Source organism: Trachypithecus francoisi, unplaced genomic scaffold, assembly GCF_009764315.1.
Source record: "Trachypithecus francoisi isolate TF-2019V2 unplaced genomic scaffold, Tfra_2.0 Lachesis_group5, whole genome shotgun sequence".
Taxonomy (NCBI): domain Eukaryota; kingdom Metazoa; phylum Chordata; class Mammalia; order Primates; family Cercopithecidae; genus Trachypithecus; species Trachypithecus francoisi.
This window is the reverse complement of record NW_022681470.1, coordinates 13,806,555-13,950,733: the sequence shown is the minus strand read 5'-3', so window position 1 is coordinate 13,950,733 and position 144,179 is coordinate 13,806,555. Positions and strand designations below refer to the sequence as shown.

General features: G+C 44.6%; 1 protein-coding gene and 3 long non-coding RNA genes across 5 annotated transcripts in view; 2 read left to right on the top strand and 2 right to left on the bottom strand.

Annotated features, from left to right (window-relative positions):
* Nucleotides 1-5,248, bottom strand: part of IRF2BP2 (interferon regulatory factor 2 binding protein 2) — a 5,916-nt gene extending 668 nt beyond the window's left edge. The window contains exons 1-2 of one of the 2 annotated variants that reach the window (XM_033200123.1): nt 3,502-5,248; nt 1-2,918 (exon numbers count right to left, since the gene is read on the bottom strand). The exon at nt 1-2,918 is cut by the window's left edge and continues 668 nt beyond it. In XM_033200123.1, coding sequence (XP_033056014.1) covers nt 2,203-2,918; nt 3,502-4,558 — 1,773 coding nt within the window. In that variant the 5' untranslated portion in view covers nt 4,559-5,248 and the 3' untranslated portion in view covers nt 1-2,202. The remainder of the gene's footprint in view (nt 2,919-3,501) is intronic. The other variant, XM_033200124.1, reaches the window with a different exon arrangement.
* A 35,789-nt stretch (nt 5,249-41,037) lies between these two features.
* LOC117074941 lies at nt 41,038-57,172 on the top strand. The gene is made up of 4 exons (XR_004433784.1): nt 41,038-41,254; nt 50,942-51,178; nt 51,821-51,946; nt 56,376-57,172. It is a non-coding gene; the product is annotated as an uncharacterized LOC117074941 (long non-coding RNA).
* Nucleotides 57,173-84,809: 27,637 nt separating this feature from the next.
* On the bottom strand, nt 84,810-113,304 carry LOC117075769. Its single transcript, XR_004434111.1, has 4 exons — nt 113,202-113,304; nt 98,664-98,755; nt 97,443-97,576; nt 84,810-85,127 (listed from the first exon to the last, which is right to left on the bottom strand). It is a non-coding gene; the product is annotated as an uncharacterized LOC117075769 (long non-coding RNA).
* Nucleotides 113,305-126,277: 12,973 nt separating this feature from the next.
* On the top strand, nt 126,278-132,325 carry LOC117075339. Its single transcript, XR_004433972.1, has 2 exons — nt 126,278-127,687; nt 129,664-132,325. It is a non-coding gene; the product is annotated as an uncharacterized LOC117075339 (long non-coding RNA).
* Nucleotides 132,326-144,179: the final 11,854 nt, after the last annotated feature.

Below are 144,179 nucleotides of genomic sequence, written 5' to 3'. Positions count from 1 at the left end.
CCACAATACACAGCTCTTTAAAGCTGTTCATATTCTTCCCCCATTAAACACCAGTACAGAGAAACCACAGGTTGCCCTTTCCACAGCTGGACAGACTTATCCAAAACAGCAGGATGGTTCTCTATTAATCTTTTTGGAACGCGTATCTGTATTAAGATTGCAAAACATACAGATAGCTACCACAAATTAGGTCAAATGACTGATCAAGTTGTAACATCTATGAGGTCAAATTCCAGTTATAATAAAGTGCCTAGATACACATTTATACAACAGATCATAATAGCTGATTTCTTTACAAATGTCTTTATGGGCATGTAAAATTGACTCTGCATTTCTGCATGTGTGCATTCACATAAGAGAGACCAGTCTGAACTGAGTCATATATACTCCAATTTGGAAAAAAAAGTGTAACAACTGGTTAATCATGCAAGTCTGTTTGTAATATAACAATGACTGGTAACATGAATTCTCGCACAGTAGTAATAATAGGTGCACTCATTAAAAACACTAGGAAAAAATACTGTATTTGGTGCAGTATCTGATTTTCAAGTGTTAGTAACTTGACCATTAAAAAATATTTTGAACAATTTAAAAAGGAAAGACAAACATATAGCTAAAAAAGAATCCAAAGTTGGTAAAAATCTACATTTTCAAATGAAAATAGAAGCTAGGCTGTGAATCATACACATAAATTCTAGACCTTGAAGCCATAATTCAGCCTAATTATAAGGCCAAGTTACAAACACCTGAACATAAGGATTTAAAAGTGTTCCTGTCAATGTTAAATCATAACAGCACAAAAGAAAAACCAGTATCACTGTGAGACAACTATTTCTAATAATTGATGATTTATTGGTTTTAAAAAAATCATTTTACTGATGCAAAATCGTGATCAAAAGAAATTAGTTTACAAAAAGACTTCTAAAAATATTTTGAGAGGTGGGGCCTATCATATAAAACCCTTAATTTCTTTAATTTCCACTAGTTTATCATTTTTTTCCAGAACAGTATTATTCACTTGGTATTTCAAACATATGTAAGAAGGAAATTACAGGTTTCCTCCACCCACATTTGGGCTGTCACTGATATGCCCAAGGGCAGTCCTGGCAGCACCACGCGGCTGTTACTGTCATTGTACCATACTGTATTCAGCACTCACTAGAAACAGGGTATAGGTGATAGTATCAACAGCAATAGCACTACAGGTAAATGATAAACAAAACAGAAACAAAACCAATCCCACAATCTCCAAGTTCACCTGGACTGTAACTTCTCTTGCAACTCTTTCAAAATAAAGGACAACAGCAACAACAAACAGACCTCTAGGGTGTTTAAAAAGATGAAGTGGCGCTGCAGAGCTGGGCGCTGCTCAAAGATGGCAGTGCCATCTTGTACACACCACCATCCATTATAACCGCCTTCCATCACTGGAATTGTGTCTTATGTAACCAACTAGCATGCAGCATTGTAATCTTACAACTGATCACGTGGACAGTGAACAGCGGTCAACTTTGTCTTTTAAAAAAAAACAAAAAAACAAAAAAACCCCAAAGACCACACAATCCTGAAAATTTCCCAGCAGCACTCTCAGTCATCAGTTATCTCAGGAACTGAACTTTTGAACAAAACAGAGATTCAAAATCTACTTTCCTACTCCTCTGAGGACAATGCTTCAGGGTAAACTGGTATTTCCCAGTGGCACGGCCACTTGACAACATGCCCGTTCACTCATTTCCTTTCCTTCTCCACCACTTGGCCTCCGGCCTGAGAAAGGGGCCAGCAATAAGGAATGACAGACAGTAAGGCAATCTTACAATGTCAGAAAATGTATTTGGCTTTTTTTTTCTTTTTAAAATAAGTGCATACAAATACAGCTAGAAGCATTTCTGATTTGCCAAGTGCTCTAAAAAAGCAGCGCAAGTCACAGCCTACATAGAACGGTAACTGTCACCAGGATAATAAAGCACAAAGATATGCTAATAACGTTAACAAAAGAAAAAAATGCCTTTATAAGTACATACCTTTTGTCGTCAAAAAAAAATAGAAACACAATGTATTCAAAAAAAATCAAAATTATACAGCCATGTTTATGAAGTCTACATTTCCCTTGTCTTGGATATATATATATATATATGGAGATATATATACAATTCAAGCAGTTTTAATTAAGGGTAATCATTGGGTTTTTCTGAAACCGGAAAGTCACGAGTCTCTCTCTTTTTTCACTTTCACATCTCCAGCAAGGATGGTTGCAATTTCCCCTTGCATAAAGGCCCAGGGGACATTGGAGCCCACAAGAGGGCATTTTTCCCCACTGGGACAATAGACCTCTCCACTAGCTCCCTGCTGTTTGATGCTTTGTCTGGAGCAAGGGAAGCAGAACTTGTGCGAAGGGACGGACGGGCACTGCACAAAATGGGTGTCCTCCAGCCGCTCGTGGCAGAGGGTGCAGCACAGCGGGGCACTGGCTGCCAGAGAGGAGTCCGGGAGGCTGGCAGGGTGCACTGGCTCCAGTCCTCCTGTGTTGCCTGCTCCCTGGCCCCCCACCTCTCTGGGGCCCAGCCTTCTTTGGTTCATAGAGGACGGAGAGGGCGGACTGCTGCTATTCCTCCTGGTAGTGGAGTGAACCTGGTTGGCATCTTTTGAGGCATGACTGCCCCCTGCATTGTCTGCTACTAAGATCAGGGCTGCCATGGGGGACTGGCCATTCTGGGCCGCTTCAGGCGGTGTGGTCCGGTTGGAATGAGGTGAGGCAGTGGGTGGTGGCGGAGACACAAAAGAGGATGTAGGAGTCATGGGGATCTTGAGCCCTTCTGTGGATGTGGACAGCCACGGCTGGGCCTCTCCATTGATCTTAGGGGGCCCGACTTCACCTTCTGGTTCTGGAGAGGGCTTCCTTTTCCTTGCTGTTCTTGCAACTGGAAACACAAAGAAATAAAAGGAAAAAGGAAACATAAATGGCGGTGCACTGAAAGGGATCCTTCTCTTTCTAACCCGAAACAATTCCTCCTCTCTAAAAGCACAGACGGAAAATACTCAGACGAGTTTCAGGTGCACATACATGCAACTTGAAACATTTAGGCGTGTGGGGTTCCGAGGCAGTAGACTGAAAATAAAACGGAGCCACTGAAAATGGCACGCTTGTAACTGCCTGTTTTCAAACATGCACAAAAGTACCCTAGTTTGCACTGGGCATGTGACTGCTAATGTCCCCCAATAGGTTAAAAGGTGACTGGTGCCCTCATGCTCCCATCCAAGAATGTGCTGGGAAAGGAAAACCCCGTGTCGGAGCGTATCAGCCCAGTCTGACTCATCTCTGTTATGCTGCTTCAGCACATCAACACGTTGCCACTAGGCACTGGTTCCGCCTCAGGCAGATCAGGAAGTGGGGTGTTTGTTGTTTCTGAGCTGGGGTAAAATGGTGAATCGAAAGAACCACCCCTCCTCTGCTCTCCGTCCCTTTCTCTCCCCTAAACCCCCTCACTTCACAGCCGCCCCTACCTGCTTTAGACCCGTTGGCCCCGTTGGCCTCGAAACCCAACAACCTGCCTGCAGTCAGGGCCGGCTCCTTCTTAAACTTGCTCTCGAAGGGCCCCGAGTGGCCGTGCTGGTGCAGCGCCAGCAGCGTGTCGCGCACGGTCTTGGGCCTGTTGACCCAGTCCTGCTCTCCAGACCCGCGGCTCTTGCCCGCACCTTCCGCGCTCAGCTCGGCGGCCCCGGCCGCGGTGGACAGGCTGTCCGCCGGGCCCCGGTGCGCAGGCGGCGGCGGTGGCTTCTCCTTGGCTGCCGCCTCGCGCTGCTCGTGCTCCACGGCCGCGCTGCTCGACACGGATGCCGGCCGCTTGTGGGCGCCCAGGTCGGTGGGCTGCGCGGAGCCCAGGCTGGCGGCCGCGGTTCCGGACACCGCCGCTAAGGAGGCGGCAGCGCGGCCGCCGAGGCCGAGCGCGGTGGGCAGCGGCGTGGCCGAGCCGTTCATAAGCGGCACCAGGGTGGGCGGCACGGCGTGGCCGCGCCGCGGGTTCGGGCTCTGGCGATTCAGCTCGGGAGGCTCCTCTAGCTTGGAGAAGCCGTTGGGCACCAAGATGCCGTTCACGGGCGGCGGCTGCGGCGTCGGCGGCTGGGCCAGGCTCGCGGCCGGACGGCTGCCGCCGAAGTCAGAGCCGAGGCGCGGGGGCCGCTCGGCCGCGGCCGCCAGGGGGTAGCGCTCCAGGGCCTGCGGCGCGCGCGGGGCCGCCTCGGGGCCGCCGTGGCCGAGCTGCTGCTGCTGCTGCTGCTGCTGCAAGAGGATGTCCTTGGCCGAGAGCGGCGGCGGCTTGGCGGCGGCCGGGGCCGCGGCGCCGGGCGGGGAGCGACCCTCCGGGAAGCAGCCGTGCGCCCGCTTGAGCTGCCGCGCTGTCTCGATGACGAACTCGACGCGGTCGGCGCCCTCGTAGTTGACGCAGCCGCGGCACACAGGCTCGGTGAAGTCCCAAATCATGGCCCAGGGCATGCGGGGCAGATCACACAGGTAGCACGACTGCCGCCGGGACGCGGCCGCCACCGCCACCGCCGCGGCCATGTCCGAGGAGCCCGCGGCGCCGGAGGAGGAGGAGGAGGAGGGGGCGCCGCCGCCGCCCCCCACCGGCACCACGCGCGCCCTCCTCCCCCCCCAACCCCGCGTCTCCCCCACCAGCGGCGGCGGCGGCCGCAAAGGCGGCGGCGGCGGCAAAGCCCGCGAAGGCTCGGCGCCCGCGCAGCGCCCCCGGTGCACGAGGGGCGGCGGGCGCGAGGCGAGGGGCTGCAGCCGCGGCAGCAGTTCCCCCCGCGGGCGCGGGCGGGCGGCGCGGTGCGGCGGGGCGGCGGGCGCGGCGGCGGGGTCTCGGTTGGAGCCGCGGCGGGCCTCCAGACAGGGGCGAAGACGGGCCGCGCGGGCGCGGGGGAGCGCAGCAGGTCGCGGCGGCGGCCGGCACGGAGTGCGGGGCGGGGGGCGGGGAGGCCGGGGGGGCAGGGGGCGGGGGGCGGCCGCCGGGGCAGGCTCAGCCCGAGCGGCGGGGCATGCCGCGCCGGGGCGGCGGCGGCCGGGCGGCGTGGAGCTCGGGCGCGGCGCAGGCCCCGGGTCGCTCCGCCGCTCTCTCACAGCTCCTGGCGTCGCCGCTATCCAGCGCCAGCGTTAGCGGCCAGCCCGCCTCAGCTCCGCCGCCGCCACCGTCGCTGCTGCTGCTGCCGCCGCGGCCGCTCCACTTCTACAGACTTGATTCTTCGACAGTCTCGCACGGCGCCTGCGCGGGCTCCCTCCCCTCGTGCGCGTGCCCGCCCTCCCGCGCGCGCGCTCCCCCTCCCCCCGCGCGCCGAAGGAGCGCTGCCGGGAGAGCCAGCTCTGTGGCGCCCGCCCGCTCGCGGGGCAGCGCGGCAGCGCAGCGCCGGTGTCCCCTCGGAACACGGCGCAAAGTGGTCGTGTGCTTTTCCTCCACTTTCCCTCACTTCACTCCCCACCCGGCTGTCTCGACCACCCTCAGGATGTTTTCCCCTAGTGTGCCTCTGGACCAAATCGTGCTAAAAGCCATTTCTTTTTCTTTTATGCAAGGCCACTTTGTCACTTGGTTTCCATCAGTCTCCTGAGAATGGGGATTTTAGGTCTAGCGTGGTTCACAGTTCTAGTTTTTTAGGAGTTATACTTGAAAGCTCAATGTCGGACACAAGAGCGTGAAATCCGTCACTGGTGCTTTGCATTTGCATTTGTCTTGGGAAGGACATACCCGCTGCCTGCCCCTTTTACTAACTAGGGAGAGTCTGGATGGTCCCAAGCCCAGCACCACGTGCACACGCCGCCAGCTGGCTCGCGCGTTTTCCACGGAGCCCTCTGGAGGGGAGGGAGCGCGGTTCGGATTAGCAGCTCGCGAACACCAAGTGCTGCTCTTCGCCCCGTCCAGCCCGCCCTGTTCGGCTAGGGCCTCGCCGCGCCAGTCGCCCCGGCCGCCTTATGTAGGTCTGCGCGGCGGCCGCGTGACGTGGACTCGGGACCGTGGGCGGCCGCCGCCGCGTGTGCGCACGCCCCGCGCAGACGTGCCTCGGCGCCGCCGGCACTAGGGCCTCGTGGAACGAATGCACATTCCAGGGATCCGGGGTGTACGGCCAGCGCGACCGCGTCACAGCGCAGGCCCCACCCACTTCGGCGAGTCTGGGCGTCCAGGCACCGCCCCGGGCCCGAACTTGGACTCGAGGTGGCGGGAGGCGCGGGCGCGAGTCGTGGGGGGGAAGTCCTGCTCGCCTCCGCGGGGTCCCCGCTGGCCGTGGGGGCGACCGGCTGGCTGGCTGGCTCGCCGGCTCGCCGGCTCGCCGTCGTGCAGGGCGGGCCGCCGATGGGGGCAGACTTGCGCCCTATATGCCACCCAGGCCGGGGTAAGCCCAGCCCAGCCGCCCGGCCTGCAGCTCTGCCGCCGTTGGCAGCCTCAGACTCAGCCCAGACTGAATTGAATGCTTGAGTTTCTCACTTTTATCGGGAGGAGGAGCTGGTGTGTGTTATGGTAAATCACTTTGGGCTGGTCGTTAGTCTCCCTAATACACGTAGGCTTAGTCGCTCTTCAATTGAGACTTTTACACTTCAGCTCTTTAAGGGCGGCCTCTGGGGCTGCTTTTGTTGGGAACACAGGCCCACAACTCTCCCTTGAGACTGGAATGAGCTGGTTAAGTGTGGGAAGAACAGGGTACTAATTATATTATCTTTCCTACAACTGGATTGGTAGGTGGAGAGAAAAAAAAATCCTGCTGACGTTTCTCTCTAGTCGTTGCTATTGAAAATACCAGGTTGCTTCAAAGGATTAACCACAAGGAAAAGGAAAAACACCCTTAGAGAAACAGTGGAGGGAGCTTCTTAAAACACATGAAAAAACCTGTTCGAAAATGGCACAGAAAACGTAATATCAGACCTAAATGTTTTTGCAGGCTAACCTTGAATGCCTTTTGGGGATTTCCATAGAAGGTGCGCTTGCTTTAAAGGTCTCTCCATCTGTTCCTGGATCTTGCCCTGCAATTGCAATCCTGCCTCACCCTCTCCAAGCTGGGAGAATGGGGCCTGCCCAGATCCTTCCCGGGAGTAGCTGGTGCCAGCGGGTTTGGTCACTCCCAGGCCCTGCTGTTGCACACCGCTTTCAAGACCTGTCCCTTTGGTCACCCTCCTCAGAGACCCTGTGACACTCATTCCAGCACATGGCTTCACCCACTGCGTCTCTGCCCAAAAGGGATGAAGTCCAGTCCTTGTGCTGCAGAGAAATGAGCCAACTCAACGCCCCCAGGAGACGGCCCCACTAAGCACTGACTGAAACATATTAAAAGAAAACACAACTCACCATTAGAGCTGTGGCCTAATTATACTCATTTCTCTGCAAGCTGGTACTGTAATGGCCTCAAGGGAGAGCCTGCCACTCCATCCCAAAATAGAATTAGAGATACAAATTCTGCCTTGAGAGATACTAAGATCTTTGTAGAACAGAGCTTTTCTTCTCCAAAGGAAGAACATTTCCTTCTTACTTTACACTGCCAGTTTCATGTCGAAACTGAGTTGTTGTAACTTCCCTAATGAAATGCCCGATGGAAAATGGAAAGGCTATTTTAGTTCTGGGCTCGATCCGGAATCAAGGGGGTTAAGGCTGGATTCAGGGCAGCAATTCCTTATATTGTATCAGAAGTGTTTCATGCTGCCTGGCCTTTCATGTAGCTCTGAAGCAGCTTTATCGATGTGTGCTAAGTAAACATAGCTTTGTTTTTGTCTTCCACCCACCGTTCCCTCCCGGCACAGACTGGAGTTGGATCCCGTCCAAAGCGGCTGCTGCAGCAGTTACAGCCGCCTCCTCCACACACAGGAGCAGGGTTTCTAGGGTGAGGCAATGCGTCTGCAATTCGCAGAGACAAGGCAGGAATTGTAATTGTAGTTCATCATGTGATGACTTATGAAAGAGGAAGTTGGTATGTTTTAGTCACGTAGACTCTGCCCTCTTGCTTAAGGCACCAGGTCCTCTCAGAAGAGAATTATGCTCATCTTTGCCACCCAGAGTCAAGGTTACCGGGTTGGCTGCAGTGTGCTCCTGCACATTCATATACGGACAGGCAGGCAGATGCTGGGCCAAGTGTCGGCGAAGCAGCGGGATGAGGCTGGCTTTTCACCAGAACACTGAAATGTTGCAATTTGTCTTAAGGACTAAAGGAAATATTCTATGGAGAACACTCCTGCTGAGACTAGACAAACCACCAGTCCTTTCCAGCTCTAATTTCTGAGTGTTTTTTTTTTGTTTTTTAATAAAAATTACAGTTGAGGAGTAAAAGGAAAGCCGTTCAGTATGACACTATCAGAAAAGCAGGAATAAGGAAGTGGCTTGGAAGGCAAACCTAAGAGAGCAGTTGTAAGCTATAGCTCAATGGATAGAACAAATGTGACCTTCCCACACCGAGATTGAAATGGGCTTCTACTGCGTGAGCTTTAAACATCTAAAATCTGAATCTGGTTTCCAGAGCTTACTCCAGTCAAGCAGCTCCTAACACATGGAAGCCCTGAGCTGACAGTCTATAGAGCAGTCTAAAGAAACGGTTCCTACAAGAGTGCTTTATTGAACTTTGCCCCCAGGATACGCAGCTGCAGGAAGGGTGCAGCCCCATTCCCCCAGCAGCTTGTGGGTGCTGTCCAGGAGATAGATGGTATTCCTAGGAACTGCTGAGTCCGTGGCTTTCACCCTCTATCCAGAGGTGGAATCATAGCCTTCATTCTTTAGAGTGCAGTTTCCTTAAATAGCACGATGTTGCAACCACGCTAAAGCTTCTTAAACTCTGACCTTGGCATATTTGAAGAAGAGAAAAAATGCAGTCACATTTCATCAGGATTTCTGTGGACATCATTGCACGTTTTTTCAGCTTTGGCAAAAGTGGCATAAGGCTTGAAGAGCACACGTGATATTGAGGGCTTTTCCAATTTTTTAAAAACAGTTATATATATTTGAACACATCTGTTTATATGAATATATCTACACATACTATGGAGCACCATGACATAAATGAACCTTCTGTAATTAATATGAGAGTCTTCCTTCTAAGTAACAGCATTTTAGGAGGCACTCTTACTGTTTTTCAAATGGCAAATATTCTTTTTTAGAAATGCTTTCCCTCCGTTTGACCTCTCTCTGTAGCCTACCTCCCCTGTGCACAGAGAGCATACAGATATTAAAGAGACTTTTGCATGTGGAGGAGATAAACTCTCTGTGGAGGGTCTAAGAATCAAGCCAAATAAAATCACAGGAGCTCTTAATCATCCACATATTGTACACAGAAGCTGTTAGTCACCAGCCTATATGTCAACATATGTATAGGTCCCTATTTAGAGCAAAATTTGGGGTCTTGATGAAGGTTAAATACTTACTGTGTTAGAATTTAAAGAGCTAAGTGAGAAACAGACAAAACAGACAAAGGAGAGATTGAGGTCACACACTTGCTCAGTCTGCAAGGAAATTTGTAGAACTGGAAGAGATTCAACAGCCATTTGATGCCAGTAAACCTCCTATTGACTTTTTGGAAAAAGCAGGATGAAATGCACTTTTCTGGAATAATATCTGGATGTGGGTTTAACTTAGAATATTTAAGACACTCACTGTAACCCTTTGAAAGCTATCAGTAGGAAGGTGCTGACAAAATAATGAATTAACTTCACAGATAATGTTTGAAAATATAAAAATGGTAAATTTTCTCTTCTTAGCTTTCCTATTAAAAAATGTATGTTTCCTACATACACATTCCATAGCACAAGAACTGAAAAACTCAAATAATGTAATAATTCAAAAAGGTTAAAGAACAGTACGATGGCATGGTATTTGCTATATCTTTCATATGAACATTTAAAAAAGATATTTCGAGGATAAATTCTGTTATCTTGTCATCCTTTTCAGAAACTAAAAACCTGACCTACCTAAAGTAACATGAAAAGTGAGTGTCAGAGGCCAGACGTGGTGGCTCACGCCTGTAATCCCAGCACTTTGGGAGGCCACGGTGGGCGGATCAGGAGGTCAGGAGTTTGAGACCAGCCTGGCCAGCATGGTGAACCCCTGTCTCTACTAAAAATACAAAAAATTAGCCAGATGTGGTGGCAGGTGCCTGTAATCCCAGCTACTTAGGAGGCTGAGGCAGGAGAATTGCTTGAACCCAGGAGGCGGAGGTTGCAGTGAGCCAAGAATGTGTTACTGTACTCCAGCCTGGGTGACAGAGCAAGACTCTATGTCAAAAAAAAAAAAAAAAGAAAAAAGAAAAGAAAAAAGTGTCAGAACTGATATCTAGGTATGAATCCTATTGCCTAAGGATGTAGTCGAGAATATTCTATTTGCATTTTGCATTGTTAAAAATCATGTAAGCACAGTGTAGAGTGCAGCAAAAGAGTGTTAACATCTGAGTGTTAACAGGAAAGGTGTTAAGATTTGCTTATCTATACCTATATTTATAGGAAAAAGGAAAATTTTACTATAGTTCATAGAACAATCAATCCAAAGAGAAGTAAACATTCACCACAGACAAAAGGAGCTGACAGAGTTAAGGCACAGTTGCTACAATACCATGTCTAGTGTGGGACTGTTTAAATGGCAAACCATTTTTATGCTGGTCTTTATGAACCTTGGATAAAAACTGATGTTGGTGTTAGGATAAAAGATTCAATTGTGGGAGTCAGTTGGGTGATGAAATGGTTTTGGCACTTACCAAATTGAATACTGCACCTCCAACTCTTTGTGATCTGTTTTCTTAAAAAGAGGAAAAACTCATTAAATAATTTAATTCCAATTGTAGGAGTCCAATCCTGACTACTTTGCACTCAGACAAATAAATACAATGGGCCACAGGGTACTGAAAAGAAAAAAGTATGAAATAACATTGTATAGAATATCACAGTTATAAGGGTACAAGTTGTTCATAAATTATTCAAACGAACTTTCATTATTATTATTATTATTATTATTATTATTGAGACAGAGTCTTCCTCTGTTGCCCAGGCTGGAGTGTAGTGGCGCGATCTCAGCTCACTGCAACCTCCACCTCCCAGGTTCAAACAACTCTCCTGCCTCAGCCTCCTGAGTAGCTGGGATTACAGGCTCGTGCCACCATACCCAGCTAATTTTTGTATTTTTAGTAGAGACTGGGTTTCGCCATGTTGACCAGGCTGGTCTCAAACTCCTGACCTTAGATGATCCTCCCACCTCGGCCTCCCAAAGTGCTGGGATTATAGGCATGAGCCACCGCACCCGGCCATGTTTTGTATTTCTTATGAAATAGAAATTAGCCAAAAGAACTAGGCTTTCTCTTGACAAGATGAAAATATATTTTGCAAAAGAATGCCATTCAGCAGGAGAATTTGGCCTTACCAATGGAGTTTCACTAATCTGTTCTGGTGACTTACTTACTTTAGTCTAATAGGCTCAGCAAAAAATAAAGTAAGGTTGTTATTTGAAACAATTATTGTATGTATATAGCGCAGATTCCAGTGATATCTCTCAGAGATCTACACATTTAACAATAAAATTCTTTCTCCAACACCTGTTTTTTGGCATGGGAGGAGTAGTGGTCATTTTTGTAGGTAAAGGAGACACAGAGAGCTCCCTACAGAAGGAAGGAAAGTTAAACAGACTGACCGAGGACTGTACTTGATTAGTTGGAGTGAATTCCTGTATGCATTGGCACATCCATTTCTGTGCCCACATAGTAATGCCTCTTTGTGAGACAGAGTGCAAAACCACTGGGAGAATTAAGATTCACACCCAGAACTGAAGTTCATACAGGGGAGAAGGAAACAGACATGCGGTAGGCAGCCTAGATGTGAGCCCTAGCAAGAGACCACTGATGGATTCCCCAAAGTGACTGCCTAAATATAGTGTGTTTACTACAAAGCTTGTCACAGACAGCTAAAATGCAAATACAAATGAACTTTGATGGACTTCCTGGCAAGACTCCCAGCCCTTCAAGCAAATTCCTGAGTGAGGAAGCTGGTTCTGAAACATGCCTGGGAAGTGGACACATGTGAACTTCCTGAGGGCTCTTCTCTTTAGCATTTAACAGGTAGCTGGATTTTAAACATTTGTCAGGCTGCTTTTATTCTGTCTACCTACCTCTCAATTATCTACCTATCTACCTATCCATCTATTTATCTTTGCATTATCAGACCAATTCATTATTCTTAATAATGGCTAAGAACATCAGTGTCTGTTCACTTTATGAACCGAGACACCAAGGCAATAAGGAATCTGTCTGAAAACAAAGAAAATGTGCAGTTAAATGACAGTTAGAATTCAGTTTTCCCAAACTGCAGTTCTTTCTTTAGCCCACTGGTGGGCTGCCTCCTATTTATATTTTCTTCATAGGTTCTTTTTTGCATACATGTAAATATGTATGCAGGAGATCACCGGGGGACCATAGGTTCTCTTCGTACACCTGGCATGTGATCTGAGGCAGATCAGTTGGACACCCTAGGCCGGTTTTTCTTGAGTGGAGGAGATGGTGATGGCCTTGATGTCATTTCTGTTCTGACCTCTCATGTGGTGGGTGGGGGTGATGGGAATACACAGGAATTTGACAAACCCAAGCCCAACATTCTTCTGACCCACATGGGATTACAAAACAATGCGGAAAAACTACCAGTAAATGCCTGCCCATTATTTGAGGGCACTGTGCCATCCAAATAAAGTCAGGAGGTTAAATGGCTACCAGAGCATCACATCATCTGAGAACATCATGTCTGTTTGGTTTGGGCTCAATGCCAGGTTAGGAGAATCTAAACCACGGTCTATACTTAGTTTAAATTAGCCAGGGCAAAACATCTGTATCAGCATTAATATAAGCCCAACTTCAATGTCTCAGGGCTTATGGAAAATATTTGCATTTTTCTTTCCTCAAGAGACTGCCTTATTTCATATATGTATGCGTGTGTATGTGTGTTTATATATAATTTTATGTGTACGTGTGTGTATGTCTATATACATATATGCATACATATATATATATGGGCAAAGACTTAATATACTATCCACAGGCTATTCAGATTATTCAAGAGGCCCTCAGTTGAAGAAGCAAACAGACAAACAAAACGGTTTCATACACAGGCAGGCATTTAGCGAGTAGGTCAGCAGGATACGGAAACTTGCTTTGAGGTGTTTTTGTATTCTCACCTAGGATTCTACTACTTAATGGCTGTGTGGCTTCTTTGCAGGCTATATACAAAATTCATAAAGGGTATTATGAGAGTAAATTCAAATAATTCTGATGTTTTGAAATTTGTTGTGACTTGGTTAACTATGGTGAAATGTTACATTCATGTTACATTATGGCATTTGTTTATACGGGTCTGATTATGGGAAAACTTAATGAAGTTTTAAAAAATTCTGTGTTTTTCAAAAATTCTGTGTCTTTCTTAGGTGAAGAATTTGTTTCAACTATTCTTCAAAAACCAAAAAAGGAGCCACCATATACTTTACTTTTCATATAAAGATTACTCAATATATTTTAAAATGGGTGTTCCAGAATTAGACTTCCAGATTCCTTGAATTCAGAGTGTGGAAAAGGATAGGCAGCTCCTGTAATAGGAGACATTCTTTTAAAAGCCTGGAATGTTGAAACCCTCTTAGACTGAAAACATGTCAGGACATGCCTTTTTGGGATACTGTCAAATGGTTTAGGCTCAGAATTCCACATTCCGTACTTTTGAAGTTGTTTTCTGTTGGCAAATGACCTCTTGATTATTTTCATGTGGTGAGTATTCAGGCCAACCTTTTTGGTTCCAAGTGATTTAAAAAAACACACACACACACACATAAAAACAAACCACTCTGAAGTGTCCATATTTTAGCATAAAGTTAGGAATTATGCGAGTGCTGGGTGTGTCATGGTCCGTTCTGTGAGCCTCACCACAGTTTATAGCCAAAGTCGGAGGCTTCAAAATCAGACACACATTGACCTGGAATGCTTTATTCTCCAGTGCTCTTTCTTGATTCTCAAAAGTATCGCTACTGCGAAAAAATTTTCACTATTAGGGAGCTGTCATTTCCCTGGTAAAAGTAAACAGCAATTTCATTCACCTCTGCTCCTTTCTGGATGAAGGCTGGCAATGGCTTAAGGAACAAATAAATGAATGAGTAAATGAGTGGAGTTCCCTCCTCCTGACTCAGAAAGGTGCTGTTTCCCCTCACGAAGGAGATACAACTTAGATGCAAGCCAGTTCTCCCACTACATAGAGCCCTTCTGTTTTTAGGAAGTTCTGATTCATGGATTGGAGAATTGCACTAAATTAGTGTACTGTACAGCATGGGCCTGGTTAAATTAAACATAAATGCTCTGCCCCCTGCCACCCACCTCACTCTGACCACGGAGAGTTCATTTAATGGGCGCCACTATCTGTGAGACCCAAAGGTAGCTGACTTCAAACCCTGTCTACGTTTGCCTTATTATAGACCATGTGTTAGTAGATGTTGTAATATTTTTTATGAACCAGTAGGATTCCCAGAATGCTTCAAAACAGAGAGGCATGATATTGGGTGATGATTTTTTTTTTTTTTTAAAGTCTGGTCTCAATTTAATTTTGTGAGAATTTTTAAAAATTATCTGTTTATTGAGAAATTACTCAGAGATCATATACAATGAGAATCTCGGCTGGAAGAAGATAAACAAAACAAGTATAACAAACGTTCTTTTAAAACATTTCATTTTGCAGACCGATAATACAACTTGTAAATCTTTTACAAATACTTTTCTTATGGTGTATAAATTATGATATTTTACTTGAAGCTAATAAAGCCACCATAGAGAAGAAAGTTAAATTTTTTTCTTTAAGCTTTCCATAGGTAGTATAACTTAAACAATTCTATGGTAGAGTTTCAACACCTCAGATTGAGCACTTTTGTTTACGAAGTAAGAACAGTAATCCTCATGTAAAAAGGTGGTATTGCTACCCTAGACAGCAGATGGTGTTATCAAATACACAGGCAAAGTCTAAGGTCATAAGGAACTAACAATTAACCAGAAATACGATCTGTCACAGTCGTTTAATGGGTAACCTACCAGATATATACCACTTGTTTTCTTCTGAGTGGTGGGAGGTAAATAGTCAAGCTTCAGAGCAGTTGCAAAATCGTTTAGAAGTATTGTAATTATATTCTTATTCAAGCATTTAGTGAAACCAACAAGCCAGAAAGAAAGTGAAAATCAGTGTGATTTCCTCATAATACTGTGTCCTGTTTAGTTTGAAAAATACTTTATCAATTCAGATAGCACAATTTCATAGCTATCCCTGAATCTAACTGGTCTCCCCAAACTAGGATTGTTAAAAGTTTGAATTTTTTACTGCTAGTCTCAGTTGTTCTAAGATCTCTTTACATTATCATAAGTATAATTTTTGCTCCTGAAGTTTTCATTGTGTGAAGGTAAAAAACTGGAGCATATACAACAGCAAATGGAAGCAGGGTGACAGGAGATAGCTGGGAAACTGTAGTGGAGAGGAGAGGCAGTCAGCTGGGGCTGGTGGGGTGGACCGTAGGAAGAGGATGGTCTCACCAGTAAGGAATGGGTAGCACTATTAAAATCTGGATGTGGGCTCGATTTCTACTGTAAATCAAATATAAATCTATCACTAAAATAGGAGCTGGAGACACAGTGCCCAAGTCCTCATGAGAGTTTCACAAGAAGGGTTTGCCATGTTGAATGTATCATCAGTTCCTTTTCAGTTAGGGCTTTTGAGGATGAGGAACTGAATTCTAAATTCACCCAAAGGGAAAATGGCCAACAGGGCAGCAACTAAGCTTGAATCACAAAGAACAAACTGCTTGGTTAGAATTTGGAAGAGTGGCTGGGTGCAGTAGTGCATGCCTATGATCCTAGCACTCTGGGAGGCTGAGGCAGGAGGATCACTGGAGACCAGGAGTTTGAGACCAGCCTGGGCAACATAGCAAGACCCATATCTCTACAAAAAAAAAAAAAAAATACAAAAATTAAGGCCAGGTAGAGTGGCTCACACCTGCAATCCCAGCACTTTGGGAGGCTGGGGTCTCTACAAAAAAATTAAGAATTAGCCAGTTGCGGTAGTGCATACCTGTAGTCCCAGCTACTAGGCAGGCTGAGGTAGGCGGATTGCTTGAGCCCAGGAGGTTGAGGCTACAGTGATCCATGAACCATGATCATGCCACTGCACTCCAGCCTGGGGAACAGAGTGAGACCCAGTCTCTTAAAAAAAAAAAAAAAAAAAGTTTGGAAGAGTGAACCTTTTCCCATAGGCAAATAACTATGAAGCATACCCAAGAGTCATGACTCTAGCCTGTTGTGTCCACTAATTATAAAAACAGCATCTGGAAAAGCAAAAACATCCTCAGTGCCCCAGGTGAATAGAGATGAACAATGAAAAGCAAGGTGCAGAGGTCACTGGCTGATCAGGGTAAAAAAGTGGGTAGATTCCAATCTTCAGACAAAAACTATTCTTAAAAGACAAAACATTATTCAGTTTCCTTGCTGTTGGATTTGGTGAGGATGTCTGAGTCTCAGAGAATGCATACTAATAAGGACTTTTTTCTTATACAGTTTCATGCATTTATATATGTTTATTTAAATTTCTCTAAATTTAAATTGAATAAGGAAGGCAACAGCATCTCGGGGCACAGACTCATAATTGGAGACCTTCATCCGCAAGCTTAGCTTGATTTTCCATGTGGCCAGGACACCTGCTGAAACTTCCAGCAGTCCTCAGAAAAGATGATGAGATACCCTTGGGCTGAATGAGTAAGAACTTTCTGGAGAGTGGAAGACTGGTGAAAGTCCAGCTGGATAAACATATGGCAGCAGAGGCAGAAAGAGTGCTTTATGACCGGGAGCTTTATAAAAAATAAAAGTCTGAAGGTTCAAGGCAGCCGTTACAACCTAGGATCTTACTAAGCATGATGGATGTTCTGACTTCTAGGATTGTCTCCAATTTACCTGGACCACAGCCAGTACCGTATCCTCAGGCACCCCGTGGGACAGTACATACAGAAGAACAGCATCGCACCACATCCTATCACCAAGGCCAGGATTCCGTGCCTCTGCCCACCTCCCCACCTCCTTGAAATGGGGGAAGTGAGGGGAAGTGGGGGGAAGAGTCAATTCTTCTTGGAGCACATGAGATGGTAGCTTGCTGTGTTGTCCTGAAAGAAAGCAAAGTTTGTAAATCACTGTAGATAGTTTTTGTTTTTTGTTTTTATAATAGATATGTCAGGAGGGAAAATGACTATGGTAAATTCCATTCTCAACCACCACACATTAACTCAGAGAATTCTTGAGCCACACAGTGACAGACTGAGCTCAAGGAGAGAGACAGGCAGTCTGAGTTTCAGACTACAGAGCCATTTGGAGGTGACATGTACAGAAAAATGCACAGCTTTGAGGTTTTATATCGGTCCTTCCCTGCCCAATGTCATTTCCAAAGTAATAGAAAGGAATATTTTATTTTTTCATGTTAACTCTTCATTATAATCATCTCTTATTGTAATGACCATTTGTATCTGTTAGTGAGAACAGGTATAACTAGCTTTAAGAACATTCTACATGGAATGATACATTCCTTAGAAAAGAAATCAATTAAGAGGTGATTATTCACAATTACAAACAGACCCTTTATAAAGTCTGTAATTTACCACAGGATTAAAGAAAAGTACAGTTGACCTTTGAACAACACAGGTTTGAATGGCACAGGTACATACCTTGATTTTCTCTTGCCTCTGCCACCCCTAAGACAAGGAGACCAACCCCCACTCTTCCTCCTCCTCCTCAGCCTACTTAACTTGAAGACAAAGAGAATGAAGACCTTTATGATGACCCACTTCCCCTTAATCAATAGCAAATATATTTTCTCTTCTTTTTTTTTTTTTTTTTTTGAGACAGTGTCTCACTCTGTTGCCCAGGCTGGAGTGCAGTGGCACAATCTCGGCTCACTGCAACCTCTACCTCCCGGGTTCAAGCAATTCTCCTGCCTCAGCCTCCCTAGTAGCTGGGATTACAGGTGCCTGCCACCACGCCCAGCTAATTTTTGTATTTTTAGTAGAGACTGGGTTTCACCATGTTAGCCAGGTTGGTCTCGAACTCCTGACCTCAAGTGATCCTCCTGCCTCAGCCTCCCAAAGTGCTGGGACTACAGGTCTGAGCCACCGTGCCCAGCCCGTCTTCTTTACGATTTTCTTAATAGCATTTTCTTTTCTCTGGCTTACTTTTTCTGTAAGAATACATTATATAATAAGACACATACAAAATATGCATTCATGGACTCTTTATGTTATTTGTAAGACTTCTAGTCAACAGGTAGGCTATTAATAGTTAAGTTTTTGGGGAGTCAAAGTTAAACTCAGATTTTCGAATTCATGGGGGTTGGCACCCCTACCTCCATGTTGTTCAAGGTCAAATGTACTTAAATAGTATTAGATTTTTAAAAATATAATCACCGTAGACTTGTTAAAGCTCCGCACAGGTTGCTTTGGAGAGGCAAGCATGCAAACCTCTTTTCATGGATGCCTCAGTGGTGGCATCTGTAATGCAGCCATTGCAGACACCACTATTTTTCTTCAACAGACAATACTGTCTGCCTTTCGGCCTCTCTGATAGATGTTTCACCACTATTTTACTTAAGCTGTGGTGACAGTAGAAGCAGCAATTACTGTAGTCACAAAAATCAGGGTCTACCTTTATTACCAGATCATTATGACAATTATCCCCTCCATTTTCTCTGTCCGTGCATACACATTTCCAAGGCATGTATTTTCATTACCAGACAGAGAAGGGCCTACAGGTCAATTGCACACACTCCATGCTGATAAAGTAATGTCATTAACTTTTGATTTTTTTAAAAAAGCAAATTATGGTCCTCTATTCCTGGATTGAGTTTTTCCTCTTAGGTACTCAAGTAAAAACTAAGATGGTCTCTCTCTCTCTCTCATTCTCTCCCTCTGTTTCTCTCTCTCTCTATATATGTATATATACACACACATACACACACACATATATATGTATATATATTTATCTATATACACACACACATATTTAATTTTAATAATGTCAGGCAGTATGTTTTTTGTTCGGAATGCACTTTGCACCCATGAGCGAAAGCCAGTGCTGTGAATCTAAAACTACCTGGGCCTAATGAGGAAAGGTTTTGAAACCCCGGCATTTCCTAAATGTTCAGGGAGAGAAAACAAAGTCACCTCTTCTTAAGAAAAACTTTCCTCTTTAGGGGGTTCCAAGGATGTTGACATAGATCTAGGCCAGGGAATGGCCAGATGTTTGTTCTTTTGAATGGTGTCCCCACTTCCCCTTTCTGGGGACCTCAGTCGACTTCTTTTGCATTTCCTGGCTCTGTTTCACGCAATGCTCAGAGCTTCAAATCCCCCTTCTCTGCAGTTACTCCAAGGTTTAAGCTGTGGGAAAGTCACTCAGGCTTGTGCGGAGGATGCCGGTGCTGCTTCTGCTGCTGTACTGCTGTGTCAACACACCACTTCTCTCTGCTTCCCTTGCCTCTGTAAATTGATACAAGAACAGCAACAACAAAACCAACTGCCAAGTCAGTATGTGATTTACAAATATGTCCAGAGACCACTCAGTATCAGTATCAGCCAGCAGATAAAGCACAGGACTTAGAGTCAGAGAGCCTGGCGTCTTATTCCAGCTCTACCACTTTTATTAGTTGTATGATCTAGGCAAGTGACTTAAACCTTCTGTGTCTCAGTTTCCCTATCTGTGAAAAATGGGTTGCAAATTAGTACTTACTGCAGAGGTTGATGGGGGGATTAAATGATGTGCAAAATGCCCGGAACAATGCATGGTCCATGGCAAGCCCTGGATTCACATTGGCTTTTATGTTACGTTAGTTCCAGACTGTGCTAAAGCAGGCACTTGTAAAACCAGCCAGTTCTGCTGCTGCTCATGGCCAGGCTTCAGGATCCTTAGGAACAACCTCTGCTACTTAGCAGTCCTCCACATCCACCACTCCATGGAAGTAGCTGTCATCAGAGCTGCCAATGACTTCCCTGTGACCATCTCCAAGAGGCTCTTAGTGCTCTAATCCTTTCTGAGTCATCTGCCACTTTGGATATCACTCCTTGGCATCTTTTTCTCACTTTGACTCTTAAAGAAATATCCTGTACCTACTGAACTTCTTTCCCTATGTTTTTATTTTATGTGTTTTCTCTCTGCCTCCCAACACCCCCAACTCCCTACTCCACACTGGAAGTGTCAGTATTTGGCACATCGTAGATGCTCAGTAAATGTTTGTGAACTGACTTGAACTGTGTTGTTGAAGTAGTTCCTTAACTGTATCCCTTTGTTTCATTTTCTTGATATTTGAGCCCTTGCTGCTCTGCCTGGAATCTCTGCTATGATGAAGCAAACCCTTCAACATCTTCTGACTTATAGTTCATCTTTTTCTCCTTTTGAGCCTTGAAATTAATTTTATTTTATTTCATTTCATTTTATTTTATTTTATATATATTTTTGATACAGGATCCCACTCTATTGCTCAGGCTGGAGTGCAGTGGTGCAATCATGGCTCCCTGCAGCTCCGACTTCCCAGGCTTAGGTGATCCTCCTGCCTCAGCCTCCCCAAGTAGCTAGGACTACAGGTGTGCACCAACACACCTAGCTGATTTTTTGTATATTTTGTAAAGACAGGAGTTTGTCATCTTGCCCAGGCTAGTCTTGAACTCCTGGGCTCAAGCAATCCACCTACCTCGGCCTTCTAAATTTCACTTTATTCAGGAAACAGGAATTAGGTCCCACCACACATCAAAACTACATACTATCATCCTAAAAATAACTCCTCTTGAGGCATATAAGGTCATGTTAACAAGGGAATCATATTCTCTGAGTGGCAGAACCCAATATTTTAATATGCATTTTATGGGTGTGGTGGCACATGCCTGTAGTCCCAGCTACTCAGGAGGCCGAGGTAGGAGGATCACTTGAGCCCAACAGTTCAAGGCAGCAGTGAACTATGATGGCACCTCTGCACTCTAGCCTGGGCAACAGAATGAGATGCTGTCTCTAAAAAAATAAAAACTAAAATAAAAACAAAATTGATTCCTTTTCTTTCTTTTCTTTTTTGAGATGGAGTCTCGCTCTTTTGCCCAGGCTGGAGTGCAATGGTACGATCTTGACTCACTGCAACCTCCGCCTCCCAAGTTCAAGCGATTCTCCTGCCTCAGCCTCCTAAGTAGCTGGGATTACAGGCACGTGCCACCATGCCTGGCTAATTTTTGCATTTTTAGTAGAGACAGGGTTTCACCATGTTGGTCAGGCTGGCCTTGAACTCCTGACCTTGTGATCCACCCACCTCAGCCTCCCAAAGTGCTGGGATTACAAGCGTGAGCCACCACGCCTGGCCCATAAAATTGATTTCTTAAAGACAGTGAAGTATGATAACTGTTGGTTTGATCTTGCCCGGAAGTTGAATAAAGGTTTGACCTACGAGAATCAAGGACAATTAAAATATTAGCTTATAGCATAAAAAGAGAAGCAGACTTCCCCTTACATGCACACACATACACACTCTTTCTGAAGTCAACTATACATAGTTTTTAAGACATTACACATTGGATTGTTCCCACTATCACATGATCTTGTAATGATCAGGTCTGACTTCTCTGTTACGCATAGTAGGGAACCAAGATACTTTTAGGGGCTCATGAAAACGTTTGATTTTAATTTATTTTAAAATCAGGACCGGGTGCAGTGACTCACACCTGTAATCCCAGCACTTTGGGAGACCGAGGTGGGAGGATTGCTTGAGCCCAGGAGTTCAAGACCAGTCTATGCAACATGGCAAAACCTCGTCTCTCAAAAAAAAAAAAAAAAAAAAAAAAAAAAATTAGTGTAGTAGTGCATGCCTGTAGTGCCAACTACTTGAGAGGCTAAGGTGGGAGGATCACTTGAGCCTGAGAAGCGGAGGTCGCAGTTAGTCAAGATAGCTCTGCTATCCTCCAGCCTGGGTGACAGAGTGAGACCCTGTCTCAAAAAAATAAATAAATAAAATCAAATCAGAATGAAAAAAATAATCATCACAAGTATGTAAGAACAAATTCATATACTTTTAAATTTTAGTTTTAATGAAGAAAGGAGCCCACAAAGACAACAATACCCCCGGCATTTCCAGGCACCACAAGAGTCACAATGAGGCCCTAGTAAGGACACTGATTCAGTCGAGGTTCGTGTACTCACACTGCGTACTCCTGGAAATTTTCATATTTTAAAGTTATAGATTGTGCAAGACTTAGTCTTTGATTTTCTAGTTTTTTCTATTTATATTAACACCTCAGAGACCTAATACATTTCATGGCCTTTGTTTACTGTCTCTATTGTAACGACTTCCAAGTCCCTCTCTTCTCTATTCTTGTGTTGGAGTTCTAATTTTGTACTTCTAACTGCCTGTTGGGTATTTCCACCTGTGTATCTCATCACTAGCTCAGTCAACAAAGACATCGCTGAGCTCACCATCTTCCCCTGCTCTTCGGTTTTCTCTCTTCAATTTTCCTATCTATTAGAGTTCCTGCTAATTCTATAGTCATTAATGAGACAACCACGAGCTTGTCTCCTCCTTCATCCCCTTATCTGAGAACCTGATTGAGCCTCTGGTCCCATGCCCACTGCCATCCCTATTGGAGTCTCACTGCCGGTCCCTCAGCCAAGCATCCTTACCTCTCATTGAGTTCCACATGCAGACTCCTGACTGACTTCTCTGCATTCCAGCTTCCTCGTGCAACACATTCCTGACCCTCCCCGAATTGATCTTTGTACTGCTTTCATCATTTTCCTCCTCTGCTCCATAATTCCTCCACACTTCAACCCAAACTCCTCACCCAGTTTAGAAAGCTCTGCTCACATGGTTCCCCGCACTGTAGCCAATGCATCTCCCAACACATTAACACCCACCAGAGGTAGTGATTAAGGAGTCCATTCACTCACGAACTAGACTTGCTGTCTTAGTCTTTTGTTCCTGCTCTTTCATTCATTCATTCATTTACTCTCTTTTGGGGTAACTACTCTGTCCCAGGCACAGACACCTTAAATGTTCCTCTATTACCTATGCCAACCCTATACAGCTTTCAAAGCTCAGGACAAGTTCCAATCCATGAAGCCCAGGTCTCCCTTCTATCACAAGTCTTTTTCTTCTGAACTCCTGGGACACTTAGAGACATTGTCAAACATTTAGGACTTAAACATGTGACGTGAGAGTTCCTGACTGTGTCATGCATGCTGTCCAGTCTGACTTGTTGGAGTTTCTGCAAAGGTCTTTACAGAAGATCTATCTTTTTACCACTCAGCTGTGTCTGGCATCAAGCCCTGGATGGACTAGTGGTATGCTAACCCATTGGTTATTAATCATCGCCACGATTGTTCATGTGTTTACTATAGTATGATCCAGGCATTGACTACACCAGGCACTTTATGAGGTTGTTATTATCCTCCGTTTTTTACAGATGAGGAAAGTGAGGCTCAGAGAGGTTAAGTGACTTCTCCAGTTTTACATAGTTTTGAAGTGGTGGAGTGAGAATTTGAATATAGGTCCGACGTAATTCAAATATTGTGCTCTTGACCACTTAACTAAATTAACTCTACTTTCTGATTGATTCATATAGGTTCAAATCTACTCATTCTCCTCCTAGTGTCATTATGTTTGTTTTTTCTCTCCTTTGTATTTTTAAGGCCTGCTGGTCTATCCTTTCAAGGCTCTACACTTATGCTGGACCCACTAAGCTGTCCTAGAACATCATAGTAAATGTCCACCAGATGTTAATTATTTGAGTGAGAATGGTTGTGAGCATTGGGATTCACATGTGGGCTCCCCCAGCCAGTACCCTTCTCTCTTGCAGTAGCATATTTTGTAGATTAAATAAAACTCAAGATTAAAAAAGCCAAATTAATAAATGATCAATGGAAACAGAAATTTGGAACATAGAAGTAGTATTTCAAAATGAACACCTTATATGTAAAAGCTCACAACCAGGAATTTCTTCAGTTGGGTTTACAGCAATGTTATATCACTAATACTATGTTTCTCTCTATATGGCCAAACATGTAAAGCCTTAATATCTGATTATGGAGCACATCTAGACTGTTAAAAAGCTTTCTATAATATTAATAAAATCAAATAATTAATAAAAATTAAATTGACTAATCATAGCAATTTCATTTTGAGAATGTTTTGTGGGCTGAAAGCAAATCCTTGAGATATTTGTGCAGAAGCGTCATTGCAAAACAGAATCTGCAGTAGAACTATGTCATCTTTTGGTTCTAAGCTTGCCCTCTCATTGCTGGCAGATGGCAAGTATTTATTTGCTTGCTAGCTCTTTAGCGGAACCGGTCTTCTGTTTTCACTGTTGCCTCCTGTGACACAAACTGCCACCTATCTCCCAAGGTTCTTTCTTGGTAACAGAACCCTAGTTTTTGGCTGGACTCATTTCCCCAGTGGTAGAGGCTGCTGGCTGGTCATGCCATGAGCCCAGGTCTTCTTCTTCGGCACAACCAGATGCCATTTCTCAGCCTCCCTTGTGGTTATGTGCACTGTGTGCTTGAGTTCTGGCCATTAGTGAGCTGAAGCGATGTGTCCCTTCTACTCACACTTCTGTAGTCCTGGCCTACAGAAATCCATGATGGTTCTCTATACTCTTTATCTTTCCACAGCTTAATGCAGATAAGTAACAAGATATTGGAAGACAAGTGTTGAAGATGAAAGAGGCACAAGATAGAAGAAACCTGGGTCCTTAGATCCCTGCTTGAAGGAAGACCACTTGCCAATCCAGAACATCATTTTGGACTTCATGTGAGTGAGAAGCAATCCTGTATCATGTTTGAGCCATTAAGCGTATTTTGGTTTGTTCTGATAGCTGCAAGTATCTTACTAACATAGACATCATAAGTGAAAGACCATGTTTCCTCACCTCCCCTGCTAAGTGTAACCATGTAACTAAATTCTGGCCAATGAGATGTAAGCAGAAGTGTTTTGTGTGACTTTGAAAGAGGATGCTTCAAGGAAGCTGATTTGGACGGGATGGGAACACTTCTGTCTTCTTTTGCTCCCTCTCTTTTATAGTCCAGAACTCAGACAAAATGTCAGGAATTGCTCTCACCATCTTGCACGTCTGTGGATGGGAACCATTTTCTAAGACAATGGGGTAGGGTGATAGAGAAGACTAGGTTTCTGATGGACGTGGAGCTGTTGGGCCCATCTGGGATCCTTAACCCCGGCCACAATGCTTTAATGTTAGAGGAATCTCTTTCCTGTTTAAGCCTCTATTTTATTTCTCATAGAGACACACATTTTTTCTATAGGAGCACAAGTGACCATTTTAATATTTGAATCAAGTTATGCCACTTCTTGGCTATGAATCCCTTCATGACTTCATGAATCCCTTCATGATGAATATTTCTATATTTGAAATATAGAATCGAATTTATATTTCTACCATGGTTTATGAAGCCCTGCTTAATTTGTCTCCTGCCTACTCCACTGACCCCACCCCAATTACACTGGCCTGCCTTCTGTTCTGCTGTAGTGACCCATCATTCACCTCCATGAGGCCCTTCTGTCCTACTGAAGATGTCACCTTTTCAGAGAGGTTCTCTGACCTCCACCTACAATAGGCTCTCCCAGCTTTTGTCTGTCTCACCACCCTGTTTATTTTCTACATGGCTCTGATCACGGTCTTTAATCATCTGGTTGATGTATTTATTCATTTGTTTGTCATGATCTCCCCAAGTAAAATGTAAGCTCCATGAGGCAAAGATGGTCTCCCATACAACACAGTGCCTGCTGCATAGGAAGCGCTCATTACATTATGAAAAACACAGCAAAAGTGTATGTACATTTGAATATATATATAAACACTAGGTGTATGTGCATGTGTACACATATACAGTTGACCTGTGACTAATGCAGGTATTAGAGCGCTGACTCTCCATGCAGTCAAAAATCTGACTTTTAATACAACTTGGTTTTTGAGTTTATAGTGTGTGGATTTCTTTTTAAAAACCTGGCCCTGATTCTAATGAAAGAAAAAGTGGAATTAAATTTAGCCATTATTAAGGATCCAACAAATCAAATACAAGTCAAAGTGAATACTAAAATTTTGAGGTGAAAAAGAAAATTAGAACTGGAGATAGACATTACAGTGCCATCCCAGAAAATGGCAATATCTAGCCCATGAGAGAGTTTCTTTCATATTTTTTTCATTGCATGTACTAAACATAGTGATTGCTTTTTATCTTTTTAAAAAAATCTAGGCTGGGCACAGTGGCTCACGTCTGTAAACCCAGCACTTTGGGAGGCTGACGCAGGCGGATCATGAGGTCAGGAGATCAAGACTATCCTGGCTAACACGGTGAAACCCCATCTCTACTAAAAATACAAAAGATTAGCGGGGCGTGGTGGCGGGCACCTGTAGTCCCAGCTACTCAGGAGGCTGAGGCAGGAGAATGGCGTGAACCCGGGAGGCGGAGCTTGCAGCAGTGAGCCGAGATTGCGCCACTGAACTCCAGCCTGGGCAACAAAGCGAGACTCTGTCTCAAAAAAAAGAAAAATATATATATAAATAATTATTTGCTCTCTGTTCAAAAATCACTCAGCCATATAGAATTTCCTACTGAAGAAAATTATGATATAAAAATTTTTGAATTACCCCACCACTTTTTGTTTCTTTGTTTTTTATCTCTGTCAGTTTGTTACCTTTATTCCTGAAAGAAAGGCTCAAGACTCATGTAATACTCTAAAATAGGTATTAACAGGAAATGTTCCTGGACAATGTGGGTTTGCAAGAGAAACAAAGAATTTATTGTTGACTCGATTACTAGCTCAAAGTAATCAGAAATTCCATGAAAGACACTGCAAGTTGACCTCTTTCAAAATTACTTTAAAAAGCTGAGGTTGATTTGTATTTCTTAATCAGCATCTCAGAACAACGTACATTCTTTCTGTATAGTGTCATGGGCATCTGGGGCTTTGGCTTGATCAACATCCATTTCCTCCTGTGATACCAAGACCCTAGTTTTCTTTTAAAGAACCACCCCTCCCTGACTCTCAGTCTCTGTTTTCTGGTGGGGTTGACTCTTACCCCTAACCCCAGGGGTGGGGCATGTGGTCCAAGTCTGGTCAATAAGAATTTTAACCATGCTGGTGGTTCAGGAATGAGTATGTGTTACATGCTGAGCTTATCAGAACCAATATTGTCAGCCCCAGGGGTTATGCTAGAAGTTTTGGAAAGGATAAATTCTCTTCCGGGGTGGTTAAACCTATAGAAAATTAGCCTGGAGCTTCTGGTGGACATCTTGTCAAAAAATAGTGATTGCCTGCTTGAGAATGAAATCAAGAGAGAGGAAGGCAAAGCTAAAAAGCCTGGAAAAATTTCCTGAAGACATTTTTCAAGGCTCTGGAACCACCCTTGAACTTTTTTTTCTTTCTTTTAGAGACAGGGTCTTGTTCTGTTGCTCAAGCTAGAGTGCAGTGATGCAGTCATGGCTCACTGCAGCCTCAACTCCTAGGCTCAAATGATTCTCCTGCCTCAGCCTCCCAGGTAGCTGGGACTACAGGCATGCCCTGTGCCCAGCGATTTTTTTTTTTTTTTTTTTTTGTAGAGATGAGGTCATGTTATGTTGCCCAGGCTGGTCTTGAACTCCTGGCCTCAAGTGATCTTCCCACCTTGGTCTCCCAAAGTAACTGACTTATATGCATGAGCCACTATGTTTAGCCTGAGCATTTTCAGGTACATAAACAAATATATTGCCCTTATTTGAGTTTCATTTCTCTCACTTGAAACTGAGAGTCTTAACCATACACTTAGTTTGTTACTAAATGAATTAGGATATAAAGATTTTTTAAAATTACTTCACTACAAAATTTTCTTTTTTTTTTTTTTTTTTTTTGAGACGGAGTCTCGCTCTGTCGCCCAGGCTGGAGTGCAGTGGCCGGATCTCAGCTCACTGCAAGCTCCGCCTCCCGGGTTTACGCCATTCTCTCACCTCAGCCTCCCGAGTAGCTGGGACTACAGGCGCCCGCCACCAAGCCCGGCGAGTTTTTTTTTGTATTTTTTAGTAGAGACGGGGTTTCACTGTGTTAGCCAGGATGGTCTCGATCTCCTGACCTCGTGATCCGCCCGTCTCGGCCTCCCAAAGTGCTGGGATTACAGGCTTGAGCCACCGCGCCCGGCCCAAAATTTTCTGTAACTGGAAGAAAGATGGCCATTCCTTCCCAAAAGAACTCTTATGACTTGTATTCATTTATCAGAAAATGCAGTTTCCTTTTGCCTACATACAATCTAAAGATTTTTTAGTATACTTGTTTAGTTGCCTAAATGTTCTTTATATGCTTGTCTTGTCCTTGCAGTTCATATTAGGTATTATGTCACCAATGAGCAGGGACTATGATCAATGTGTCTTTAGAACACCTATTGAAGTGCCACTTGCCACAAGAAGGTAAGTCACAATTTCTGATGGCAAGAAAAGGCAATCATTCTTCCTATAGTTTTGTGCATAAACCTTCCTGCCTCTCTGCTGGGGACCACCTATGGGGAGAGGAAAACTTCTCGCTCATGGCTGTCCTTTCCCAGCACAACTTTAGCTCCTGTTGAGACCAACACCTTACCTGGAAAATGCAGAGTGAAGGGATTAGGCCCATCAAAAATTTCCATTCATGATGTTGGGTCAAGCAAGGCATGACATAGAATCAACAGAAACAGAAACAACACCACATGTGAAGAAGGAGCCATGCTGGAATGAACGAGGGATGCGGTATGGGTGAGTTACATGGTACAGAGCACAGGAGCTGACTGCTTTGTGCTCTTCCAGGTGGGATCACTACTTGCCAGCCTTCTAGCTGATGCCAGTGATAACAGCACGACAGGCTGAACTGGATTCTTTATGACTATGTATTCATTAGGGGGAAAAAGCACTTCCAATGCAAATGATGGAAATGGAAACAAGATGTGCACTCTGCTGCCTAAATGAAAGCTCTAGCAGGTAGGCCGTTCACACACAATTAAGAGTAGCAAAACAGGGTCTATCAGGACAGTGGCTGCAACCCCTGTCACAAAGAATGGACAGTGAGAGGCCCAAATGGATTGGGGGGCATGAATGGCACCTGACTTACAGCAGGAGCTCAGCACTTTTACTGTCTTTGCCGCTTCACTGGAACAAGGAGAAAAAGACATTAGGATGAAGGATAATGTGTGATACACACATAAAGATGAAAGCGAGAGGGACACACGAAGTGTCACTTATTGGAAGGACCACTTTAGGCTGCTCTGTCCTCTCTCCCCTTAAAACATGTTCCACATTGTTTTAACCATCTGTGGCCCACTCTGGAGCTCAAGGAACTGTGGTCTTTCTGCTTTATTGTGAGCACAGCCATATGAAACTGCAATCTGGCAGCTGAAGGGGAAAGTACTTTTACTGTCTCTGCTGAGAAAGGGTTTGGATGAATCGAATCCCCTGTTATGCGTGAAATTGTACCCCCTAGAAAGCTCTGTTTATGACCCAACCCACGGTACCTGTGAATGTGACCTTATTTGAAAACACGGTCTTATAGATGTAATCAAGCAAAGATGAGGTGACAGTGAATTAGGGTGGGCCTCAGCCAACATGACTGGTGTCCTTATGAGAAGCCAGGAAGAGACATAAGGAGAACATGGTGTGACAATTGAGACAGAGATTGGAGTGATGCATCTACAAGCCAAAAAATGTCAAGGGCTGTGAGCCACACCAGAAGCTAAGAGAAAGGCATGGGACTGACCCTCCCCTAGAGCCATCAGAAAGAGTCTGACCCTGGTGACACCTTGATTTTGGACTTCTAGCCTCCAGAATTATGAGAATAAATTTGTGTTGCTTTAAGCCACTCCGTTTGTGGTAATTTGTTATGACAGTTCTAAGAAACCAATCCACCCTGCTAAAGAGTAAATGTCTGATGCAAAACTCACTACATGGATGAAAAGGCTGAGATATTCCGAAGAGTCATAATGAACTGTGCCATCATCTACAAGGAAGTGCAGCACTGCAACAACTCAAGATAGATCCTGGAGACGTGGCAGGACAGATGTGCCCACCAGACCAGGAGCACTTTCAGGACAGCATCGTGCCTTGTTCTCTTCCACATCCCTCCCTCTGTACCTGAAAACCAGAAATGCTCAATTAAATGTTGAAAATGTCAATGAATTCATAGGAAAACTATCTCAGATAAGTGATTAACATTATTATTTATTTATTTATTTATTTATTTATTTATTTTTGAGACAGAGTCTTGCTCTGTCACCCAGGCTGGAGTGTAGTGGAATGATCTTGGCTCATTGCAACCTCCGCCTCCAAGGTTCTAGCGATTCTCCTGCCTCAGCCTCCTGAGTAGCTAGGATTATAGGCATTTTTTTGCATTTTTAGTAGAGACAGAGTTTCATCATGTTGGTCAGGCTGGTCTCGAACTCCTGACCTCCTGATCCACCTGCCTCGGCCTCCCAAAGTGCTGGGATTACAGGCGTGAGCCGCCACGCCCGGTCATGATTAATGTTATTTTATGATGCCATGTGAGTCCTTACCATCACCTTCCATGAAGACGTAACTGACAAAGACATCCAATTTGATGCTTTCATTGGAGAAACCCACCCTTGGCCATTGAAGGGCACAACTTTGGATTTCTTTGAGATTTAATCTGGTCCTTGGAGTCTCAAATGGCAGATGTGACCAGTAACAGCTTTTTACAAATCTTCAAATCCCACTGACACTGGAATTCTGCCCCTCAGATGTGGCCGCGGTTTTTTCATTGGCAGGGCAGGATATGTTACTCTCCATTTAACATCGGCCCACCCAAAGTGTTAGCCTGCTGTTTCATACATGAATCCATCTTAAATGCCTCCGAGTCTCCAGGCGAAGGGTGCTGCCATCAGCAGCAGCCAATAAATGAAATAATACCAAATATAAAATCAGCCACATTGGTCTCCTGGAGGTAAATAGAGCACAGGGGCGTTTCATTTACTGAAAGGCCAGAATGGCGATACCTGTAAATGTTGAATGTGAATGTGTTTTATAAAGTGTAAAGGGCTGTAAAGAAGTCAGTTATTATGTTTATTATTGCTCCTGCTCTGTACACTTGATCAAATGACAAACCCAAAGACTCACTTCTCTGGGCTCCGGTTTCCTTACTAAAATGAGGGAATTATGTTTAATATCCCAAGGTCCCAGCTAAATCTTTTTTTTTTTTCTTTGACTCCATGAATCTATCAGCAGGAACTTCCATCCAAGTTCCTGAAATGTGGGAATATATTTGGTGATGCTGTTTACATATAATATTAAATTATTTTGCTTAAATTTTTCAGAATATGTTTTGTATAATATCGAAGACGAAGGGGGAAAAAGTAAGGTAAGATGAGAAAGTAGGCCATAAGAAAGGATAAGGAGAAACACTTAAGAAAATCCACCTATTATAATAATTAAAATTCAACTTACCTGGAAAGGGGAGGAGAGTATTTATGATTAACATGAATATAGTCTGTGCTCATTGCAAAGTAAATTTTCAGAAAAAAAGAGCAAAGTCTGATTATTTTAATCATCAGATTAAATGAAATTAGAAATCCCACCTACCTTTTAAAGTAAACAGCGAACTTAGTATTTTACTACATAAAAGAAACAATTGAAATAATCCTAACTTCAGGTTATCGTTGCATATAACAGAACACTGTATTTGAAAATGATCCTCATTGAGTTTTTTGGATTCAGCAACTTTTTCTGTGGCTAAGAATGTCCCTTGAGTTTCCTGAAATCTGCTAGAATGCTGGGAAGAGCTGTGTAGAAATACTTCCAAAGGGCCAGGAAGTAATTTAGGATTTTGCATTCAATGGAATCAATCTTTCTTGTGTATTTTTACTTACCTTTTTAGACAATAGGCCAATGATTGTAGGGTTTGTTCTAGCCTTGAAACCAACTCTCTGCAGAGCAATTCCTGTTTCCACAAAGGGTGCATCAGGATGCACAGGACCTCGGATCGCAGGCCCCACGTGTGAACGAAGCAACACAGACCATCGATAACAGAGACCTCTCTAGGGTGAGTTCTCCTGAGATGCAGGGCACAATCAACAGGACAAATAGCCCTAAAGATGACAAATGAGTATACTGGCCTGGGCTGGACGAAAGGAGGCAATAGGGCTAAAAACGCAAAACCAAACGTGTTATTTCTCTCCATAACTTCCTTTTGATCTCAAATACCGTGTGTTCTCACTTGCAAGTGGGAGCTAAACAATGGGTACCCTTGGGCATGAAGATGGAAATCATAGACACTGTGGATTCCAAAGTGGGGAGAATGGAAGAGGCGCAAGGGTTCAAAAATTACCTGTTAGGCTGTTAGGTACTATGTTCACTGTCTTTTTTTTTTTTTTGAGATGGAGTCTCGCTCTGTCACCCACCCTGGAATGAAATGGCACGATCCTGGCTCACTGCAACCTCTGCCCACCAGGTTCAAGTGATTCTTCTGCGTCAGCCTCCTCAGTAGCTGCGACTACAGGCATGCGCCACCATGCCTGGCTAATTTTTGTATTTTTAGTAGAGACAGGGTTTTGCCATGTTGGACAGGCTGATCTCAAACTCCTGACCTCAAGTGATCCGCCTGCCTCGGCCTCCCAAAGTGCTGGGATTACACATGAGAGCCACGGCACCTGGCCTATGTTCACTATCTGGGTAGCAGGTACACTAGAAGCCCAATCCCACTATTATGCAATATACCGATGCGTATGTACATGTACCCCCTGAATCTAAAATAAAATAGAGATGCAGAAAAGAATAATTCAAAAAATATTTTGAGAAATGTATAACAAGAGCCATAAAAGTGTTTATATTCCCTTGTCCTAGTAATTCTGCTTGTGGATATTTATCTTAACAAAATAATCAGAAGTGTGTAGAATGATTTATGGATAAGCATGTTCACTGAAGCATTCCTTAGACTATAGGAAAAATCCCCAGTATACAAAAATGAGGAAACGCTTAAGTTCATCATAGTCCATTCGGTTGATGGAGTGCTGTGTAGCTATGTAAAAATCACATTTTCAGAGATGGCTGTTGATCAGTGAAAATGCCCAATCTATAACATTCTGTGAAAAAGACAGATATACAGCCATATTTTCCACATATTTATAATTTTAAATATGTATGAATGTGTGTGTATATATGTGAAAAAATTGGAAAGAAATACACTAAAATGTTAACTCATTATCTCTAAGTGGTAGAATTATGAGATTACATAATGATTGTTTCTGGTTCTTTATATTTTTTAGTTTAGTTTTTTTTTTGAAATAGAGTCTCGCTCTGTTGCCCAGGCTGGAGTGCAATGGCACGATCTCAGCTCACTGCAACCTCCGCCTCCTGGGTTCAAGCGATTCTCCTGCCTCAACCTCCTGAGTAGCTGGGACTATAGGCGTACACCGCCATGCCCAGCTGATTTTTGTATTTTTAGTAGAGACAGGGTTTCACCATGTTGGCCAGGATGGTCTCGATCTCTTGACCTCATGATCTGCCCTCCTTGGCCTCTTAAAGTGTTGGGATTACAGGCATGAGCCACTGCGCTTGGCCTGTTTTTAAGTATTTTACGATTTTTCTACAATGACTCTGTATTGCTTTTAATGTCAAAATTCTCAATATTATTTTGAAGGTTGTGGTATTTATATACTTTTCTTTAAAATGACGAATGTTCTCCCTAAATCAGAAATGTGGACACTGTGTTTTGGCTTTAGTGTAGTGAGGTGGAGTATTATGACTAAATACTGTGTTTTCAATTAATGACTCAAAGAGCAGGTACTTACAGAGCGCCTACTATTTCCATCAACCAGTGTTATCGAACACTTACTCAATAAGTGTTGGCCTCTGACTTTACACCCAGAGCCAGGAGACCACAAAAAAGCAATAATGCCAGGTCTGCAAGGTGAAGGCAAGAAGCTCCTGTTCTAGGTTCTTGTGACTGTCCTGTAATGCTAAAGAATGAACCATTCCCAAAGATTTGGCAAACTCCCCAAGCTTACTCCCAAGGAGTCTAACCTTTCCCCAGGTGTCTAGTACTCAGGCCCACCTGCTTAGCCTGGTCTCACTGAAGGGTGAAGGCAAAGCATTTGCAGCTTCATCATCTGCCATTTTGTCTCATAAGGAAATTGTGTTAGTCCAAGACGCTTGGTGTGTATTATATGGTTGTACAGCTTAGTGCTTTCTTAGCATTCTGTTTAAGTGCTGACAACTTGATATTTTCATCAATGGTTGCTGTATTTCTCCATATGTTATGTTGACAGGCTAATAATTTCAGAAGTCAATTTCTCTCTCTCTCTTCTCCCAGTTTACGTATTTCTGTTTTCCAATTCCTTTATCTGCATTTTGTAACTATCTCAAAATAGTAGAAGGCAGGGCCTCTGGGATCACTTGGCCCAATCCCCATATAATTGGATCCTTAGGGCTTGCTATATCTTTAAAGAAATTGAGGTCACCTTTTGTCACCAAGAATTAAGCACCTGTTGTGTGACTGATGGAGATCTGTATACAGAGCACATTGCCCAGGCAGGTATGATTTGGTTACAGACAGCCTCTTGGCGTATAATAAAAGTTGGGATCAGTTTGTACGCATTTTGCTTACTGTAGCAGAGAGCTCTACATGAACAGAGAACTGTCTAAACAGGGTGGTTGGCCACAGAAGCTGCCCAGGGATGAACCTCCTTTCCACATTAGCCCAGACCTGAAATTTGAGTTGCATGTGAGTCACTTAGGCCATCTGTCAATTATTAAGCGACATCAGTGGGCCCAGCAATTCCATTCTTCATAGTGCAAAGGTCCTCCACACACTCCAGGTCTATACCATCAAAGTGGCTATTTTTCTCAACTGATCTCTGCCCTTTAAGAAAATGGGGGTCATTTATTTCCAGGGATCACTATTTACTCCCCATTGTCAGATGGTGGAGCCCAGTGGTTAATAAACAACCTTGTTTTAAATCCCATCTCTGTTTGCAAGCTGTATGTCTTTCAGAACTTTACTTAAATTTCTTGAGCCTCAGTTTCCTCACTGGGGTGTGGTCAAGTAATAATCAAGTATTTGTACTTTAACGCTGTACCTTGCTGATAGCAAGCCCTCAGAGAAGAATTAACTTAGAGTTTTTATACATTCCCTACAGTACAATGTTCCTAACATACAAGGGGCATATGCGTGTATTATGAGCGGGAAGAAGGAAGGAAGGAAGGAAGAATGCAATTGATAAGGCTTGCATTCAGCATTTCTGTAGTCTAACTCTCTTTCCTTGGGAAGATCTGGATGTGCCAACATTTCTTATGTGTCGTGTGGAGGTGACTTCGGTTTTTCTTTCAGCCCTTCATCACTTGAAAGAGCATTTGGTGATAATGAGCAGGTTTTGAAATCTGTGAACTAAATTAAAAGTAAAAATAAATGGGATGGTGAAATTTTGTTTGCGCCTTAAGGGAACTCCCTTTTACCCTCCCACTATGTTGATGATGTAATGTTTGTTCTAACATATCATCTAACAATTCCCTCCATTCATTTTTTTCTCCTTATTTCTTCTCCTTTCAAGTAACAGTGTCTTCAACAATCGTTCAGCTGTTCAGAAACTTAAAAATCATGAGGTGATTCTTAAAGGATAGGAATTCATATTGATCATACAACGTGTAATCTGACATGTATATAGTGGCACAAACACCATAAAATCTCAGCTTGCTTTGTAGCCATTCTGGATTGCTGAGTTCTAGGTAAGTAAGAGCTGGTCCTTCAAAGGAAGGAAGGAGGAAGGAAGGAAGGAGGGAGGGAGGGAAGGCAGGCAGGCAGGCAGGCGGGCAGAGAGGGAGGGAAGAAGGAAGGAGAGGGAGGGAGAGTGAGAGAGAGAGAAAGAATAAGAAAGAGAAAGAAAGAAAGAAAGAAAGAGCGAGAGGAAGGAGAGAGAGGGAGGGAGGGAGGAAGGAAGGAAGGCAGGTGAGAGAGAGAAGGAATAAGAAAAAAAGGAAGGAAGAAAGAAAGAGAAAGAAAAAGAAAAGAAAGAAAGAAGAAAGAAAAGAAAAGGGAGGGAGGAAGGAAGGAAAGAAGGAAGGAAGGAAGGCAGGCGAGAGAGAGAAGGAATAAGAAAAAAAGGAAGGAAGAAAGAAAGAGAAAGAAAAAGAAAAGAAAGAAAGAAAGAAAAGAAAAGGGAGGGAGGAGGAAGGAAGAAGAAGGAAGGAAGGCAGGCGAGAGAGAGAAGGAATAAGAAAAAAAGGAAGGAAGAAAGAAAGAGAAAGAAAAAGAAAAGAAAGAAGAAAGAAAAGAGGGAGGGAGGAAGGAAGGAATGAGGAAGAAAAGAAAAAGATTTTGGTAGAAAATGTTCTAAAATGTAATTCAACTGCCCCTGCTTTCTTAAAGAGTGGAGGAACTTTATTTAACATCTTTTTTTTTCTCTTTTTTTGGTCTTAACATTATCACAAAAAGAACTGATTTCACTGCTATTGGATAAAAAAATTATGGGTTTAGGCCATGGTGGGGGGAGAGAGAGAGACAGAGAAGTGAGAGAGAAAGACACATACACACACACAGAAAGAGAGAGAGAGAGACAGAGAGAGAGAGAGAGACACACAGACAGACACAGAGAGAGAGACACACATACAGAGAGAGAGACACACACACACAGAGACACAAACACACACACAGAGACAGACACAGAGAGAGAGAGAGAAATATTTTCCTGCACACCTGAGAGGTCCCAAATGACTATGCCTTCTGGAATTCTTGCGCCTGTCTGTTTTTTGCACCTTTTTTCTGTTGCTCTCTTCTTTGGGCCATCAGCAGTTACTTCAGTTACTTCTTGTTGGTGTACAAGACTATGCAAAGCCTTCTCCCTAATGCTGATTTTCTATTTCTAAATTGCTACGGGCATGGAGAAACTCACACTGGTTAGGGATATGTGTACAATAAACATAAATGCTTTTCAAATCAGGAACTGAGGGCTGGTTCTTCTCTGAGAAAAGTATAAGAAAAGTGTTGCTTAATCCCAGCACTTTGGGAGGCCGAGACGGGCGGATCACGAGGTCAGGAGATCGAGACCATCCTGGCGAACACGGTGAAACCCCGTCTCTACTAAAAATACAAAAACTAGCCGGGCGAGGTGGCGGGCGCCTGTAGTCCCAGCTACTCGGGAGGCTGAGGCAGGAGAATGGCCTAAACCCGGGAGGCGGAGCTTGCAGTGAGCTGAGATCCGGCCACTGCACTCCAGCCTGGGCGACAGAGCGAGACTCCGCCTCAAAAAAAAAAAAAAAGAAAAGAAAAGTGTTGCTCAAGTGTTGTTTTATTTTTAAAAAATTCATTGTTTCTAAGCTATTTTCTAGATATGAGAGGTTAGCAATGGCTCAGTTCTATGTAAATAAAAATATATATGAAGTATTGTCAACCTACCCGCCCTACCCCGGCAGACATTCGTTACTCAAATGCTTACATTCAGATGATATATATCTTTCTTGCCCTGAAGTTTTGAAAATTTTAATAGCTCCATGGATTGAACTGACACGAGAGAAAAATATTTCAAGTCTCTTTTAGTAATTTTTATGCTCATAAAAATGTTTCCAGTGTATCAAAGGCAAGTTTGAACTCAGAGAAGTAATATCCTCCAAAATCGATCTCAGGGGCTATCTCCCTACTGATGATACTTTCCTCTCTTCCCAGTTGGTTTATAAAACTCATTTTCCATGACTGGTCATTTCTGTTTAAGATTCTGTTGGTCAAAACTGCTATCTAGGTAGTTGCCAGTCTTTCAGGATTTCCAAGCAGAAACCATAATGAGTATTCAAAATCAGTGGGCTGGGAGCTCTAAGTCCCCAAACACCTTCACAGTCAACCATGTGATGTTTCTGATTGACAACCCACAAGCTGGGGTAAACTGCGGGGGTCCGCCTGACCAGAGCAGATTGCAGCCAGGCTGGCCTTCCTGAAAGATACACACACTGGTCCCGGGACCCTGGGAGCCCCCGCTCTCCCGACTGTTTATGTTTGCTGTCACACACTGAGCAATCATGCGGTACACTTCACAGTCAGCAAGTTTATCTTGAGTTAAAGTTTGACCAGTAGAAACCAAGTTGTGTTTACCCCCGTTCTACAGCAAGTCATGTGCAAATAGCACCTGTGAACATTTTTCAGCACACATTCTGTACCCCCTCCATGGTTCTCATGGCAGTGAATGTTGCGGGGAAAGCCAGCAAGTGTCAAATCTTTGGCAAATGTTAAAATCCTCTCCGGAAATGATTCACAATTACTGCCATCAGGGTGCATGGGTAATGACCATCTTTGTTGTTAGCACACATTCTCTCTTCCCCAAAATGCAAACTCAACCCAGTAACCCCTCTACTAAACAGATTAGGAACTCTAAATGCTGTGACAAATATTTTCTCACTGTAATCAGAATAATCTACACTTATATTTTTTTAATTGTTAGAATTTAAAAGGATTTTTGTAGACTGGATTTCACAATACTTTCCAACTGTTGTATTTCATATTTATGCATTGGTCACAATGTGTTAAGCACTATTCTAAGTGCTTTCAAACATTATTAATTCATTTATTCCTCCTAACAACTTTGTGAGATAAGTACAATTACCCCATTTGATAAATCTGCAAACTGAGGCACAAAGAGATTCAGTAATTTGTCCAAGGTTACATACATTGCTAGTAAGTGGTAGAGCCAGTGAGTTGAACCCAGGCCCAGACGAAAGCAAGTATATACCCATTTTCCATGCTGCCTTACTATGTAAATGTAAGTATTGGTAATACTGTCTCTTTTTTTCCAAATAAATTGAAGCTGATTTTTAAAATATTTACTGTATTAGTTTGCTAGGGCTACTATAACAAAGTACCCTAGACTGAGTGGCTTAAACAGTAGAAATTTATTTTTTCACAATCCTGGAGGCTAGATGTCTGAGATCAAGGTGCCGTCAGGGTTGGTTTCTCTTGAGGCCTTTCTCTTTGCCTTATAGATGGCCACCTTCACCAGTTCACCTTACACAGTCTTCACCCTGAGTGCATCTGTATCCTAATTTCCTCTTATAAACAAACACCAGTCATATAGGATTAGGGCTCGCAGTAATGACCTCATTTGAACTTAATTACCTCTTTGAGAGCCTGTCTCCAAATAGAGTCCCATTCTGAGGTTAGTGGGATTAGGGGTTCAACATATGAATTTAAGGGGACATAATTCACTATAACATCTACCACATGGTCATAATGTGCTGGTTATTATATGAAATGTCAAAATGTTGAGCTCCAAGTTCTTTAAGAAAGCACAGTATTCATCGTGGACATTTATTTGAATGACAAAGTGGACACGGCTCTTGTTTCTTTCCTAGATGGTTGACTTGACCATGTTGTCCAATTTGAAGTGGGTACTATGACCGAGGCATAGTGCTTGCCATTATTTTACCTTGACTTCTTCACTTTGTACACCAAGGGTGAGAAACTATTCATCTCTCTCTATCATCTATGTTTCATCTCTCTCTCTCTCTTTATCATCTTTCATCCATGTAGCTATCTAGGTATCTATTGATCTATCTAACTATCTACATGTCAATCAGTCATCTCAATGGACCACAAATTAAGGAGTGAAGGGAGTGAAGTAGTCATCTTGTTAGTATGAGTGTCTTGGGCATGTCTTTAAAAAGACTCCATTTTAGTTTTCTCATTATAAAATGTGTCTCTTAAGCCAACTGTAGAAAGTATGACTTAGTATAAAGGGAAGGAGCTTTATGGCAGGAAATCTAAGGTAAGCCATCTTTTATGACTAGAAGTAAATCCCTGGGTACAGGGAAAAATCAGAGATGTGGAAATAATAGACGTGTGTATATGTAAGTATGAGATATTCATCTCACATCGCCTGTCATGTAGGCGGTGATTTAAAAATATTAAAGGAAGGAAAACAGTATCCTGTCCCAGTTTTTTCCAACAAATGGCATAAACAGATACCTGCAATGATTTAGGTCCCTACAATGATTAAGCACATGTAACACTATAATTTTACTTCTCATATAAAAGCAAATATTATCCTGCCTCTCCTACTTCTAATTCTAATTCCCCAAGTAGAGCATGTCCTTCTTAACTGTGTTCATCACTTCTGCAATTACTGTGAATGCGGAAGTGCTATTTAAATAAATTTTAGAGCATTATACAAGTGTTAGCATGAATGTTAGCCACTCCTTTCCCTTCTTTTGGTTTTGAATCCCAGGAAACTAAAAACAAAATTGGACATTGGTGAAATGAAGTTGCCAGGATAATGCTGAGTGAACTATGGCAATCCTTTGTTAACCCTAGTGTTGTAATAATGAGGTTCAGCATTTGTTTTTTAAAATTTCAAAATCTGTGATCTTTTAGCTGATGTTGGGCTCAGTTCAGTATCCTTCAGAGTGATGACTTTCCTTTCTTGTAGGTGATGCATGCCATGATTGAGAAACTGCCTGTGTTCTACCCTTCAATGAATGGATAGAAATGTAGATCCAGAAAAGAAAAATGTGCCCTTAAGTTCCTCAGTATTTTGGGAAATTGCCAAGTGGTCACTGTAGTAGATTACAGTATTGTTTGCAATTATTTGTCCTTTTTTTTTTTTTTCTCCTTTAAAAGGATTATACATCCCTACCTTAGACCCTTTATAGGTACGTGTACTTCCCTATCCCTATCAGACTTGGTCATGTGATTTTCATTGGCCAATGACGTGTGAGTAGACAAGGTACATGCCACTTAGGAGCAGAAGCTTTAAATGTGATCATGTGGTTCCACTTGGTCTCTTGCTCTTCTGCCCTCTTCCAAGAGAAAAGTGTTCTCCAGATAGGAGCTGCTCCTTCAGCTGTATCCTGGGATGACGAAACACATGGGACAGAGCCATAGCAGACTCATAGCCTACATGTATCATGAGCAGGAAATACATTGATGATCTAACTACTGAGATTTTGGGGGATTGTTTGTTATGCAGTGAAGCTGACTAATACAGTTACACAAGATTTTGCTGAGATTTGCACAGATAAAACAAGGGAGGCTGTGAATGCAAGAAGATGTTATACTTCACAGTGAGGGCTAGTTTCTAAACATGAAAGAACACATAGCTTATGTGACATGACATTTGTTGGAGAATATGCTCTAGAAAATCATGATATCACAGATATATACTAAATATCTGAAGGAGATTAGGGAGAAAACATTTCCAGCAGAGGAGTTCTTTAATATAGACAGAGCTTGTTTCAGAATTGGTATCTTCCTGAATATTTGGTTTATGTATATATTTTTACATATATATGTGTGTATGTAATTCCTCAAACATAGTATCATTTTAAATTTTTATTCTCTAAACCGCATTTTTAATGAGTTCTTGATCTTGCCAACTAAGGTTCTGTTAACATTTTTCAGAAGTGTATAATAGGTTACAGATTATAGTTCTGCATGCCAGGAGGTTTAGTGGTAAGTGTTTACTGAATGTAAATATTACAAGGAGAAAACTGGAGTACCGTGATAAAACTTGAGCTTAGAATAGTACCTGGTATAGAGTAGATGCTAAAAAGTACTTATTGATTGACTGAGTAAATTATAATACTGTAGAGTTTAGGTAAGATAAGGGGTAACATTTGTCCTGAGGTTTGTTTGCTGTTTATTTAATTATGAATTCTCTCCCTTCTCATGCCATAAAGACTCTGGCTCAACTCCCTCTGGAGGAGTAAGGACCTCGTACAAGGCATTTTCTTTTTCTTTGTTTTCCTACACAGAAAGTGGGAATTGTAAGAGTGAGAAGAAAATGTTTAAAATGTTTGGAGAACTTTTGTGCTCTATAACTGTATTCCCTTGCCCCTTTTCCCCGCTTGTTGAGTCTTTGTGGCTTATTGCTGTTGTTTCTGTGATTGACTCGAAGTCCACTCTGATGGCTTCTGTTCTGCTCTCTACCTTATGCTGTGCTGGCATGCCTATGAGTGGGAGACCCCAATTCATAGTCTCGAAAGCTGTGTTGGAGGACAATGAATGGAGAGAATGCAGTCCTTGAAATTTGGAAATAGGTGGGATCCAAAGAGTACCCCAATCTAGCATTTGCTTATTGTTCATAAAACAGTTGTTGAATGCATGAATATATACTTTTTGAGACTGTAGAGATGCTTGTACGAAGAGCAACTGAACACCTGGCGAGGATAGCAATTATTTGCATGTGTCCAGCTGTGTGCCTGTGCCAGGGCTAAGTCTCCTAGGAAACCAAAGTATCACCACATGGTGAGCCTGATCTCATGACGGTGGCAGGCAGTTTAGTTTCCTGCCTCCACCAGAGTGAGGGCACACTTGGTGTTAGTAAATTTCATAAATATAACATTTTTGGTATTAAATAGATTTTAATTAAATGAATTATATATTTCTGAAATTAAATAATTAACAATAATAAACCTCCTCATTTGCCCTCAAATATTGAGGTAGTAAGAGAAGAGTAATCATTTAGATTTATGCCTTTCTGGATATCAGTATTTAAGAGCACCCAGGAATGGCTGAAGTTGTCTTTTCTCTGTCTGAATCCCCTCCAGTAACTTGCATGCCCTGTAAAGGCAGAAATTACACATGCCTGGTTCACTGCTAGGTCCTCAGTTACTACCTGGGTTCCCATCTTGTTATAGGCACTAATACAGACTCAGTGACTGCTCGATGAGCTGTACTGAGAGGGCCCAAAGCCATGACAGGCCCAGCCCACATCACTGCTTGGCAGGAGCCGCTCCTAAGTCAGTGTTGCCTTGGGGAGTCTGAGAAAACACCTAGGTGGATAAATTAGTACATTTCTGGCCAAAGGGCCTCACTGAAATCTCACCATAAATTAGTTGCAGGAAAAGAGCACTTACGGTGACTCACGCCTGTAATCCCAGCACCTTGGGAGGCCGAGCCAGGTGGATCACTTGAGGTCAGGAGTTCAAGACCAGCCTGGCCAACATGGCAAAACCCTGTCTCTACTAAAAATACAAAACTTAGCCAGGCATGGTGGCGTGTGCCTGTAGACCCAGCTACTCAGGAGGCTGAGACAGGAGAATCACTTGAGCCCAGGTGGTGGAGGTTGCGGTGAGTGGAGATCACACCACTGCACTCTAGCCTCGGTGACAGAGCAAGACTCTGTCTCAAAAAAAAGAGAAAAGAACACTTGATATTAAATGTTAAACACAGACAGATATCTATAACATTAATAAGACCTTCCATTTGTTGAGCTATACTATGATTTAAACACTGACATTAATTCATTTAATGCTCACAACCACTCTATGAGGTCTTTTGTAGGCTGCCTCTGTGATGGCTCCTGTTGATCCTCACCTCCTGGCATTCATTACCTTGTATAATCTCTTCTCCTTGAGTGTGGACCGGATTCATATACTTGCCTTGAATGAGTAGAGTATGTCGAAGTAATAGGATGTCCCCTTCAAGATCAGATTGTAAAAAGTCTGTGACTTCTCTCTTTGGTGCTCCAGCTGCCATGCCATGAGCCACCCTGTAGAGAGGTCTATGTGACAAAGCACTGAGGGAGACTCCCAGCCAACAGCCAGTGAGGAAGTGGAACCCTCAGTCCAACAGACTCTATTGGATGGAATCCTGTTGGCAACCACATGCATGGACTTGGAAGAGGATCCTGCCCCAGTCACACCTTCAGATGGGACTGCAGCCTCAGACAGTAGTTGGATTGCAACCTCATGAGATACTTTGAGCCAGAAGCTCCTGGCTGAGTCATGCCTGGCTTCATAAACCACAGAGGTTGTAGCTAATACATGTTTATTGGTTCAAGCTGCTAAGTTTTGGGTAATTTATCATACAGCAATAGATAACTAATATAGGTAGGTACTGGTATTATTTGTATTTTACAGAAGAGGAACCTGAGGTTTAGAGAGGATAGGAAATGATGGAACCAGGATGTGGACCTTCAAATATGACTCCAAGGACTGCGCAATTGATAACTAGAATCAGTTTTGGATAACGTTAAGCACATTACTGTTGTTCAGTCCAGCTTGGTACTGTGCAGAAACTTCGTGCTTCCAGACTTTAGAAAAGCTAATATGAGCAGACAAAAGGATGGTTTCCTCCCAAGCCAGGTAAAGATTTTAAAAGATACACAAGAAAAAATTATAGATCATGCAGCAACAATAGAGCATTAACATTCCATTTCTAACAAAGATGATCTTAGAGTTCTCCAGAGAGACAAAACTAATAGGAGATAGATAAATGGATGGATGGATAGATGGATGGATAGATAGATAGATAGATAGATAGATAATGGATAGATAGATAGAGAGAGAGAGAGAGAGACAGGAGAGGATTATTAGGGGAATTGGCTTATGTGATTATGGAGGCAGAGAAGTCCCATGACAAGCTGCCCACAAACTGCATGCCCATAGTGTGGCTCAGTCCAAAGCCTCAGAACCAGAGAAGCTAATGGTGCAACTCTCAGTCTGAGGCCAAAGGCCTGAGAACCCAGGGTGTCCTGGACTCTAAAAGCTGAAAAGCCTGGAGTTCTGATATTCAAGGGCAACAGAAGCAGGGTGTCCCAGGTGCAGGAGAGAGAAAGAAAGAATTCTCCTTTCCTCTGCCTTGTGGTTCTCTATGGGCCCCCAGCTGATTGGATGGTGCCCACCTACAATGAGGGCAGATCTTTCCCACTTGGTCCACTGACTCACATGCCAGTCTCCACTGGAAACACCCTCAGAGACACACCCAGATTTGAGGCTTTACCAGCTCTCTAGGTATTCCTTAATCCAGTTAAGACCTAAAATTAACTATCACAGCTTCCCTGCCTTCCAGTCCACCACTCAAAAATAACCATTCTCAGCAGTTCCTTCTGTTCTCTATTGCCTCAAAATTATGCAAAACACAGCAAATGTGGATGTACATTTGCATATGTAAAAATATTTGTGTGTGTGTGTGTGTGTGTACACATATATATATACAGTTGACTCTAGAGCAACATGAGGGTTGGGGCACCGATCCCCCAACACAGTTGAAAATCTGCATATAACTCTTGACTCCTCTAAAACATAACTACCAAAAGCCTATTGTTGATCAGAAGCCTTACCAATAACACAGTCAAGCAACACCTATTTTGTACGTTATATGTATTAGATGCTGTATTCTTAGAAAAAAGTAAGCTAGAGAAAAGAAAATATTATTAAGAAAATCGTAAGGAAGAGAAAATATACTTACTATGTGTCAAGTGGAAGTAGATCATCCTAAAGGTCCTCATCCTCATTGTGTTCATGTTGAGTAGGCTGAGGAGTGGGGAGGAAGAGGAGGGACTGACTGGTCTTGCTGTCTCAGTGGTAGCAGAGGTAGAAGAAAATCTGTGTATAGTGACCTGCACAGTTCAAACCCATGTTGTTCAAGGGCCAATTGTGTACACAACACCACACATACACACACGAGTGTGCACAAAAATTTGGGATCATGGTTATTTCTATTATTTATTGCTATATAACAAATCAATCCCAAACATAGCGGTCTAAAACAGTAGCAAGTGTTTCTCCTCAGTCCTGGTTTCTGTGGGTCAGGAATGTGGAAAGAGCTCAGCAGGCTGGCCTGGTATTGCTTGTGCAGGGGCAGGCAGAGACTAAAGCTGGAGCACCTGGACACATCTCTCTCCCCATCATCTTTCCACTTGTGTTAGTTTGGGCTTCCTGATAGCATGGTGATCTTAGGCTGCCCATTTAGCCACTAAAGGCTTAAGAACAAGTATCCTAGCAACAAGGCAGAAGATGCATCACTTTTTACAGCCAAGACTCAGTATCACATATTATCATTTCTCTCTTCCCCTATTGGTCAAAACAACCACAAAAGCTTGCCCAGTGTGAAGGGGATTTCATCTCCCAATGGAAGAAGTGTCAAAGAATTTGCAGACAAAGTTTTAAATTTCCATAATGATGTACTCACACCACTCTAATGTAGAGTAGGTGCACACATCCAAGAAAGTCTCTAAAACAATTCAGGGGTATAAAAATATAGTACAGCTTATATTTCTTTGTTTTAATTCACCCCTTTTGCTCTATTTTTGTATCTCTTTATGTACATATACATGTATATGTTCTATAAATAAATAAATACATTGGGGAATGTGCCCAAAAGTTTTTACACAATTTAAAAACTTTGTCAGATATTGCTAAATATGTTGCCCTTGCTTCTTTATTTTCTACTTATTAAAATTAAAAATCCTTTATATGCAAACTCTACCCATCAACTTTTCACCTTTTTAAAACCTGCTTCATAAAGTTCTGTTGTCTAAGTAGTCTCAGCTGATGGATATTTAGGTAAATTCCAGTTGTTTCCACTATTATAAGCAATGCTGTGATGTACATCCTTGTCCTACATATTTTGGTATAATTTTGTCAAGGCAGTAGTAGTCTAAATTCAAGCAGTGGAATTCCTCGAGCAAAGGGAGCATACACTGAAAATTACAGTTGATTTTGTTAAATTGCTCTCAGATAAGTCGATTAATATTAGCAACATGACCACCAGTTAACAGTCCCCATAACAATATTTGTGAGTTCCTTTCTCCACGTTTCTTCACAGGCACTAATTATTTTAAAAACTTCATAGTCTCTGCCAATTAGGTGAACAATGGTATCCTGTTATGATTTGGCTATGCATTCTTCATGTCAAGTGAATGTGCTTAGCACACATTTGTGTGACTTTTCTTATAAACTGCCCATTCATATTCTTTGCCCAATTTTTAATTTATTGATTCGTGCCAGCTTTTTGTTATTGGTTTGTACCAGCTTTTTATAATTTAAGAAAATTAACCCTGTGTTTCTCATATATGTTGCAAGTATTTGCCCTGATTTTCACATTTTTAAAAGTAATTTTGTCATACAAAAGTATGTATACTTTTATGGTATTAAATTTGTAATTTTTTAAATCTGTGGCTTCTACACTAGAAAGGACTTCGCTATACAGAGATCATCAATAAAGACACCCATGATTTTTCAGATCTTAGGGTTTCAAATTTTACCTTTAAGTTTTTTATCCACGTGGAATTTATTGGGGGAAAGGGTATGGTAAGAACGAGCTTAGGCCAGGCGCGGTGGCTCACACCTGTAATCCCAGCACTTTGGGAGGCCGAGGTGGATGGATCACCAGGTCAGGAGATGGATCCTGGCTAACACGGTGAAACCCCGTCTCTACTAAAAAAAAATTCAAAAAATTAGCCGGGCATGGTGGCGGGCACTTGTAGTCCCAGCTACTCTGGAGGCTGAGGCAGGAGAATGGTGTGAACCTGGGAGGCGGAGCTTGCTGAGCCAAGATCGGGCCACTGCACTCCAGCCTGGGCAACAGAGCAAGACTCCGTCTCAAAAAAAAAAAAGGAACGAGCTTTTTTTTTTCTTTTAAAGTGGCTAGCCACTGGTTCCAACACCATTTGTTGAATAGCCCTTCTTTTCACCTCTTACAAGCAACACTTACTACTTTCACCTGATCCTCACTCATCAAGGGTCTAATGCTTACTACTTTAGGTAGATGATGACAATGACCTATAATTAGGGCAGAAGCTACTGTTCCTACAAAGAGAAGGCCCTTTATATAACTTCTTACTACAAGAATATACATGCCCTACCTTAGAGGCTAAGCTGATCTGTCTACCCACCCCCACCCCCAGCCTCTCTGAGATAATTTTCCTTATGCATATTTGGCAATTCTTGCCCACTTGATTTTTTTTTTCCTGAGACAGCGTCTCGTTCTGTTGCCCAGGCTGGAGTCCAATAGCACGTTCTCAGCTCACAGCAACCTCTGGCTCCTGAGTTCAAGCAATTCTCCTGCCTCAGCCTCCCAATTTGCTGGGATTACAGGTGCCCACCACCACACCCATCTAATTTTTTTGTATTTTTAGTGGAGAGTTTTGCCATTTTAGGCAGGCTGGTCTCAAACTCCTGACCTTAGGTGATCTGCTGCCTTGACCTCTCAAAGTGCTAGAATTACAGGCGTGAGCACAGCGCCCAGCCACCACTTGATCATTTTTTGAGTCAGTGCTTTAGGCACAACCACTCTGTAAGTCACTTTCACAAAGTGCTCTTCAAGGTTATTCATGTTCACCTCAATAGATGCAGAAAAAGCATTTGAGAATGTGCAATATTCTTTCTTGATTAAAAAGTCTCAACGTTTTAGGTATAGAAGGAAATTTGCTCAACATAATAAAGGCCATTTTTGAAAATCCCAGAGACAGCAACATAAGCAGTGAGAAAAATGGAAAGCTTTTCCTCTAAGATCCAGTACAAGGCAAGGATGCCTATTCTTGCCACTTCTATTCAACATAGTATTGAAAGTACTAGCCAGAGCAGTCAGATAAGAAAAAAATATGAAGGGCGTCCAAATCAGAAAATAAGTAAAATTATCCCTGTTTACCGGTGACATGATCCTATATGTACAAAACACTAACAACTTCAAACACACACAAAAAACCTGTTTAAACTAATAAACAAATTCAGTAAAGTTGGAGAATACAAAATCAACATACAAAAATCAATAACTTTCTTCACAACAATAATGACTTATCCAAAAAATAAAAAATAAAGAAAACAATTTCACTAATAGCATTAAAAAGAATAAAATAATTAGGAATAAATTTAACCAAATAGCTGAAAGACCTGCACACTGAAAATTATAAAACATTGATAAAAAAATTTAAAATGACACAAATAATGGAAAGAGATCCCATATTCATGGACTGAAAGAATTAATATTGTTAAAATGTTCATAGTACACAAAGCAGTATGAAGATTCCAAACCATCCTTGTCAGTATTCCAATGGCATTTTTTACAGAACTGGAGAAATCAGTTCTAAAATCTGTATGGAATCACAGAAGACCCCAATAGCCAAACTTATTAAGAAAGAAAAATGAAGTTGAAGGCATCATACTTGGTGATTTTTATATTTTGCTACAAATCTATAGTAATCAAAACAGTATGGTATTGACATAAAAACAGACACATAAACCAACAAAACAGACAGTCCAGACATAAACCCAAGCATATACAATCAACTAATTTTTGACAAGAGCACCAAGAAGGTACAACGGAGAAATCAGCCTCTTCAGTAAATGGTATTGGGAATGCAGGATATTCACATGAAAATGAATGAAATTAGACCCCATCTCACAACAGACACAAAAATCAACTTAAAATAGATTAAAGATCTAACACCTGAAACCATAAAACTCCTAGAAGAAAATAGGGGGAAAGCTCCTTGACATTGGCCTTGGCAATGATTTTTTTTGAATATTACATCAAAACCTCAGGCAACAAAAGCAAAAATAAATAGGTGGGACTATATCAAATTAAAAATTTTCCACACAGCAAGGAAAACAGTCAACAAAATGAAAAGAATAGAGTCTATGGATTGTGAGAAAATATTTGTGTACCATATATTAGTTATTGCGGTTTTTGCCATTACTTTTAATGGCATTAATGGCGGTTTCTGCCATTACTTTTAATGGCAAAAACCACAATTCCTTTTGCACCAACATGAGATTTGATACAGGGTTAATATACAAAATATATAAGGAACTCACACAACTCAAAAGCAACAACAAGAATAACCCAGTTAAAACATGGGCAAAGCACCTGAACAGACATTTCTCCAAAGAAGACATAAAAATGGCCAACAGGTATATGAAAAGGTGCTCAGCATCACTAATTATTGGAGTAATGCAAATCAAAACCTCAATGTGATATCACCTGACATCCATCAAGATGACGATTATCAAAAAGAAGAGAGAACAAGTGTTGGAGAGGGTGTGGAGAAAAGGGAATCCTTGTACATTGTTTGTGGGAATATAAACTGGGACAGTCGTTATGGAAAAAATTGCAGGGGTTTCTCAAAAAAACTAAAAATAGAGCTACCTATCATATGACTCAGCAATTTCTCTGCTGGATATATGCCCAAAGGAAATTAAATCAGTACCTTACAGAGATACCTGTTCTCCCATGTCCATTGCAGTATTATTCACAATAGCCAAGATATGGCAACAACCTAAGTGTTCATCAACTGATGAATGGATAAAGAAACTGCTCATCACAGGGATTTGGGAAATGCAGCCTCCCTATGTTAGCACAGCTTATTGAGGGATTATAAAGGTCAGCCAAAGGAAAGGACACAATCACGGTCTAACTCAGACCACAGACCAGTATGGCTTAAACAATTTCCTTAATCAGTATGCTTTTATGAATACACACACACACACACACACACACATATATAGTGGAATATTATACCGCCTTTAAAAAGGAGATGCTGCCATTTTTGACAACATGCATGAACCTGGAGGACATTATGTTAAGTGAAATAAGCCAGCCACAGAAAGAAAAATGCTGTGATTCATCTTATATGTGAATCTAAAAGAGAAGTTAAATAAGTAGAAAAGAGACAGTAGAATGGCTGTTACCGGGGATGGGAGAGGGAGAAATGGGGAGAGGTCGAAGGGTGCACATATATGATAAATAAATCTAAAGGTATGGTGTACAGCATAGTTAGTAATATTATATTGTACACTGGAAAGTTGTGAAGAGAGTAGATTTTAGGTGTTCTTATCATACACACACAAAAAATAACTATGCGAGATTATGAATATGTTAATTTGCTTGACTGTAGTAATGATTTCACTCTGTATATGTGTGTCAAAACATCATGTTGTATGCCTTAAATATAGACAATTTTGTTAAAAAGGGAAAAACTACCAATGAATAAAACGGAATTTTTAAAACACCATTTGTCTCTGTACAGTTGACTTGCTGTAGGAGTTGACATTGACATGACCCTTCTCTCTGTGAAGGCACATGGCACTTTGCACTGCGTCATGAATCCTTTTGGTTTGGTGGGGTGGGTACCCCCACCCTCTATTTATGTAATAAAAACTAGGATTATGCTGAAGTTCCTTTTACCTCACGGTTGTTTTTGTTTCTTTCAATTGCCTAATCTAGGCTGCTTGGAAAAAGTTACGTTGGTGCCGGGGTTCAGCCCTCGCCTGGACAGGTGGCCACTAGAGTCATTAGCATGGACATTGGCACCAGTGACTACGTAGATCCCAGGATCCCAGGATCATAGCCAGTGCCCTGGGCTGCCTCCAGAGACCACTTGAGAGGTGCAGAGACTGTGGGCAAGCCCCTCATTCTTGTCTGAGACGGTGACGTCCTCTCCACTCTGCACAGCTAGCAGAGGTAGGAGCTGGGTTCTCCCACACCCTGCAGCAAATCAGAAATCCCAGGGTGAGGACAGGAGGATAGAGTTCCTGTGCCAGCTCAGCGCCCACTCCTCCTGTGTGCCGAGGTGGGCTGCTGAGATCCCCCAGCAGTCTGGGCTGGGCAAGAACTCAGATTTCCACCTGAGGTTGGAGAAGCTTCAGAGTTCAACCCTGGCCAGCAGAGTCCTGTGAGGGAGGGCAGTGCTTGCAGATAAAATCTCAGCCAATGGGGCTGTGCAGGTGGCCCCAAGGCCTCTGGCTCCACAGATAAGAATCAGAAGCACAGCCACCTCAATTTGAAAACAATTTGAGTTATCACGCTAATTAAAGGGGTCTGCAGGCACAAGACCTGACTAGATTTAGATCCCTAAGGTTAACAAAAATCAGATGGTTGAGAATAAGAATTTCACATAAATAGAAATATGAAAGTATGATGTGCAACTGAGAAGTTGCCATGATTTTTTCTTTTCAGGCTGTGGATAATTTCCATCATCAGATACATGATTTCTGACGCGGGGAGGGGTGGGGATGTGGATAGGGCCACTGACTTTTTTGTTCATTTAAAATCACTATAATTTGCTGAAGAAGGTTGAATGACTCCTACATTTTTTTAAGGCAGCTCTGAAATGAATGGCTTTATTTAATCACAAAAGAAGGAATACCAGCAAGACCACCCAGGCCCCAGCTCCAGTTTTTCCTAAAGAATTTGGCCGCATCTCCCTTTTTGAAGGCAGAGTTTCATCTTGTAATTAGAAGATTCCTTTGTTTCTTTAATGATCCTAAAGCACTGGTGTCATCTGAGGGAAATGACCTTTTAGGTAACAACAGCAGCCATCACTTGGGGGCTTTCAGTGTAAGAGGACCACACTGAAGTCACAAGCTATGCGGCTGTCCTATGAGGCAGGTGAGGCTCCCTGGGCAGGTAACAGGTGGGGAGGAGGCATCCAGGCACATGTCGTGCTGCGGTTCACAAAAGGTGTGACCCCCACTATCTACAGGAGGCCGACAAAAACTATTTTGCAAAAAGAGAACCATGACTGTTTGGATCTTGAAAAGTTTAAATGTCTTCGTCTCCTCCCCAGGCGGCCATGAGCATCTGAGGCCGGCGCCTGTGGCAAGACGTAGCAATGAGCCACCAGGTCCCTGAGGTACTATGTTGAATTTCTCAATCTGACTTTGTTTAGTTTGGGGAAAACATTTTTTTTGGTCCTGAAAAAAAAAATCACTGTGGTTTCTCTCCTACTCCCGCCCTCTGTAATCGCCACTTGCAAGAGTTTCACCATTTTCCCAGAAAACCAAAAAAATGAGGATGCTGGGCAGACATTCTTTGTTTCTTTTCTTCCATCTCCCTCTGCCCCGGGCAGTCTCGTCTGCCCACTGTCCCTACACCTCCTTCCTTCATGCTGGGCTCGCCTCTTTCTCCTTACCAGATTTCCTTTTCAGAATCCAACTCAACCCTCACCTTGGTAAATAATGCCTCAGTAGACTTAGAGGTAGCCTGAGTCCTTCCGCCCGTAGGGTGCCTGCACACCCTCGGCCCCATCACAGGCTCAGGCTCAGCCAGCTGCGGGCAGTTCACTGCTTCCTCTCTGCAGCAACCCCTGGTCATCCTGCTTGATGTTTTCCTTCTCCCTGTGGGCACTTGTAACTCATCAACTCACTCATCAACCAACAGCTCTTGAGCTCCCACTAAAGATCAATTGCACTGTGCAATATTATTTTGCGCCTGCCCTTTTGGAAGCCTTCTAATGTCATTTCACATGCATAGGCACCCAGGCTTCTCTCCTCCACCACATGTTGTCAACTGAACTATTCCTGTCCTTTCTACTCCCTTTACCAGGGTGGTGTCAGGAGTGAGTAGTGCATTAGTCAAAGCCCCTGCATTCTCTTAAATGGTTCTGCTACTGACTCACTATGTAAGTGTAGACAAATCACTTCCCTTTCTCAGCCCTAACTTCTCCAGCCATAGCATGCTCTCTGTACATCTGGAAAGAACACAGCTCGAATGAATGGGATGTCCTCTATACACAGGGCAACTCCATAATTCATTGTCCAGCTTTCACTTTCGAGAACAACAGAGGGTGTTTTCACGTGTATAACAGGACAGGCTTAAACAGGTTTGTCCCTGGCAAACCCGGGGCGTATGGTGCATGCCAGTTTCTGGGACCTCAGGTAAAAATGGGGATAGGAGCAGGCATTCCTCAGCTTATCACCTCCTAGTTCACAGAGATAGAATATCAGCAGCTTGCTGCAGTCTGAGCTATTAGGTTTGCTCTAGGGAAGGAGGCAAGAAATTCAGACTATCTTTCAAACATTTCTGACCTGTGTGCAAAAACAATCAGACATAACTCTCCAGCACCCACAGGGTGATCTGAGACATAGTGAGTAAAGATGAGCAAAACTTGAAAGCCCGTCTCTACTAAAAAATACAAAAAAACGGCCGGGCGCGGTGGCTCAAGCCTGTAATCCCAGCACTTTGGGAGGCCGAGACGGGCGGATCACGAGGTCAGGAGATCGAGACCATCCTGGCTAACATGGTGAAACCCCGTCTCTACTAAAAAATACAAAAAACTAGCCGGGCGACATGGCGGGCGCCTGTAGTCCCAGCTGCTTGGGAGGCTGAGGCAGGAGAATGGCGTAAACCCAGGAGGCGGAGCTTGCAGTGAGCTGAGACCGGCCACTGCACTCCAGCCTGGGCGGCAGAGCGAGACTCCGTCTCAAAAAAAAAAAAAAAAAAAAAAAAAAAAAAAACAAAAAAACTAGCCAGGCGCAGCGGCGGGCGCCTGTAGTCCCAGCTACCTGGGAGGCTGAGGCAGGAGAATGGCGTAAACCTGGGAGGCGGAGCTTGCAGTGAGCCGAGATCCGGCCAGTGCACTCCAGCCTGGGCGACAGAGGGAGACTCTGTCTCAAAAAAAAAAAAAAAAAAAGATGAGCAAAACTGTTAGAGTGACAAAGAAGACTCTTATTTGTGCATTATAAGTCCCAGCCTCAAACTTGCCATGCCATGCCATGCCCCTCTGAAATTTAAAACACCCTGATACCAAGCACTCGCCTATTTCAGGTGTCTAAAATAACACCTGGCCAAGTTAATTAAGTTGGGCCCAGAGGAAGAGCTACCAGGACCCCAGCATGGCTCTAAGGGGTCTTAATAACTTCCGAGAATTCCGAAGTGGAAATGTTTGCGTATAAGAGCTACATCTGGGCCCGCAGCTCTCAGGGCCCTTGACTTAATTCCTTTTGGGGAGGAACATCCAGGCAGGAATAGAGAACCAGGATATAGCATGCAACCACAATCAGGAATCAGCAGAAACAGAGCCACCCTTGCTTGGCTCAGAAACCAGATACCAGGCGCTAGGCAGGAATTCGCCCCTGGGAAGCTGTTGCTTAATCCTCTAGTTCCTCAGGATCCTGGCCTCCTTGACAAAGGCCAAGCCAAACAGGGATCCCAGGTAAGGCCAGGCTGCCCAGCCAGTGCCAGCTCATTCAGGGTTAGACTAGGGCTGGGAGGAGCCCAGGCAAACTTTCAGGATGTCAGGCGCTGAACAGAATCCCAGAGGTAGGCAAGTTTCTGCAGCTCCAATAATCCAGTGGAAAAGTGCTAATTTCCCAAAGGCCTTTCATCAAAAGGCCCAAGTCATCTTTGGCCTGAGTCTAGCTAGAACCACTGGGATCTGGGATGAAACTGAGCAATTGCAGGTCTTGCCGTTGAGAGAAGAGAGGTTTGGCTACAACTGGGTCCCAGTTGACCGGGTCACAAGGATCAGCCAGTTCCTAGGTGCAGAGTTGGGATCCGCGGCCTTTGCCCCTAAGCAGCCCCACTGACACCTCCAAGGAACTGTTTTATTATAAAAGGGAGGGGGAAGGGAAAAGAGTTTCTTCCATTATCAAAGGTGGAGGGTAGGGAGAAGAAAAACGGGAGATGGTTGTCTGAGTGTATTTATTTTCCTCTAAAATGTACACTGAAATGGAAATGCCTACAGAAACACACAGACACTTTGATCATCAGCCAATTGGGTGGGCAACATGTCTGATCTCTGCTCTGCCCTGCACACTGCAGGTACTTGACAGCTGGATAACAACATCTCCACCATGGTGGTGGCCACATTTATTGGCTTTGTGACATTCATCAGGGCTTCCTTCTTATTAAAGATGCATGGGCTGCAGCTATTTGGAAGGACACCAGATATATTCACTCCAGGTAGAAAACATTTCTCCTTTCTCCAGGAACCTAGATCTTGGAGAATACAGAGAAGGGAGTGGGCAGAGAGTCTCTGGTGGTGGAGGTGGGACACAGAGCCAAGCTATCCCCAGGTTAGGTGTCTCAGATGAAGGAAGTCCCCCAGAGTGCATTTCCTCCTGGAGTGATTCTGCCGTTATTGACTGTGATGGTAAAGAAATGACTGTGTATTTTCCATTTATTTACTCCCATATATTCTCCATTTTAACGCAGGGAGGTAAGATTAGGGAACTGGCCCATTTCGTCCCTTTGATTTCTTGTCACTCAGCCCCAAATGTAGAAGCTAGTGGACAAGCTGCTCCCAGGGAATGACAAACAGCTTGAACATTCCAAGAGGGTAAAAGTTGATGGTGGCAGGTGAGAGAGGCCAGTGCGGGAGGAAAGTACCGGCCCCGAGGAGCCTCCTCCTCAATTCTGTTCAGTTTGTAAAACTCGAGTTTTTTCCTCTTCCTTCCCTTGGCGTTGAGGCTGTCCCAGACACAGGCAGATTGGGGCAGGGCTGCAGCACTGCGGATGCTCTGATGAGTGAGAATGAGTCACCCGCTCAGGCCTCTTTCTAGTTAAGCAGAGGTAAAGGCCCAGTTTTGTAGTAGCCGGAGTGTGAGGATCCCTCGCACTGATCTGCCTACAATGGGCCGACGGCAAGCCCAGAAACTCTCAAGTCTCATCCCCAGTGGTCTACCGAGGTGCGCATGGCTAGCTTCCCTGAATTCACTCCAAAGTCCCAGTCAAGCCCCCTTTATGCGTTACAGGTAATTATGCAAGAAAGGGGCAGAAGAGAGCTCTCCCCACCACCCACTAGAAATCGCGGGTGATGATTCGGCAATTATCGGCAATTATCGCATCGCCTCTCTAAAAATGACAATTCCACCGCACCAGAAGAGGCCATTTCCTAATGTTCCGCACCTGTTAACATCAAAATGTTAATTGAATGCAGGCCTCAGGCAGAAGCAACTTCCTGGGCATGCGCGTTAAGAGACAAAAATGGTGACGTTTGACGCCCACTCCACCAGAAAAGGGAAGAAAACCTCAGAGGGGCCTGCGTGGAACGCCCTAAACACACTGCGCATGCTCCATCTCAAAGGGTAAGGCGAGCACTGCGCACGCAGGAAACCCACCCTGTAAGGGAAGAATCGTGGGGAAGAGGCGAGCCTATGAAGTCCCAGGATCAAGGTTAAAGACCCTCTTTTTTTTACTGTCTTCTTGTGCTCTCTTTTCTCTCTTGGACCTTCAGGCGCCTGCGTGGGTCTCTTTCAAGCGAATTTTCCTTTCTTTCCTGTTCTAAAGCCTTTTAACTAAACTTCCACTCCTGCTCTGAAACTTGCTCGGTCTCTTTTTCTGCCTTACGCCCCTCAGTCGAATTCTTTCTTCTGAGGAGGCAAGGACTGCAGTTGCTGTGGACCCATAGGGATTCGCCCTTGGTAACTCGGGGTAACTCGGGTGTCTTGCACTGCTGACATATGTAGCAAGTCCTGTCTTCGGGTTGGCAGGCACCACGGCTGACACCACATGCGCAGAGACAGGGGAAAGACCAAGAAGTGACTCATGACATTACCCTCGTCTCTGGAAGACAAGATGTTGGTCTCGTCAGGTGCCCTGCAGTCTTCAGTGTTGGCTGCAACCAGAGCCCCAGCAATGCAGACCAGGATGAGGGAAAGCCGCTGGAAGAGGCCTACAGCATTTTTTATTAGTAAATCCAGAGAACGTGTTATATAAAGTGTAAGACAATCACCATTGCATGCATGTATTCATTCACTCATTCAGTAAGGAATTTTCCATTTCTTTATAAATGAGTAAAAGGTACAGGCTGGGTGGCCTTGGACAGTATCCGATTAATGAAAGACAGATTTGAATAAAAATGTGTAAGGTCTCAAATACCAGGCTACTTACTGCCTTACACGGTATTCAGAGGGGAGCCTTTGAAAGTTTATAGCGAGAAGGAAAACAAATATGATTTTCTGGTTCCTAATACTTTCCCATGGATAGTAACAGTTTGCCTACAGATTCAGCAAACCATGATGTTCTGTAAGATGCATGGACTGTTTTGAGCACCAGGACGCTGGCTGCAAGCTGCGGGGCCCTTCGTCCACCGGGGTCTGTCCTGGTCCCTAGGCGAGCTGTGGCGGGGTCTCTCTGGCGGTCCACACAGTGGCCTGTGGCAGGCGATCAGGAAGCAGAGGCAGAGCAGCTAGGGGAGGACTGGGATGACTGAACCTCTCCTGCTTAGGTTCAGGGGCCCTCCCTTGAAGGTGCGGCCTATGTGAGACTTGGATCCACAGCCTGGTAACCAAAACTGGCACACCCAGCACAGTCACCTCCGCGGCAGCGCATGACCTACATCAGCCAGTCAGCAGCTCTTACTGAGGAGCTCCTAGGTCCAAGTGCATGTGCAGCATGAGGGGGAGGGGGGCTTACCTACATTGAATTAGCCAAGTGAGATATACACACATGAGAAGTTCCAGAAGCAGCAAAGGATCACGGATGGTTGCAGAAGCTGAGTGGGGTGGAAGGAAGGACTTGGAGAGGAGGTGGCACTGGAGCTGGGAGTTGAGGGAGAACTAGAGGGAAATTAGGAAACCCGAAGATGAGAGGGTGTTTTGGGCACGGTGAGAAAAAAGGAGTGGGAGAACATGTGTGAGCTATGCTCCAGAGAAGTGAGCACTCAGTATGGCAGAGCCCGTTTTGGGGGCGGGTGGCGTTCATTTGCCATTAAGGTGGCAAAGCTAGGTTTAAACCAGCCTTTCGATGTTTCTGAAAGTCAGGCTGAAGGTTTGGACAGTCTTCAGAGAAGAATCATGGAAAGCTTTTGGCAAACACACTCAGTGAAACGGTGTTGATGGAGAATTCAGCCTGTGCCAGGGGTTGTGTTAGGGACTGGGGGTTCGACCGTGTTAAGACACGGTCTCTGTCTTTAGAGAGTTTGTAACTGGGAGAATAAGACACATAAGAAACAGATATTTTTGGTTTCACGTGATAAGGGCTGTGGTACAAATATTCAGAGGTTGTTGTTGCAGCTTAGGAGAAGGGCAGGACACCTGGTTGTGTGGAACACAGGGAGGGAAGGGGAGGGAGGCAAGTGTGAAAGTCAGTGTACACAATGGGAGGGTTTGTACCTTCTCCTGAGGGCGAGAGGCTGGGAAGAGGTGGACCAGACTTGGACTCCAGCCTGGGGAGTGGCAGGGAGGATGCCGGAGCTATTCGGGAGGTGGATGAACGAGGTCAGGGTGGGAAAGAGTGGGAAGTGGTAGTTAATTGAGGTGGATGAGTCCAGCAGCCCTCTGACGAGTGGACAGAATGGACGGGAAGGTACTAGAAGGTAAAGACACCTATCAGGAAATGAAGGACCTGGTACAAAGTGAGAAAAGCTGGAATGGAGAAGGAACAAGACAAATAGGTTCTTGGAATGGTCCAGCTGCCTTGCTGAGAGTGGCCTGTGAAAGGGGCGATCTTACTGCAGTGAGGTTTCTCTTTTAAATAAGTCTGCTCCTTCTTTCTGTTACATCAAAAGAAGAAAATTCCTCAAAACCGCCCGAAGACCACCACTGCTAACACTTTGGAAACATTTCCTTCAGATCATTTTTCCTGCATCGATTTGTGTTGGTTTTTTTTTTTTTTTTTTTTTTTTTTTGAGACGGAGTCTTGCTCTGCCGCCCAGGCTGGAGTGCAGTGGCCGGATCTCAGCTCACTGCAAGCTCCGCCTCCCGGGTTCCCGCCATTCTCCCGCCTCAGCCTCCCGAGTAGCTGGGACTACAGGCGCCCGCCACCTCGCCCGGCTAGTTTTTGTATTTTTAGTAGAGACGGGGTTTCACCGTGTTAGCCAGGATGGTCTCGATCTCCTGACCTCGTGATCCGCCCGTCTTGGCCTCCCAAAGTGCTGGGATTATAGGCTTGAGCCACCGCGCCCGGCCTGTGTTTGGTTTTAACATGGTTCTAATCACACTGTGGATCTTTGCTGCCTTTAACATTCTAGTGTGTGTATTTCTCTGCATGTTAAATTTATCCTGGCTATGACAGATGTTCATGTTTTCAGGTAGATTTACGTGAAGAGGCTCACTTGCCACTTTTCGTTTCCTGCATCACAGTAAACTTTGCAAATGTTGCGCCATTCCCTTCCTTCCCTCCCATCCCCCCCTTCACTCACTCACTCACCTCACTCACTCACTAACCTCACCTCACTCACCTCACCTCCCTCCCTCACCTCACTCACCTCACTCACTCACCTCACTCACTCATCTCACCTCACCCTCACTCACCTCACTCACCTCACTCCCCCACCTCACCTCACCCACTCATCTCACCTCACTCACTCACCTCACTCACTCACCTCACCTCGCTCACTCACTAACCTCACCTCACTCACCTCACCTCCCTCCCTCACCTCACTCACCTCACTCACTCACTCACCTCACTCACTCACTAACCTCACCTCACTCACCTCACCTCCCTCCCTCACCTCACTCACCTCACTCACTCACCTCACTCACCTCACTCACTCACCTCACCTCACCTCACTCACCTCACTCACTCACCTCACTCACTCACTCACTCACCTCACTCACTCACCTCACTCACTCACCTTACCTCACTCACCTCACTCACTCCCCACCTCACCTCACCCACTCATCTCACCTCACTCACCTCACCTCACTCACCTCCCTCACTCACCTCACCACACTCACTCACTAACCTCACTCACCTCACCTCACTCACCTCACCTCACTCACCTCACTCACTCACTCACCTCACCCACTCACTCACCTCACCACACTCACTCACTCACCTCACTCACCTCACCTACCTCACTCACTCACCTCACCTCACTCACTCACTAACCTCACTCACCTCACCTCACCTCACCTCACTCACCTCACTCACTCACCTACCTCACTCACCTCACTCACCTCACCTCATCTCACCTCATTCACCTCACTCACCTCACTCACCCACCTCACTCACTCACCTCACCTCATTCACCTCACTCACCTCACTCACCCACCTCACTCACCTCACCTCACTCACTCACCTCACCCACTCACTCACCTCACCTCATTCACCTCAATCACTCACTCACCTCACTCCACTCACCTCACTCACCTCACCTCACTCACCTCACCTCACTCACCTCATCTCACTCACCTCAATCACTCACTCACCTCACTCCACTCACCTCACTCACCTCACTCACCCACCTCACTCACCTCACTCCACTCACCTCACTCACCTCACTCACCTCACCTCACTCACCCACCTCACTCACCTCACCTCACTCCACTCACCTCACTCACCTCACTCACCTCACTCACCTCACTCACTCACTCACCTCATTCACCTCACTCACTCACCTCACCTTACCTCACTCACCTCACTCACCTCACCTCACTCACCTCACTCACTCACCTCACTCACCTCACCTCACTCACTCACTCACCTCACCTCACTCACCTCACCCACTCACCTCACCCACCTCAGTCACTCACTCACCTCACCCAGCTCACTCACCTCACCTCAATCACTCACTCACCTCACTCAGCTCATTGCATTCACTCACCTCACCTCACTCACCCACCTCACTCACCTCACCTCACTCATCTCACCTCACTCACCTCACTCCACTCACTCACCTCACCTCACTCACCCACCTCACTCACCTCACCTCACTCACCTCACCTCACTCATCTCACCTCACTCACTCACCTCACTCCACTCACTCACCTCACCTCACTCACTCACCTCACTCACCTCACCTCACTCACTCACCTCACTCACCTCACCTCACCCACTCACCTCACCTCACTCACTCACCTCACTCACCTCACCTCACTCACTCACCTCACTCACCTCACCTCAGTCATCTCACTCACTCACCTCACCTCACTCACCTCAATCACTCACCTCACTCACCTCACTTCACTCACTCACCTCACTCACCTCACTCACTCACCTCACCTCACTCGCTCGCTCACTCGCTCACTCATTCACTTGCGCCTGACCTTCTTTCTTTCCTTCCTTCTTTTTTTTTTGGAGACAGTTTCGCCCTTGTTGTCTAGGCTCGAGTACAGTGGTGAAATCTCAGCTTGCTGCAACCTCCGCCTCCGAAACGATTCTCCTGCCTCAGACTCCCACGTAGCTGGGATTAGAGGCACCCACCACCACGCCCAGCTAATTTATGTACTTTTAGTAGAGACGGGGTTTCACCATGTTGGCCAGGCTCGAACTCCTGAACTTAGCTGATCTGCCCGCCTCAGCCTCCCAAAGTGCTGGGATTACAGGTGTGAGCCACTGTGCCCAGCCTCTTTCCTTGTTTCTTATACTTCCTAGTTCTCTTCTTACTGCCTCCCTTCATTTCCAGGGTCATGAATAGACATTTTCTTTCAAATCAGCAAGTTTCTTTGTAAGACATACACCAGAGAATATCTCTAAGGCCTAAACTCTCAGAGGTTTCAAGGCACCTGCTGGGCAGAGGAAGGATTTCCGGTGATGGAGGCCTCACTCCAAGGGGCGGGGAACTGGCGGCTGATGACTTAAGCCAGGGACACTTGTCAAGATGAAGAGGAGAGGAAGGTGAGACTTGGCCCAGGCAGATGAAGGTGTTTCCTGGATTTTTCAAATCTACAGAGGCTCAGAAAGAGGAGACTATAACACATTCCATTTAGAGAGGGGGAAAAATGTATGTTGTATCAGCTAAGCCACTGGCCCACATTTGGGAGGAATTTGCATACTAAAGAGCAGGGCCAGGCACGGTGACTCACGCCTGTAATCCCAGCACTTTGGGAGGCCGAGGAGGGCGGATCACGAGGTCAGGAGATTGAGACCATCTTGGCCAACATGGTGAAACCCTGTCTCTACTAAAAATACAAAAATTAGCTGGGCGTGGTGGCGCGTGCCTGTAATCCCAGCTACTTGGGAGGCTGAGGCAGGAGAATCCCTTGAACCCAGGAGGTGGAGGTGGCAGTGAGCCGAGATCATGCCACTGCACTCCAGACTGGCAACATAGCAAGACTCCGTCTCAAAAAATAAAATAAAATAATATTAAAGAGTAGGAGTTCCCAACCCTGCTCTAAAATACCTATCGGTCCATGGCCTGTTAGGAACAGAGCCACATAGCAGGAGGTGAACGGCAGGCAAGCAAGTGAAGCTTCATCTGTATTTACAGCCACTCCCCATCACTCCCATTACTGCCTGAGCGCTGCCTCCTGTCACAACTGCTGCAGCATTAGATTCTCATAGGAGCTTGAACCCTATTGTGAACTGTGCATGGGAGGGATCTAGGTTGCTCCTTATGAGAATCTAATGCCTGATGATCCGTCACTGTCTCCCATCACCCCCGAGATGGGACCATCTAGTTGCAGGAAAACAAGCTGAGGACTCCCACTGATTCTAGACTGTGGTGAGTTGTATAATTATTTCCTTATATATTATAATATAATAGTAGAAACAAAGTGCACAATAAATGTAATGCACTTGAATCATGTTGAAACCATTCCACCCTCCAAACGTGGAAAATTTGTTTTCCACGAAACCAGTCCCTGGTGCCAAAAAGGTGGGGACCACTGTTACAGAGTGTTTCCAGTTAGGCTTCATAAGAACCAGTTTGTTCTTCCTTTGCTTCCTACCTAATAGGTACACACAGCCTCTCTCTCTCTCTCCCCTACAACCCTGTGTCTCTCTATGTCTCTCTCTCTCTCACACACACACATACTTTCTCTTTTTCTCTGTATCTTTCTTTCTCTCTGTCTGTTTCTCTCTCTCCTTGGCTCTCTTTCTCTCTCCTTTAACCCAGTGAAATTTCCAAAGGAGCATTTGTTCAGTACTCATGATAACAAGTTTCTTTTGTCCCATATGCCTGCCACTGTCCCTAGCCCTTGTATGTGTATTTTTCACCACACTTCCAGGAGGAAGATACCATCATTATGCACAGAAAGGATACCTCGCTTGTCCACAGTCACACAACCAGTCAGTGTCAGAGGCTGGATTTGAACGCAGTGTGTTTAGGGAGTCACCTGATCCCAAAGTCCATTTTTTTAACCACTGTGCCATACTATGATCTTGCTATGTTATATTCGTTCAACTTCATCGTTTTCAAAGAGAAGATAGAATCACAGTGGGATTTTACTGCAGAGACAAACATTATGTTCAAGGTTCTTTTGACCTGAATGTAGATGATGTACCAAAGACTCACAGTTTCTTGCAGTTCAGTCTTTGGGTGACTGCTTTATCTAGCCAGGCAAGGAGTAACCCAGGAAAATGTTTTGCCTTTTCCTGAGCTGTCTGGAGAACAGTTAGGCCTTTGCCTTAACAGTGCAGCCTGGCCTTAGCGACGTTGAGCCTTTGCGTTCATCTGACCTCCATGACCGAAGGCCTCAGAGTGAGGACAGTGTGTTCCACTGGCCTGATCTAATGAGAATATCATTGCCTGTGCCCGGTGTGTTGGGGCAGTCCACCCTCTCATCCCCTAGTGCCCCCATTCCTGTCTCTGTATTGACAAGCAGAGTAAGGAATCTGGGAACTCTGTCTGGAAGACGAAATCACCAGTGTTGATTTCTAAAGCTCCCTTTTGTGTGGCTTGCTTCTGTGAGGTTCTTGAAAGACTTTCACTCTGCAGCAGCCAGGACTGTAGTCCACTCACCCCCACTAGCCACATGCTTCCTGCCCCAAATGTCAAGGTTTTCATTTGACCATGGTATAATGAGCTGTATAAAATTAAAAACAGCTAAATACCACCTTATTTACAGTAATTTTCTATTTTCTGTACTCATCACCGAAACCTCTCCTTAACAACGCCAACCTCCAGATCATACCAATCACCACTGAGAAGCCCAATCACTACAACCACTAACCACAACATAAATCAACGTGAGGACCTGAGAGCTCACTCGCTCCCACTCTGTCCCTAGCCCAGCCTGGTTTTTCCATCACATGCTTCTTAGGCAGCAGGGAGCTGAGGCAGGGGGAACATTTAGTTCCCTTTTCAAAGACTGGGGACACTTAAAAATATCTCCAAGTAAGCAACAGCATTCAGAGGATGCTTATTTAGACTTTGTAGGAGCCTGGTGTTGGGACTCTGGCTCCTGGATGGCCTCAAACCTGCCCTTGGGCTTGGCCGAGGCTGGTCTGGGAGTACCATTTGCAAATGGCTCTTGCTTCACTGTTGCGTCTCCATCTGGGTAAACAACCTAGCAACAGCCCTGGCTCTTCTTAAGGTTGTCTGTTATAGACTGAACTGTGTCCCCCTCAGATTTATTTGTTAAAGTCCTGACCCCAGTACACCTCAGAATGTGACTGCATATGGAAAAAGGGCATGTACAGCAGTCATGAAGGTTAAGTAAAGTCATATGGATTGGCTCTAGTTCAATGTGACTGGTATGCTTCTAAGAAGAGGAAGAGACACCAGAGCTTACTCTCTTTCCATGCACACAATGGCCGTGTGAGCACACAGTGAGAAGACGCCATCTGCAAGCCAAGAAGAGAGGCCTTGGTAGAAACCAAACCTGCCAACACCTTGATCTTGGACTTCCAGCCTCAAGAACTGTGAGAAAATAAATTTCTGCTGTTTATTCCACCCAACTTGTGGCATTTTGTTATGGCAGCCCAAGCCAACTAAGATACCATCCATGTAATTTCTTCTTGTATGGCAAGGTCTTCACATGAGACATGAATGAATCAATGGCCATTTCTATGCAGAAATTTAGAAGCATTCTTGAGTTATCATGGGGCGATTTAAATTCTCCATATATGAACCCCTCTAGTCTGTACTTTCTTATAGGAAAATTCTCTGTGAGATTGGAATATTCTAGAAGTTAACCAAAAGGATCTTAATTTACTCTATCTCCTATTCCTCACATTCCTAGCACTGTTAATTACTCTTCTCCCTCAACCTCTGCTCCATCCCTTTGGCAAGCCCATGCATTTAGTAGATGTTTATTGAGGGCTTCTTTAGGCCAGCCTAGGCTTTAGGCACTGGAGCTATGGGAATGAAGAAAACAGGTAAGGCACGTGGTCTCACATGGCTTCCATCCCAGCAGAGGAAAACAGAAATAAAAATAAATAAATAAATAAATAAGGACTATATCAGGTAGTGAAAAGCTATTCAGAAATTTTAAATACAGCAATACAAGAATGACTGCGAGCCTGCTTTGGTTAGGCATACAGGAACTCTGTCCTTTCCAACTAAAAACCATTCTACTCCCTCTTCTCCTCTTTCCATCACCATAACTACCCCTTGAGTGCAAGCTCCTGGGCTGGGCTCCTGCAAAAGCATTCTAATTGACCTCTCTGCCACCTCCTTTGCACCACTGCAGTTCATTTTCCACATAGCAACTAGGGAAATACGTAAAAACAAAGCTGATTTTCATTATTCACAATAGCTGTGTTCTATAAAGTCTCTTCAAACCCTGAATTCCAGAATACTGAAGCATTGCTCCTAGGGGAAACACAGGGTTAGGTTCCTATGAGCCTCTGATCACCCATCAATACATAAGTTTGTTTTATGTGTATTTCTGTGTAAAGACACCTTATTTAATACGTATTGTTGACTCATTAACATTGAATTCATGGCTAACAGCACAATAACTCATGCCTGAACAAAGCTTATCTAACACACATACTTTCTACATAAGGCACTTTCTGGCCTTCCTGTGCTTATGAACACTAGACGGCACTTCAGCACTTTAGCACTAGTCTGCAGCGGGGGCAGGAAGAGCGGATATTTTAAGCAACAAAATCACCAACAAAGAGCCAAGAAAATGTAAAATAAGATGGCACTAAATAGACCACAAAAAGGTCACTTGTTTATAGTATGAGAGCTGAAACAAGAAGACAGCATGTCACTCTGTTTGACCTTAGCTAGCAACCTGCAAGTTAGGTGAGTCACATTTTTTGCTTTGCTCATGTCTGTGAATGACTGCAAACTTGTCACCCAGTATTGATCTTGGGGTAATATACAGGTATTCCTATGGTGTAAATGTATCCCTTCCAAAATTCAGGTGTTGCCAATGTGACAGTATTGAAAGATGAGGGCTTTAAGAGGTGATTAGGACATGCAGGCTCCTCCCTCTTGAATGGGATTAAGGCCCTTATAAAATAAGCTTCACACAGTGTTACCTCACTTGCCTTTCAGCCTTCTGCCATATGAAGACACAGCATTCCTTCCCTCTGGAGGACACAGCAACAAGGCACCATCTTGGAAAACAGAGAGAAGCCTTTGCCAGACAACCAAACCTGTTGGTGCTTTGATCTTGAACTTCCCAGCCTCCAGAACTGTGAGAAAATAGCTTTCTGTTCTTTATAAGCTACTCAGTCTCAGCTATTTTGTTTTAGTAGCACAAATGGACTATTTTTGGTATTATGTCAGGAATATTTCTCTGTATTCCATTGGTGAGCTACACGTGCTTCATGGGAGTTGATATGCATAGGAATCATAGACTCATGGTAGCAAACATTCAGTATCTGTTAAGTAAATGACTGAATGCATTAGTAAAATTTCATGTGCTGCTTTTCTTTAAGTTAGGAACTGTTTCATTACATTGAAATCTCCAGCCACTAGCACAATACCCATTGTAGATATCTAAGTTATGTTTGATGAATGAATGAATGAAGAGTCATAATTTTAAATATTAAATTAGACATAATAAGAACAGTTTATGAACTCTAAAGCTTTTGAAAGTGCCCAGATAGTCTCTTCAGAATCACCACAAAATTATTTATCAACCTCTCGATCCACAATTAAATGTGCTATACCTCTATTTTTTGAAAAATTACTTCTTCAATATTTTTTGTTTTTTATTACTGTGACTATGAAAAGATTACTCAACTCTATTGATTGCCAATATAGAATATTTCAGCTACATGATGATTTAATAAGGGTTTTATAGATTGGGAACTCAATTCTCATCTATTTACGATATTGTGTTCATGAGAAAAATGGATTCCAAGGTCTAAAACATAGACTTTATCTAATGCTTTCTGAAAATACAATTCATTTAATAATATAGACACTTAACTGGATTTTGTTTATTCTCAAATACGTGGCATAACCTCAAATCTCAAAAACGGTCATGGGGTATCAGACTTCGTATGATTTTCTGTCATATTTAAGTCAAGTGGCTTTTTTCTTCCAAATTGCTTACGTCTACAACCATTCTTTTATACTTGTTGAATATAGATTTAATTATTGTCATATGCATTGAGTCTCTGCTTTTTATCAAGTTTCCCTTTCCTGGAAAGTTTATGACACAGTGAATTGACTTAAAGTAGATTATATTTTACCTTAGGAACAAAAATAGAATTGAAGAGTTTTGTTCTTGATTTAACATCAAATGAATTTTAGATACGGCCATAATATGTCACAAAGGCAAAAACACAACAGTTTAAAACCTCTATAATCAATTACAAGAGTAAAATTAATGTCCAAGCCATTTGTGTTTAGTCGATTATGTGTTTTATAATAAAAAGGGCTGTGTCTGTGTGTGTCTATAAAATATAAATTTTCCACCTCCTCCTTGACAGTCCATTCTATACACTGGCGCCAGATTAATCTTTACAGGTGAGACTCCAAGTTCACAAACCTTCCCTAACTCACCTTCACTCACAGGGCCAAATTGGAACCCTTAACATAAAAGTTCCCCTCACAAGAGCCTCAGCTCCCTCCACCCTTCTCCAACTCCTTCTAAATCCTGGCCTGCTGTTTAGCAAACTAGTTAGCAGCTCCTGGCCCTTCACAAGCATCCCCCCTCTTTTCCTGCCTTGATTCCTTGGTTCTCCTATCTGCTCAACCCCTGACCACCTCTCCACCACAGCAAATCCTGCTCCTCCTTCAGGAGTCTGCTCAAGTCCTCTTAGGCCTCGCACGCCATCCCTCTAGGCAAAAGGACTCCCCATGTCCTACCCTAGAACACAGATTCAGCAGGGTGCATGGCTTGTGCTTCCTAGGCTGGCTGGCTGAATCCATCTGCCACTGTGCTTCAGGAAGAAAGGGAGAGAAACCAAATTTACTGAGGACCTCCTATGTGTCAGGTACCCAGCCGAGCATTTTTATAAATGTTCTCTCACTCCTTACCAGGTAGGCACTGGCAATTTCATTTTGACAGCTGAGAACACAAAGGATAAATAACTGGTTGAAGTAACTCAGCTGAGAAGTGATAGAGCCAGAATATAAGCCTGGAAAGTACACGGGAAGGATATAAAACTAAAAATCAGGAGATCTCCAATTTAATTAACCTTTCTGAATCTCATTTTTTTTCTCATTAATGGAAATGGCTAACACCACCTACCTCATGGAAACGTGCAAATTAACTGAGGACATTATTTTGAAAGGCTTTATCAGCTGTGGAGGTTTCTTTTCTCTTGGTGCCTAGCACACTCCAATGCTCAATAAATATTTGTTACTAGATTGATTTCTATGTCTTCTCTTAAAAGCTGCACTGTTAGTCTCCCATGCCACGTCTCCCTGCTCTTAGCTGGTTATGATAATATTCATGTACCCAACTTTGAAAAAAAATCATGCCACGATTTGCTGAGAACCATTTCCTGGTCCAGCATGATGAGAGAGTCAACACTTACCTGAACACATTTGCAAATATTGCTTAATGTGCTCAGGAGACAGAAGTCCTCCCAGTATTTCTGTAATCTGTGTTCCGTGGTGCTAACGAATTCTAATGTGGAATGTCAGTTTGCTTCTTCCCCTTGAAAGATAACGACTGTCAATAATCATCACCATGTCTCCCGCTTGTAGAGCTCACTTAAACGTTCTAAAAACCCTTGATAGGGAGTGATATCAGCCTGTTCCCTCTGGACCAAGCTACCTAAGGAAAGCAGTATTGGTCTCATGCTAAGTCATTTATTTTTGCTAAGAGTTCTATTGTTCCTTCACACGATAGTGATAACTGAGTTTTGGCTTCTAACTTATCTTTCCATGCCTTCTGAGTATTTGCACACTATATTTGGCATATTTCATGGTCTGTGCTTCTGTTCTTTATTTCAATTTTCAGTTTCCTCCCTCACTCCTCCTTCTTTTCATGATTACCCAGCTGAGCTCCGTGCAAACATGTCTTCTCTATTCTCATCACAATATCATTTTGACCCTCAGCTTTCCTATTTCATCTTTCAGAAATTTCCCCAAACAGTCCTCTCTTGCCCTGGTGTAATTAGGGCTCCTATCTCTGAACCTCTAGAGTTACAACTTGCCCTGATCCGCAGTTTCTTTCCTGCTTGTAAATTTCCTTTCCTCCAAGTAGTAAAATTAGTAACTCTTTGCATTTCTTAATTGTAGTTTCAACAGCTTGGATTCTTTTTGTAGGAAACTTGCTTACTCTTTGGAGCTCCTTTTCCACCACAACTAGGCTGTACAAAACCAAAGTTATTTTTAAGATGGAGTGGTCCACAAAAATAGGCACCAACCAGTGCTTTTGTACATAAAGTCAATAACTTCTAGATATAGATTTTATTTCTCTACCATACACCCCTGCTCTATACAATTACCCAGTGATCAAAACAGAAACCTTAGCCAAACAAACGCATCCTATGGTGTGCAATGCTTTCCCTTTCTTATCCAGTATACAAGCCTTTTTCACTCTGCCTAGTTCAACTCTTCATACATATTAATCGGTCCCATTGATTGATCTTTCCATTTTACAGCCATTAATGGACACCTCTCTGATGGACATCAGATAGTTTATCCACTTTAACCAGGCTGATCGATTCTCTTTTCTGAAGAACGCTTGCTTTAGAGAAGTCAAGGAAACCAATTTCTCTTCCTGCTTTCTTTTACCAGTCTTCTGAGGAAGAGCCAAAGGTGAGAGGCGCTGTAACCCATGAGGCTTTTTTTTTCCTTCCTTTATGTCCTCACTCACACCACCTCTTTCTCTGCCCCAAAGCGCTCCTGCCACATCTGTGCCCCAACACCACTTGTTACTTAGCATCCATGCCAGCTGGCTGTCACGGCCACATTTACAGGTGATGTGGGTGAGCACTGTTCTTGGTCCACACATCCTCCCCAAGAGCCCTGTTGAGCGGGGATGTGACAGGGCCAGGCGTCACTTAAAGATCGTTCATGGGCTGCTAACAGGCTGGGAGAACAGTGGGTCTGAGTCAGAGCTGTTCTTGCTGTGGGTGATGGCTGGTCTTCTCTGGTCAAGCTGACCCAGCACTGCTCAGCCAAGTCTCTCAGGATCAAGTGTTCATTCTTCCAGGCATTGGCCCAAACAAACATTCTTGGAAGGCCACCTTCCTTTGTTAACTTTATTAACAGATAAGTTGCTAGTACGAAGGAGTTCTGGGGCCACCTGAGGCATAGGGACAGTTTCTGCGCTGCTTGAGAATAATCCCTTTGGGAGATCATTTGCTTAGTGACCAGAGCCTTGTGTGAGCCTGAGAGGTAATTAGGTTATAGGTGCGGAGCAGATCCACTTGTACCAGCTGTTCTGGAAGAGGAAGAAGATGTGTGAATGGAAGAAAGAGATGCATTCAAGGTTACAGAAGGAAGGTCAGCGGGAAAGATGAGAATTTAGGATTCTCACCAATAGTTAGAGGTTTGTTTGTTTTTAATTCCCAGAAGAATCATGAATAATCGATAGTAATAATAATAGTTGACCCATGTACACTCTTTTATGTACTAGACACTGTTCTAGTGGTTTAAATGTATTCACTTATTTGATCTTCATACCACCCATAAAAGTCCCCATTTAACAGATGAGGGCAAAGGACACCCACAAGTTCAGTAAGGTGGCCAGGGTCACACAGGGAGAAGGATGTGGGACCAGGACTCAAACCCTGGCAGTCGGGACCCATAGCCTTAACTGTGTGTGTGTGTGTGTGTGTGTGTGTACATATGTGTGTGAGAGAAAGAGAGAGACAGTGGGGTATGTTTCAAAGACAGACATGGAGGTGGTGATAAGCATATGGTTCATATGAGTCCCCTCCAAAGACTATTTCCAGACTCCAAGAGCTAACATTGCTCCAAGAGCTAACATAACATGGCTCCAAGAGCTAACATTTACTGAGCACCTATTAAATCTTGAATTCTTACAATAATTCAGCAAGAATTTTCAGTTTTGAGGTGAGAAAACAGATTCAGAGAAGCAAAGTGAATTGACCAATATTACCCAGATAGTAAGGCAGTTGGGGGACCAAGACTTGAGTCCAGAGGCCAAGCTCTTTGTGGCCCACCTTGTCTAGAGAGGGCTCCCTCACCTTGTCAAGTGTATGTGTCAATCAGACTATGAAGTAACTCACAGAATTCTTTCATAAATTTGTTTGAATTTTCATTACACATATTATCCAAAAGACTCTTCCATGTCATCTGGCTGATAAATTTCTGATCTCACTCTGTGGATCACTGGAAGAACAGAATGGACTCCTCCTTGCTGATCATTTTTATGTGGAAACTCAAACCAATATTGTGGATTCATTGACATGCATATACTTCAGAACTAAGATAGCACAGTGCTAGTCCCTGAATGCTTGCCCTAAGGAAGGAGCTGCCCCAAAACACAATTCAAGAAGATGCTACACGGGCCTTTCCATTCCACAATTTAACTTAGGATCTGATTGTTTTTGCATTTTCCCTTTCAAAGAATTTTGTAACTAGCCAGAAGATACGAATGTCACCTGCGTCCTCATCTGGACACCAGCTAGGATCTAAACTTAACGGGCAAACTCATGTGTGGCTTCAGGCAGCATCACTTTGCATGGGGTTTTGTCTGAAGGTGGATGAAGATGCAGGTAGCTGAGGAGGACAGTAATATGGGGAGGCCAGTGTGGTGTCTGTTAGAAAGTGGTCTGTAGCTCAGCATGGTCCACGGGTCAAAGGATCTGCAGGCAAGACTGTAGGTGCTGATTTATAAGGGGCTCCGGGAGAAGGGGCCAGGAGCAGTTCTGCTTTAGAGGAGTGACAGTTGCACAGGGTGGAAGAGAGGTCTGTTACCCCAAATCAGGAAGGACCTAGATGTTTTCACTGAGGAGTGGGGGCCAACTGTAGCCATTAACTGGGTGGGGACTGGGCAGCTGAGCAGAACAAAGGAAGGGCTGTTTGTGAGTACCTGTGACACACCCCTCAGGGTCCACAGAAAGTCTTGGAGAGGGATGCCCTCCTGTACTGGGAGTGCTGCAAGGATCAGAGCCTGTGAAATCTGGATCGTTGCTATTAGTGTGACTCATTAGTATCCACAGACTCCCTGCCCTGGGGAAATATGGTTTATAAGAACAACACCCATAAGAGTGGGGAGTGGGGTGGTCCATGAATACAGGTGTGATGGGTTCTCTACTACCAGGCAGCCTGTGAAAAGGAGGTAGGGTCATGTCTGTGCTTGGGTATAAGCATGTGTTAAGTGAATAAACAGTTCTCTTTAAAAGATCTCTCAGGTAGGTGCCTTGAGTTTCAGGGTCACGGATATGATCCAAGTTGCAGGAGCTCTGAGTATGGAAGTCTGAGACTTTTGGACTTAGAAACAAAAACACATAAATGGGAAGCCCTGGAAGCAGTGGAAGAACCTGGAAAAGTCCATCTGTCCAGAGGCTGTCAACAGTAGGCACAGCAAAGGGCACGTTACCTTGGCAGGTGCACAGCATGGACTGAGCCTAGGGAGTTTCCGGAGGTAGGGGGCACCTAGGCGTCCAGGCATGTTCACAGGCAACCACATACAGACATATTTTGAGGGCAGGTGGGGCTCAGTCTCCAGGGTTTCCAGCTTACCTGACACTGTCCCCCAATTCCCAAGCAGGTGTTTGAGCCAGACCCCCATGCAAGCAGGGACAGGACGCCCTGTGCCTTCACTAGTTTTGGGCAGACCACCAGCAGTGCTGGGTGCAGTCCACATATCTGCTGAGTCTTTCATCTTCACATTGTGTCTTGGTACTTTTAATTAAAGGATCCCAGAAAGCCGACTCCTAAAGGAGGCTGGTGTTGAGCCAGGCCCTTATATAACACACCTACTTGCTATAAACAAGAGCACCAGAGAAAGGTTTCCAACTGGATTGAAAGTGTTCCCCCTTTTGTCTGCAGTTTGGACAACTTCAAGGCTGTAAAGATGAGACTACCCCACATGTATTATTGTCCTTACATGTTCTCTCCCTTTTTGTTCTCTCCCTTCTAACTCAACCTTCAACTCCTATCATGGAAGGAAATAAAATTGTATGTGTGCATGTGTGTGTGTGCCTGTGTGCATGCATGTATGTGTGAATGTGTACGTGTGTTTTTCTTAGCATAATCCGCTTTAGCAGGCTGCTAGATCTGACCAGTAGCAGCAGCTGTGGCAGCTGCAGCAGTGGCTGATTGCTCTGGAAGGGCATGCATAAGCCTGTTTGATGGAACCAAGAAGGAGGGCATTTAAAACCTTCATGTCTTTCTACTGCTCTTTCCAAGCCCTCATTAGCTTCACTAGAGGGAAAACTTATCTCGTAGGGTTCAGTCGCTGTCTTCCTCTGGGCACACAGCACAATCAGGAGGGACTTCCTTTCAAAATAAAGGAGGTGGAGTTGGATTTTTAAAAAGAGAGAAAGAGAGAAGAGCATACTCTCTCTCATCTGCTGAAACTCACTGAGCCAAGTGACCTCCTGAAAAGGTAGGAAGACATTGGTTTTGTGTCCTACTCCCTCTTGGCCCTCTGACTCTGAGACCCACAGGTGGTCCCAGTTAGTAAAGGGGGTTTCTGGTCCTGTATGAGTGTGCTTTGTTTTTTGAGGGAGCCTGAATACTACCCATCCAACCTTCTATACCATCTTTCTCCCTGACATGGAAAGATTACAGTTCCCAGATAGATAGCTGGAAATTGCTTCGCGGAGAGGGTAGAGCGGTGACTGGTGGGAATAAAGTGTTCTGGATGGGAAGCCCCAGAGGAAGCCACTGACCGCAGTGCATGCTGGGGGTTGTAGTTCTCGTGTACTCCGCGGGTCAACACGTCAGAGAAGCAGGCAGAGGAACCAGCTCAGTAAAACCCGAGCTATGTGATGTGAATGCTTGCTGGACCCCGAGATTTAGGCTAAAGTGGGCCAGCCAAGCCTGCCTGGTGAAGACACAAGAAAGATACTCAGTCTCCTTATCCACGTTTATATTTTGCCACTTGATCTGTTAAGAAATGAGTTAAATGTTTTAAAGTTTTCCATCTCTTTTTCTTTTTTTTTTCCTGTCAATCCCTTACATTTGGTACAAGTTTTCCTTTATATATGACCTGGCTACATTATTCAGGGCTTAATATATATGATGGAAGATCATATCCTTTGTCAACAAAATACTACCTTCTGTGACCCATTAATTCTTCCAGTCTTGAATTTTAATTGGACTGACAATCATTTTGTGATTTTTTTTTCTTTTTGCTGTGCTTTCTGGGTCAGTCTTTTAATTTTTATGAGTTAGTATGCCTCTTCTGGACAGCATAAAGTTGAATTTTCTAGGAAAACATAAATTAACTCAATAAGTAGATTCCCTGATAAATCAATAAGTATAGAAGATATTAAATAAGTTGTCAAAGACTGCATTCAATAAAGTCAGGCAACTCAGATGGGTGTGTAGTTTGTTTATGGGTTTTTTCAAACCTTCAACAAAAAATTAATTCCCATTCTAAACAAATTATTGCAGAGCACAATATACGTAAATCTTTCCAAATCAACATATACATTCCAAATTAACTTATAAACATGTAATCTTGTTAACAAGCCTGATGAACCTAGGACAAAGGAGGCAACTGACACCAATAGAACTTACAAGTATAGAGAAAAAGCTTTAAAATGTTTTAGCAAATCAAATCCAGCAATATATTAGAAGAATATACCATACCAAGGATATTTGATTCCTGAAATGCAAGGATGGATCAATATGAGAAAACTAATAATACAATTTATCACACAGAAAGGTTTCAGAAAAGAAAAATGATCATCACAATAAATACTAGAAAGGCATTTGGTAAAATTCAACATTCATTCCCAGTAAGATCTATTAATTAACAGATACCCACCATCATAGTTAACAATGAAATAATAAAGATGTTTTCATTAAAATCAGGAAGCAGTTGAGGATGTTAATTACCACAATATTGGTAAACATTTTCCTAGAAATTTCTGTTGTAAGACATACAGAAAAGCAGTAAAAATATCAAAAAAGATAAAAATTATTACTTGTAAGTTATATGATTAGTCTGTCTAAAGAAACTTGAGTATAACCTAATCACTTTACATGCATCCTATGAAACAAGTATTGTATCACCCCCATTGTACAAATGAGGACACCGAGGCCCAATATCATACACCTAGTAATAGAACTGGTATTTGAATCCAGGTAATCTGACTCCAAAACCCTGTCGCCTAACCACCTGTGTTACACTGTCTTTCCTTGTTTCACTCTATAAAGTTTAGCTATCATTATTATAGCAATATAAGAAACACTTTTCCTATATACCACTAATAACCAACTAGCAATACATTTAAAAGAATATTTAAATTCAAAATAGCAAAACCATATACAATTCATAGAAATAAACCTAACAAGAAAATTGCACCTGAAGAGAAGTTAACAATTTAATGAGGGGCATAAAAGAATATTTGAACAATAAAAAAGTGTATATTTTCCTGGATAGGACAAATAATAGGAAGATGTAAACTTTTTTGAGATAATTTACACATTTTTCTTTTTTTGAGACGGAGTCTGGCTCTGTCACCCAGGCTGGAGTACAGTGGCACGATCGCCGCTCACTGCAAACTCTGCCACCTCCCTGGTTCAGGCCATTCTCCCGCCTCAGCCTCCCTAGAAGCTGGGACTACAGGCGCCCGCCACCACGCCCGGCTAATTTTTTTGTATTTTTAGTAGAGATGGGGTTTCACCATATTTGCCAGGATGGTCTCCATCTCCTGACCTCGTGATCCGCCCGCCTCGGCCTCCCAAAGTGCTGGGATTACAGGTGTGAGCCACGCACCTGGCCGAGATAATTTACACATTTAATGCAATTCTAATTCTTTATTTTTTTTTGGAATTCAGTGAAACGATACAATGAAAAAATGAGAACACCGAAAATTGTTGGGAAAAGCAGAATAAGGAAAAATGGCTCATGTTGAAAAAAAATCAAAACGCTTTATAGAGCTATAATAATTTAAATTGTACAATTCTATACCTAGCCATATCAATGAAATAAAATATAAAGCCCAGAAATAGATACAAATATATATAGTATATAATACAGACATTACCTCAAAAAAAAAAAAAAAAAAGAAGGGAAGATAAGTCACTTGATAAAAAGTGTTCTAAAAATCAGTGCAAAGAAGCATCACAAAATAAACAAATGATAGATTTGCCTCTGCACATATTTTAAATATACATCAAAAAATATCAACAAGAAAAAAGATAAACTGGGAAAATACTTCCACAACATATTCCAAAAATATCCTTAAAATATAAAGAATTGTTGCTGGGCGCGGTGGCTCACGCCTGTAACTTCAGCACTTTGGGAGGCCAAGGTGGGCGGATCATGAGGTCAGGAGATCCAGACCATCCTGGCTAACACAGTGAAACCCCATCCCTACTAAAAATACAAAAAATTAGCCAGGTGTGGCGACAGGTGCCTGTATTCTTAGCTACTTGGGAGGCTGAGGCAGGAGAATGGCATGAACCTGGGAGGCGGAGCTTGCAGTGAGCCTTGATCGTGCCACTGCACTCCAGCCTGGGCGACAGAGCGAGACTCCGTCTCTAGATAGATAGATAGATAGATAGATAGATAGATAGATAGATAGGTTATATATATTTAGATAGATATAGATGGATAGAATTGTTAAAATTAACAATAGGAAGAAGAAGAAGCAGAAGCAGCAGTAGCTGCAATTAAAAGGTAAAAATTAATATGATCAATAAACACATGGAAATGTGCTTACTTTACCAGTAATCAAAGACAAGCTGATTAAAATATTTTACATGTAAAATGACAACTATATACATATATTTTAATCACCGGCTATTTTATCAGCAAGAACCATTTTTAAAATATGCTGGAAAATTTACTTTCAATAGCAACTAAAGCCATAAATTACCAAGTTACAATACTATAAAAATACATTCTTTAAATTTTCCAACACGTGCACAAATTTGATTAAATGAAGATCTATATCATGATTCTGAATGGGAATGTTGAATACTGTAAAGATGTAAATTCTACAAATTATTGCAAGAAACATATCTTCACATTGTGGATGCATCTTACAAGCACAAGGCCAGCAAAAGAAGCCAGTCACTAAAGTTTCCACTTTTTGCAAGTTGCCATTTATGTAAAGTTTAAGAGCAAGCAAAACGAGTCTATGGTGATTGGCGCCATGAGATTGTGACCTCTAGAACAGAGTCAATGACCAAGATAGGGACCAAGAAGGAGAAAAAGGAAAAACAGAAGGAAAGAAAGAAAGGAGAGACAGGATAGATGCTGGGTGGGGTCACCTTCGTTGCTTCCCTTGGGTGGTGGATACCTGGGTGTGCTCATTAAATCCAATGAGATGTCTGCTTATGATTTGGGCACTTTTCTGTATAAATGTTACATTTCAATAAAAGGTTACTTTAAAAAAAGGAAAAAGCATAAACTTAGGTTCTTATGCCACACTTTATAATTACGAAACTTCTAGCAGGAGGTAAGAGTTAAACATAAAGTAATAAAATATGAGCGTACGTGCTCTGTGAGGACAAGCTCTTTTTAAAAACCGTTTTGCTCACTGTTTGATTCCCAGCCCATGGAATAAAACCTGGTTCCAAAGGTGCTTAATATTTATCAAGTGAATGAATTAGAAGAAGACGCCAGTGAAAAGTTAACTGGCACTGGGTTGAGAAAGGGCATTCTAAATATAAACATAATGGGAAATAAAGCATATATTAAAACACTGGCACACTTAAACTGCCAAACATTGAAAACTTCTGTAAGTAAAATACATAAAGAGCACACACAAAATTAAGGTCAAAAAACAAACTGGCAAAATATTTTTAATACATATGACACTGAAAATTAATACCTTTAACGGGTTAAGCACTTAACGGTTAATAAGGGAAACATGAACACTCCTGGGGAAAATAGGTAAAAGCAAATGGACAATTTCCAAAAAGTACAAATGGCCAAAAAACACATGAAAAGATGTTTGAGATGATTAATAACCAAAGAAATGGCCGGGCGCAGTGGCTCACGCCTGGAATCCCAGCACTTTGGGAGGCCGAGGCGGGCGGATCACGAGGTCAGGAAATCGAGATCATCCTGGCTAACACGGTGAAACCCCGTCTGTATTAAAAAAATACAAAAAAATTAGCCGGGCGCAGTGGCGGGCGCCTGTAGTCCCAGCTACTCTGGAGGCTGAGGCAGGAGAATGGCGTAAACCCGGGAGGCGGAGCTTGCAGTGAACCGAGATCGCGCCACCGTACTCCAGCCCTGGCAACACAGCGAGACTCCATCTCAAAAAAAAAAAAAAATCACCAAAGAAATGCAAATTAAAACAGCAAAACGCCCAAGTTTTTGGTTTGCCTATCACATTTTTCCTTCAAATACTCAACAAATATATTTTTGAGTGGCTATTACATCAGGCATGCCTGGGGATTCCACAGAAAAAGAAATCAGCTATGCCCCCACCCCTCAGGAAGCCTACATTCTGGAGAGGAACATAATAGACAATAAACAAATTATTGGTTACATATTTAGTGTGTCAGGTGGTGATAATTACTATGGGGTTGGAGGGGGGAGTGTAAGTTCATGAATTGTAACAAATATACCACTCTGGAGTGTGGGATGTTGACAGTGGGGGAGGCTGTGCGTGTGTGGGGGCATATGGGAATTCTATACTTTCCCCTCAGTTTTGCCATAAACCTAAAACTGTTTTTAAAATAGTCTATTAAGGAAAGAAGCAAGAAAGAAAATGGAAGAGAGTGAGAGAGAGAGAGAAGAGAGAGAGGGAGCAAGGAAGGAAGGAGAAAGAGAAGAAAGGAAAAAGCGAAGGAAGAAGGGAGGGAAGGAAGGAGAAAAAGAAAAAAGGAAAGATAGGAAGAAAGAAGAAAGGAAAGAGAAAGACAAAAGAGAAAGGAAGGAGGGACGGAAGGAGAAAAAGGAAAGACAGAAGGAAAGAAAGGAAAGACAGGAAATGAAGAAAGGAAACAGGCAAGCAGAGTAAGGGAGATAGGGAGGTGGGCTGGCTGTTGGGAGATAGGGATGTGGGGCTGGCGATGGTGGTGGCTACTTTTTGTGGAGAGTTTTTGAAGTAATCTCTCATAAGATGGCATTTGAGCAGAGACCTAAGGAAGTGAAAGATGGAGGGCTGAAGACTCCAGGTAGAGGAACAAGCAAAGATCCCCAGCAGGATCAGGTTTATTGTCTTCAAGGAATGTCCAGGATGGGATGAGGCTGCAGGGGAGTGAGCAAGGTGTAGACAGGTAGAAGGTGAGGTTGGAGGCATGGATGGCTGGGGAGGAATAATCCCACAGGGCCTGGGATGCACTGCAAAAACTTTAGTCTTCTGCTTTAAGAAATAAAGTCTGGGCCGGGCGCGGTGGCTCAAGCCTGTAATCCCAGCACTTTGGGAGGCCGAGACGGGTGGATCGCGAGGTCAGGAGATCGAGACCATCCTGGCTAACATGGCGAAACCCCGTCTCTACTAAAAAATAGAAAAAACTAGCCGGGCGAGTTGGCGGGCGCCTGTAGTCCTAGCTACTCGGGAGGCTGAGGCAGGAGAATGGCATAAACCCGGGAGGCGGAGCTTGCAGTGAGCTGAGATCCGGCCACTGCACTCCAGCCTGGGCGACTGCGAGACTCCGTCTCAAAAAAAAAAAAAAAAAAAAAAAGAAATAAAGTCTGTTAATTAAAAACAAAATCAAATGAACAGAAACAACTTTGGCTTTTACGCTGAATGAGAATCCACTTCAGGGTTTTAGGCAGAGGTGAGACATGATCTAACTTACATTGCCAGATGGTCTCCCTGGCTGCTGTGTTGGAAACAGACTGTAGGGGCAAGCGTGGGCACTTGGAGGGCAGGGAGGGGGCCACCACTGTAGTCACCCAGGCAGAGAAGTGATGACAAAGACGAGTTGTCAATCATGGAGGTGCTAAGAAGTGGTCAGTTCATCTACATACACAAAGGAGAGCCAAATAGATTTATAGAGCATAGCAGGCAAGAATCAAGAGTGACTCCAAGGTTTGGGGCAGGGGCATAGGGTGGAACCAATGGATTATTGGGGATCAGCCTGCTGGAGACAAAGAATGGTTGGAGTACTGGAGAGTGAGTTAAAAAGAGAAGAGGTGGTGGCTGGAGAACGGGATTCTTGATGTTGATATTATGGAGGAGATGCAACTACTGGGAACGATAACACCAAGGGTGGAACCCTGCCAGTAGGTAGCTGTGTGGGGTGGAGTCAGTGGTGAGGTGGTGAGCAACAGCATTGGAGAAGAGGGCAAGGAACTGGGAGTCCAGAGACGGAACAAGCAAAGACTCTATGTGGGTATTGATGTCACTAGGAATTATGACATGAGTTGTGTTAGAGACAGGGAACGTCAGCCATACACTGAAATCCTTAATAAATGAAGAGAGGTGTCACAGGAAGAAGTATATGATTGAAACCAGGAGGGGTAGCCCATGTTCTGCAACAGGAGTTTCAAAGTTAGGGGTATTTAGAGAGGGTGGAGGGATAATGGTCTGGAAGCATCTATGGGGAAGAGGAAGCATACAACTACCACTCCAGATCAAGTCATTCAAGGTATGTAGAGAAAAATGAGCTATGATGTTAAAACGCTGCAGGGAACATGGTGTCATCAGGGGAGAGCCAAGTTCTAATTAAAGTAAGAAGTTGACGGGAGCAACCAAGTAGGAGATTGAGGATATAGGGGATTTAACTGATGACTGACTGGAAGTCTTCAAAAGTGGGGAGGAGTAGACGGTGCATCCAGGTCGCTGAGTTGTGTGAGAATGTGTCTGGGTGAGGTGAGATGACCTGGGAGTTTGTGGTGAAGGGGGAGATGGGAGTGGTTCTGTGGGTCAATAAGGCAGATTGCAGTGATGGATTGTTGGCCAGGGGTTTGGGGTGCTGGGAAGGGGGAGTTATGAGGGTCTTTCCAGAAGTACTCAGATTTCTGCTGTTCCTCCTTGCTCCTGCTCATGGACACATGGAAGAAACACATGGAGAAACACACGAAGCACTGCCCCGCATCAACCCTGTGGGAGAGGAGTGGACACCGGGGAGGGGAGACCTTACCTGGAGCCTACAGAGCTCTGGGCTTCCTCTTCTCCAGCGGAGGAGGCAAGGGGTAAACCAAGAAACTTGAGCAACACTGGGAAGGGTTCAGGAAATCCAGCCCTCCCATCCACAACTTGTGGGAGTGTAACTTGGGAGTTTGTTTTTGGAAAAAAAAATTAAAATATTTAATGAGAGCCTTAAAATTGTGCTGATCCTTTGTTTCAGTAATTTCTCTTCTAGGAAAGTATGGTAAAGACATAATCAAAGATTCAGACAAAGATATAACTAGAGAATGCACACGATGATTTTGTTAATACACCAAAATGAAAAAAATTAAATAATGATGGAATCACCCAATAAATTGTGACCATCTATACTTTGGAATAACATGAAGATTGTTAAAAACTATGTTTATAAGAGTGGCAATAACAGAGAAACACTTGCTATATAATTTCACAAAAACAAGGTATAGAAATACTATATATAATAAAATTCAAATTTTTAAGAGAAATTAAAATGTATAGAAAAATGTGGAAAATGATATACTTAATCTTTTTTCAGCATAGTAGAATTGTGGGTGATTTTTGTTCCCTTTATATTTTTAAATACTTTGTACTTTTTAATGACAAATGTATATACTACCATTTAATGATAAAAATATATTTTTTAAATACTGGATAAGAATTATTCAAATAAATGCCTTATTTAAAAGTTAAATTGCAGGCCGGGCGCGGTGGCTCAAGCCTGTAATCCCAGCACTTTGGGAGGCCGAGACGGGCGGATCACAAGGTCAGGAGATCGAGACCATCCTGGCTAACATGGTGAAACCCCGTCTCTACTAAAAACAAAAATACAAAAAACTAGCCGGGCGAGGTGGCGGGCGCCTGTAGTCCCAGCTACTCGGGAGGCTGAGGCAGGAGAATGGCGTGAACCCGGGAGGCGGAGCTTGCAGTGAGCTGAGATCCGGCCACTGCACTCCAGCCCGGGCACAGAGCGAGACTCCGCCTCAAAAAAAAAAAAAAAAAAAAAAAAAAAAGTTAAATTGCAGACCAGGTGCAGTGGCTCACGCCTGTAATCACAACACTTTGAGAGGTAGGAGGATTGTTTGAGGCCAGGAGTTTTAGATCACCTTGGGCAACAGGGCAAGACCCTGTCTTAGTTGGGCATGGTAGTATGAGCCTACAGTCCTGGCTACTCAGGAGGTTGAGGCAGGAGGATTGATTGAGCCCAGGAGGTCAAGGCTGCAGTGAGCTATGATTGTGCCACTTGCACCCCAGCGTGGGCAACAGAACAAGACTGTCTCTACAAATAAATAAGTAAATAAATAAAATACAATAAAAATTAAATTGCAAATGAAAAGTCACACTATCTCTATCTCATGCTATTGTATACTAGAAATTATAATTTTCCTCCAATTCATTACTTTGATTATTCTACAAAATCAAGACTGAACTGGAATTTAAATCAGAAAGGCTAAGAAGCAAAGAATAACAATGGTGAGCTTCAAAGTAAATATCCCACATTATTTTCAAGGCAGAGACCAGCGTTCCCTTCTGCATCTGTTTTGGGAAGAGTGCCCAAAGCCTTCAGAGGAGACAACCTTTTGTGCTGTGTCCCCTACTCCCCCCATTCCTACTCTGAATAGCGTTCTTTCCAAAAAAGAATAAAGAATACTCAAGGAAAACTATTAAAATGCTTGGCAAAACTACACAGACAGACACAGAGGCCAATTAAGTATAAATATTTCATACCAGAACTGTCTTTTTGACCCAGCCACTAATATCTACTCGGCCACAGATCTAAATGTTTGGATGAAAATAACAGAGCAGAGGATGGCTGGTCAGCCAGCTGCGGAGGGGCGCCCCTTCGGAGCGTTCACATCTTCCTGAAGAATATGTGTAGTACGTTTTCCTAGAAGCATGGAGGGTATGCAGGTATTTGACCATCTTCCTAAACCTGGAGAAGGTAATTGTTTTCCTTCAGGGATTATTCTATCTCACCACTTTTATTTTTTGATTTTTGGTTTTTGTTTTCCCTTGGATCTAAAACAAAAGAGTCTACTTTCTTCTTTGGATTTTGAAGCTGTGGGTGCCTTTCTTCTCAGTTAATTTTTTTTTGTTGTTTTCATCTTTTAAGACTTTGGTAGTTTAGGTTTTGAAAATGAACACACTGACAGTCATTGTGAGAAGATAGCCTGGCCTTTCAGAGGACAAATGCTGTGGGGTGGTGTAACCTTGAGGCTCAAGTCCTGGCACTGGCATTTAATGTGTGAGTCATGCTGTATTGCTTCACCTCCTGGGCTTCAGTCTTTCCATCTGTGAATGTAGAATGACAGTACCTGCTGTGCTGTAAGGGCACTGTGAAGATTAAATGAGATAATGCTTGGTAACCTGTTGGCCTCTGTGCAATTTAAGGTGATGTTCTTCATTACTTGGCTAAGTACTGTACACCCACTGCTCTGGAGGCAAAATTGAAACAAAAAGCTTTGTAATGCTCCCCCCACTGAAAACATTACTATGTTAGCCTCTATATACACAAATTATTATGACAACACATGGAAGGTAGGAAATACACTTTGAATTATGTTGTTTCTCAGAGTGAGGATAAGGATTACTTTCATTCATTTATACTTTTTGGGGACCAATAATATGTATTTGTGAGACGATATTTGATAAAGAGATGGCTACTTTATAGATTGCCTCTTGTATATTAAGAAACAATTAAATCTATTTTAAAAGCTCAGCTAAAAACCTCCATTTCCCAAAATAGTGTGGATTAGATTACCTAAAATCTTTCCTACTACAAATCATCTAGAAATGTTAAAAAAACTGTAATATTATTTTAAATTCATTATTTGAATTCCAAGAAAGTAAGAAATATCCCTAGGGTAAAAAATGAAGATGGATCTGAACACCAAAATGGTAAGCACAAGCCAATGTTGCAACAGCCTGGGTGGGGAAAGAGGAGTGAGAAAGTATGAGGGTGACAATCTTATTAGGCAAGAGGATCTCCCTCTCTCAATCTCTATCTCTCTTTTTAAAAAATTAAATTAAAAAATTTCAAGCACTCACATAGAATAACATAAAACACCCCCAAATACCTATCACCTAGATTCATTACCAAAATTTTGCAACATTTTATCTTTTTTTGTTTGTATTTTTATTGTTGCTGAAGTTTTTACATTGAATCCTAGACATCATGCTGTTTCACTCCACATATTCTTATATGCATATCTATTTAAACAGCTTAGGAATAGAGGTATGATTATAAAATCAAAGAATTTAAACAGAGGCCTTATAATGTTAAACTTGAATTGGAAATATTAGCATAAACTCTCTCAAGAGAGAAAGGCTTGGCAAAAATGAAAACTCAGTAGCAAGAGGTCTTTGATGACTTCCTTTTTTCTGACACCGAAAGATGCCCCGGGATCATCTTGGACATTTCTTGTCCCAAATCTGTAATTATTCATTTTTCCAAGGAGGCTTGGTCTTCTTAGTAAGACATTTAATGACCAACTCAGGACTGACACAGATCCTAGAATAAGCAAACAAGGACCTTGAAACAATGATCATAAACTGTATTCAATATGTTCAACAAGTTAAGAAAGACATGGAACATATTTTTCTAAAATTAGACTTCTAGAGATGAAAACTACAATGTGTGAGATGAAAAGTACACTGAATGGGTGAGGGGATTAACAGCAGATTGGACATTTTTTAAAAAAATTAATGAAGTCATAAGCAATAAAAAACATCTGAAATAAAAAAGATAGAAAAAATAATTTTAAAACATGAAAAAAGCATCAGTAAGCTGTGGAACTTCAAGTTTTTAATATAATAGGTGATCCTAAAGGAGGAGGGGAATAGAAAAATATCTGATGAATAATGGTCAAAATTTCCCCCCAATTTGATGAAAACTGTTAAAACTACAATCCAAAAAGTTCAATGAATCTCAAGCACAAAAATTACGAAGAAAACTATACCAAGATACATCATAATAAAAATACTCAAACCCAGTGATAAGAGAAAATTTTCAAAGCAGTACATTTATCTATAGAGGAACACATGTAAGGGTGATAGCAGACTTCTCATAGGAAACAATGCAAGTGAGAAGACAATGGTGCAACGTCTATAAAAAACCACTAGAGCACTGCGTGAAAGAAAAGCTCTGTAAACTTAGTATTCTATACCTAGTAAAATATCTTTCAAAAATAAGGTAAAAATAAAAACGACTTTCAAACATATGAAAGCCGAAAGAATCAATCGCCAGCAGACATGCACTGTTAAACATTTAAGGAAGAAATACCAATTTTACAAAACTCTTAGAAAATTGAAGAGGAAGAAATATTTTTCAACTTTTCTTATCTTTTCATTTTTCTTGAAACAGTGTCACTCTGTCACCCAGGCTGGAATCCAGTGGCATGATCTCGGCTCACTGCAACTTCTGCCTCCCGGGTTTAAATGATTCTCCTGCCTCAGACTCCCCAGTAGCTAGGATTACAGGCATGTGCCACCACACCTGGCTAATTTTTGTATTTTTATTAGAGACGGGGTTTCACCATGTTGGCCAGGCTGGTCTCAAACTCCTGACCTCAAGTGATCTGCCCGCCAGGACCTCCCAAAGTGCTGAGAGATTACAGGTGTGAGCCAATGTGCCCAGTCCCCTTGTTTTTCAACTTCTTATGAGACAAGCATTACTGATACCAAAACCAGGAAAAGACGAAAAAGAAAATCTACACATTAATATCCCTCGTGAGCAAAGGTGTAAAATTTCTAACCAAATTTTAGCAAATAAAATCTAACAATATGTAAAAAAGATAATATATGGGTTTCATGTGGAGTTTATTCCAGGAAAAGAGGGCTGGCTTCATATTAGAAAATTAATGTCATTTAAAATATTAACTAAAAATGAAAACCATATTAGCATCTTGATATAAACAGCAAAAAAATACAATAAAATCGAACATCTGTTCCTGATTATTCCAACATCTCAACAAACTATAAACAGAGGAAAATGTTCCTAATCCGACAAAAATAATCTAAGAAAATCTACAACTAACACCATACTTAACAGGAACAAGTCAGGAATGTTTGCTCTTACCACTTCTATTAAACATTTTAGTAGAAATCCTTGACAGTGCAACCAGGGGAGAAAAAGACATAAAAGGAATCCAGATTTTAAGGAAAGAACTAAAACTGTCTTTATTCTTCATGACATGATTATCTATGTGGAAAATAGGATGGATTCTACAAAAAGGCTACTGCAATGATATAAGATCAATATACAATAATCAGTTGTACTCCCATACACTATCAACAGACAGAAATTTAAATTTCAAAAAATACCAATTACAATTGCATCAACAATACGAAGTCCTTGTCTGACAAAAGATATGCAAACTCTAAACACTAAAACTATAAAACATTGTGAGAGAATTTTTTAGAGACTTTAATGAGAGATGTACTATGCTCACGGGTCAGAAGATTCAATATTGTGATGTTGGTTTTCCTCAAATTGATCTATAGATTCAGTATCCTTCCAATCAAAACCCAAGGGGGTTCTTTTGTAGAAAATGACAAGTTGATTCTAGGCTCTATATGGAAATGCAAAGAACCTAGAATAGCCAAAACAACTTTGAGTGAGAAGAACAAATGGTAGGATTCATGCTACCTAATTTCAAGACTTATTATAAACCTACAGTAATCAACACAGTGTATTTGTGACATAAAGACAGATAAACAGCCCTGAAATAGACACCCACATACTTAGACTATGGATTGTCAACTAAGGTTGATCCAGTTTAAGTTAATTTTTCATGTATTTTTAAAATTGCAAATAATTTTTGTGAGGCAATTTGGTAGTGAAAAGATAGTGTTTTCAATAAATGGTGCTGGAATAATTGGATATACATATGCAAATAAAAGGAGCTTTGATTCCTATTTTATGCTGTATAAAAAATTAAAGTGGGTTATATACTTAAATGTAAAACCTAAAACTATGAATCTTCTAGAAGAAAATATAGGAAAAGAAATCTCTGTAACTTTGGTTTAGGCAAAGATTTCTTAGATACAGCACCAAAAACACAATTTATAAAAGAAAAATAAATTGATAAACTGAACTTCATCAAAATTAGAAATTCTCTGCTTTTCATAAGAGACTGTTAAGGAAGTAAAAAGGTAAGCCTCAGATTGGAAGAAAATATTTGCAAAGCATATATGGGATCAAGAACTCTCAAAACTCAGTAAGTTTTAAAAACCCACACAATTTAAAAATAGTCAAAAGATTGGGACACTTTTCCAAAGAAGACATGCAGATGGGAAATAGGCACATGAAAAAATGTTTAGTAACATTGGTTATTAGGGAAATGTAAATTACAATGGTCCTCCTTTATCTAGGGGGGAATATGTTCTGAGACCTCCAATGGATGCCTGAAACAGCAGACAGTACCAAACCCGATGTATACTATGATTTTCCTATACATACACACCTATGATAAAGTTTAATTTATAAATTAGGCACAGTAGGAGATTACCAACAGCTAGTAATAAAATATTATATAATAAAATATTATAAAAATAATTATAACAATATACTGTAATAAAAGTTATGTGAATGTTTCTTTCTCAAAATATCTTTTTGTACTGTACTCACCTATTTTTGGCCCATGGTTGACCATGGGTAGCTAAAACTGCAGAAAGTGAAACAGCATGCTGGGCGCTGTGGCTCACGCCTGTAATACCAGCACTTTGGAAGGCCAAGGCTGGCGGATCACCTGAGGTTAGGAGTTTGAGATCAGCCTGCCTTACAGGTTGTCTACTAAAAATACAAAAATTAGCAGGGCATGGTGGCACATGTCTGTAAGCCCAGCTACTCAGGAGGCTGAGGCAGAAGAATTGCTTGAACCCAGGAGGTGAGGTTGCAGTGATATGGGATCACGCCATTGCACTCCAGACTGGGCGACAAGAACGAGACTCCATCTCAAAACAAACAAATAAACAAACAAAAAAGTGAAGCAGCAGAGAAAGGGAGACTACTGTAAAACCACGATTAAGTACATGTACACAGTGTCACAGATCTTTTGTGCTGCCATAACAATATACAGAAGACTGGGTAATTTATCAAAGAACAGAAATGTATTTCTCATAGTTTCTGGAGGCTGCAAGGTCCAAGATCAAGATGCCAGCAGGTTCCTTTGTCTATTGAGGACTGCCCTCTGCTTCCAAGATGGTGCCCTGTTGTGGTGTCCTCTAGAGGAGAGGAACACTGTGTCCTCACATGTGAAGGGTGAAAGGGCAAGAGAGCCAAAACCTACACGACATCTCTTAATCCCATTCACAAGTGAGGAGCCCTCAGGACCTAACCACCTCTTAAAGGTCCCACCTCTTGATATTATCACATTGGCCATTAAATGTCAACACCTGAATTTTGGAGGGGACACATTCAAACCATAATATACTCCTATTAAAATGGATAAAACTATAAGGTCTGACCATACTAAATATTGGAGAGAATGGGGGAAGAATTGAAACTCTCATACTCAGTAGAAACGTGCAATAGCACTTCTATGGAAAACACATTGGCAGTTTTTTTGAAAAGTTAGGTATATACCCTACTATCTGATGTAGCCTTTCCACTAGTAGGTATTTATCCAATAGAAATAAAATCTATGTCTACACAAAGATTTATACAAAAATGTTCTTAGCAGCTTTATTTGTAGTAACCCCGAACTGGAAATGACCCAAATGTTCATCAATGGCTAAATAATTGTGACATAGTCATACAACAGCATACCACGTGACAATTAAAAGTATTGATACAGACAACAACATGTTGAATCTCAAAATAATTATGCTAAGTAAAAGCAGTCAGACACAAAGAGTACATACTAAATAATGCCATTTGTATAAATTTCTAGAAAATGCCAACATAAAGTAAATCAGAGGTCGCCTGGGGATATAGTATGGAGGAGGAGCATGAGGTTACAAAGGGCACAAGGACATTTTAGATTACAATAGATATGTTTGCTACCTCAATTATGCTTTTGTGACTGTATATTATGCCGAAGCTTTACAAAGTGTACCATTTAAACATAAGCAGTTTATTGAATATAAGCTGTTTAAAATATCCTAAAGAGAGAGAGAAAAGAGAATAGTGATGGCAGTTAATTCAACCTCATCAAATATATAAAAATTCATGGGCCGGGTGCGGTGGCTCATGCCTGTAATCCCAGTACTTTGGGAGGTTGAGGTGGGCAGATTGTGAGGTCAAGAGATTAAGACCATCCTGGCCAACATGGTGAAACCCCATCTCTACAAAAATACAAAAATTAGCTGGGCGTGGTGGTGTGCACCTGTAGTCTCAGCTACTTGGGAGGCTGAGGCAGAAGAATTGCTCGAACCCAGGAGGCGAAGGTTGCAGTGAGCCGAGATCATGCCACTGCACTCTAGTCTGGCGACAGAGCAAGACTTTGTCTCAAAAAAAAAAAAAAAAGAAAGAAAATAGTATATAATGATGAGAAAAACATATTGGTCTCCACTAGAAATAATTAATGGTAACTTTTATCACTATTCTGAAAATCGATAAGGAAGAAGAAACATCAAGTCTTGATAGTGATTTTGTTTGTTTGTTTTGTAAGTTACATTTTGAAGAATCCCAGCGAATGTATATAGAAGGAACCACAGAATTAGAAAATCATTTTGCACACCTTGATAAATCTAAGTAGTGATTATCCAAAGATACTGAAACCACTAGGTAAAAAGTAGATGGTGACTTCTTTTGTAATGATGGAACAAGGTCAGACACCACCTGGACCCCCTGACCAATCTCAGCATTACTAAAATTGAGACAGCCACACACGATGTGCCTCCCTCCTAAATGTAGTGCGGTAGGAAGCACACAGAATGACCTATGAAGTATTCTTTCCAAAAAATTGAACCTAAATCTATATTTCATCATTTGATTTAGGGACATAGAGGAATCAGTTAAGCAACTAAATCTTAGGACACTCATCTTAGTCACTCACAAGACACTGATGCTACTATATTAATTTATATTGCTTAGACCTGCTCAGATGTTTTTAAATAAATGGAATATTCATGTATTTTCTTTTGGGGAAATCTTCTTTCTGCCTTTTCTGGCAACTGGGTACCTATAAAAGTCTCAGGCTTCAGAATGTTACTCAGTGAGTATAAAACCAGGGAACGGAGAGTGGGTGTTCTTGAGGATATTTGACCTTGGATGTAACAGAGGTTTGTGAATTAATTTTACTTCACGCCAGGGAACTACATTTGAGCACTGGGTGACTATCCAGAAGAGCGATGCCCTTAAATTATGTTTCATATTTGTGTACACCCTTAAAATATGTGTATATCTGTGTATTCTTAATTTACATAAATGTTAGAGATTTATTTAGTATATATATTTTTATTGACAAGTAAAACCATTTATTGAAGGCCTACTCTATATCAAGCACTTTTGTAGCTACTAGAGACATGATCATCTTGTGCATGTATTTTGAATTTATATAAATGACCATCTGCTATATATCTCAATCCATGTCTTACTGTCATCAGCCAACAGTATCTTATTCAGATCTCTCCATGCTGAGTGTACATCTGCTTTATTATTCTGACTACTGCATACTATTCATCAAATGCTCTTATCAGCCCTCCTTGTGGTAGAAACTTACATTGCCTCCAACTCATCACTACCACCAATAATACTGCAATAAACATATCCTTGGGCTAGTCTGTTATAATCAGAGTTTGTCCAAGTTATAAGCCCAGGTGTGGGATTGCTAAATACTGCCAGATTGCTCTCAGGAGTGTCTACACTCATTTAGACTTCTAGACACATTTCATGGAAGGCTATTTCCTCAATCCTCAACAGCAATTGACATTATTCAATTTAGTATTTTTCCCCCAATCTGACAGACACAAGATGCTGTCTCATGGTTGCCTTAATTGCTATGTCTTTGATGATAAGTGTTACCTTATATTTGGATCGCATCTTCATAGCCACTGCCTACTTTTCTGTTCCATCACCTATATTTTTTTCTTTTTTTTTTTTATTTTTTGAGACAGAGTCTCACTGTGTCACCCAGGCTGAAGTGCAGTGGCGTGATCTCAGCTCACTGCAGCCTCCATCTCCCAGGTTCAAGTGATTCTTCTGCCTCAGCCTCCCACATAGCTGGGGTTACAGGCACCCACCACGCCGGGCTAATTTTTGTATTTTTAGTAGAGATGGGGTCTCACTATGTTGGCCAGGCTGGTCTCAAACTCCTGACCTCAAATGATCCACCTGCCTCAGCCTCCCCAAGTGCTGGGATTAGAGGCATGAGCCATCATGCCCGGCTTATTTTTTTCTTTTAAATATATCAGGTCTCCCCCAAGTTAATACTATCAATGTAATTCCAATTCAAAGCCCAGCAAGAATCTGCTTTGTGTGTTGGAGATGTTCCATGCATCACAATTCCCCACCTCAGCGGGGAAGCTCCTGGAGCTCAGGGCTGCTATTGCTCTTGAAGGTCCCACAGCACTTTTCCCAGAGCCTCACTCAGAGCAGGCCTCAGTGAATGCTTATTTATGGGATCTGTGTGAGTCAAGAGGCAGAAGAGGATGCTGCTGGTAAGCTGGTCACTTTGAAAATGCAGAATCCAGGCACGGTGGCAGAGCTGGATGGCCAAGAGGGATCTATGACACCGGAGGCATTGTTGATGGGGACGCTTTAGAAAATGTTCTTTCCTGAGGGACCAGGACAGATGCCCTTTGAAATCCTATTTCTAAAAATAAAAATGAAGAAACGAACAGAAACAACAACAACAAAAAAAAAACTATACATTTTTTAGCTAGAAATGTTCCACCTAAGAGCTTCTTTTTTCCATAGTTCTGAGAGCTCATGCCAAGTGCAGTCCTGAAGCTTCCATGAACGGTAGCCGGTGACTGCCTTAGACAGTCTTACATTGAGTCCTGTTCTAGATGCCAAGGATGATAATATCATTCCCTGGAAACAGCAGGCCTCATGGAGAGCATTGGGGAAAGGCTGTCCTTGCTCAGCACCTGTCACCCAGATTGCGTGCTAACTTTTCTGGAGCTCCATCTTTATTCTACATGTTGATTAGATGCACTCAGCATAATAAATTGCAGAAGGCTTCAAAGTTTCTGTAGCTAAGTGCTGCTCGGAGACAGTGACTCTGTCAGTGCTGAATGAAGACACTGGGTCTTGCTTAGCTACCATGCCATGCTGAATGTCTTGGACCTGGTTCCTTTTAGCAGAAGGCTGATTAAACCCACATAGCGCTGAGATCATAGGAATGGCAGTAAATGGCATTTATCTGCTTGAGGGTACGTTTTGTTTTCTCAGATAGACTGCAAGCTGCCTGAGGACATAAACCATAGATTATTCCTCTTTGTTTCTAGAAGAGAGCTATGCTCATAATTCAGCACTTAATAATTATTTGTTACAATTACTAATGAGTGAATTAATGAGAATGAATAATTGAGGCTTGGTGTTCAATGATCCCAGAATACATCAGTATGCCTGCTAGGCCAAGCACCTGTGTATACCAGAGTTTAGGTATTATATACATTATATATCTAAACTCTGGTTTAGGTATTATAAACTCATTGAACATCAAGCCTTAATTATTCATTCTAATTAATTCACTCATTAGCAATTGTATATTAGTAATTATATACATTATATACCTAAACTCTGGTATTATATACAAGCGCTTGGCCTAGCAGGCATACTGATGTATTTTGGGATGATTGAACCAATAAGGAGCAGTAAGATTTTGTTGATATAAAGAGAAAGGCAAGTAGAGGAAGAGAAATGGAGTTAAAACTGCAAAGGTATGAATGACCCCAAATTAGCATGGACTGGTTGGCTGCACATCCTGTTGGGTTACTCAGGACTCTTGGTTTTCCTCAATATTGAAGGATTTGGTCAACGTTTCTGTCAATCCCAATTTCTCTTTCTAGCTTAACTTGCTGTAGGTACATCCCTGGATAATCAGGCTAGGGTTTATTAGTCTGGGGATGGATAAGAGATCCAACTAGCCAGCTGGGCGCAGTGGCTCATGCCTGTGATCCCAGCACTTTGGGAGGCCGAGGCAGAAGGATCACGAGGTCAAGAGATCGAGACGATCCTGACCAACATGGTGAAACCCCATCTCTACTAAAGATACAAAAATTAGCTGGGCGTAGTGGCGTGCCTGTAGTCCCAGCTGTTTGGAAGGCTGAGACAGGAGAATCACTTGAGGAGAACCTGGGAGGCAGAGGTTGCAGTGAGCCAAGATCGCGCCACTGCATTCCAACCTAGTGACAGAGTGAGACTCTGTCTCAAAAAACAAAACAAAACAAAACAAAAAAACGAGATCCAACCAGCCAGTTTATCAACTAGCTAGCATTCACAGTCCTCTCATGGGTTTTGAGTGAAGGGACACAAGGAGAGGGAATAAGCAGCCCTGAGGATAAGAGCTGAGTCACATAAATAGTAGTACTCTAGTAGAAAGACTGGTGAACTCTTGTGGCTTGAACTCCTGTCCCCCCTCACTCCTGATGTTCAGCTTTTCTTGAGTTTCTGAAAAACCACTTTATATCTTAAAAATGCATACCTTTACATGTTTCCCTTATTCGTTTAAAAATTCCAAGCTACTTTGAACAAGCTTCTGATCTTTGCCACCAAATGAGCTCTATGTCTAAAGCACTCCTCTCAATGACAATTTCATAGCTTGGGCTTTGATGGGTAACCTGCAGCCCCACTGGCCACTCCAGCAGATGGTGACCCTGTGGGTGGTAGGGAGGCTTGAAGGATCTAGTGCATCTTAGCTGAAAGTGGCTTGTCTCAAACAGACGTGAGAAGGCCCAGCGTTGAAAGGATTCAGGATCAGGGCAACCTGCTGTCCTTCACTGGTGCAGCCGCTTGGCCTCTACTGATTCCACTGACCCAAGTGATCATACACAGTGGCCTCTGCCCCTGTAATAGCAATCAATCCAGCCAACCAGATGCACCTGCAGCAGGGCCATAGAATTCCAAACTGGAATAGACTTCAGAACCCCTTTAGTTCATGGATCAGCTCTACAGCTTCTCTTACAAATGGCCATGCCATCCCTTCTTAAACGTGACAGGGCAGCCAATATCGAGATACCCTCACAGAAAGAATGTGGCCCCTAATTTTAATCTTCTTCCCTTTAAATTCTACCCTTCGATGCTAGTTTTGGACCTCTTCAGATATACGCAAACATAAAACTCTTTAAAGAATTTAGTCAGCCTTTACACATTTGGACAAAAGACTCACATCTCCTTTAAAGCTCCTTTTTCCAGGCGAAATATGCCTAGACCCTCCAGTCATTCCTTCTGCAGCATAATTTTGAATCTCTTCATCATCACAGTCCCTTTTTTTTTTTTTTTTTTTGAGACGGGGTCTCGCTCTGTCGCCCAGGCTGGAGTGCAGTGGCACGATCAAGGCTCACTGCAAGCTCCGCCTCCCAGATTCAAGCCGTTCTCCTGTCTTAGCCCCGGAGTAGCTGGGACTACAGGCGCACATACCACGCCTGGCTAATTTCTTGTATTTTTAGTATAGACAAGGTTTCACCGTGTTAGCCAGGATGGTCTCAATTTCCTGACCTCATGATCCGCCTGCCTCGGCCTCCCAAAGTGCTGGGATTACAGTCACGAGCCACCGCACCTGGCCCATCACAGTCACTTTTTATCAGGCTGGGTTCTGAGTTGACTCTGGGATTTTCTTCAAATGTGTCAACCATGTGCCCTTGGATGGCATCAGATCAGGGGGAGTAGAGCAGGCCTCTCACCTCCTTTTCCCCTACGACTGCATTCGCCTCTGGGGCAATTCCTTTCTTTTAACTGCAGTTGTGTTTGAGCCCACCTTTCCAGTCAGTGGCAGAAGGCTGGCCTGGAGTGATAGCCAGGCCCTGACCTGCCTATGCCATCTTGGGGCACCAGAGTGGCCAGCAGTGCCTTTACCCACCCTTAGAGAGAGTCAGCCCCTGTCAGCTCCACAAGGGATAGTCCCACTCTTACCACAGGCATGGGCCAGAGCCAGGCCCTGATCTCAGCTGGACCAAGGAGACCCCTGCCCTGGTCAGTTAGCTGTGAGGTGCCTCACTGGAAGGCCATCGAGACATGGAAGCTGACCTTGCCTTTTGGGATGGTCATGAGAGAGTAGCGAAGCCTCATGTGTTAGTCCGTTCTCACACTGCTCTAAAGAATACCCGAGACTGGGTAATTTATAAAGGAAAGAGGTTTAATTGACTCAGTTCAGCAAGGCTGGGAAGGCCTCAGGAAACTGACAATCATGGCAGAAGGTAAAGGAGAAGGAGACAGCTTCTTCACAGGGCAGCAGGACGGAGTGAGTCACAAAGGGGAAGAGCCCTTTATAAAACCATCAGATCTTGTGAGACTCACTCACTATCACGAGAACGGCATACTGCCCCCACGATCCAATCGCCTCCCACTGGTTTTCGCCCTTGACACGTGGGGATTGTGGGATTACAATTCAAGATGAGATTTGGGTGGGGAAATAGAGCCAAACCATATCACCTCATATCTACTGCAGATATGAAGAAGGCTCCCGGAAGCAAAGAAAAGAATCAGCAAGGCCCCACAGAGATAGAAACAGAGAAATTAACCAGCGACTTTTCACTTCCCGGAAGTCTCCACTAACCCTCTTTCAACTGGTTTCCATGAGGTTTCTCTGAAATAAATCCACTTTTAAATTTAAGACTCCTTGTATGAATGTTGGTTCTGAACAAATAGTCCCTTGACTAGGCCCCTAAGCAAGTCTTTGAACCTTACTTAGTTTTCCTTCTGGATACACTGAATTGAAGTATGGTGGGCTCCTCCCACTCTGCGATTCTGTGTCACATCATCCCATTCTATACTTCTGTACTTGGGAGGGCTTTAAGAATAAAACCCTAAGGGTATAACTTTATACGGAACCCTTGGTAAATTTCATCTTGTGTTTTGGTTAATCTTCCAAAACATCTCACATTTTGGAATATGTTTGGGGCTTTGATTAGCAAAAAGTAAATTAAAGAACAGTTGAGAGCAGTGGCCTCACACGTCTTCTCAGAAACCTATCAAAGGATTGTCTCTCACATCAGATGAACTGTCGAGGAATTCTATTTATAGATGGCTTAGCAATTCATTCATTTCTCAATTTCACCAGAGGTTAGTTATAGACTGAGGGGGTGCTTTTCTAACTTCAGCAGAAATACACGTGAGTGGTAGGTACAAAGGTTTTGGTTTACTGTGATCTGTGAAGATGGTTGGTCACCTAAGAACAAGACACCCACATCTTGAAGGACCATGGAAGGTGGACTCTGGTATGAACCCATTATGAAAGGTCAGATACACCACACAAAGAACTAGTGAAACTCAGATTAGTCAATTTGCCATTTGTTAGCAACACAGGCATAAAGAGTTGGTGGGAAAGGATGTAGGAATTTTGGCTAAAAGAAGCTTTTGGCTTATCTTCAGATTCCAATTATGCAAGGCTATCCCCGTCCCTCATTACCACAGATAAATTAAACATCAGCTTAGAGTTCAACTTGGCAACTTGGAGAAAACAAAGAATATATCTTTGAGGCAAAATGTGGGCTGTATCTATTTGTGGTTCATATGTGCTCCAAAAAGACAGGCAGGCAGAAAGCAAGACTGCCTCTCCCAACTGCAGCATTAAATAGCAGAGGCAATGAGAACGTTGGGTATTTCTTGGACACACCATGCTCTGTGGGAAACAGACACTTCTGAAGATACTGTTCAGAGACGCTTAAGGAAAAGACAAAAAGCAGGAAAAGAAGGAGGAGGCACATGCATTCAGGTCACCTGCAGTTACCATCCACGGATAGCTTTTTGCAGTTCATCCTGGGTAACTGTCATGCTCGTGTGAATGAGCCATTGAGGTCCATGTCCTTGTGTGTGGTCTTTGACATCAGCTGGAACAACTCCAAATCCCGTTTCTGGAATATAGACACCCCTCAGCCCGTCAAGCCCCACACTCCGCCACCCCATTCTATTAGCTTTTATTTGACTTCATTTTCTTCCCTTCCTAGTCACTCTATTCTTTTGCTTCGACTGCTCAGCAAGTCCCATCCTTGGGTGAATCCATCAGTCAGCCTCAGTTTCTCCATTCAGAAAATGGGTATAAGTAGAGCTACCCCATGGGGTTGGCATGATGCTGAAATGAGATATGCATGTTAAGGGCATGGCTCCAGGCCTGCAAGCGGCACGCACTCAGTAAATGGCAGTTCTCTACACCCTATGATCTCTCCCTCTCTGCCGTATCTTCCCTCTACTTACAAACAGGTTATTTGTCCTACTTTTGAAAAATCCTTTACAGCTACAGAACATCCCTCCTTTTCTTCATCACCAAAGATCATGAAAGACTGGTGTGCTCACTGCCTCCTCTTCCTCAGTGTCCACATTCCCACCACCACTGTGGTCTGATTTCAGCCCCATCATTCCCCTTCTCCACCCCTATCCTGCCTTGTCTCCTGACTCTAGCCTCTCAAATGCAAACCCTCAGTGTGATCCTCTATGCTTACCTTATTTTCTCTCCTTATATCCAATAGGTCACTAGATTTAGTTAATCCTGTCCCAGAAATGTCACCTGCCTTTGCATTTCCACCGTCTCAAAGCCAGTTCCCTCCTCCCCCACCGGCTCAGATCAAGACCTTCATGACTTGTCTCCCTTCTCAGTCTTGGCCTCTCAGATCCATCTTCACACCCACTCTACTTAAAACTCTCAGGGGTTCTTCATGATCTCCAGGACAATGTCTGAACCCCTAAGCATGGCACATGGGGCCCTGCCTGTGGCCTCACACTTCCCCTGCTGGGGTCCATGCACACATGAGCACGATACATGACTTCCACACCAGGCCCCGCTCCCCTGCCACACTCCCTCTAGCTAGACCTCCCTTGCCCTTTCACTTTTGATTAAATTCCCTGTCCTCCCATAAGACCCAAATCAAGTATCACTGGCTTGGTAAAGGCTTTCCCAACCTCCTGCTCAGGGGCCCGCAGCACTTTGCTGACGCTGTAACTTACCTTCAGGAGTGTAGCCTCCCCTGTAGTAGGCTGCAGATGGTGGGGATCTTAACCATGGTGACAGCTTCAGCACTTGGCATGGAGTCAGGCTCCTAACAGGTGACCAAATACCACATGCTGTGCAATTAATAAAATGAAGGAAGAGGCTAGACGCAGTGGCTCAAGTCTGTAATCCCAGCACTTTTGGAGGCTGAGGTGAGTGAATTGCTTGAGGCCAGGAGTTCAAGACCAGCCTGTCCAAAATGGTGAAACCCTGTCTTTACTAAAAATATAAAAAAATTAGTCAGGTGTGGTGGTGCATGCCTGTGATCCCAGCTACTCAGGAAGCTGAGACAGAAAAATCACTTGAACCCAGGAGGCAGAGGTTGCAGTGAGCCGGGATCACTCCTCTACACTTCAGCCTAGGTGACAGAGTGAGTGAGACTCTGTCAAGAAAGAAAGAAAAGAAGAAAGAAAGAAAAGAAGAAAGAAAGAAGGAAGGAAGGAAGGAAAGAAGGAAAGAAAGAAAAGGAAAGAAAGAAAGAAGGAAGGAAGGAAGGAAAGAAGGAAAGAAAGAGAGAGAAGGAAAGGAAGGAAGGAAGGAAAGGATGGAAAGGATGGAAAGAAAGGACAGAAGGAAGGAAGGAAGGAAGGAAGGAAAGAAAGAAAGAAGGGAGGGAAGGAGGGAGGGAGGGAAGGAAGGAAGGAAGGGCCAGATGTGGTGGCTCACTCCTGTAATGCTAGCACTTTGGGAGGCCAAGGCGGGCGGATTGCCTGGGCTCAGGAGTTTGAGACCAACCTGGTCAACACTGTGAAACCCCATCTACTAAAATACAAAAAAAAAAAAAAAAAAAAAATTAGCTAGGCATGGTGGCATGCAACTGTAGTCCCAGCTACTTAGGAGTCTGAGGCAGGAGAATTGCTTGAACCGGGAAGCGGAGGTTGCAGTGAGCTGAGATCATGCCACTGCACTGCACTCCAGCCTGGGTGACAGACTCTGTCTCAAAAAAAAAAAAAAAAAAGGAGGAAATGCTTTGAGAACCTCTGAACCCAGAGGAGGCCCCATGCCTGTCCCCGCACTGATACTTCAGGATAGACATGAGGGCTAGAGAAAGTCCAGAGGCTAAATCGTGAAACTATTGTCTGGAATGGAGAGGTGGTTTTGACCAGAGGCTGCAAACAAGGTCTAAGTTTGGTTCAGCTAGTGCTTCTCAGCTCACTGAATTCACAGGCTTCATGGAGAAGACTTTGCCCCACATAGAGGTGAGCCACCAGTGTGCACTTACTGCCATGTCTGCTTAGGGCAGGGCCATACAGAGATACGAATGTCAAAATAAGTCTTGAGAGTCTAGCTAAGCAAGAACTAGGACAGGTTGGAAGAGGGAGGCACAGGCCAGAGAAATAGCCCATTCAGCTTTGCAGACACTCCCCTGGTGGGCTGAGCCCTGTGGCCCTGGTGGGTGGAGGTTTCCCAAGACAAATTCCACTCAGGGACTTTGGAAATCCAGAGGCCTGACCTGAAGGCAAGCTGGCAAAGCAGTGCATCGCCAAACAGCAGACATTGTGGTTTACAGCAAAGACCAAAGGGAAGCTTAGGATTTGGAGACTTTCATGGCAAGAGTAATGGAAATAAAATCTGCTCTGCTCAGAGCAGCTCGAGGAGAAACAGGACCAGCCACATGGAACCAGAACAGATGGGCTGTACGGGAGGGATGTTCATCAGCACTGCTGTGGGGGAGGGAACATGCACAGGCTTGCATGGCCCTGTCAGGGATTCTAGGTGGCACTATCAACATGTGACAGCTGACACGGAGGTGGCATCAGCAGAGGTTAATGGATGACTCAGAGGCATTATTTATTACTGTTATTTTTGTCCTCCCTCACAGTGGTTTATAGAAAGCGCTTTGTCAAGATTTCCAGACCCAGCCATGTACAAATGACATAAGGCAGATTCTCAGGGGAGCCCCTCTCTGACTCAGGGCTGTGAGCTAGCAGGCAGCAGGGAAGCACAAAGCATTAGCTGAGCAGCACCAAATCAAAATGGCAAATGATACTCTGGCCCCCACCACAGCAAGCAGGCAGCCTAAAGCCCAAGGGACTGAAGAGGATGGGTCAGGATGGGCCCGTACCCATCTGCTGCAAAGGAGCAAACATTCTTCAAGGTGACCAAACCTGGATTCGTTTAAAAATATCAGCAAGTCAGTTGCCCTACTAATGGCAGTGCATATAAATTACACTTGGAAACATTTGCCAAAGGACTGATCAATCCCATGATTTATTCAGGGTGATCTATATCAACAAAGATGGTAGAAATTCCAGGCCAATGCATAGAAAGTTTAATATGTGTGGTAGAACTAGGATCTTCCTCCTACTAGAATGAACTATTCTAACAAGAGTGATACTGCAGCAGTTTTTTCTTTGGATCTATCTATTTACCTACCTGTCTATTTATTTATCATCTGTCTGTTGCTGGAGACAGGGTTGGATTGCGCAAGAAGAAAAGGCATTTGCCTGGATGTGCATCAATAGATAATAACAGAAGCTTTCTAGAACCTCAGAATCTTTCACTTTATTCATGTATTTGCATGTTCTATTGTTCCTTTCTTTCTGCTTTTTTTTTCTTTTTCTTTTTTCTTTTTTTGTGAGACAGAATCTCCCTCTGTCACCCAGGCTGGAGTGCAGTGGTGTGATCTTGGCTCACTGCAACCTCCGCCTCCCAGGTTCAAACCATTCTCCTGCCTCAGCCTCCTGAACAGCTGAAATTACAGGCACCTGCCACCATGCCCAGCTAATTTTAATATTTTTTAGTAGAGATGGGGGATTGCCATGTTGGTCAGGCTGGTCTCCAACTCCTGACCTCAAGTGACCCACCTACCTCGGCCCCCCAAAGTGTTGAGATTATAGGCATGAGCTACCACATCTGGCCTCTTTCTGCTTACTTTTGAGGCACAGGTCCTTCTTTTGGATTTAGAAACCCAAAGAGGTGAGTGATCACATTATGACTTGGATTTTTAGTTCCCTGAGTCTGACCTTGCCTACTATCATATGCCCAAATTATTTTTATGCAAAGTTCATCAAGCTTCTCCAGGAACCAAGGAAACCAGAAGATGGGTTTTGTGATCGCTTACAAACTGACCCTGGAGAAGATCACTGAGCCACTGGGAAGTTGCTTGAGCTGTAAGTATCTCTGTGGCAAGCTCCAGAATTCAATGATATCCTGAGACGGGCATAAGCATCTTGAGATAGACAAACCCATGCTGAAGAAGGTTGGGGCTCAGGACATGCTTTCCCTTGGGCACCATGTTGTTAGACCACTTGTAGTGTGATTGGCCATGTTTCTTTACACCTGCACAGCCTCATGATAAATAGTCACTGCTTGCAGCTACTCTGCAACATCTGGGGCCTGTAGCAGCTGGAAAAGTGATGAGGTAAGGGTGAGTGGCTAAAAGGAAGAAGGGGCCAGAGAGCGTCCAGGCTGCCAAAACCAATCTGAGGCCATCATAAGCATGGCCAAGCTGCTTCTTACGAACTGAGTTTTCCTTCATTATGAGCCAAACCCAAATCGTACCCTTTGCAGAACCTACCTGTCTATTTGGAGCATGAACTGCACGCACAGCTGTGCCTGTGATAAACGGGTTAGGTCGGGAAGATCTCGGAAGAAAATAATCCGGGCTGATGCAGTCCAGTGGTTTCTCAGCCAAGGGGGTTGGATAGAGGCAAGGCCAGGAGAAGAGGGAACAAAACTTGAGCTCATCGTACCAAAGGGACACAGCCTTAAGGACAGCAGTATTCCAATCACATGATAGCATTACAGGAAACAGTAAATGGAGAAGCCAATGAGAAGGCCCAGGATACTTCTTTGGAAAAACCTAACAAGGCCCTTGAGCCTCAGCCAGGATTATACAAGGGCTGTTCGCACTTGGCTGAAGACTTGACTCTGGGGAGAACTTATGTCAAACACTCCCTGGATATGTGCTCATAGGAATGATGAATATTTCTGATTCTGGAGCTACTCTGGGGCCAAGCAGAGATCCAAGATCCCTTTGGTCTAACTAAGCAGAACAGGGGTCCTCCCAACCTCCTGGCCCTCATGTGCAGGGAGGTTGCTGTCGGCTCATGACTTCAAGTTGGCTGCACCAAGCTTCTCATGACAGTCTGGACAGCTCATCTTGGTGTTACAGGCAGTAGTCATCGCAGCTGGGTTATGAGAGGGTAACAGAGTCAGGGAAGAATTCAGGGCACTGGGAGGAATTAAAAGATAGGCTTTATCAGAGTTACCAGCGCTTTCCTGTTTTTAGGATATGTAATTACAATGTCTGTATTCAGTTTAAGATCCAGCTTCCTGTGCTGACTCAATCCACAATAGCCCTTACCTCAGGCTGCATTTCTATAGTACATGCATTGCCTTGAATCGCTCCTGAATATTTCCTGTACATACCATATTCTTCCTATTTTATTTTATTTTATTGACAGAGTCTTGCTCTGCTGCCCAGGCTTGAGTGCAGTGGCATGATCATAGCTCACTGCAGCCTCAAACTACAGGACTCTCATGATCCTCCCATCTCAGCCTCTTGAGTAGCTAGAACTACAGGTGCACATCACTACACCTGGCTAATTTTTTTTTTTTTCTTATTTTTAGTAGAGATGGGGTCTCCCTATGTTGCCCAGGCTGGTCTCGAACTCTTGGCCTCTAGAAATTCATCTTCCTCAGCCTCCCAAAGTGTTGGGATTCCAGGCATAAGCTCACCATGCCTGGCCTCTTTTTATTTCAATAATCCCATTATCTCTCCTGCTATGTGCCTGTAATGGAATTTGAAGAGAAGTAAATAATAGTTCTTGTCATAAAGGAGTTTATCGTCCAGTGAAAGAAATGGGTACATAAATAATAGCATCACTAAGGAAGCGCAGAGAAGAGCCTTGGGGACTAGATTGGCCAGTGGGGTTCACAGGCGTAGGAACTGGACTAGGATGTTTTTCACCAGAGACCATGGGTGTGATTTTATACCAAAAACTAGAAGTATAAGACAGATGAGGCATTATTGTGGATAATCATATGGAAATCTAAAACTAATGAAGCTGAAGTGGCCAGAAATTGGAATTAAAGGGGTGGGGAGCAAAGGATAGGAGACCTGGAGCTGAGAACAGTGAAGAGGGAACCGGAGTGCCTGCCTAAAAGAGCTGGTGTTCACAGCTTTTGGGGGCCACCAGGACAAAGTATGTGGGCCACCTGGACTTGAGGGATCAGGGATAGAGTGACAAGGGATCAGGGATGGAGTGATAAGAGGAAAGAGATTTAAGGGATGCTTAGGAAGTAATTGGATAGCAGGCATGAAAGAGAAGGAAGCACCTAAGATAATCCTGAGGTTCTAGCTTGAAGGCTGCCTGGGAAATCATGGTGATCACAGAAACTATTACAGAAGCAAACTTGAGAGGGAAGGGGATAAGTCCATTTGGGTTATATTGTATTAAAGGTTTTCAAGGGATAGCCAGGTAGACTTACTGTTGGGTAGGTAGTTGGAAATACAGTTTCTGCACCCCCAAGGTTTAAGTCAAGACTGGAACTCCCTCTGCCTCTAGGAGTCATCAGCCAGGAGAAGCAAAGGATGTTTGCCCAGAGAAAGTGACTCAGAGATCATCACATCCCAAGAGCAGGCCATCCTGGTGGCGCGGCGCTGGCAGAAGCTGAGCCGGAGCCATGGCGGAACACTGAACCGCAGCAAAGTGGAGGATGGGAAAGTAGGGACAGTGAATGCAGCCTTTTATAGAATGAAGATTGGTGCCAAAGGGAAGGGGTGAAGTGGAGCAGTAGTTTGGAGGAAGGGAGAGTTGCTGACACGTTTTTGAGAATCAGGGTCTTGTCATGTTTGTAGGACATGGAAAAGGGGCCAGATGAGGAGACAGGATTGAGGGCTGAAGATAGAGCTGTGCTCACAGAGGGCTGGAGGTCTCAGAGGAGGGGCAGCGAGGGGTCAGGTGGCAAGGCAGCCTCTAAAGAGCTTCCACCCTTCTTTCTCTAAGGTGAAAGATGGGTAGAAGCTGGGTAAAGTGGTGGAGCCGCCAGGCAACAAAATACAACCCTGCTCTAGGGAGTGTGTGTGCGTGTGTGTCTGTGTGTGTGTGTGTGTGTACGCGCACATATGCGTGTATGTAATGCAAACCATGCTATCTTGCACTTAGGGGTCATGCTTTCGACCATGGCCATTTCCTCTCCCTTAGACAGCAATCTCATTGAAGGCAAGAACTGTGGCTTCAGCTTCTTTTGCTGTCCCAATAGCACAAAGTGCAAGAATTGAGGGAGTCATGAATGCACCTGACCCTGATCATCATTGATTGCCTTCTGTCTCTCAGATGACCTAGGCAAATCTTTAAGAAGCATGGAGTATCAGGACTCGTCGTCTTTTGAGAGCTAGGCTGTGCCTTTGAAAGTTATTTGTATCATCCTGGCACATCTTGTAAGCATTAATTTAATAGGAAGAAGTTGGGGAGAAAAACCCAACACAGAGTTGAAACCTAACAATAGTCACTTGGTGGAAAGAGAGGATATTTAAAAGGAGCAAAGACAGTCTTCTTTCCTCTAAGTTGCTATCTTCTTTAGGTCAGATTGAGCTGGAAGGTCCCAAGATAGCAATTTGACACATTTGCTGTTTTAGCTTCCTTCTTGGTCTCTTTACCAGACACAACAGGGCACACAGTACACTCCCCATAAACATAGGATAAAGCAAGCTTGAGTCATCACTAACCAAGCAAAGGGCAGCATAGTGTGGGCTTCATTACCAGGTGCAGTAAGCTTATGCCTATAATCCCAGTTAGATGTTTGACATGGACCTACTAGGACATTTCCTCTGTCACCCCCTGTCCTCAGCTCTGCTTTTCCTGGACACTCACAGCATTTTAAGTTCACTGTCTCCATGTTAAGCACTTGATTATAGTTCATTTAGCACTTTCATGGTGCTTCCTATGGCATAGTACAGTTACTGATGCTCACACATATCTTATTTCCTTCTCAAATCAAGTCCTAAGTTGCCGGACTTAGGACTTAGGAGTGAGGTCCGTGACTGATTCATCTTTATATTCCCATTATACTGAAGAGATTAGACATGGAATAAATACTCATTCTTGAATTAATAAACGATTCACTGTTTCATGTGTTATTAGACTTCTTTGAACCACAGCTTTCTTGTCTATCAGATGAAGAAGATGAACTAGATTCTACAAGGTCCTCCTTACTGAAACTTGCAAATATTTTATGATTCTCCTTCCTGTGCTGACTTCATGTACACTAGAGACTCGTTCGTAAGTGTGAAGCAATGTCTTTAGCCCTCTGCTAAGACATATGCATTTAAAATTTAAAATCTAGATGGGGAGACAGGAATAACCCATACGAAAATAGCCCAAAATATGACAAGTTACGTATACTGAAGTCTGAATTGTGTGATAGACCCTGGAGATGAGAGCACAAGAAGAAAACTGATGCCAGATGTACAAGTTTGGGTAGTAAACCTTCAGGAAACCTCTGTTATCACTCAAAACACCCTGGAAAGAACAGCATTTTAAATGGTATCTAATACAATTTAGCTCATTGCTATTGAGGAAAAAGAAGAGGGTGGAATCAGAGATCTAACTTCTTCCTCAACAGTGAGTAGAAATAGGACTGTTGTGTTTTGTTGGGGGAATGTAAAAGGATTGACCTGGGCCGGGCGCAGTGGCTCAAGCCTGTAATCCCAGCACTTTGGGAAGCCGAGATGGGCGGATCACGAGGTCAGGAGATCGAGACCATCCTGACTAACATGGTGAAACCCCGTCTCTACTAAAAATACAAAAAACTAGCCGGGCGAGGTGGCGGGCGCGTGTAGTCCCAGCTACTTGGGAGGCTGAGGCAGGAGAATGGCGTGAATCCGGGAGGCGGAGCTTGCAGTGAGCCGAGATAGCGCCACTGCACTCCAGCCTGGGCGACAGAGCGAGACTCCACCTCAAAAAAAAAAAAAAAAAAAAAAAAAAGGATTGACCTGGAGAGAGTCTGGGAATGCCATTGGGTGTCTTGGAGGTCATGAATAGCCTGAATTGCAAGAAAATACTGGGCTCTTGTGGGGACACACAAAAAGGTCCAGGCATGGGGGAGAAAAGGAGAGTGAGAGGGGACTACTGAGGGCAAACTTCTGCCTGGCTCTGCTAAGGAGAAGCCTCATGGACAAGGCTGGAAAGAGAATGAGAAGTACTGATTTGTAATGTGGAGCAATGAAGCGGGCTAGTATCTTGTCCCTGTAAGATGTGTAAGCACTTTCTCTTTTTTTGTTTGAGATGGAGTCTCGCCCTGTGGCCCAGGCTAGAATGCAATGGCACGATCTCGGCTCACTGCAAGCTCTGCCTCCCGAGTTCATGCCATTCTCCTGCCTCAGCCTCCCGAGTTGCTGGGACTACAGGCGCCTGCCACCATGCCGGACTAATTTTTTTTTTTTTTTTTGTATTTTTAGTAGAGATGGGGTTTCACCATGTTAGCCAGGATGATCTCGATCTCCTGACCTCGTGATCTGCCCACCTCAGCCTCCCAAAGTGCTGGGATTACAGGCGTGAGCCACCGCACCCGGCCAAGATGTGTAAGCACTTTCTGTGCCACAGGTCAATGAAATGAGCAGATGGATACAGAAGGGGTAGGGGAGTCCATTTCCCTCCACCCGCAGAATCAAAGTCTTCTACCCCCTCCTTCCTACATATGCTTCCCAAGAGTGGACTTGAGTAAGCCCCAAGGAAAGCATTTTAGGGTAGGGTGATGATGGGCCCCATGGCTTCCTGGCCCTGGGAATCTGGGTGAGTGTTCACTTCCAAGTCAGTTTAATCACATCCAAACTCCTTCTGGAGGCTTAAAAGGGAGATTCAACTGGGGTAACCCCAAGAGGAAGCCCCAAGAGAGCCTATGAGGGGGCAAGAGATTATTTATTAGCAGGAGGTTCTTCTCTTGGGGGCTTTTTCTCTTCTTATGAGGAAGCACTAGTTTCATTTTTCCCAAACCTGAGAGATTTAAAATAGGAATGCAGGAGGCCACTTTCCAGGTTTTGCAGAGCTCAAACCTCAATACTTGTCAACACTGGTAATGTGAATAGTGGGGCCAGGGACTCTGTTGTTAGCATCATGAGACCTCCTCAGGCCCCTGAGCTAAGCCCACTGCCTCAGATCCCTGGTCTACAATCTGGGTTCTCAGGAGCATTTCTTCCTGGGGTGTGTGTGTGTGTGTGTGTGTGTGTGTGTGTATGTGTGTGTGTTTTAATAGCCCATTTGAAGTGCCCTCTTCATTCCTTGCAATCTCCCCTTGCTGGCAATCATTCCCCAATAACAGCATAGGAAGGAAGAGCAAAAACCGTGAGGCCGTGAGCTCCTTACCAGGGCCCAGGATGCACCTTTGCAGGAGGCTCAAAACCCTGTTCCAACCCCATAGGATGGCTCTTGCCCTAGGAAAGGAAAAGACTCAGGGACAGAGGGAAACTCCAGAGGTAAACCAGTAACTTTCCCTTCAGCTCAGTCTACTCTCTTCTGCCTGCCCATGGCCAGTGATCATTTCCTTAAGTCACTTGCAACATTAAGGAAGTGCCCTTGAATCTTGGCCTAGGGCTTGCATTGGGTTCGGTCCCACTTCAGAGGTTCAGTTTGAAGTGCTCAAGTATTGAAAGCTTCCTCTTTGCAGTTCATTCCAATCACAAGTCAAGTTCTCTTCAATTCTGCAAATATTTGGATTTGGGGCCAGGCCAAAATATATATCAAAGTCACAAAAGCTAATAGTTTCAATGGACTTGCAGTGCAATGAAGGAAACATGCTCATTAAAATGGCAATACCTAATAATTAATACTTCATTAATTTATTCAACAAATATTGTGCTGCAACACAGGTGGTCCCTGTCTCACAAAGCTCACACTCTAGCTAGGAGGTGGTCATAACTGAAGTCAACAAAGAAAGAGAACAATGGCTAAATGCTATGGTCTGATTTTTTGTGTCCCCCCAAAATTCATATGTTGAAATCCTCAACCCCAAGGTGATGTGTATTAGTCCATTTTCACACTGCTGATAAAGATATACTTGAGACTGGGCAACTTACAAAAGAAAGAGGTTTAATGGACTCACAGTTCCACATGGCTGGGGAGACCTCATAATCATGGTAGAAGGTCAAAGACACTTCTCACATAGCAGCAGACAAGAGAAGAGAACTTGTGCAGGGAAACTCCCCCTTATAAAATCATCAGATCTCGTGAGACTTACTCACTCTCACGAGAACATCACTGGAAAGACCCACCCCCATGATTCAATTACCTCCCACCCGGTCCCTCCCACGACACATGGGAATTGTGGGGGCTATAATTCAGGATGAGATTTGGGTGGGGACACAGCAAAACCATATGGTCATGGTATTAGAAGGTGGGGCTTTGGGAGGTGATTAGGTCATGAGGGTGGAGCCTTCATGAGTAGGATTAGTACCCTTATAAAAGGGACCCAGAGAACTCCCTCACCCTTTCTATCATGTGACAATGAAGTAAGAAGGCACCATCTATGAACCTGGAAGTGGGTCTTCACCAGACATCAAATTAGCCAGTACCTTGGCCTTGGACTTCCCAGCCTGCAGAACAGTGAGACATACATTTCTGTTGTTTATAAGCTGCCCCCTCTATGTGTTTTGTTTAGCAGCCTACATGGACCGAGACTAGCCTTGTTATAATGAGACAATGGTGACAACCTCTTTTAGAGAGGAAGGTGTGGAAGGCCTGTCTGAGGAGGTGACATTTAAGCAGAGACCTGGAAGATACACAGTGAGAATTCCAGGGAAAGAGAGGAGGGAATCATTTGTGCAAAGGACCTGAGGCAAGAGGAAAGACCTGAGGCAGTTCCAGGAAGTGCCAGGAGGCTGATGGTGCTAGAAGGAAGAGGAGCGTGGTGAGAGTGAGATCAGAGATGGGCCAGTGGGGCAGGCATGTGGCCACCGAAGAATGTGGACTCATTCTAAACTCATTGGGACGTGAACTGGTGACGTGTCTGGAGCTAAGATGGCTCTGGCCCTGCATGGAGAATGGGCTGAAGGAACACAGATGCAGCAGCAGAACCGGTGAGTTTTGCCTCAGGGAAATTCACATTCAAGGGGACAGTTATCTCAGTGTGAAGGGTACCTGGGAGTTGGACAGGTGAAGAGACCTCTTTCAGGCAGAGAGAACAAAATAAGCGATAGTAAGGACGCTTGGACCTGCGTAGAAGTAGAAGGAAGATGAGTGGTGACTGAAAGGAAGAGCAGTCAAAGATGAGGCAGGGAAGCAAGCCAGCTGGGTGTCAGGAGCAGGCTCAGGGACTTGGGCTTGGCCGGTGGGCAATCAAGGTGCACAGAGCTGTTCCTGGGTAGTGCCTCTCATGGTGCCCCTGACTCCACCGGGGTGACCGCTGTGCCCGGGGCTGCTGGTTAGGATGCAAAAGCACTTTAGAATGAAGGTCACCTCGGGCAACAGGCAAAACAGACGGGGCTGAAGTGAGCGCTTTTCGCCACTTGAGCCCTGAAGTGTCCCAGTGCCCTGCGCGGTTGCTAGGAGACACCCATGCAAGCAGGGGCTCGGGAGGGGGTGCAGGAGGCACCAGCCTCAGGCCTCCCTCAGGTTCCAGTACTTCATTCTCTGCAAAGCCTCTCTGCCAGCCTCAGGCCTCCAGGGCCTTCTCTGAACAACTGTTGCATAAGTGTCCAGGAGAATTCAGTTTTGCTCCCATTACCAGCCACCTGGCATGCAGATCTTGCTAGTCACCACTGTCCTCTGGTACTGGGCTCAGGCTGGACCTACACTGGGACATGAAGCCTGCTCTGCCCAGCCGCACGCCAGCCATCTGTTGGCCTCAGATGATTATGTATGACCCACAAAGCTGGGACAAGGAACAGCCTCCCATATCTAAGGTAGACACAGCACTGCTCCAGGCCAGTGCCTCAAGGAACCATGGCCATTGGGCCCCTCCAAGAGGCAGTTTTGAGGAGCCCTGGGGAGTGTCCCCTCTCTTCACATACAATAGCATTCACTGAGAGGGAACCAGATACAGGAGCAGTGGTGGAGATTTCATGAACAAGTGGCGTCAACAAGGGGCTGCGGGAGAGAGGTGTGTGAACACATATGAACCACCTGCCGGAAGCTCTCGGAATCATATGGGCGGGGCAGTGGGGGAGGGGAGGACTCGGTGGGATGCCATAGGTCCTGGGTCGGTCAACGGAGCAGGGGTGCTGCAGCTATTACCGTAACTGTGAGACCTCGGAGGAGCTAAGTAAAATGTGTCCCTCTGGAGTTCAGAGATCCCTCACCTTGTACCGATGGCAACGTCACCTCCGAGATGTCCCAGAATAGCTCCAATTCCAGTATCACATGCATGAGTGTTCTTATGTGTACTTTCATTTGTTAGACACCATTTTTCATTCATTGGATTAAAATTTGTTTACTATACCTCCTTCTATTTCATTTATTAATTTTACTAACTTATATAGCACAATGTCTTGCACAGAAAAGACATTGAATACATATCTGCTAAGTGATTGACTAATGGAATCATAGAAATACCTTTCAGATGAATGATGGAAGACTTGTTTTTTAAAAGCAACTTGGCACATTGCATTTGATTCATAGTCACCTAGCAGCCTCAGCTCAGCTGTAGAGTGAGTGACAGAGCTGTGTTTGACAAAGGGTGAGATGCCTTCGCGTAGCTCGAAATCCAGTCCACACAGAACCAGTTTTTGGAGTAGGTCCCCGAAGCCAGGCCACAGCACAGCCAATACATTGGGCACACACAAAGCACAGGCCCAGCTCATGGATTTTTCTCTTTCAATTTCCAAGGCTGATTTGAAGACTGACTCTAATGAATCAGGGTCATGGTGAAAGACTAGGGAAAGAATGACGTCGAGATAATTAATCCATTTTTAGCAGTCAATGTCAAAGTTTTATCCCTTTGACTGGGTCTGGTTCAATCAATAGTTAAGAATTTGGTTAACTGCTAATGAGTAATTTATATGTTTTTGTAAGAAATGTATGAGAGAAATAGAAATGGAAAGAGTGGCTCTGGAAGGTTAAAGACAATAAACTTCCTAATAAGGCTGAAGAAACTTCCCTTGGACCCCAGTTCAGTTAATGGTGTCTCCCTCCACTCAGTTATTGAATTGGAATCTGTGAGTCATCCTGGACCATCCTCCTCCTCCTTCACCCCCAAATCTAGTTGTTCATCAAATTCTATTGATTTTCGCACGTATTTACCTAATCTCTCTCCTCCTCTCTGTAAGACTAAGGAAATGGTGGTACCTTCTTCTTAGGGTGGTGGTGATAGTGAAATGTTAAGGCAATAAAGTGTCAAGCACTGTGAACAGCACACCCCATAAACGTTAGTCAATATTCATTTTTTTTTTTTTTTTTTGAGATGAAGTCTCATTCTGTCTCCCAGGCTGGAGTGCAGTGGTGCAATCATAGCTCACTACAGCCTCAAACTCCTGGGCTACAGGGCTTCTCCCATCTCAGCCTCCCAAGTAGCTAGGACTACAGACATGAACTACCACACCTGGTTAATTTTTTATTTTCTTTAGAGGTGGTATCGCACTATGTTGCCTAGGCTGGTCACAAATTCTTGGCCTTAAGTGGTCCTCCTGCCTAGGCCTGATCCCAAAGCACTGGGATTATAGATGTGAGCCACCACACCTGGCCTAAGAAAGACTCTAATCTATTAGCAGCTCAAAACAGTCATGATTTATGTTAGAAAGATAAGAAAAGTTAAACATTTCATAACCTTTGTTGTTGTAAACAGATATAGTACCTATACCTTGCTGTTGTGGTCAAAATTAAAATCCACTAGACTGGGCATGGTGGCTCACACCTGTAATCCCAGTACTTTGGGAGGCCGAGGCAGGTAGATCATGAGGTCAAGAGATTGAGACCAGCCTGGCCAACATGGTGAAACCCCATCTCTACTAAAAATACAAAAATCAGCTGGGTGTGGTGGCACGCCCCTGTAGTCCCAGCTGCTTGGGAGGCTGAGGCAGGAGAAGCGCTTGAACCCAGAGGGATGGAGGTTACAGTGAGCCAAGATCACACCATGCACTCTAGCCTGGGCAGGTGAGTAAGACTCCATCTCAAAAAACAACAACAACAAAAAACAAAAAACAAAACAAAAAACACCACTAAAAAATAATTAAATTTTGAGTCATTTGTTAGTCTATATGCATTTACTGATTCAACGATTCTTAAAGTACCATGACAACTACTACTACTATAAGACGGTCTGAAAGAATTTTGCTTTTTCTTATTAAATATAGGCCCTCATCCTTGAACCAGGTGAGAACTTCGAGCTTACTGGGTAAAGTCTAATTAACATGGTGCAGAATTCCATCCATGACAGGGCTCCTGCTGTCTCCAGCCTCATTTCCAGGCACCCCCTGCACCCTTGAGAAGACAACACTTCCGTGTCCACCAATTCATTCCTTCCACTCATATTTGTTATGCACCTGATGGTGTCTAGCTCAGGTCTCAGCTCCTGGAAAGAGACAAGGAAGCCCCAGAGTCTGCTTTTTTGGCACTTACCTTCTAGTGCCCCTGAAAAATCATGCTGCATCACACCTGCACATTGTCCTTTCTGCAGAAATGTCCTGTCTCCCCATCTCTATCTGCCAAAGACCCACGCATCATGCAGACAACTCAGTTTTCACCCTTTGCAGTGAACTTTGTACAGCTCCCCCAGATAAATGGGCTCCCTGTGCTGGTTCCTTGCCTGTGCCTGTCTCGTGTACCTCCCCAGCTGGTAGGGCAATGGTCCTTGATCTGTCAGAACTCCTGGTTGAAGTGTAGGTATTACCTACACAGAGTAAGGCTCCTTAGTGCTATGAAAACCCACTCATATGCTGGCACAGAACTCTCTCTTCCCCCAGCAATTGATCCAGCAATTGTCAATCCAGGCTGCACACTAAAGTCATCGGGGGAGCTTTTTAAAAAGTACCACTGCCAGGTTTCCTCCCCGGAGAATCCAGTTTAATGGGTCTGGGGTGGGGTCCAAGCATAGGCATTATTTACAGGTTCCTTAAGTGAGGCTACTGGACAGCAGGAGGAGAGAAAAACTCACACAGAAGCACAGAAATGAAGGCTGGGTGATGGGGCCTTTGAGGAAGCTCCTGCACATCTCGCCGGCATATCGAGGGCATGAACTAGGTCATGGGGACAAGGCAGAATCTCACAGGCGCCTCTCTGATGAAAGTGGCACGAAGCACCACCTTGCAGCGCTGCTCTGGGGCCTGTCTTCTGCCTGGGTCTAGCTTAGTGAGGGCAATGGCAAGAAAGGGTTTGGGAGTTAATAGACTGGTTCATTCCAAGGGTCAAGGGTTGGTGGTTGGTAGCAGTGAGTGGGTCCACGTTAACCTCCTTACTGGAAGGAGGGCTGGTAAGGTTGTCCCCATATTTGCCATCTGAGTGGACACTTCTAGAATCTTCCAAGATGTGCCAATCCTTGACAGTTGGAATTAATAGTCTCTTGACTCCCAAATCCTTTCTTGCCATTGCCCTTGTTAAGTTAGACCCGGGCAAAAGGCAGAGCCCATGGCCGGGCGCGTTGGCTCAAGCCTGTAATCCCAGCACTTTGGGAGGCCAAGACGGGCGGATCACGAGGTCAGGAGATCGAGACCATCCTGGCTAACATTGTGAAACCCCGTCTCTACTAAAAAATACAAAAAACTAGCCGGGCGAGGTGGCGGGCGCCTGTAGTCCCAGCTACTCCGGAGGCTGAGGCAGGAGAATGGCGTAAACCCAGGAGGCGGAGCTTGCAGTGAGCTGAGATCCGGCCACTGCACTCCAGCCTGGGCGACAGAGCAAGACTCTGTCTCAAAAAAAAAAAAAAAAAAAAAGGCAGAGCCCAGAGCAACACTGCAAGGTGGTACTCCATGCTCCATTTCAGAGCAGAGCAACCCAAGAACCCCATTTCAGAATCCCCTCCATGAAGTGTATGGAGGAAGGGCCTGATTTGTGTCATGAGGGGTAACACCACCATTACCAACATCCGATTTCTCACCCCTCAGCCCCCGCAAGGGTGCAGTGTGGCTACAGGGGTGTCTCTGCTATGACTCCTCCCTTTACAGGGAACGAGTCAGGTCCTCTGAAGAAAAGGCGTAAAAAGAAAAAAGAGTGTGTTGTCAATACTTCAAAGCCTCAGTCAGCATCATCCGATCTAGGAAAGCTGTGATGGGGTAGGATAATCCATCACTGCTTAATTTCCACTGGTTTCTGCAGGGTGCAGACCAGGAAATTAGACATTGGGCCTTCCCAGCAGATCAACAAACCCACGTCAGATACAGCGAAATCAGCCTCTGGCCAGGGACAGAGGCGTGTGGCGTCTTACAAGAAACAAAGAACACAAAGGTTTCCAAGACCATACTCGGAAATCGCTGCTCTTTAGGACAGACTCTGGGCTACTAAAGAAAAAACACAAGGCAGTTTTCCATCTGCTTTTTCCCCCTAGTATCTTCTCCTTACCTCCAAAAAACAAAAAACAAAAACAAGACAAAACAAAACAAAAAAGCACTTTGAAAATTCATGAAGCATTAGCTATTTTTAGAAATTTTAACTTTTTAATTATCTAACCTCCATATTTCCTGAGCACTTTAAGTCCATTTTAATTTTGTGTACTATTTAATGGTAAATCACGGTATATATCCTCAACATAATACTTCATATCCTTGTAGTCTGATTATTCAGTCAGCCTTCACTTCTTCAGACTAATCAATATAACTTCAATTTGCATATATTCTCCAGGTTATTGCAAAAGAAACCTGTTTCAGTGCATTTGAAGTATAAAACAGTGATCATTTGAAATCACACTCAGTTGCCCAGCTTTTCACTTGAATAAAATTCAGGTACCATTTAGTTCACAAAGATAATTTTACTTCAAGATTTACAATCGGGCCTCTCATCTAAAGCAATCTTCCTCACCCTCTCCCCAGCACTATTTCTTTCTTACCAGCCCTCAAACCCACAAGGCCTCGTTCAAAAATGATGAATCAAGAAGAAAATATAATGTAAATAGCTGCTGTATTAGAAAAATGCACTGGGAATCTTTGAAAACCAGGGAGACTATATAATATTCCACATTTCTTTCATCATACAAAGAAAAAAAAAAAAAAAAGGCAGGCTATGCCTTACAACAAGGCTGCAACAGTGTGTCCCATGTAGGAAAGATATCTGCAAGGCCATCTGGCCTGACTGCTCACCATTAACCAAAGCAGGAGCTTTGGGGAGCTCCTAGGAAGTTCAGCCATGTGGGGCCGCCGAAACATCATGGAAAATGCCCAGCACACACTATGCGCTTCTTCATTACATTGGCTCAATACCGAGCATGACCGCATGGGACAGCCCTCTTGCATGACACTAAGGTTTTATAGGTGACCTGCCACCTGTTAGATTTCCGCTTCCTTTGTTCTCCTACAGTGAGGTCTTTGTCCTGAGTTGAGGGGAGGACAGATTTTGGTGGGAAGATGATGATCTGAGTTTAAAGGGGCTCTGGGATATCCACGTGCAGCTGTGTAGTAGGTTAATGGGAATACGCATCCAACGCTCTGGAAAGAGGTCGTTGCTGGAGTTGGAAATCTAGGGTCCTTCACATTGGCATGGTTGTTGGAACCAGAGTTGTTGAGGAGCACACGCCTCTGAAGGAGGAAGAACAAGGAACCTTGGGAGCACCAATAATTGCTGGATACACGAGCTCGGCTACAAGAAGGCAAGCAGAAGGCTGTCGTGCCATGGAAACTAAGGCAAGAGAGAGTTACCATGCCAGGGAGGGGTCACGGGAACTGAATACAGTCCTTTGGACTGTAGGCAGTGGAGGATACTATTTAAGATGTCTAAATATAGCTCTGGTAATCTAAGCAAGAATAAGTTACAATGAAACAATTATGGGTAAGGGAGAAGCTAGCTAGATTTCACTGGACTAAAAAGGAGTGGCCGGGCATGGTGGCTCACGCCTGTAATCCCAGCACTTTGGGAGGCCGAGGTAGGCAGATCACGAGGTCAACAGATCGAGACCATCCCGGCCAACATAGTGAAACCCCGTTTCTACTAAAAATACAAAAATTAGCTGGGAGTGGTAGCGCATGCCTGTAATCTCAGCTACTCGAGAGGCTGAGGCAGGAGAATCGCTTGAACCCAGGAGGCGGAGGTTGCAGTGAGCCAAAATCGTGCCATTATTACACTCCAGCCTGGTGATAACTTAAGACTCTGTCAAGCAAGCAAGAAGGAAGAAAGAAAGGAAGGAGAGGGGGAGAGAGAGAGAAAGAGAGACAGACAGAGAAAGAAACAGAAAGAAAGAAGGGAGTAAATGGCGACAGCAAGATAGGTACACAGAATGGAAAGAGTAGGGAAGGCTGTGTGGACACTTAGCTCTTCTGTCTACAGGTTGTACAACTTCAGTCATCCGACAGGCATGTGAGCACCTTTGGTGTGACAGTCTGTTCAGCACTCGGGCTATAAAGATAAACAAGACAAAGTCCATGTGCTCAAAGAGCTCTCTATCTGTGATCCCAGAGAGACATCTGGACAGAGACGTCAAAATACAAAACAATAAATTCTAGACAGAGCAGTACTTAGCACGAGTCGTGATCTGGAGGATGAAGACGCAGTCCTCGCTCTCACGGAGCTCACCATTGAGGGATGCCCACAGGCAGCTGTAATAGAGCGGAAGTGATAAATCTTTCACAGAGGGGGTTTTACTCCGGACACCCAGAAAAAAATGAAATGTTAACGGCAGATTCAGGAAGTTCTCCATGAAAAGGCGGCATTTGATTCAAAACTCGAACAATGCGCTATCAAGGCACATGGGCTGGCTGAGACCCTCACTTCAGGCAGGGGATGTAGTGTTTTAAGGGGAAAAAATAGTTTTAAAAAGAAACTTCTGGAGACACTGTCTTGATGCCAGGAGTAAACATAAAGTACAAATCTGGAACACAGCGTCAGACTTATTAGGAAAGTTACTTGGATCAGGGCCTCTGAAATCACCCAGACCTGAGCTCCCTAATTGGTCTGGTATAGAGCTGGGCTCTGTGCTATGAAAACAGTACTGACATTTCATCTTCCCAAGGTACGTCCCCTGGCTCCGTGATATGGCTGTACAACAAGCCTGCCCTTTGTCACTGTGTGTGCACACATGTAAGTGCTCTCGACAAATCTGTCTGTATTCTGCCTCTCCTCCAGTGCTTCTTGGGCAACATTACCCTGGCTTCAAGGAAAAAAAAAAAAAAAAAAAAACAGACACCGTTGGTTGGAGATTACTGAGTAAACCTACAATGTCCTCATGCTTAAGGCCCTGTCCGTGGTTCCACCAGGAAGGTCACATATCCTCTCTCCTAAAAAGACCTCATGTCTCCATTTAAGTATTTGTTTGTGAAAATGCTGTATTGTATTGAAATTATTGTATAAAGATAGGGCCTTGGTACAAAATCTAGGAATGTGAGGTTTAAACACAGTTGGATAACTTTTTAAAAATCACATTGCAACTTTTAATTAAGGCGAGGGAGCTTAATTTAAACAAATAAATGATTAGTGTTGACTACCAGAGTATAAACAAGACTGTAGTTTTAAAATGTAATCAACGTTCTCCCCATTTTCAAACATTATCCTGGTCTGAATTCCTCGCGCTGTCCTCTCTATGCAACAAGAGGCACAGTGAGCTGTGGTCTGGTCTGTTTTTGCAGCCCCTCTTTGGCAACAACAGGATAGAACCCACAGCCATCAAATCAGCCTCTAGGTTGGCTCAAAACATCACAGTGGCCTGGACATGATGGAGTATTTCCAGGCACATAGAAACTTGGCCTTTATTCTTCAGGGTTGTAAATCTGGCACCTCTCAGGATCAGTAAATAAGCTTTTTAAAAAGCCCAAACAAACTATAAGGAAATCCTGCATTCTGAAACAAAAGGTATGAAAGCTAAGTCAAGACCCACACTGCCATTGTGTCGCTCGCCAGGATGTGAGCTGCTGCCTTGGGAGAAAGATAACATGAAAGAGGCCATAATTGCAGGGCTGAGACTCCAGGTCCCATGAAAACAGGATAAAAAATAGCAAGCAAGAAGTGTTCCCTGTGCTTTCAGCTGGGCCAGGGTGGCGAAAAAAATCAAAAGAGCAACTCTCTCTTGAACTTGTTCAAGAAATGGAGACACAGAGGGAGGAGAATTAGAAAGAACGCCAAGGCCAAGTTAACGTGTTTAGGAAAAATATGGGGGCGGGAGAGAAAAAAAAAGGCGGAATGATTTAATGCCAGCCAAAGGAACTAAGGGGAAGAAGGTATGTTTTTATAAACATGTTTGCTTTTGTGTGTGTGCGTGTGTGTGTGTGCATGCGCCAGGGGGAGAGTGTGGAAAAACAGAAACTAGGTCCATTAATGAAGGTGAAGGGTGTTGCAAGGGAAATGACTAAATTAGCTGAGCTTTTAAACTGCTTTTAAAAAATTAGCTTAAGTGAGAAAGATAAAGATAAGAGGTAAGAATGATTGGGAGGATGCAGTCAGTAAACTATTGATAGGGAAGGGTTAAAGGAGTATTTAGAGAAATTGAAGATATGCAAATGAGAGGTCAAAATAACAGTAGCTCAGTGTAGTTAGTGGAACTAGCTGAAGAATTTGGAACACCACAGCGGGACTTCTTTTTTAAAACCACTCAGTCTATAGGGAGTACTAAGAACACACATCCTAACATTGTATAGCACATTATACTAACATTGTGCATGATAAATGCATTCATTGTTCTCACATCCATGCATTCATCTGAGTCTGGTCTTTACCTTCACTCTCAGCAGCAATGTGATGGGACTGACCAAAAGATGTTTAAGAGTCTTTTTGGTATGAAACAGAAACAAAATCACTTCTCCCAGTAATAAAGAAGGACATTGAGGGATTGAGTAATCAAAGGAATTGCTGAAGATGAAACACCAAGTCAGTGACTAAGTTCTGACCCATTTTTAAGAATTCAGACATATTCCCCCAAAATAAAGAACGTATTTAATGCAGGCTTTCAGATAGGGAGTCCCACTAGCACTAGGAACCATTTCTTTTTTTTTTTTCTGTTTTTTTTTTTAGATGGAGTCTCGCTCTGTCACCCAGGCTGCAGTGCAGTGGCCGGATCTCAGTCACTGCAAGCTCCGCCTCCCGGGTTTACGCCATTCTCCTGCCTCAGCCTCCCGAGTAGCTGGGACTACAGGCACCCGCCACCACGCCCGGCTAGTTTTTTGTATTTTTAGTAGAGACAGGATTTCACCGTGTAAGCCAGGACCTCCTGACCTCGTGATCCGCCCGTCTCAGCCTCCCAAAGTCCTGGGATTACAGGCTTGAGCCACCGCGCCCGGCCGGAACCATTTCAGAAGTAGACCTTGCCTGCATTCATAACGTGACTATTGCTGTAGTTAATTTTCCCCATTTGCCTACTCCAGGTTACACTTAGCCAATGGCACAGCTTAAAATCGGAACACCGAACCATTCTTTCAACCCCTTACCCCAAGTAAATGCCAGAAGGCCTCCAGCTATTCTTTGTGAATTGCAAAATGAACCAGTGTCTGCCCCTTTACCCTTCCAGAGTCGTGGAGTCTAGGTCTATACCCAAGAGAGATGCATGAAATGTTTTACTGGTTTCTGCAAATAAGCCAGACCGAGGGAAAAAGAGACCTTCAGCAAGTGATAACCAAATGCAAGTTCTGAGAATGTGGAGAAAGAGGAGGTCAGGTTAATCAACACCCCATACATCTTTTCAGTGTCTCTTGCTGAATTACCCAGCCCTGAGCTAATACCTTGCTGAATCACCCAGTCCTGATGCAGGTTTGTGCTGTGTCCTGAATTGGTCTCTAGTGTCCCCTTCAGCTTCTGCCCCTGCAAACTGGGCAGTGCATCCAAGGTCTCCTGCTAACATCTGTCACTCATTGGAGCCACCTGATCTGAAGCGTTGTCAGGGTCAGTATTTTTGTTCTGCCTGCTCTGTTTTGCTAATGGATCAATGGCAGTCAGTAAAGAACAAACCGTGCCAGAAAAGAATGTCCTCTTCTTCTCAGCTGACTCAGCTCGGGACAGGAAGATGGGGGACATCTGGCATTTGGGGAAGCCCTTGATTGTCCCTTAGGAAATAACTGAAAATGGATTTGTGTTGGCCTGGTTCTAAGAAGGTCACCCAGGTTGAATTTGAAAAGCAGAGGCACTGTGTCCACAAAAGAAAGTGATAAGCAGCAAGCCATTTCTCAGAGCTAATGTGCCCGAGTGTGTACCGCCGGGATCCGTTTTATATCTCTCTACAGATTGGTGTGTTTTTCATGACAACCATCCCCATAGCAACCAGGTGTCCAGGCACTAAATGGATCTCAAGGATATGAAATCTCAGCCTGGTAAGGGAAGCCCACTGTGACTGCAGTTTCCTTGGAGTCAGTTGTTTCACGCTGAGGGCTGGTGTGCAGGTCAGGGGGCATGGGGCTTCTTCCTGAGGGCCCCGCTGGACACAAGAGACAGCCCTGGTGAGAGGAGAGCCTTTTCTTTTTCATGTTTACTAATAATCCAGAAGAAAGGGTAAGAAGCCGGTAAATCACATTCAAATGGAACTAAATGGGAAGATGTTGCTAACGCCAGTTGGATGGAGGAAACTACGTGGACAGCCACAGAAGAAATGACCACGTAAGACGTACCCTGGAAAGGCCAGAATTGGAACCTCTAGGAGCCAGTATTCCAAAGCAAGAAGCTAGAAGAGATATACCAAGCAGAATTATTTGAAGAGATTGGGGAGAGGGAGAGATGACGATTAAGCTGGAAAAAAGGGACATAACAGGGTGCACAGAGCTGAGGGCTGTGCAGGGAAGGGGCAGTGTAGCTCCAGCTGGGTGAAAGCTTAGGTCCTGGTCAGGGAATCGAGGTGCTCCCGTGGGTGAGCCCAGAGAGTTCACCCAGGGAAGAATGTTGAGGGCATGGAGGGTCATAGGAGGGAGTGAGGGAGAGCCCATAAAACAGCATCCTCTTAAGGCAGCTCATGCTCACCCAGAGGCAGCTACCTGTCATCAGGCTCTCCCTAAGGTCAGCCTTGCTAATGCTGAGGCCCTGCCGTCCACAGTTACCCTGTCCAGGGGCTTTGGTGATGGTCCTCCTCACCTCAACAGGGACGGCACGGACAAGGACTCCTTTTGCTTTGAAGTGATACCCACGTACTTACTGCACAAGAAGGATGGGGAAGAGCTGGGAAGGGAGGCACCGCCACACCAGCAGAGGCAATGTGACGACACGGAACAAAGGAACATGTCGTTGGAATCCCAGGAAGAAGTTTCTTGAGTGACAACTAAATAGGCTGCAAATGGCCTTTTGGAGGGAGCTGCCATCCCTGTGATAATCTAATCCAGAACCGGACGAGATGGGGTGGACCGCATCTCGGGAGGAGCACATGGGTGTGAGGGAGGAGGGACGTGGCAACCTCAGGCTCCCTTCTCTCTGTAATCACTCTGTCAACCCACAATTCTGGGAGGGGAGTTTGAAAAGTGTGGTTTGTCTATTGCATGAAGATATTTGGATCCCCCAAATCTAGGTGTGTCTGGAAGAAAGCTGCCCTCTCCCAAAGGAAAGCTAGGGGTTAAATCCATAACTGTAGTGTGTCTGGCAACAAAATAAAAGGAAACCACATTCTCCATGAATGAAGGAAGAAGTAGGAAGAAGGTAGTTGTTTTTCTTTTTTAAAAACAAGAATAAGATCCTCCAATATGTTTGAGATTATTGAGCAAATTCTTTGAAAAAGGCCCTGGGTCACTAACCAACAGATCATGGATGTAGAAACCACATTCTTCCAGCTTCCCTTCCCATCCTGACCCCAGAGATAGCAGGTTGGGTGTCCTGGGGGTCTTTGTTTAGTTAACCATTAACAATTCATAAAAGTGCAGATCCCTGCACGATAAGCCCAGTCCTCGGAATGTTATTAGAAAATCCTATTTCTAGTCTGTTATGAAACAGAGGTTTTGATGTGCTGCCAGGTTTATGGGGAACTCTGAAAACAACACTTGCTGGTCTGAGAAGCTGAGGCTGGGTGGGTGTTACATAAAGCTTTCCTAGCAACTTAGCTTTATCACAGAATGGGAGGCTGCAGTGGAAAAAATCAGACGACTTAATGCAAAACCTGAGCCAACCCACTATCCCCGTTCGCTCTAAGGCTAGCCAGCAAATCTGTGGGAGGGGTTTTAACCCACGGGGAGCGGCAGGCCCAGGGCTCCGGTTGACTGCAGATTCAGCCCAAGAATGCTCGGGCAGCTCAGAGCCGAAAGGCACCTTCAAGTAAACCTCACGGAAGGCAAAACAGCTCTTCTTGACTCTGAACCAACTGCTGATTGAAATTCATACAAACACATCTTCCTTTTCCTTCTTTGGGTCGTTCCCAGTTTCTCTGGGCACTGCAGGAACAAAGGGGAGTAAGGTCACATCGTCGAATCCTTGCCAAGGGAAATGCGTCTAATGAACGACGGTGTCTCTGAAGTCAATGGATAAGAATCTCATTTCTAAACTCTTGGATCCAAAGTATGCCTCTTAGGATGGAATCCTTCTATGGTGTTGGTTGACAGCTTTTTGGGGTTTCTAAAAAGCATGTGTCCAGTCCATTGTTTTTAAATCTCCCAGGGCCGGGGTGGGGGTGGAAGGAGCTGGAGGAAGAAACCATGCAAAAATCCATTTGGAAGCTGCAAATCAAAGCTAATAGCCTCTCCCGATGTGCTCACATACGGTGCCCAACCGGTGTTGTAGAGAGGAAGAGGAAAAGATTTCCCAGCCGTGGGGACAAGTGTAAGGCGAAGGGCTGGAATGGGGAGGGGAGCACCTGTCAAGAGGAGCTGGAACTCAAGTGGGGAGAGGAAAGGCCGTGGGAGAGAAGAGAGCTCCTTTGTGGGCAGCCCCTGCGACATCTGCCCCAGGGGCCTAATGCCTCCCTCTGCGATGTCTCTGCACCCAGGCTCTATTGCTGCTTCCTCAACCGTACTCTCATTTGGGAAGGGAAAGAATGGTTTTATAACACCGGTGTCCACATGAAGGCAGTCATCCAGTTGGTGGAGAACCTTTCCCCACATAAATTAGATTACTCCAAGTCTAGATGGTTCCTGGTTCCCTAGTCCTTCTCGCTGAAGACGGCGCAAGGCGGGTGGCAAGGCCGAGGGTTGGAGGGAAAGAGTAAAAAGCTTCTTGTTTGCGTTAAAACAAACCCCAAGACACACCAGTTGGTTCAGAAGGTGAATTCCTACTTCAGGTAGTCCTTGAGAGTCACCAGAGATCCAGGAGAGAGATTGCACTGAGATTCCATTAACTGTGAAAAAAATAAAATAAAATAAATGGGCAACACAAAAAGAAGGCAACCGGCCTGCCCAACGCGGGCCGCGGAGTCCAGCCAGAGTCCCTTGTATCAGTAGATCATATTGTGTCCATTTAATAATACGAAGAAGGGGCACCCTCCGTGGAGGCTTCACGCAAGGAGTCCTGTCCCACCCGCAGGCTGGGGCGCCCGCCTGCAGACCTCGGACGCTCGCCAGCGTCTTGTCATGCAAAGCCATCCACAGCCAGCATGGCCTTAATGAGCCCATTTCAATTGAAATGAGATCAATACTACTCATTTTTCTCTTGCTGGCTCCCGAGTGATTCATGAATCTGAAAACTAGTTCATGAATCAGAGCAGGGTGGGGTGGGGGGGCTGGGGCGGAGGCAGGGGAACATTTGTGCAGTCGGCAAACCTGGATTCCTTTAATGAACCCAGCCATGAGTTGCATAACGCTGGCCTGCCTGCTAGTTTAAAACAGTCTTTTCGGAAGCAGCTTTCAGCTTGACTTATTCACCTATTTTCCTCCTGGAAAGGGGAAGAATGGCACTGGGTACTGATTGTGTGTTTGTCTCAGGGGATATTTTTTTGCTCTGTGTGTGTGGAGCCGTAGGTGTTTTCCTGGACAAGAACGTGTGTCCGTGTGTGTGTGCATACATGTATAATGGTCTTTGTGTGCACATCCTGTGTGTGTGTGTAGTGTGTGTGTGTATGAGTGAGCAACGTGTGACCGGCCTCGGGCCCTTTAAACCTGAACAGGAGCCAAGCTCATTTCTCAGCGGAGCTTCCTAAGGAAGCGCGAGCTGGGGCAGTTGGAAACCACATCCCTGTGAGTGCCGATTACAGCCTACTAAGGAAAATGAGATTTTTATCTCACAGGAATTCAGTTATAAAAATAAAATACAGCGTCTGGCTTGATTCAGCTAAATGTACAAGCACTAGGGTGTTTTTAATTTAACAGAGAAGCTGGACAAGAAGAATGACCTAAAACATTGCATTTAAAGAAAGTCAGAGGCGAGGGGGAGGCTACAGGAAGTGAGTGGGAGTAGAGATGTGTGTGTGTGAGAGAGAGAAATGGAGGGAGAGGGAGGGAGGAAGGGAGGAGGGAGGTGGAGAGAGAGAAAAAACCACCCTGCTGGCAAATGAATGCAGCAGGGATGATGTCATTGGAACAGTTGGAGGAGAGAGGAGAAAAACAAGTCGGAGCGCTGTGCTAATCCTGTTTGCTGCCCTGAAGGGAATGGAAGGCGGCCAAGGCAGGGAGTTCTGGGAAACCATATAAGGGTGCCAAACAAGCATTGCCGCCAACATTAGGAACTGACAGCTTTGTTCTTTGTAACTTGGCTGCCCGCCAGAGGCCTCATTTCAGCTCTGCGGCATGATTACCCTGGACGGCCGCCAGCCCCGCGCTGAGAGCTCCTTTTCTTCTCTCCGAGCTTTTTTTTTTTTTTCCTCTTTCCCTCTGCCAAACATGCAGCAGTTACCATGGCAGTGGAAAGTAAAGTTTAAAAAAAACACAACAAAGTAGAGAGGCACGCCTTTATCCAGATGTGCCACATGAGTAGATAGAAAAGGCAGTTCACCTATTCATGGCGGCCTTTGACTGCAGAAGAAAACACTGGGGCACTGGCTGTCAAGTTGGGGAGGGAGGTGACTCCAGGATAAACAGAGCAGCCAGCAGCCCTGGCTGCAGACAGAGGGGCTGGCTCCCAGGCCTTATTTTCCTTCCCTCTCTGTCTCCCTTCCTGGGGCATTGTGGAGTGCGTAATGTGAAACGGAAAATGTCATGATTTCCACTGGGAATGTGTCCATGGTTTTGAGAAAGCTCCAGAAACTCAGGTCCATAAAGCACTGAGGGGAGGAGGAAGGGAGGGAGGAGAAGTGGGCGGTCACAGTGCCCTCTGGTCACCAAGGTGAACCCAGCGAGCAGGAGCCAGTCCGTGGCCGTGGCCCAAGCCTCTGCTCTCTACTGGAGCGTGGCCAGGCCGTCGTCCTAGGGTTGCAGGCTGTTCAGGGGTCCTGGGTCCCACGGAGCCCTGGGACCTGAGGAACAGGGATGTTCCCTTTTCCCCCTTGGAGGTGCAACCAGTAGTTTGGCTTGACAGGGGGACTCTGTGAAGAGTCCAGTTCCTTATTTTTCATCCGGTTCGTTTTTCACCTGCTTAGAAAGTGGAACATCTCCTGAGAGGTGACAAGTCGTGATCAAAGGCAAGTCTCCAGGCAAAGACTTGGCAGGTTTCCGAAGCAAAGGTTACTTAGAAGTGGAGGTTCCACTGCCAGCTTCCCCCCGCTGCAAAACCTGACACTCCTCACCCTCAGGGTTCAGCAAGATTCTCAGAAAGGCCTCTTATGATTCTAGGAGGTGCTGCAGCAGGAGCTGACTCGGCCATTTCCTGGCCTCTTTAGTTGGAAGATGACAGAAGGGCGGAAGCAGGGACTGCTATTGTGAGGCCCATGGCAGCCTCCCTGTAAAACAAATTGGCAAATTGTCACCTTCAGATGGACCACAGCTGGCCCTCTAAAGAGCACTCCTTGGCCTTTCCAGAGTGTGCATGATTGTGTCCCATGTCCAGGGAGAGGACAGAGCCACCGGGAGGGTCAAGGTCGTGGAGGGAAACATGGGTGAGTAGGAGATGAGCCCCAGAAGTCCCTCCTCATGCCCCTCCTTTACTATCACAGGCCTTGGCTGCCTTTCTTGGGAGGCGTTCCCAGCTCAGAGTTGGGGATGCACTAAGATAAAGCAAAGAGGGCCCTATTGGGGTGGGGGTGAGGGACCTCCTTTGGGGATATAGCAAAGCAGACCCATTCCCGCCCTTGCTGGCTGGAATGCCCAGTCCTTCCCTGCCTCCCCGGGCCCCACACACCCTGGCTGACATCTGTGCTGAAGACACGGCCAAGGAGAGCTGGAAGGAGCAGAGGGGAGAATTGTGTACCAGTTCTATACAAACAGGACCCACAGGCGTGGGGTCCCCAAAGGATGGCAGAGCTAGGGGAGACTGGGAGCTGGAGGCCAGACGGGTACACTTTTGCCTCAGGTTGGGGAGACAGTAAAATAAAAACTTGTTGCTGTGCAGAACTGATCCAAAGACGAACTGGAGTTTCTTAAGAAGAGGCTCAGGTTTGAAAGTAGAACTTAATATGATGGTTGTCTCCTTTCCTTAACCTGCGACTCAAAACCAAGGGCAAGTGGATCTCTCACGTCAGACACAGGAGCAGCCTCCTGGAGTCTGCTAGAGCAGCTACCCAGAGTGAGAGAGGGCTGCTGACTATGGAGCTGATGCCCAGGTCAGGGCCTGGTCGAGCCACATCCCCGTCCTTCATTCCCAGCCCCTGATGACCTTCTAGAAGCAACACTGAGTTCGGCGCCTTGGTGTCCACTGGGGCACAGCATGTCTGAGCCTAACCTGACGGCCAGCCTCCCATTGGCTCAGCTTGTTTTCCCAGGTACTGCCTGGAAAACCAGCCTCTGGCGGGGATGTCCGGGCCTGCCCTTCCCAGCTCTACCAGGGTGGAAATCCGATTCCCTGGGCCCCGTTTTCAGAGTTCCAGTGTTCTCTCTCATAGCCTGTAAGTGGAGAAGGGCAAGCTGAAGAAGGAACAGACTGTTTCCTCAGGGGGAAGCCGGGCAGCTCGTGTACGCCTCCCAGCAACGCGGCGTGGTGGATTCATCCGGCCCTGAGCACATGAATTCGGTTCCTCCAGGAGCTCCTCCAGCCTCAAGATCCACAAATTCGCTGGAGTATGTACAAAACTGCAGAAAACCCATTACCCTCCCTTACACAGGAATGTTGCTCTCCTTTTAGGCTTGTCAGGCAGCTGAAGAGGAGGATCCTAGGAGACTTTTCTTTCCTGAGAAACCCAAAGAAAGCAACAGCAGATCTGTAGGGTGTGGGGGAAGGGGGCAGGGGAAATGTATTTTCAGTAACAGAGACCTAAAGCAGAAACTATTTGCAAACAGGTGACCTGCTCAAGTTCTCCTGTGATCTTTCATTTCTAGTGCTGGTTTTTCCCCCTCATTAAAAAACCCAATTTAATTTCTTGCTTCACCTGCATGGTAAAAATAATTACATACAGACATTAAGCCTGCACTAAAAATCAATGTACAGAGAGATGCCACCTTTGCTGTTAGTCATCACAGGGCTTGTTGGCTACAAATAGAAAGCATTTAAAATACTTCTCTTTGTAGAAAGACAAGTGAAACTAGTCACTAGCCCTGTCGCTGGAGAGCAGCCTTTGTATGTTAGTGAGAGTCAAGGGTCAGAAAGGAAGATGAGGCTCTAACAGGGGTCTCATGGTGTCCGGGTCCCTGTTTTCTTACTGGTGAAAGATACAAGGGCTGATCACCATCATAGAATACTAACTTCAGATGCGGGGCCTCCACGCCACTGCTGCTGCCTTAATAGACATAAGCATGCTTCTTTCTTCTTTATTTCCTGGAGCTCAAGCCTGAACCACAGGGGGTATAAGGAGAATGCTGTAAGGCACTGCTGTTCCCAGGCCCCCGCCCTCCCATCTGCACAGCCATCTCATCGCAGTCTCCTGCAGACAGTGTCCTTGGATTCCCAGGGCTGCTGGGCTCAGGACAGGCTGTTTGCATGAAGAGGGTCTTTACAGTTCCACCCAGAGGGGTTGGAGAGTTTGAGGATTGCTGCAGGAGATGGGAAGCTCTTGCCATATGAGGACCCAAATAGGTATTCAGGAGCCCACAAAATCAGCTGGGCCCTAATGTGCTCTCCAGCTGTTTCCAAGAGTGGTGATTTGAAAAACTGTCACCGAGGAAACTGGTTATGAGGATTTTTAAGAGACTTGAGAGTCTGGCTAACGTTTGAATGTGTGTGATATGACACGCTGTATCGCGCATCTTCCTGCTGCAAGGCAGGTTAGCGGCTGCACACGTCAGTGCGTCTTTGGGTCGTCCTATTTAAACGTACTCCGGCCGGGCACGGTGGCTCACGCCTGTAATCCCAGCACTTTGAGAGGCCGAGATGGGCGGATCACGAGGTCAGGAGATTGAGACCAGCCTGGCCAACATGGTGAAACCCCGTCTCTACTAAAAATACAAAAATTAGCTGGGCGTGGTGGTGCGTACCTATAATCCCAGCTACTCGGGAGCCTGAGGCAGGAGAATTGCTTGAACCAAGGAGTCGGAGGTTGCAGTGAGCCGAGATTGCGCCACTGTCCTGGAGACAGAGCGAGACTCTGTCTCAAAAAAAAAAAAAAAAAAATGTATTCCACTTGGGCGTCTCTAGGATCAGTCAACAGGTTCATTGTTTTTATCTCTATAGCTTGTTTCCCATTGCAACAAGGCCTCCCACTGCAAGACAGAGAGGAAGAGCTCTGCCACCCATGTGCGTAAGGCCATGTGGATACCTCATGACATCCTGGAAGGCCACAGGGCTGCGGCAGCCATTCAACTTAGGTTGACATGGCCAAGACCACAGAGCCAATGAGTGGCGGTGTTGAGCCTAGACCCTAGGTCTCTAGATTCCTCCTGCAGGGCCCTGGGTGTTGCCGGGGCAGCTTGAGGTGGGTCAGAGTGAACCTGAAGGGGCCACTTAAAACCCTTGCAGGCCCTGGCTCCTTCACCAGAGAAGCCCAACCCAGAATCCCAGTAGAAACATCTCATGCGACTGCAAGCCAGGCACTGATTCTTAGGTTGCTTTCTGGTCCTTCTGTATATATTACTAAGAGCAGCAGTGTTCTTTCTTGCCACAGAGTGCGTCCTGCTGCATAAATCTGTGCTGATGTCACCCAGTGCCTTCACCTGCCTGTTGGTGAAAATCTTGGGACAAGACCCTCACCTGCCTGCACAGGGAGGCCATGAGGTCTAGAGGCCCAATTGAAGGCCTCACTAAATGGATCTCCCTGAGGTGTCAGGGCCACTGGCATGGTGCCAGGGCCTGTCTGTTCTTCCTGCTAGCCAAAGACTGACTTCTCAAGCTACTGGATGAACGGGGAACCTGGAGACGTTGAACAAGTCACATGTATCTCTGATTGCCTTGATCTCCCCATTTGGGCCGATGGCATCTCTAAAGCATTTGATGATTCCACCATCAAGTGTGAGAGCTACAGGAGATAAAAATTTTAAATTACTAATCACCCATGGTAATGCATGGTAATGCATGCTGAACAGTGAGGAGGGCAGACGCCACTGGCATTCCAAAACAGGAAGCACTCAGGAGCTCTGCCAGAGTGTGGCTGCCCTCTCCACACCTGCACTGCTGGACTGAGAGTTTAGTTGATCTGTCTCTTCCACACATTTGCAGAGATATGCTCAAGCATGACTTAAGTGACTTATTGCTCACATGTTGCCTCTGTATGTCATGCTTTTCACCCAGTGAGCTCGTTGAGGACAGGGGTTGCATTTTAGGACATTTCCCCCAGTGTCTTCATAGAACCTGGCAAGATGCACGGCCTTGTTGGAAATGCCAAACATCTATTATTCACCAGCAGAACGGATGAGCCCCTGAAAGGCATGTAGTTGAGCTGCGCAGTCTGAACTCAGCAAAGTCCTCGCAGCGGACTCCAAATTCCTGCCTCTGAAGAAGCAAGCTGAGCCTTAAAGATGGCTGAAAATGTGAACAGTCTCAGGGCCACGCAGACCCACCTGAGTGGTTGCTCTCTGATGGCTCACTGAGCCATCCACCATCCCAGCAAGGAAAGGGCCTGCAAGAAGACCAGAAAATGCCTCGTTCAGTCAGGCTGCTTAGTCATGGCCCAAACCTGGAGCATTTAATTCTGCTCACTGTGACTTTATTGCAATGGCACACACATTTACATCACTTTATGTGTGATAACAGTAGAGAGGTTAGTTGGGCTTTTCTGTTTTTTGTTTTTTTAAGATAATGAGAAAAGTCTCTAATATTCAGCCAAAACGTATCCTTGTGGCTGGTGTAGATTTTTGGCGAAATGACACTGTACATAATCAGAAGAAGGCAAACATGCATATTATCTCCATCTCCTTATAACTGCACAAGATAACATAAAACTGCAGGAAGTATCAAGCATAAGAATAAAAGCCGTCTATTGAAGCCTGCATAGCATCTCCTGCGTGCCTCAGGAACACCCTTTGGTGGATTAGGATGAGCACGCTGGAAAATACACACCCTGCCGCTGCATCTGGCTTATGCCAGGCCCCAGCTCCTGTTCCTTAAGCCACAGAACACCTGAGTGTCTATGTCGTGTCTGCTGTAGTTTAGGTTAGGCAGGTGACATGGCTCCAAAGAAAGTCACAGGCTGGTTTCTGCTGCGGAGATTTGTGTCCACTTCATGCATGTTTATTGTCTGTTAACTCTGTGTGAAGCCACGGCAAAGGGTACGTGATGTTGTTAGACAGGTCACAACCTAGTCAGTGGGATCAAGATGAGATGGAGACAGCAGGCCTTGACACTCTGGAATCATTCTAATTTGTAAATAGGACACCTGATGAAGGGGAGGCGTGCCTAGTCTCTGGGGGGGATTTCCTGCTGAGACCCACCAGGTATACAGTCGATCCTTGTCTGCAGTGACCCCAGAGACATTTACTGCAACACCTGCACGTCAGCTTACGGCAACTGTGTTCTGGCTGGCCCAGGATGGACTCTGCTCCGTCTGAGACTCAGCCTCTCCAAGGCAGCAGTGGGGTTGGGAAGAGTGAAGGAGGGACCTCCATGGTGCACCAGCTCCTAGACAGCCAGCTCAAGTTACATTTCAGGCCATCTCAGAGGCTACTTCTGGACAATTGTGGATTAGCTAGGTGACAGTCCAGGAACCTGGATCCCATTCTGGCCAGGGAGTTGTGGCTTCTGAGATAAGGACTTTGTCCATTGGAGATAAACTAAAGGGTTTCTGCCTCTGCTCCCTCCAGGGGCGGCTTATGGCACAGGCTCACCAAATTGCAGGCCAAGAGCACCTGCAATCTCAGGGAGCTTAGGGGCTTCCCAGCATGGGCAGGGGAAGCCACAGATTCGCTTCTCCTGCAGATGCAGAGACCCTGGGGTGGATGGTTTAAAGCTCAGGATCTTATAATGCGGAGAAGATGGAATGGAGCAGGAACCAGGCCCCTGTCTGGAGGAAGGAACCAATAACAACAACAACAAAACTACTGACAACGTGCGTGCTTTACAATTTTCAAAGCGCTCTCATCTCAGTCAAGGAAGGATGCATTCTCTCCACAGGCTAACGTTCAAAACCCAACCACCAGAAACATGAAGATAAAACAAAAGGAACCACTAGAAACAAACAAGACACCCGTCCGTCCTCCAGGTTTGCAAATCAGACCAAGTTCTGACAATTGGTAAAAAGGAAGATGAGAAGATCCTGCCAGATAAATTCTCTGGTACCTCATTGATCTCATTCTTTCACCATCAAAGGGGAATGCAGAAATGCCAGCAGGAGCAGAAAAACAAAACAAAACAAAACAAAAAACCTAAAAAGAACAAGAGCGACTAGTCAAAGCTAGTACAGTGTTTCCCTGGTACTGAGTCATACTTTTACAATGACCCAGGCCCGTGGCCTCAACTGATGACAAATAATGAGAATCCAACAATCGTTCTTTTTCACATACTCACTTGTGAATAAATGCAAGAACTGGTATATTTGTACATGCTGTGTGCTGTGTTTGTATCTACATGATTCATTAGATTCATTAGAACCCAACTGGTAATTAGGAAAAACACTCACAAAGTTAGAAAAAAACAGCAACGTAGACAGTAAGTTTGAATTTTAAATGGAGAAGCATTCTGTTGGTGCTTCCTGAGGTGGTGGAGGATATATGTGTGTGAGGGCGTTGGAACAGGAAGTTGCTGGGATATGGACCTGAGCCACCGGCACACACAGCCGTGCACAGGAGGCTGGTGGCTGCAGCCCGGTCTCTCACATGCCAGCCTCCTGACCCTGGCTAGTCCCTACTGCCATGCTCCCAAATCTTTCTGGTTCTGGCCCCCTCAGGCTTTCTCTGGCATCTCTGGGTCTCCTGGTGGAAAGCAGGCTTTTTTGGCTGTGCACTCAGATGCTTCCCAGAACCTGACCAACGTGGCACTGTTTCTGCTCCAGGCCACCAAGGATAACCTCCCTGCAGAATCTAACGCTCCCGTGTGCTCACGTGGTCCATCTCTGCCTCAAACCAGGAGTCACCGGCTCTCTGGAGAGGAGTTAATCAGCACTCACCCTCTACCTGGCCCTCCCCCAGGTGGGGAGACAGCCATGAACATGGACAAAGTACCTGCTCCCAGGGAGCTCACAGTCTAGGGGGTAGAATCCAAGAACCAAATGAATAACCACCTAAGTCAACCAGGAAATAGTGCATGGTGATAACTGCAGAGAATCAGATAAACAACAGGAAAGGCTGGACATGGTGGCTCACGCCTGTAATGCCAGAGTTTTGGGGGACCAAGGAAGGAGGATCACTTGAGGCCAGGAGTTCAAGATCAGCCTGGGCAATATAGTGAGACCCCATATCTACAAAAAAATTTTAAAAATGAGCTGAGCACCGTGGCATGTGCTTGTAGTCCCACCTACTCAGGAGGCTGATGCAAGAGAATCGCTTAAATCCAGGAGTCTGGGGCTGCAGAAGCTATGATCGCACCACTTCACTCCAGCCTGGGCGACAGAGTGAGACTCTGTCTCTAACGAATAAGGACAGGAGAGGGCACCTAGGCAGTCAGCCGAGGCCTCTCTGCAGAGGTGACCTTCAAGCTTAAGAGAAGCCAGCTCTGTGAGACCTGGGCAGTGGCATTCCAGGAGGAGGGAGCAGCTGGTCCAAGGCCGCAGGGCAGGAATGAGCCTGGCTTGTGTGAGGAGCCAGGAGGGCAGGCAAGGGCGGGGAGCAGGGAGCGAAGCAGACGAAGACGGGAGAAGGCAGGGCCAGAGCCTAGAGGAGCCCACATGTGCGCGGGAAGGACTTTCAGTGGCTTTTCAGAGCAGGATGGGTGACGGCTAGAGGGCTCTAAGAAGAGCTATGATGGGTTTGGTTATCAGTTTTTAGAGATGTTTTGATTGTTGTGTGGAGAAGGTGTTCTCAGCGGAGTACCGGGCGGGCAGGGAGATGGTGAGGAGGCGCATTCTTGGTCCTAGGGAGGGCGAGGGTTCCGACAGTGGGCTCTGCCGACCATCACTGCCGCAAGGGATGCTGATCACCTGCCTCAGCAATGCCCCTGGTGTGCAGTTCACCAGGGAGCCTCATCAATGGACCCAGGCAGTGCCTCCCCCCATGCCATCCCTGAAGGACACTTCTACCACAGAGTCTGACCACATCCAACTGGAGGCAGAGACGCTGGACTGGAAAGACCACAGGCCCTGAATTTGGGCAGACCTGGGTTCAAGTCCTGTCTTAGCCACTTTCTAACTCGGACATTCTGGTTAAGTGGCTGAATGCCCCTGAGCCTTAGTTTCCTCATGTGTCAAATGTGGCAAGAATTGCCTCACAGAGTTGTGCATGAAACTTATGTTAAATCACCCACCACAGAGCCTAGTACATACCAGGTCATCGAAATGGTCTTCAGGAGTTGGGTGCAGTAGTTCATGCCTGTAATCCCAGCACTTTGGGAGGCTAAGACAGGAAGGTCACCTGAGGCCAGGAGTTCGAGGTTATGGTGAGCTCTGATCGCACCACTATACTCCAGCCTGGGTGACCAAGCCCGTTAGTAGTGGTGTCAGTGGCTGTAGTCATAGTAGTCGTAATAATATAATACCCACTCATTCATCAAAGATTTATTGAGTGCCTCTTATGTTCCAAGTTACTGTTCTAGGCACTTGGGATATATCAGTAAATAAAATGAAGTCACTGCCCTGTGGAGCTTATATTCTAGGAAGGAAGACAGACAAAGGTTTTTTTTAATTGTTATTTTTTTAATTTTATTTTATTTTATTTTATTTTATTTTATGTTTTTGGAGACGGAGTCTCGTTCTGTCACTCAGGCTGGAGTGCAGTGGTGCGATCTCGGCTCACTGCAACCTTCGCCTCCCAGGTTCAAGTGATTCTCCTGCCTCAGCCTCCCGAGTAGCTGGGATTACAGACACACACCACCATGCCTGGCTAATTTTTTGTATTTTTAGTAGAGACGTGGTTTCACCATGTTGGCCAGGCTGATCTCGAACTCCTGACCTCAAGTGATCCGCCTGCCTCAGTCTCCCAAAGTTCTAGGATTACAGGCATGAGCCACCACGGCCGGCCAAAAGTTTATTAGATTTTTTAAAATTAAATGAGTTTGTTAGAAGGTGACAAGCGCTTTTTAAATGAAATGGAGGAGAGTGGGTGAAGAGAGGTGGGGTGTGGAAGGGCACAGCTCAAGCCGTGTGAAGGGTGGGCTTCTTGGTAAAGATGACAGCTGAGCAGAGACTTCCGGAGACGAGGGAGTGAGCCACATGGATCTCCGGGGATGAGAATCGTAGGCACAAGGATCTGCCAACTCTGAGCAGGACAGCTCTGGGGTGTCTGAGCCAGCGGTGGTGGGGCACTTGGCTGGAGGGGAGAGTGAGTGGGTGGTGAGTGGCAGTGGATGACATGGGGATGGGGAGTGACCAGGTCCAGGTTGCCCAGGGGAGGACTCATAGGCCACGGGGAGGACTGCAGCTTTCACACTAAGCAATGGGAGCCCCTGGAAGATTGTGAACCAGGGCAATATCCACTTGAGGTTTCAGAGAGATCATTCCAGCTGCTGGATCGAGACAAGGCTGTCAGGCACTGGCGGAAGAGCAGTGGTTCAGGGGAGGGGTGAGGGCGGCTCAGGGCAGGGGGCCAGTCGTGGGCAGTGGTCACAAAATCAACGAAACAGCTTCATTCTGCTTACCCCACATTATCTTCAAGGATGGGCCCTGTCAATCCTGGCACACTCCTCAGTCGCATCTGTCTTTAAATGGCCTGGCCTGCCAGACCTCCCAGAAAAGAAACGTCTTACCAGAAGCTTCCCTGGCCTTGCTCCAGACTGGGCCACATGGTGACTTCTAGGCCTCCTGGCTCTCAGTTCTTCCCACTCCTGGTCTCACCTGCGCCTGCCCACCCATCTCTATGTGTAGACCACTCAGCTGCTCCCTGGCTTGTGACCTTTGGTTCCATCTCCTGGCTCTTCCTTTCATCTCCCGCAGCATAACGGCTCCAGGGACCCTCCCGCGTGGCCTGGCCTGGTGTCTCCGATGCTGGGCACTGGGAGTTGAGTGGCGGTAGATAGTATGCCCAAGCCTCCACACTGGTGGGCAGCCCTGCTGACCAAAGACAGCAGGCTGGGTCCAGAGGTGAGACTCGGAAGAAGGGGAGGCAATAGAGGAGCCAGGCTCTTTCTGCACGGACTTCTGGGGGGTGAGAGACTAGAAAGACTGTTAGAATAGTAATAACAAGAAATACTATCACCCTCTGAGCAGCCACCATAGCTATGCTAGGCACTGGGCAGGTACTTTGCATCCCTCAATCTCACTATTGTAAGATGTGGGGATTGTGCCCGTGTTACGAATGAGGACAGCGAGCTCAGACAGCTCTAGAAATACGTCAAGATCACACAGCTAGCGGCACTCAGAGAGAGTCCCTCCCAGCCCTGCTTCTGCAAAGCCTGAATCCTCCCCCTTCGAGCAGCTCCATCAGGGTTGCCCGTGCAGCCTGGGCGTGTGGTAATACGTCAGAGGCATTTTGCTCCCCTTTCCAAAAGCAAAGCAAGAGAAAGAAGCTTGTCGCGGGCCTGGCCTGTGTGTTCATCCATGTTGCTGCAATCTTTTCTTGTTTCTAAATTCCCTTCTGCGTTCCATACCAAGGCCCAGAGCAATGGATGACTGACCAGGCAAGCTCCTTGTTTCTGTGTTTGTGTGTTAATGGGCTTTGTGTCTTTTTCGAGCAAATCTGTCTTGTCTGTTTCCCTCAGATTCTCAGCTCCTCAGGGGAAGAACTGAACCGTACGTGTCTTATTTCTGGCTCCACAGCTCCAAGCTCTCAGCTCTGTACCGAGGGAGCACTCGATGGATGGTATCGACTGGCTGACTCAGGCCCCGTCTGCCCACATGAGCCATTTTGAGCAGCTTTGACTAAAATGCGGACAGAATCAGTGAGAGCCAAATAAGCAGTCTGGTCGATTCTCTTCCCTCCCACCCTATTCCGAATGCCTCCTGGAAACTGCTGGTCCTCCTTGCCCACGGTTCTCTCCTTCACTGGGGGCCCAGAGGCTGCAAAGCACCCATCTCCTCTCCAGTACCGTTTGCATCCTCAGAGCAACACCGCACCGTGAACTTGTTAGAGGAATCCTGATTCACCCAAGGCAGTCTCAGATTTGGAACTGTCATTTTTCCATTCCTGCCATCTTTACCCGACAAATAGTACTGAACACCTGCTCCGTGCCAGGTAGAAAAGTATAAATGCAACCTGGTTTTCTAAGTCTCTGTCGTCCTGAGAAACAATAGGAGAGAAAGGTGATTCTTGAAACTTAAAACAAACAAACAAAGGGAATCTGTGGTTACTCAAGAATTTACTTACCTACTTTATATACTGAACAAAGTTTAGCCTTTATTGGTAAAATTAATTGGACACAAAACAGGCCAGGGCATGCTTGCTCGTTGGATCTTCCAAATTCAGAAACCCTACATTTTAGGACTCTATATTTCAAAGGAAAGAGAAAATGAAATGCACATACACAAATTTGCTTGTAAATACATCAAGCATCTTTGGTACAAATTAGTAATATCAGTTGGCTCTTGGAAGGGGGTGAGAATTGGAGACAGACTTTTCAGAATAAATTCCTTGGATATTTTAAATTTTGATACTATGAATAGATTGCTTACTTAAAAAAAAGAAAGATACACTTTTTTTTTTTTTTTTTTGAGATGGAGTCTTGCTGTGTCGCCCAGGCTGGAGTACAGTGGCACTATCTTGGCTCACTGCAACCTCCGCCTCCCAGGTTCAAGCAATTCTCCTGCCTCAGCCTCCTGAGTAGCTGGGACTACAGGCTCCAGCCACCACCCCTGGCTAATTTTTGTATTTTAGCAGAGACAGGGTTTCACCATATTAGCCAGGCTGGTCTTGAACTCCTAACCTTGTGATCCACCCGCCTCGGCCTCCCAAAGTGCTGCAATTACAGGCCACCGCGCCTGGCCTGATATACTTTTTTTTTTTTTTTTTTTTTGAGACAGAGTCTCCTCTGTCGCCCAGGCTGGAGTGCAGTGGCCGGATCTCAGCTCACTGCAAGCTCCGCCTCCCGGGTTCCCGCCATTCTCTCGCCTCAGCCTCCCGAGGAGCTGGGACTACAGGCGCCCGCCATCTCGCCCGGCTAATTTTTTGTTTTTTTTTTTTTTTTAGTAGAGACGGGGTTTCACCGTGTTAGCCAGGATGGTCTCGATCTCCTGACCTCGTGATCCGCCCGTCTCGGCCTCCCAAAGTGCTGGGATTACAGGCTTGAGCCACCGTGCCCGGCCTACATTTTTTTAAAGCAAGGAGAGGAAAGCAAAAGTATGGAGACATAAAATAATCCAAGCTCTAGACCAGACCAACAAATGATTCTCCTGAAAGAAAAACATGCAGTTGCAATGACAGCCCCATCCTAGGCACATATTGATGGCATTTACAAATAACTTTTTCCACAGGGTCAACCCTTTAAGAGAGGCTGGACGCCTTTATTATACTTCTTTAGGCACAGTCTAGAATGTAAGGGTAGTTCATCTTACAGGAAGGCAAAGTGGTGAAAAAGAGGTGAGTGGGTTGACCTGGACCTGTTGATTCTAAGGCCACAGAATTCAGTGATAGCAGAGAGGGGTGGGAGCAAAGGGGCAGAGCAACCCCTCCTCCAACAGGCCTCCCCTAAAGTCACACAGAACAGGCCCCACCCTTGAGCTTGCCTGGTCAGTCATCCATTGCTTTGGGCCTTGGTATGGAAGGCAGAAGGGAATTTAAAAACAAGAAAAGGGCCGGGCGCAGTGGCTCACACCTGTGATCCCAGCACTTTGGGAGGCCGAGGTGGGCGGATCACGAGGTCAGGAGTTCAAGACCAGCCTGGCCAACATGATCAAACCCCATCTCTACTAAAAATACAGAAATCAACCAAGTGTGGTGGCGTGCAACTGTAATCCCAGCTACTCAGGAGGCTGAAGCAGGAGAATCACTTGAACCTGGAAGGCAGAGGTTGCAGTGAGCTGAGATTACGCCACTGCACTCCAGCCTGGGCGACAGAGGGAGACTCCATCTCAAAAAAAAAAAAAAAAAAAAAAGAAAGAAAGAAAAGGTTGCAGGAACATGGATGAAACTGGAGGCCTTTATCTTCAGTGAAAGAACTCAGAAACAGAAAAATACCACATGTTCTCACTTATAAATGGGAGCTAAACAATGTGTCCACGTGGATGTAGAGGGTGGAATAATAGACACTGGAGGCTCTGTAAGGTGGGAGGGTGGGTGTGGGGTGAGGAGAGAGAAATTCCCTGTTGGGTACAATGTACACTGCTCAAGTGATGGGAACATGAGAAGTCCAGACGTTACCACTATGCAATATACACATGTAACAGAAGTGCACTGGTACGCCCTGAGTCTGTAAACATCAAACTAACACAAAATAAAATAAAAAGAATATTTGGGCTCTTCAAAAACCAAATGAATACATAAAAATAAGACAAGAGAAAAGGAGAATTGGATAAGAGGCAAGAGAAGAAAGCCAAAGGCCTGGACGGAAAGGTGGGCATTCAGCCCCCTGGGCTGGAAGCGCTAAATCTAGCCTCACCCATCCCCCATCCCATCTGCCTGACTCCACCTGAAGTCAGGTAGCTTGCAAAAGCCTGAAGGCTAATTCTTTAGCCTTTTAAGAGGAACCTCATCTGAAGCAAAGGTCATAGACATGGCGGGTGTCCAGTTGTCCTTGGAGAGGTCCCTCCACATATTCCCAGCTGTGGGGCCTCTCTGAGGCAGCTTCCTCCAGCCCTAGGTGAAAGAGTGCCACCTCTGGATACGGAAAAACAAAATCTCTGGGGGGAAATAGCCCCCAGAAAGAAAGTCTTCTCTTCCTGTTTTCTGGGAACTGTCAGCTTCAAGGTGGCATCGCTCCTAAGCTGCTTTCCATTTACAGATGAAAAGAGAGAGGAGCCGGGAGAGAGGGGAGACAGGAGAGAGGGGAGAAGGGAGAGAGGGAAGCAAGCACAGATGTGAATTACTGGGTAATGCCGAGTGGCTTCCCCACTGAGCACGTTGCCACGGCAACACACTTGCATGAAGGGCCACTTTGGGAGGGGGGTACAGAGAATTGCAGGGAAATGCCGTGAAAAGCAGCAGTGTGAGTTTGGGCCTAGGCTTTCTGTATTTCTGGAAGCATTCTTTGTACAGATGCATTTTTCACCCCTGCCCCTGGATCAACCCCTGTGTATTCAGCAGGCGTGGCAAAAGTCGAGAACTCTCACACTTTTCAAAACAGAAGACGTTTTCCTCATCTCTTTTCCATACTTACACCTGTCCATCATTCAGAGTGCCTCTTAAGCTTGTCTTCCCTAAATAAAGCAGGACAGTGTCAGACATTTCTTCCAAACATAATATCGCTCTATTTAACATTGCAGCTCTAATATAGACGGACTACATTTCCTGGTCTATCATAGATAGATAGATAGATAGATAGATAGATAGATAGATAGATAGATAGACAGATAGATAGATAGATAGATAGATAGACAGACAGGTACACACTTTTTAGTGATAGGGGTCTCACTGTTTTGCCCAAGCTGGAGTGCAGTGGTGCAATCACAGTGTAATATAAACCTTGAACTCCTGGACTCAAGCCATCCTCCTGCATCAGCCTCCCAAGTAGCTGGGACTACACGCACATGTCACCATGCCCAGCTTATTTTATTTTATTTTATTTTATTTTATTTTATTTGTAGAGATGGGGTCTTGCTCAGTTGCCCAGGCTGGTCTCAAACTCTTGATTTCAAATGGTCTTCCCTCTTCAGCCTCCCAAAGTGCTGGGATTAGGCCACTGCACCTGACCACATATATATTTTGATATGAGCCCTCTGAGCATGTCTCTTTTTCTGTGCCTTCATTCTACAGTGACAGCTTCTCCTGAATGAGACAAGCCAGCTGTGAGAAGGCTGAGCTGTCTCTGCCAGGCCAAGAGCCTGGTTAAGTTTATGGTGGGACCGGGCAGGGGCTTTGTTGGGTCAGGGGAACCAGAGGAGGAAACCTCATTGCAGTCACAGGTCTTAGAGACAGAGACCTAAGTGAGAGCTGGTCATCTCATCGGTTAAGTGGATGTCCAGTTTCTTCCTGAATACCTTTAGGGATAGCTACCTCCCGACTTCAAGAGAAGGCCCATTCAATGACTGAACAATTTCCTTCTAAAAAATTCAAAAAGTGCTGGTTATCCCATGGGTGGGATTGTCCTCTCATTCCGTGAAGCCCTTCCACACTCTCTTGAGCACCTAGTAAGTGTCACGTGAATTCCATTGACGAGGGTGTATTTTGTCCACTGTGCAGTTGGGAAATGGAAGGTGCAGGAGGGTCTTGTCCAAAGCTACCCACCTAGCAAGAAGCAGAGCTGAGACTCTCAAAGTCATGCCCCTTCTGCTGCCCCTTGCTACTTCCTAGACTAATGATGATGATGAAGCAGGTTTGAGCCAGCCAGAGAGGAAGGAAAGGCAGAAGGAGCGGGTCCCTGCCTGCCAGCAACCCCCCTCACCTACTCTCAACAGCTTCAGCATAAGTGGGGGTTGGACCCAGTGTAGCCGAGCAGATTATTGGCAAGGAAATTCCATGCCTTCTCTCCATCTCCCTTTTACTATACAAAGGAGCAACAGGGATCGGCAAGAGGGAAGCTTGGCAGTGCCAAAGATCATTTACCCCATCTTTGGTTTATGGTGAGACTTGGGAAGCTGGGCTTAAACAGGCTCTCCATAGAGTTAGTGCTGCATTACAGCAGGTATTGTCATATACAATGGAAGTAGCAATGCCACTCACTATTTAATGAGTGTTTCTATGTGTCAGGCACTGTCTTACATACTACATAGTCATGATTTTATGTAAATGGCTCAAAAAGTTTAAGTGATCTGCCCAAGGTCTCATAGCTAGTAAGTGGCAGCTAGTAGCTGACTTTAACCCCGGTCATCTGATTTCAAACCCATGCTCTTTCAACACCAAGCTCCAATCCCCTGAGTCATCAGTTCATTTGATAGATACTTATTTGAGCACCTACTAAGTGTCAGGCACTGCTCTAGGGGCTAGGGACCCATCAGTAAACAAAACAGACAAAGATCCTGGACTTACTGGGAGGTGAGGAGGAATGCTATAGAAAAACAACAAACAGGCTGGGCGCGGTGGCTCACGCCTGTAATCCCAGCACTCTGGGAGGCCGAGGCAGGTGGATCACGAGGTCAGGAGATTGGGACCATCCTGGCTAACATGGTGAAACCCCGTCTCTACTGAAAAATACAAAAAATTAGCCGGGTGTGGTGGCGGGCACCTGTAGTCCCAGCTACTCGGGAGGCTGAGGCAGCAGAATGGCATGAACCCAGGAGGAGGAGCTTGCAGTGAGCCGAGATTGTGCCACTGCATTCCAGCCTGGGCGACAGAGCGAGACTCTATCTCAAAAAATGAAAAAAGAACATAAACAAACAAAAAACAGAGTGATAGAAGGGAGACCAGGGATGCTGAGGCCAAGTAGATGGGGTCAGTATTGCAGGTAAGTTCAACAGAGGTCAAGGTGAGCATTGAGCAGTGAGGTCTCAGCAGGCACTGGGAGGGGAGGAGTGGCCAGAGCCCTATCAGGGGGAAGAACTTTGCAGAAGAAAGAACAAGTAGGGTCAAGGCACGGTGGCTCACACCTGTAATCCCAGCACTTTGGGAGGCTGATGCGGGTCATCACCTGAGGTCAGGAGTTCAAGAATAGCCTGGCCAACATGGTGAAACCCCATCTCTACTAAAAATACAAAATTAGCTGGGAGTGGAGGTGCATGCCTGTAATCCCAGCTACTTGGGAGCTGAGACAGGAGAACCACTTGAACCTGGGAAGCAGGGGTTGCAGTGAACCGAGATTATGCCATTGTACTCCAGCCTGAGTGACAAGAGCAAAACTGCATCAAAAAAAAAGAAGGAAAGAAGGAAGGAAGGAAGAAGAAAGAAAGAGAGAGAGGAAGGAAGGAAGGAAGAAGGAAAGAAAAAGAAGAAAGAAAGAAAGAAAGAAAGAAGAAAGAAGAAAGAAAGAAAGAAAGAAAGAAAGAAAGAAAGAAAGAAAGAAAGAAAGAAAGAAAGAAAGAAGGAAGGAAGGAAGGAAGGAAGGAAGGAAGGAAGGAGAAAGGAAGGAAGGAAGGAAGAAAGAAAGGAAGGAAGGAAGAGGGAGAGAGAGAAAAGTAGGGCAAAGGCTGTACAGTGATAGCATGTCTGGCTTATTGGAGGAATGGCAAGGAGACCAGTACTGCTGAACTGGAGTGAAATTGGGCAGGTGGTAGGTCATAAGGTTGGAGAGATGGTGGGGGCGGGTGTAACGATTTCTGCTCTTCTCTGGGTGAGCGGGAAGCTTCTGTAGGGTCCTGAGCAAGTGTAGCACTACCTTACATTTGCAAAGAATCACTCTGGCTGGTGGGTTGAAGGTAGACGCAGACCTATTGGAGGTCACAGTTGTCTCACGGGGCAAAATGGCAGTGGCTCAGGGTGACAACAGTGGAGCTGGATATATTTTGCGGGAGTAAGTGAGATTTCCTGACAGTTTGGATGTGGAGTAAAAAAGAAAGAAGTCAAGGATGACTCTGAGGTTTGGGGCCTGAGCCACTAGGAGAATGAAGTGCTCCCACCTGAGATAGGAAGGCTGTGGCTGGAACGGGTTTGGTGAGAGGCAGCCTAGGGGAACAGGGAGCCCAGTTTCGGGCATGTTGAATTGCAGATGTTGATTAGCTCCCTGGAGATGTCAAGAAGGTCCTTGAATCTATTACGAGTGTCAGAAATATTTTAGAACATCTGTAAATAAGTAAGACTTAAGAGTTCAGGTGTTTCAGCCCATGTTACCATAAAAAATTTGAAGTATTAAAATAAAAAATGTTTAAAAATTTTGTAAAAAGAGATTTCAAATGTCAGCTTCATTCATTAGGGCAGCAAAAACGGATATCAAGCTTCTTGTTTCCCATAAGACACATCATGGAATAAGTGCCATGGTGTATTCAGTACCATAGAATTTCTGACTGGGGTGGGCAGGAGAAAGGAGGGAAGTCACCCAGAAGCAAGAGAGGAAGTCAGTATAGGATTAGTAATTTTTATTCCAGATAATCAAGGACTGGGTAAATACATGCAAAGAAACCTATGTTAGGATATAAGTACCTTA